Source organism: Neolamprologus brichardi, chromosome 15 (assembly GCF_056152115.1).
Source record: "Neolamprologus brichardi isolate AB-2024 chromosome 15, ASM5615211v1, whole genome shotgun sequence".
Taxonomy (NCBI): Eukaryota; Metazoa; Chordata; class Actinopteri; order Cichliformes; family Cichlidae; genus Neolamprologus; species Neolamprologus brichardi.
In genome coordinates, this window is record NC_142118.1 from 21,151,141 (window position 1) to 21,286,469 (window position 135,329).

At 38.1% G+C, this 135,329-nt stretch overlaps 12 protein-coding genes, 1 long non-coding RNA gene and 1 pseudogene across 14 annotated transcripts; 9 read left to right on the forward strand and 5 right to left on the reverse strand.

Annotated features, from left to right (window-relative positions):
- Window positions 1–6,692: 6,692 nt before the first annotated feature.
- Window positions 6,693–11,867, reverse strand: LOC148098477 (uncharacterized). Its single transcript, XM_087852489.1, has 8 exons — window positions 11,779–11,867; window positions 10,911–11,041; window positions 10,510–10,788; window positions 7,671–7,757; window positions 7,451–7,479; window positions 7,174–7,230; window positions 6,947–7,015; window positions 6,693–6,809 (listed from the first exon to the last, which is right to left on the reverse strand). Exons 1-8 carry the CDS (start codon window positions 11,865–11,867, stop codon window positions 6,693–6,695), a joined length of 858 nt encoding a protein of 285 aa, XP_087708615.1.
- Window positions 11,868–19,927: 8,060 nt separating this feature from the next.
- LOC148098478 (uncharacterized) lies at window positions 19,928–21,744 on the reverse strand. The gene is made up of 7 exons (XM_087852363.1): window positions 21,684–21,744; window positions 21,156–21,254; window positions 20,953–21,069; window positions 20,714–20,800; window positions 20,538–20,599; window positions 20,172–20,237; window positions 19,928–20,068 (listed from the first exon to the last, which is right to left on the reverse strand). Exons 1-7 carry the CDS (start codon window positions 21,742–21,744, stop codon window positions 19,928–19,930), a joined length of 633 nt encoding a protein of 210 aa, XP_087708489.1.
- Window positions 21,745–25,332: 3,588 nt separating this feature from the next.
- LOC148098479 (uncharacterized) lies at window positions 25,333–26,860 on the forward strand. The gene is made up of 3 exons (XR_015720704.1): window positions 25,333–25,420; window positions 26,509–26,598; window positions 26,683–26,860. It is a non-coding gene; the product is annotated as an uncharacterized LOC148098479 (long non-coding RNA).
- A 3,252-nt stretch (window positions 26,861–30,112) lies between these two features.
- Window positions 30,113–32,254, reverse strand: LOC148098480 (uncharacterized). Its single transcript, XM_087852490.1, has 5 exons — window positions 32,194–32,254; window positions 31,729–32,061; window positions 31,327–31,622; window positions 30,259–30,327; window positions 30,113–30,139 (listed from the first exon to the last, which is right to left on the reverse strand). The coding sequence occupies exons 1-5, from the start codon at window positions 32,252–32,254 to the stop codon at window positions 30,113–30,115; spliced, it is 786 nt and encodes a 261-aa protein (XP_087708616.1).
- Window positions 32,255–34,331: 2,077 nt separating this feature from the next.
- On the reverse strand, window positions 34,332–37,909 carry LOC148098481 (uncharacterized). The gene is made up of 8 exons (XM_087852362.1): window positions 37,849–37,909; window positions 36,744–37,070; window positions 36,328–36,600; window positions 36,164–36,250; window positions 35,818–35,846; window positions 35,634–35,689; window positions 34,581–34,650; window positions 34,332–34,466 (listed from the first exon to the last, which is right to left on the reverse strand). Exons 1-8 carry the CDS (start codon window positions 37,907–37,909, stop codon window positions 34,332–34,334), a joined length of 1,038 nt encoding a protein of 345 aa, XP_087708488.1.
- Window positions 37,910–52,484: 14,575 nt separating this feature from the next.
- LOC102788817 (cysteine-rich protein 2-like) lies at window positions 52,485–62,788 on the forward strand. Its single transcript, XM_087851904.1, has 8 exons — window positions 52,485–52,669; window positions 57,118–57,212; window positions 58,805–58,862; window positions 58,951–59,082; window positions 59,904–59,972; window positions 60,120–60,214; window positions 61,496–61,553; window positions 62,141–62,788. The coding sequence occupies exons 1-8, from the start codon at window positions 52,627–52,629 to the stop codon at window positions 62,203–62,205; spliced, it is 615 nt and encodes a 204-aa protein (XP_087708030.1). The 5' UTR covers window positions 52,485–52,626; the 3' UTR covers window positions 62,206–62,788.
- Window positions 62,789–68,723: 5,935 nt separating this feature from the next.
- pnrc1 (proline-rich nuclear receptor coactivator 1) lies at window positions 68,724–74,428 on the forward strand. The gene is made up of 2 exons (XM_006793532.2): window positions 68,724–69,348; window positions 72,663–74,428. The coding sequence occupies exons 1-2, from the start codon at window positions 69,022–69,024 to the stop codon at window positions 73,131–73,133; spliced, it is 798 nt and encodes a 265-aa protein (XP_006793595.2). The 5' UTR covers window positions 68,724–69,021; the 3' UTR covers window positions 73,134–74,428.
- Window positions 74,429–78,789: 4,361 nt separating this feature from the next.
- Window positions 78,790–80,319, forward strand: LOC148098482 (uncharacterized). Its single transcript, XM_087852492.1, has one exon. The coding sequence runs from the start codon at window positions 78,790–78,792 to the stop codon at window positions 80,296–80,298; it is 1,509 nt and encodes a 502-aa protein (XP_087708618.1). The 3' UTR covers window positions 80,299–80,319.
- Window positions 80,320–101,971: 21,652 nt separating this feature from the next.
- On the reverse strand, window positions 101,972–103,187 carry LOC148098483 (uncharacterized). The gene is made up of 4 exons (XM_087852493.1): window positions 103,041–103,187; window positions 102,559–102,946; window positions 102,235–102,274; window positions 101,972–102,125 (listed from the first exon to the last, which is right to left on the reverse strand). The coding sequence occupies exons 1-4, from the start codon at window positions 103,185–103,187 to the stop codon at window positions 101,972–101,974; spliced, it is 729 nt and encodes a 242-aa protein (XP_087708619.1).
- A 5,915-nt stretch (window positions 103,188–109,102) lies between these two features.
- LOC118454389 (GTPase IMAP family member 2-like) lies at window positions 109,103–109,694 on the forward strand (annotated as a pseudogene).
- A 5,626-nt stretch (window positions 109,695–115,320) lies between these two features.
- Window positions 115,321–121,013, forward strand: LOC102792381 (uncharacterized). 2 transcript variants are annotated; one of them, XM_006793531.2, is made up of 10 exons: window positions 115,321–115,486; window positions 116,175–116,510; window positions 116,636–116,905; window positions 117,069–117,158; window positions 117,466–117,576; window positions 117,705–117,794; window positions 117,886–117,914; window positions 119,256–119,312; window positions 119,415–119,489; window positions 120,301–121,013. In XM_006793531.2, exons 1-10 carry the CDS (start codon window positions 115,432–115,434, stop codon window positions 120,415–120,417), a joined length of 1,230 nt encoding a protein of 409 aa, XP_006793594.1. In that variant the 5' UTR covers window positions 115,321–115,431; the 3' UTR covers window positions 120,418–121,013. The 2 variants fall into 2 exon arrangements, with proteins under 2 accessions (XP_006793594.1, XP_006793593.2); XM_006793530.2 differs by having other exon boundaries at window positions 119,256–119,489.
- Window positions 121,014–122,841: 1,828 nt separating this feature from the next.
- On the forward strand, window positions 122,842–125,610 carry LOC148098484 (uncharacterized). Its single transcript, XM_087852020.1, has 8 exons — window positions 122,842–123,052; window positions 123,134–123,463; window positions 123,584–123,823; window positions 124,423–124,509; window positions 124,611–124,639; window positions 124,748–124,804; window positions 124,900–124,968; window positions 125,159–125,610. The coding sequence occupies exons 1-8, from the start codon at window positions 122,992–122,994 to the stop codon at window positions 125,297–125,299; spliced, it is 1,014 nt and encodes a 337-aa protein (XP_087708146.1). The 5' UTR covers window positions 122,842–122,991; the 3' UTR covers window positions 125,300–125,610.
- A 1,071-nt stretch (window positions 125,611–126,681) lies between these two features.
- Window positions 126,682–128,238, forward strand: LOC102791802 (uncharacterized). Its single transcript, XM_035908888.2, has 5 exons — window positions 126,682–126,800; window positions 126,978–127,304; window positions 127,428–127,694; window positions 127,846–127,944; window positions 128,112–128,238. Exons 1-5 carry the CDS (start codon window positions 126,740–126,742, stop codon window positions 128,219–128,221), a joined length of 864 nt encoding a protein of 287 aa, XP_035764781.2. The 5' UTR covers window positions 126,682–126,739; the 3' UTR covers window positions 128,222–128,238.
- Window positions 128,239–131,222: 2,984 nt separating this feature from the next.
- LOC148098485 (uncharacterized) lies at window positions 131,223–132,381 on the forward strand. The gene is made up of 4 exons (XM_087852494.1): window positions 131,223–131,286; window positions 131,697–131,897; window positions 131,950–132,012; window positions 132,053–132,381. The coding sequence occupies exons 1-4, from the start codon at window positions 131,223–131,225 to the stop codon at window positions 132,379–132,381; spliced, it is 657 nt and encodes a 218-aa protein (XP_087708620.1).
- The last annotated feature ends 2,948 nt before the right edge of the window (window positions 132,382–135,329 follow it).

Sequence of the window (135,329 nt, forward strand, 5' to 3'; positions counted from 1 at the left end):
TGTAGGGATATAAATGAAAAATGAAGGTGTTGTCTTAGTAAAACTATGGTTAAACTTATTGCATTGTGCCAATCAAAGTATTTCTCAGATATGCTAATCTGAAAGTCTGTATCTGCGTCTGTATTGGTTCAACTTGTTTGTTTTAGAAAAGCAGACATGACGGGAGCTGATGTTCCCTCTGAAATGATCAAGGCTTTCATTTCTAAGATGCTAAAGCAGTTATTAAAAACACTGGACTTTAACTCACCTAAATCACGCATGTTGTCCAAGATTGTTAACAAAAGGAAACTGCTCTGTTACAATAATTAATCTCACAGACACTTGCTTACTTGCCAATTACCAAAATATTTAAATTATTGTTTAATTGATTAATTAATTATGTTTTTCTCTGTGTAGGCCTCCAGGATATTGGACTAGAAGATATCCTTTAATCCTTCACGGCTCACATGTTTTATATTTTAGATTCTTCAAAATAGCCACCCTTTGCTTTGATTACTGTTTTACACACTTGTGCCATTCTCTCGATGAGCTTCATAAGGTAGTCTCCTAAAATGGTTTTCCAACAGTCTTGAATTAGTTCCCAGAGATGCTGAACACTTGTTGGCCCTTTTGCCTGCTGTCCATCAGGATATATCCGTTAGGTTTAGGTCAGGTGTCTGTGGAGGTCAGGCCATGTGACACAGCACTCAATCACTCTCCTTCTTGGTCAAATAGCCCTTACCCAACCTGGAGGTGTGTTTGGGTCATTGTCTTGTTGAAAAAGAGGACTAAGGAGGACCCTGAAAAAGAGGTCCAAATAAGCACAAACCGGATGGGATGGCATGTCACTGCAGGATGCTGTGGTAGCCATCCTGGTTTAGTTTGAAATAAATCCCCAACAGTGTCACCAGCAAAGTACCCCTACACCATCACACCTCCTCCTCCATGCTTCACAGTGGGAACCATGCATGTAGAGACAATCCATTCACCTTTATGTGCTTGGCACAAAGACATGATGGATGGAAGCAAAGATCTCAAATTTGGACTCATCAGACCAAAGGACAGATTTCCAGTGGTCTGATGTTCAGTGCTTGTGTTTCCTTGCCCAAACAAATTTCTGCTGCATCTTGCTTTTCCTTAATCATTGTTTCTTACCAGCTATTTGACCATAAAGGCCTGGTTTACACAGTCTTCTCTGAACAGCTGATGTAGAGATGTGTCTGCTACTGGAACTTTATCTGAGCTTTAATCTGTGGTGTTGTTAACTTGCGATTTCTGAGGCTGGCGACTCAATTCATCCTCAGCAGCAGAGGTAACTCTTGGTCTTCCTTTCTGGGTGTGGTCCTCATGTGAATCAGTTTAGTCTTAGCGTTTGATTGTTTTTGTGACTGCACTTGAGGACAGATTCAAAGTTTTATCAATTTTCCTGACTGCATATGACTGCATGCTAACTGTCTGGTACATTGTTTTCATTTGTCTTTTTACTGGAGCTTGTTTGGATGTGTTTTCATAGCGTTATGTAGATAGAAGCTATTAGAAAACATAAAAGACAAGGAGAAACTATTTATAGATTATATGGCAGTTCTGCAGCACTACATACATATATCAAAAATAAATAAGGAGTTTATATTTACACTGTGGGTTACTGCATATATTAAATATTGCACTGTAATGATGGTAATTTGCATAGTCTGTGTATAGAGGGAAGTAGTCAGCGCATGTTTAAGTTCAGGGTGGTTATGGCTTTTGGAAAGAAACTATTGTTGAGTCTGTTAGTCTTTGTACTTTTGCATCCATACTGCCTCCCTGAGGGCAGCAGGTTGAACAGATCAAAACCAGGGTGGGAGCTGTCTTTGATGATGTTTGTTTCTCTGCTGAGGAAGTGTGAGGTATAAACGTCCATCAGGGAGGGAAGAGGGCAGCCAATGATTTTCTGTGCTGCCTTAACTACTCTCTAAAGCCTTCTCTGTCTGCCAGGGTGCACCGTACCATACTGTGATACAGTATCTCAGCAGGCTCTCAATGGACGAGCAGCAGAATGTCAGCAGCATGTTTGAGTCCAGGTTATACTTCCTGAAGACCCTCATGGTAAGTAAAGTGAATTGCCAACATTGTGCTGTGAAGAGTTCCTCTTCCGTTATTAAACTCTCTCTTTGACAACATCAACACAAAACTGTGCAAGAGGAAGTTGTAAAAATCTTAAAAATAAAGCACCTAACTATCCATCTATCTATTCTCTTCTGCTTATCGTTATCAGGGTCTCAGGGAGGAGATGGAGTCTGTCCCACCTTTAGAAACGAGGTACACCCTGGTCAGGTCACCAGTCTGTTGCAGGGCTAAAACACTTAACTGTCTTAAATTAAAATTTAAGAAGTTTAGTTAAATGCTTTCATTATTGCAGCTCTTATGTAGAAAGGTTTTGTGAGCACACATGGAAACAGAGCAAAAGTCAGTCTCAAGAATTTATCTTACTCACTATCAAACATTGCAATACTGCTGCAGTCACCACTGCTAGCAGCTAGATGAGAGCACAAAAAAGATGTGTTAGTGGTCTGTGGGCTGATGCTTCCTCATTGCACTTCTGAAGTTTAATTTTATCTTTTTCTGAGAAGTGAAGGGGGAAGTGTTGGTGAGAATGTGGGTACAACAGCAGCAGAGCTCTGGAGGTTTGAGCCTCTCATGATAACCATATAAACGTCAGAAACACAAATAGTTAACACATCCAGTAGTCTATAAGAAACGTCTTTAGGTCCTCATCATTTTTCTGGAGTTTGCTAAATTGTTAAGACTGAATAAATGTTCACTACAGTTCAAAATTCAGATTAGCAGCAGTTTTTCTTCATACAGCTTTTAGTGAATCAGGCTAAACAAAACTTAACCGCTGTCTTTAATGTCCTGCAATTGGTTAATGTGACAATTGGTTAATTGGTTAATGTGAAACATAGCAGCAAGTTTTTCAATGAAAAACTTGCTGCTATGTTTAGCAACCTAAATGATAAAAAAGTGCAAATAATTTGTGGTGATTTTAATATAGATTTGCTAAACCCAAATGGACATCAGAAAACAACAGATTTCATAAATACAATGTATAGTAACTCCCTTTTCCCTGTAATTATAAAACCAAGTAGAATAACAATTGATACAGCTACATTGATAGATAATATATTCACAAATAAAATTGACCATGAAATAGTAGGTGGACTTCTTATAACTGATATAAGCGATCATCTTCCTGTTTTTGCAATTTTTCAAAATTATTTTGGGATTAAAACTAAACAAAAGAATCAAATATTTGATATGATACGACTTAGAACAACAAGAGCCATTGCTGCCCTCCAGGTGGACTTAAAGGAACACAATTGGAATGAGGTTTTTGCAAATGAAGATTCAAATAGTGCATATGATGCATTCTTATCAACTGTAATTTCACTATATGAAAAACATTGTCCTTTAATGAAAATCACTAGAAAGCATCACAGATCAAATAAGCCATGGATCACAAAGGGGATAGAAGATGCATGTAAAAAGAAAAATAATCTATATAAGAGATTCATAAAACAGAGGACAAAAGATGCTGAAATAAAGTACAAGTTATATAAAAAATAGATTAGTAAATATTATAAGAACAAGTAAGAAAGAATATTACCACAAATTATTGGAGCAAAGTAGAAGTAACACACAAGAAACATGGAGGATATTAAATAGTATAATCAAAAAGGGCTCAAAAAATAAGAATTATCCAGATTATTTTAAAAAAGATAAAGATATTGTGCTTGATAAAACTAAAGACATTGCAAATGAATTTAATGATTTCTTTGTAAATGTTGGCTTTAATTTAGCAAAAGAAATTCCAGAGTCAAGAAATAATAACGACCTAAATAAACATATTACTCAGAATGTGTCCTCCATGTTTATTGGTGCTGTAACTCATAGAGAAATAATTAACATTGTGAAGACATTTAAAAATAAAAAGTCCACTGACTGTTTTGGTATTGACATGATATTAGTTAAAAGTATTATAGAATATATAGTGCAACCTTTCGCATACATTTGTAATCTGTCCTTTCAAACTGGTGTATTTCCCTCACAAATGAAAATAGCAAAAGTTATTCCAATCCATAAAAACAGAGAGAGAAGTCAGTTTACCAATTATAGGCCAATATCACTGCTCCCACAGTTCTCAAAAATTTTAGAAAAGTTATTTGTTAATAGACTTGATAAATATATTGAGAAGCATAATCTCCTAAGTGATAACCAATATGGCTTTAGAGTGAAAAGGTCCACTTCGATGGCAGTGATGGAACTTGTAGAAGGGATATCTAATGCTATAGATAATAAGGAATATACTGTTGGTGTTTTTATAGACTTAAAAAAGGCGTTTGATACGATTGATCATTCTATATTAATGAATAAACTAGAGAGATATGGCATAAGAGGGTTAGCATACAAGTGGATGAAAAGTTACCTGGATGACAGATATCAATATGTCGAATTCAATAATGTAAAATCTAAGCAGTTGAAGGTAACTTGTGGTGTTCCTCAGGGCTCTGTGCTGGGCCCTAAATTATTTATATTATACATAAATGACATATGTAGCATTTCCAAACTGTTAAAATGTGTATTGTTTGCTGATGATACCACTCTGTATTGCTCAGGTAAAAACCTGGAACAGCTTCTGACTACAGCGGAAAAGGAGTTAAATATATTAAAAAACTGGTTTGATGTAAATAAGTTATCATTAAATATAAAGAAAACAAAATTGATTATTTTTGGCACTAGACAAATGAAAAATGTATCTAAAATCAGGGTTAATGGAATTGAAATTGAAAGAGTGTACGAAAATAAATTTCTTGGAGTGATAATTGATGATAAGCTGAGTTGGAAGTCTCATATAAACCATGTGAAAACAAAAATGTCAAAAACCATTGCTATTCTCTATAAAACAAAGCATGTCCTGAACAAAAAATCATTATACACACTCTATTGTACTCTGTTGCTTCCATATATGACTTACTGTCTGGAGATATGGGGTAATGCATATAAAACGAACACTCTTCCTATTTTCAAGTTGCAAAAAAGAGCTATAAGAATTATAAACCAATCAAACTATATAGAACCAACTAACATTTTGTTTATTAATCTGAATACCCTGAAATTTTATGATTTAGTTGAATATAAAATGGCACAGATAATGTATAAAGCACAAAATAACTTGCTTTGCCCCAGTACTCAGAAGCTGTTCAAAGTCAGAGAGAGTCAATATGACTTAAGGGGAACAGATTTCTTTAAAAAAAACAAGATAAGGACAAATATAAAGCAGAGATGTGTTTCTGTTAGAGGAGTTAACCTGTGGAATAGTTATGACAGTGATTTAAAAAGGTGTAGTTCATTTTCCTTGTTTAAAAATATGTTTAAAAATAGAGTATTAGAAAAATATATATATCAAGAATGAAAAGAGCAAAAAAAAAAACAAAAACAAAAAACAGAAAACCTCTTGATTCTTTTGCTTTGATGTAGTTACTTACTAAGGTGGTGGTGTTTTTTCTTGTTTGTTTGTTTGTTTGTTTTGTTTTTGCTTTGTTTGCCTTCTCTCACCCCAACCGGTCACAGCAGATGGCCGCCCCTCCCTGAGCCGGGTTCTGCCGGAGGTTTCTTCCTGTTAAAAGGGAGTTTTTCCTTCCCACTGTCGCCAAAGTGCTTGCTCATAGGGGGTCATATGATTGTTGGGCTTTTCTCTCTGTATCTATAAAGCGCCTTGAGGCGACATTTGTTGTGATTTGGCGCTATATAAATGAAATTGAATTGAATTGAATTTTATTATTTGCTTCGAGCCCTGTGTACAGGAGCTGCATGCTAAAAGATCTTTTGTTAAAAGGGTTGGCGTAATAAGCAAATGCTTCAGCCAATACCTTTTGATTAGCCTTGTCTCATGCTTTCTTGCTTTGTGGTAAATCTTTGTTCTGTCTTCACTGAGATATTTGAATGCTAATCAATAAACATATCAATACCTGAAAATAATTAAAAATGTTTTCATTTCTATTAGTTTTAGTGTTCTTACTATTATAACCAACAATGACAAAAGGAGACTGGCCATCTGTTGGATTTATGTAAGCATCTTTGTCATATTTAACACCTTATTTTAAGTTGATTGTTTAAGTTGCTGCCAAAGCAAAACATCTGTGTTTAACCAATGTCCACTATTGAATTAAATAAATCCAACATTATCTTTTTTTCAGTGAACACTTCAATATGTGCAGTTATAACAAAATGACACAGGCTCTAAAGCGGTTTCTTCTTAAAGTGAAGAAAGTATCTGGATCCTTTATTTAAAGCATTTATTTACAGTGGCACAAAATGTTATTAGTATTTTTTCTTCTTTCTAATTTTTTCTGCACTGTTCAAGACAGATGCATTTGAAGCTGTGCCTTAGACAGGAATGATGTCATGTACTGTGATAGGATGCTATCAGTTAAACTTTTATGAGCAGCTGCAAACAGAAAAGGTTTCTTGCAATAAAACGTCAACACATACACCTCTGGCAGAAACAGTTTAGGTCAAAACAGAAATATATATGTGTGGTAACATGTCTGTTTTTGAAACATAAATGTCTTTGAGTTTGGTGTCTGTAAAAATTAACCCATGACTTTTCACATTCACTCTCTCATCTAAAAAGTGAAACACCATCTACCATATCTCCTTTCATGAGCATCATCCTACTTCTTTACATCATTGATGGTGGAATAGAGGTAGTTGGGATCATCTCCAGCAGAAGAGGAGAAAGCTTTCACAGTGCTGTAGGTCACAGTGTCACCTTCATCATGACCACGGGACTATAGGAAAACATTACAAAAAAAAAAAAAAAACAGTACAAAACAAAAAAACATTACAAAACAAGACAAGACATAAGGATCTTAGAAAATCATGGTCTTACTGTTAACATCATCCCCACAAATATTAAAAATCTCACCCGGGTTTTACTCTTGGTCCTCTTGGGCAAGCTGATGGAGACGTAGGAAACACCATCATCAGCTCCAGCCTACAGAGTGAAGACAAAATAACATCTGCTCAGTAATGTCAGTTTGGTTTAATACAGTTCAGTTCTGGTTCCTCATCATCATCATACAAATCACTTTTCTGTTAAAATGAAACAAATATTTAGTGCAAATTTATACTGAGATTATTGTGCAACCTCACCCTGGTTGGATTGGTTCCTGGTCCAGACTGAGTCTCTGCAGGGTGTAAGCTCAGGCCCTGCTCACACACAGAAGAGTAACTGTGTAAAGATCTAAATGATAATTAGATAATTAAACATTGTCAGCGAGGAGCTGATTCAGCTCACTTGCAGCTTTGTCAGCTGTTCTGTTTCTGATGGTAAATCCTGTATTTTATTTAGTCATTTAGAGGCATGAAGTCACCTCTAAAAGTTTATTAGCTCAATCTCATATGAAACAATGGAACTATTTGAACTCACAGTGTTGCCGGCCAGCTGCCCTTCTTTTCCTGAAAAGGAAAAAAAAACAACAACACTGTGATTAGTTTCACATGAAAAATCCATTTTTTGCCTGTTTGCTAATGATCCCAGTCTACAAAATAAGAAATCTTTTTATTGACTATATTCACATTAATTCACCATTTTCACATTCTTAACATTAGTTATATTTTGTTAAACTATAATCTGGGGATGCTTTTACCTTTATGTTTCTTCCATCTGATGACCACAGCAATTATTAAGAGTGCTGATAAACCAAAGGGAAGGATAATGAGCCATAATAACAAACCTGAAAAGAGAAAGGTACACCTTAAAGCTGTGAACACACATTTTGTGACCAGGGCTGGACTTTGCCCGGTAGGCCGCTCGTGATTTTTCGTTTTTATGGGCCGATGGTGTTTTATTTCTTTTCTTTTTTTAATGGTATAAATGAATGGTGGTGGATTGGCCAGTTGGTCATGGTCGACTCTGGGCTGGACCAATTACAGCCAAGAAAGTCGAACTTTAAAGTTGAGGTGAAAAGGTACGGGATTTGTCCCGTACTACTTCAGCTAGAAAGTTGCTAATTCGATCATGAAGCTGATTAATGATCAGCTGATCGGCTTTTCTCTCTGCACCAGAAAGAGGAAACCAGCAGATGTTGCACTAAACAACAGCAGCACGTTTAAGCTTGATCAGCTGTTGTTAATATTAATTTAATATTAATTTCTAGTATCAGCTGATGTTTGCTGGAGCCACAGCTGTAAAAGTTGCTGGTCATGATATCGGTTTGGTGAGAGGGAAACATGAAGATGAAACCAGGAGATGTCCTTACTGAATCATCAGACCTGAACAGGTGATGGAGAAACAGGTTTACCTTTTAGGTGACATGAATGAGTTGAAGGGAAGTTATGAACTGTTTCTCAGAGACAAATAACACCAGGATCTTTTCTAAGTAGCTGACAGCTGGTAACTGTGCAGGGGCGGATCTAGCAAAGTTTTGCCAGGGGGCCAGGTAGAGCATTAACAGGGAGAGGGGGGCACAAAGAAATACTTTTCTTTCTTATTCTCATTTAAAATTTCTAGCTTTTAACAAATAATTATCTGAATCTTACAACTGAAGTTTTTATCTGATGTAAAATGTATAGAAGTCCATTATTGTATTCAGTAAATATTAAGTCTAGTATATACCCTAGTAAGTTATAGTATTCTTTCCTTTGGGAAGGTACCATCTGTGCAGTCTGCGATTCTGCTGAAGAAAGATGTTGAATCTATTTAACCCTTTAAAACCGGTAGGAGGGCACGCTCTGTTTTGCGTAACTATTTTTAAATCCCGGTAGCTCTGCAACCACGTGAGCTAGCGCAATATTTTTTTTTGCATATGAAACCTGAGGAGTTGTACTTACATCTTATGCCATCAGCTTGTCCTAAGTCACAGTTTCCTTCCACATATAGCTTTGCAAAAACTGCATAAAAAGCGCTTGCAGCAACAAAAACATAATATTCCAGAAACACGCTTTGCCGATCCGATCAGCTGTTCATAACACTTCCTAGTCCATCAGCGCGAACAATCGCATGTCCGCCATGACTTGCCCGAAACCGGAAGTGACGTCATTTTGCGGAAATGTAGTTTTTTACGGTCCGGGCCTCAATGAGCCTATACTGGTGTTTTTAAAAGTTATCTTTGACTTTATGACTTTCTGTGTCGTATCTGGGATGCTTAGGACTCATATTGCACTGCTGGAAATAGTTTATTTTGATGCATATGCTGCTTTTTTGCAAATTTGCACTATAATATTTATTTTCGTTTTTCCTGCAGTGTATAAAAATTGGTGTATTTCAAAAATAAAACTATGAAGACACTCAAAATAAATTTCCTGTGGTGGGAAACTATTTTTTGCAACTTTTTTGTATTTACAGTTTTGAGGGATAAGCCTCTTAAATTTCTCTAACTAGAAATATATGTTAACAAAACAAAAACGATTTTCAATTTTTTTGTAGTTTATTGCACTTTTTTGCAATTTATGTAATCACTATGCACTTAATGCAGACATACTATTAAAATTTAGGCTGTAATGGTTGTATTGATGTATAGCAACTTGAAATGCTCCCAAAAATGGCTCCACAGCATGTAAAAATATAATATAAGCTCTGGCGGACTTGGTTCTATGGTAGGTCTTAAAGGGTTAATTACTGGAGAAAAATAATAGATTTCTTTGCATTTGTTTTATACGTGCATTAAATTAAAAACATTTTTGTCAATTAAGCATCTTGAGGCAGAGGGTGGGGGAGTGATTCCCAATTTTTTTTCTTTTCTTTTTTTTGCTGGGAGTTGGCAACCCTATTAGTTAGGTATGTAATTATAAATTAGGTTGTTTTATATTTTTGCTAAGTAATGTTTAGAATACCAGAATAGGGAGGGTGGTGTAGGTTTAAGTTTATTATAAAGGCTTTATGGCTTTTCCTATAATACCATGGTGGGCCGGTCACTAGTAAAAATGCCCGGGCTGATTTTTTATCCCAGTCCATCCCTGGCAGTGACCACTTCCTGCCAGCGCTCACTGTCTGTAGGCCTGTGTGAAAGAGGTCCAACTAAATGTCCACCCAAAGCCCAGAGTCCACCTGACATTCAGACTTTAAGTTTTATAATCACAACTGTCACTGAATGTCTCCACCCAAGTGTCAGTCGGATATTCAGATATTAGCTGTTGATTTAGTCGCTGTGACATCTTCACATAAAGAAATGTAATTAGAAAATCAAATAAAGAATGATTGTAAGAAAAGAAATAAACTCCAAGCTGTTTTTAAAAGAATAGATAATGTGGAGAGGTGCAATATCTAACAATCAAAACAGTCAAAGCATCACTGTGAGGTGATTTGAACACATTCTTAACAGTTTATTGGCCGACAACTTGAATTTAAAGGGTCTGAACTATAAAGCAAATTTCAGATGTCACTACCTTGTGAGGATTTTTTTGATTCTAGAGAAGATGTTGTTTTTCAAATCAAATCAGTTAAACACATCTGCTAATCAGTGTGAAGCGATTTGAACATAATCTCACCTGTTTTCTCACCTGAGGACTTGAGTGTGAAGGGAAACAGTTGTTCTTCTTTAGTGTGTTTATCTGTCACTTTGCACTTCAATGAATTATAAAACTGTGACTTCTGATCACGGTGAGATCTTTTAAATGTCACAGTCACAGAGCAGGAACCTGGTTTTATCTCCACGTCTGATTTATTCTTTTCACCCTCATGCAGCAACTCCACTGTGTGTCTACAGTGTTCATATGTCAGCACAGAGCAGTTCACAATGACTTTATTGTTGTTCTCATGTTCAGTCACTGGTGAAGATGGAGATATGGAAAGAGAAAAACAACAGAGCACCATCACTGTAATAAATACTGTTGTAATATTTCAGTTTGTTCCAAGTTTGAACTAAAAACATTATGATGTAAATACTCACTGTTAATAACAGACAGATCAACTGTAAATTCTGGACCTTCTTGTTGTCCTCCTCTTGTTTTGTATTGTCTGCAGGTGTAACGACCAACATCCTCAGCTTTGACCGTCTTTATAAGCAGAGAACGCTTCACACTGATGAGCAGATGTGTTTAACTGACATGATTATTAATTATAGCAGCGCTCTACATTATCTATTGTTGTAAACGTAGTTTGCAGGCTGTTTTATTTGAATACTTTTGTTTTATTTTGTTATTTCATTTCTTTCTTTAGGTGAAAACAAAAAGTCAACGACCGCAAAATTCACCTCAACAACAACAACAACAACAACAACAACAACAACAACAACAACAACACCAAAATCTTCTCTAGAATCAAAAAATTCTTCACAAGGTAGTGACATCTGAAATTTGCTTTATAATTCAGACCCTTTAAATTCAAGTTGTCGGACAATAAACTGTTAAGAATGTGTTCAAATCACCTCACAGTGATGCTTTGACTGGTTTGATTGTTACATATTGCACCTCTCCACATTATCTATTCTTTTAAAAACAGCTTGGTGTTTATTTTTTTTCTTACAATCATTCTTTATTTGATTTTGTAATTACATTTCTTTATGTGAAGATGTCACAAAGTCAAAATCAACATCAAATATCTGAATATCCGACTGACACTTGGGTGGAGACATTCAGTGACAGTTGTGTTTATAAAACTTAAAGTCTGAATGTCAGGTGGACTCTGGGCTTTGGGTGGACATTTAGTTAGAGCTATTTCACACAGGCCTACAGACAGTGAGCGCTGACAGGAAGTGGTCACTACAGGAAAATGTGTATTCACAACTTCAAGGTGTACCTGGTTGCAAAGAGGTCTACGGTGCTGTACTGAAAAGCCTCATTGTGATTGCTTTGGTCACTAGCAGGTTAACACAGTTGGCCATAGTTTCCATAGAAGATGCAGACATGTCTGCAAATGCTTGCTTCTGTTTGTCTTCATGAAAACTGTGAGTGACCAAAGAAATCAGCAGGAGGTTTTTGGTGCAGTCCTCTCTTTGTGATCTCACAAAGTTACAGCCAGAAACCACTGAGGCAGATTTGTCCCTACAAAAACTGATTATCACTCTAATTCTGTGAACCTTGATCAACATCACTTTTTCAGCATCTTTATATTTTTGTTTCATGACAAACCATTTTAGACAAATGAAACAAAAAAAAAAAAAAGAAATAAAAACTTTAAAACAAACTAAATGCAAATAAAAATATTTTTCAGTGCCTTGTAAGCACATTAAACTAATTTATGTATTTGATTATCGGTCTTAAGAGCAGGCTTAATATTTTAATCTAATAACAAAAATATAAAAACTGAATGTTTTCATCACAACATTTATTCTTTTCACAGAACAAAAAGCTGAAGTCTAAATGGTTTCATTGTTTTTAGGTTTTCTGTTCAGATGCATCATCGCGTCTGTGGGTTTAGCATCACTCCTAATATCTGCTGTTACAGTCAACATGTGGACAAAAACCAAAGGTGAGAACTTCACAGATGAAACGTTTATTCAAGAAAAGCTTTGATAAACTTGCAGGTTAATTATTTCAGCTCTCTTTTGTGATTTTTTTTAATTTCAGGAATAAAAACACAGATGGAAGGAAACACTGTAAGTTTAACTTTGTTATAACTTCACAGAGCAAACAACACGTTAGTGATATGTATTCTTTTTTAACTGTGGATGTACAAAGAAAACAGAATACACAGTTTTAACCATGTTGCAGAAACACTTATAACCTTTTTTGTTACTGTTATTGTTTATTGAGAAATGTGGAGAATTGTGAGACTTAATAATAAATAATTAATAATAAGATAAACCATTGAGCTTTTAACAAGAATGTGTGTTGATGGCTACAATGAAACATGTTGATACTGCAGCAAACACCACTGCAGCAGCTGGATAAGGACACAGATAAGATGTGTTAGTAGTCTGAGGCCTGATGTGCATCATTGTACCTATGAAGTCATTTTTTTTTCTGAGAAGTGAAGGGGAAGTATTTCTGTGAGAATGTGGGTACAACAGCAGCAACGCTTTGGAGGTGTGAGACTCTAATGATGACCACATAAACATCAGAAACACAAATGATTCACACACTGATGGACTAACAGAGCTGCCTTTAAGTCCTCAACATTTTATTTTTGCTGAGCTGTGGATTCGAAAACACACATTATATGACACACACGAGTAAACCTTTGAACTTTTTTTGAATTTGCAAAATTACTTAGACTGATTAAATGTTCACAAATGACAAATGCAGCTTGTGGGGATAGGTTAATTGGTTAATCCAAATTGCCCATAGATGTAAATGTGCAAGTGAGTGTGAATGGTTGTCTGTCTCTGTGTGTTAGCCCAGGCGACAGACTGGCGACCTGTCCAGGGTGTACTCCTCCTCTTGCCCTATGACAGCTGGGATAGACTCCAGCCACCCCCGCGATCCTGAAAAGGATAAGCGGAAGAGAATGGATGGATGAACAGTTTTATGGCAGCACCCTCTAGTGGCCTTGAAGCAAACTAAGACATGACATCTCCGGTGTCCCTTACTTTTGTCTGTTGGGGGAGCAGGATTGGATCTAGTGATACATACAGACTGAGTAAGCCGATTAGGACAGGCCTGGAGAAATAAGAGAAAAATACAACCTTGTACAAACCATGTTTTTAATAAAAAAAAATAAAATAAAATACACAAATAGTAATTATTAATACAAAAACGTTTTCATATGTTCTTTGTTTGTCTGTATTCAGTCTCATTATTAGCCATGATGGAGAGTTAAACATATTGCAGGTAAGACCATGACATTCAGATTTAATTTTGTTAAACTTATTTTGACATACTTTTTGAGATAAGTCTTAAAAGTACATTGTTTACCTTATTTATTATTGATTTATTTTAATCAGATTTGGCTGGTATTGTATTTAAATGTATGACTCTCACAGTATGTTTATTTAACTGCCCAAATAATTGGTGAGGATATGGCCACAGTGGCTGCGAAGCAAGAAGTTGTTTTTTCATTCTGAAGCATAAATAAACATACCACAAAACCCTGCAGGGAGGAGCCATATTTGTTTTTTGTGTTTGCACATACCATTATTGATGGTAACTGTGATATTTACAAGACGAAGCTTGAGTATTATTACATATATGATAATGATGTAAGCATGTTTGCGTACAACACACAAACTCAAGTGGTGCTACCAAGATGGTTGCTGACTGGCAAGAAAATTCTGGAAGAAATCTGGTTACATTCCAAAGCACAAATATATATATAAAAACAAATATGAAGATATAATATCTGTATAAAATAGACTTTTCCCCTTTGAGAACTAGCAATAAGCTCTGTGTTTGTTAATGCTCCCTTGCAAGAGATTAAATTAACTAAAACTCATGTTTCTGTGTGTCTCGGATTTTGTTAAAAAAATTTTCTAACTGGTTGTTCTTTGAAAATACCAATACTTAGGCATTTAAAAGAATAACCATTATCATGCTAGCAATGTGTGGTGAGATGCAAACTCTGTTTTCCCAGCTTTTCGCAGTGACAACACACAATAAATATTAAGATGAATTTAACCAGCATAATTATTTTATTTTTAGGGAGTTATGTGCAGTGTTCAAAAAAATTGAACAGGTGTTATATGAATAATTACCTGCAAACGAAAGCATGACTATCAGAGATACAGGCATTTTAATTAATCTGTTCTTAACTATCTTGTTTCTTTGTCTCTGTTTTTGTCTTTTTTTGTTTCACACTCATCAATGACAGAGTTTGAAATTTTGCTTCTTTTGCAGACTAGAACAGTATGTACTTCCTGTGAATAGTAAGGTAAGACCTCCTCATCAGCACGTTTGTCTTTGAACATTTTATTTTTAGTCACAAAGGGGTGGATAAAGTCAATGCAAAAAAAATAAAAAATAAATTACATCTGAGAAAAAAAACTTAACATTAAATGCTTGAGATCCAACATTATCTTTTCTTTTCTTTTTCATACCATTTTAATGTGGCAAAGAAGCCTGACTGAGCAGCCCGCTCATGTGGTATCTCATTGTGATGAGTGAGGTTTTTGCTTCCATCAACAGCTACATTTGTGTCGCAGCAGAGCTCTGATCTCTTCTTCACTGTCACTGTTAAAACTTCAGCCACCCCAACTCTGACAGAAAGGAGTTGAATCTGATGTGTTTTTGAGGTCACTTAAATTTGATTATGAGGAAAAAAAACTTCCAGCAGAGTTTGGACTGAATGTTTAGTTGATCTTGCTAAAAAAAAATGGGCAGGCCTTCAGGAAGGTTTGTTTACCTTCACCAGTTTTTGTCTGTGGTCAGATGATCATATGCATTTATTTGTGCATTAATAACTGTCTACCTTGGTTAAGAGGTGTTTAAGTATAAAGTGAACTTAAAGTCTAGCTGGACTGTATATGCAAATGCATAAAAATGTCTAGAGTGATCTTTGCACAGAGAAAGCAATATTTATTTAAGTATCAGAGGCATGGCGTGAAGTGATGACACAATATCACAAGTAACGCTCACATTATGTCAGCGTCCTTCGTTTTTCACCATCTCCACCTGTAGAGGGAGTCTCAGCTTTCTCAGTAGCTTCATGTCTTGTACTATGATGTCTGCTAGGGCAGACAGCGTGGAGATGAGAGAGCAGATCCAAATGCGGACAAGGGGGATGGAGGTGGACATTAACAAAAATTTATTAAAATTTATTTTTTATTTATTTATTTGCTTTTGTTTGTTGTCTTGTTCAGCCAAAATAACTTTTATAAGTTATTTTGGCTGAACAAAACAACAAACAAAAGCAAAGAATGACTAAAATGGAGGTAACAAAACATATACAATAAATGCTACGTTTACTGTATGAACCGACAACAGACAGAGCAAGACAGAGGACTAAATACACAAAAGGGTAACAAAGAAATGAGAACCAGGAGGGAAAAACAGCTGGGACTAATCACACACATACTCATTTTGATATCTTCGTACCATCAAAGCTGAATGCCTAATTCTAACCCTCAGCCTAAACCTAACCACAACCTAATTGTAACCCTGACACTAAAACCACATTTTGAGCCTCAAAAATGCCTTCAAATGCACGCACGCACACGCACAACACTGCGAGGAAGCAAAACCAAACACAGTAAACACATGACGAGGAACTATTAAAATAAAACAGGCAACATGAGACACAGACTGAGAGGTAGACTTGATGCTGGATCTGGGGCTTGGCTAGACGCGACACATGGAACAGACGTGAGGCACAGAGACAGAAACCAAGAGACTAGAAATCACAAAAGAATAACTAAGGGAGCCAAAAATACAAAAGACTAAAGCATGAAAATCCACTAAATTTTAGAATAGTAATAATCAAAACATAACCACTGGGTCACCATGACAGGACCATGACACAGGTGAGAATGTGAGAGGTCACCTGCCCCTGCTTTTGTTTATTTGATTAATCAATTTCAAAGCTGCACTGGTCTTCATTAATTCAGACTTAATAATGGTTATTTGCTGTTTAGAATTCTTAATTAACATTTTTTTTCCTCTTTTGATATTATGTTAATGAATAAAGAGACACAGAACCGACCAGTTGTAAGTTATGGTGCTATTTCTTTTCATATGGGCATGCATAGGGAACAAAAGAAGGAGGTGAGATTTTATGTTTTTATGTACAGCTGAAAGTGTCATTGCTGTAAATAAAAACTCAGATGTATTTCTGATTATGATGGTTTGAGTATTTGAATTTAATTTCTGCTGAAACTACAAGAAGATTTGACATTTTTAGCTTGAACAAACAATTTTATGCTAATGTAATGTGAACTTTTTGTTCTTTTTCTCTCAGTCTATCTAAAAACATGCAAACTAAATGTTGGGTCTGTTTCCACAAGCCCCGCTGGTTTAGAAACTTATTCTCGTTAACAACAAAAACAAGACGAACATCTTTTACTTGCTAGCAAAGGAAGTCTTTGGTCAAGAATCAAAGACACTTGGTGCCAGCGTTGCCATGGAAGTGACTGATGCCTGTGAGCACAGCCACAGCCAGCAGAGGGGAGGATTTAGATGAGAACGTGGGAGATTGTCCTTCTGCCGCTTGTTTCATTGTGTGTGTGTGTGTGTGTGTGTGAGTGTGTGTGTGTGTGTGTGTGTGTGTGTGTGCGTGTGTGCGTGCGTGTGTGTGTGTGTGTGACTTCCTGCTGACCAAAAGGGACAGTGACTGTTGTCGTGACTATTATTGGCGATGTTCCTGGTGAAACACAAAATTAAGCAAATACAAACACATTTTCTGATATTAGGAGTCAAATTTTCTGAAGTTGTGATTAAAGTTAAAAGACTGCAAATGTCACAATAATGTTCTGTCACTACTAAAGAGCCAGGTAGGTCTGTCACATTTATGCCGACCATCTATCATTTATTCACATTCAAACGTGACTTCATCACCAGTTATGGTCATGGAAACAGAGAAATGCCTGCTAGCTCCTCCTACTTATACAGTCATCTCATTATATGATGAATGTGAGGACCGTTTTAGATGAAGGTTTATAGCAGAGTTTTAGTTTCCAAGAGATAATTAAACATGTCTTAGTTACAGGAGCAGCACCTAATAAAGTAACATATTAATAGAGATTTGTAATATGTTATGTTGTGTTAGCACTTACCAACTGAAGCATCAGTGAGTGGAACCACTGAGCTCTTTCTTTGTTTCTACTTTTGGTCACAGATGACACTGTTTCTAAAATGACTTAGAGAACAATGGGTTTTGTGCAGATTATAAGGTGCCACTTCTTCATAATGACTTCATTCTGTCTCCTATTGTAATCTTGCTGATTTTATTCGGGGTATTAAGCATTAATTTCTGCTACACTTGGGCAAAAAATAAAAGGCACTTTTAGACCATTTTGACATCTAGTTTTCATGCATTTTGCCAACTGCCTTGCTTAGAATTGTTTGAGCTGTAAAGTAATTTCTTGATCTGAAATAGCACAGAGGAAGTCAAACATATCTAGACCATGTGCAAACAGGGCTCTTGGTATATGTGACATAATGGTACTTTACCACACTGGGCATGGAACAGATGAGTCTGAAGGAAAGTTCAGCAGTACATGACCAGAGGCTTGGCCCTCTGAAAATAACCAGATATGCATCACTTTAACGTGACATAAATTACATGATTATTTACGAGATCCATCCCAAACAATAAGCATTTTCTAACATATATTGTCACAGATTAAGTTTCTGAGTCTTTATTGTTCCCTTACAACCAGAAAAGTTGCTGTGTGTCTTGTAAAATTCTAAAATTAAAAATTATAATCATAATATATCTAAAGTAAAATGATATACAGGTATGCAGTGAAATGTCAGAGCTCAGTACAAACAAGAGAGGTTTAATAATAGTGATGAGATAACAGGAAGGGGAAGTGGCAATAATACACGCAGCTTTTACTGCTGCTGATTTATCGCTGCTCTGCTCAATAGACTGCAGTCTTCACTTCAGAAACCACTCTTCTCTTTCACAAGTCTTTTTCCGCCCAGCTGGTTAGTTATTTGAGTTTATTTAATCAAGGACAGCACATGAGACAATGATACACGATAAAGCAATGCAACTGTTGTTTTGTACAGAGGGTTTCTAGCCAAAAGCTAGTGTCATACCAGTCGCCTCGCCACTGACTGCTCTCAAACGTGCCGCCCATGCACCAGAGTCAGCTGCTGTTTGCATAGTTTCAGTGTTACAGCCTGCCTCCTACATCAGCCTGCTCCAGTATCAAAGTCACAGCTGACCTTTGCATGTCTAGCTTTTAAGTTCCTGCTTGGATCAACCTCCCAAGCTTCTGATCCAGAGTCGTGACAGGACACACCCTTTCCAGTAACAGCAACTGAACCAGAGCTAGTGCTTCTCATTCTTTTACTCCTAAGATGGATCAGGCCTCAGCCATCTGATTCCCAACCTGTGACTGCCTGCCCATGCTCTTCTTCAGTACCATTGCTCTGAAGGGTTTTGCCTCTTCTGTTGGCTTCTTATCAGAAGCACTCTGCTTCGACAGTCTCACTAAGTAGTTCTTTTACTCTCCTCAGCTCAGGTTTTGTTACATTGTGAATCATGTGTTTATTTATTTGTAAGCTAAAACATCAGTATAAATTAAACTAAGTCATACATGTTATACTTTCTGGTTTTATATGTAGATAGTTAGGTGTTCATTTGTGTTATAGCAGCTTAATGGAATGTGGAAAAGCAGGGATTTTTGGGGGGGGATTTTTTTACATTATATTTTATTTTTTCCACAAAAAACATCTTAATTAGTAGATGCTAAACTTACAAAACTTACAGTTGGTGTAATAATTGATATTATATCATAGACACAATTATATCAGGTAATTCAGTTGGACTTAAACAAGTAAGTTTTTGTTACATTTCCAAAACAAAGTAACAATATTAAAAAGGCAAATAGATATAAAATATTGACTTTGCCTACAGTACATGAGCACACAGTATAAAACGTTAACCTCAACCTCTAGAGGGAGTGTCAGTGGTTTCTTTGTTTCACTACCTCGAAAGCTGGTGCTGTTTGTATTCATGATTGTACATTAAGAAGACATTTTTTCACAATTGTATACCAAAGAGATCACTATCATTGACATATGATAGATATTAACAGCTGAATACAAAGCATTTTAATTTTAAACATTTACCTTTCCTGTTATAGCTTAACTCTATGGAAGAGGACCCCCTGGGGAAAAAACAAGTGGGGGCATATTTTTCTCAGAATTCTGTGATTAACGTCAAAAGTCTGACTTTTTTTCTCAGAAATTTGAAAAAAAAGACATCCCCACTTTTTCCAGTGTGTCAATCACGTGTGTCATCTTATCAAATGCAGTTCATTTTTTTCTTTCTTTTTTTTAATTTTGGTTAAAGGAAAATTTTAAAATGTTTTTCACATATTTATCATATAATGCAAACAATCAATCAGAAAAAAGAATGTAACCTTCAGGCTGGAACGTGTTTCTTTTGTTTGTCGATGGTGGAATAGAGGTTGCTGGGATCAGTGGAAACGCCAGCAGAAGAGGAAGGAAATTTCACAGTGCTGTAAGTCACAGTGGCATCTTCATCATCATTATCATTACAGACCTGGAATGAAATATGATGGAGCACAATTATTTTTTTTCTGACCATGTGACAGAAGTTTAAAATTCACGATCTTAATGTTAATATATTCTTTTGAGAACCTTACCTTGGCTTTACACTTGGACCTCCTGATAAAACTGACAGAGACATAGGAGACATCTTCAGCATCAGCCTGAATAGTGAAGACAACATATAGACTGCTCACTAATGCATATGCGGAGTCAGTTTGACAGGTATCAGTCCTTTTGGGGTTTTTCTTGTTCTATTTGTCTTTCATCCATTCTTATAAAGGATAAAAAATACATTTCAAAGAATAAATGCAATAGCTGTGAGAATAATGTCTGTTCACTTTGTTCTGACTGGCTGCTGTACTGAGTCATATCAGGGTTTACACTCAGTCTCTCAAATGTGTGCAAGCTGTTCTCATTTTTGGGACTTCAAATAATGGAGTTTTCTAAAAGTAGCTACATACATTTTTTTGGCAGCTGCGTTCACTCGCCACCTTAGTTGCTTCTTCCACCTGTGTTTTGCTTCCTAAAAAAAGATGAAAATACAAGATAAAAGTAAACAAACTTGAGTTTAGAATTTCAAATCCAAGGTTCTCAATTATAATTTCAACTATAGCTGTCTTTTTTTTTTTAAACTCACCATTAGGTGTATTCCATGTGTTGATGACTATAGCAAGTATTAGTACCACAATTCCCACAAGAACAATGATAAACCATTTCCAAAATTCTGGAAAGAAAAATTAAAACCACAATCACTGGTAATGTTGAGCTTTGGATGTTGTGAGCAATAAAAAGCTTTATGATGGAGCCACAGCTCGAGTCTACAGTCTACAGTTCAGACTTTAGGCTTAAAAAAGGTGCGAGCAATGCAGTCAGTACCTGATAAAGTATTTCTTTCAGTTGTTCCAGGTGTTGATGTAGGTTGGCTTGATGGTAATATAGTAGTTGTATTTGTTGATTTTGATGTTGTGGGGTTTGGTATTGTTGTGTGGTCACCTTAAATAAAAGAAATGTATTAAAAAAAAAACTTTAGTTCGGCTTTTATTGCCCAAATGTTGACTGTAACAACAGACAGGCGCTACCTGATGAAGTCCTTACTGTTCCATTTACTGATGTAGGTTGAATGATACTTGTATTTTCTGATTGTGGTGTTACTGGCTGTGTTGTTGTTACATTGTTGCCTGAAACAATAAAAAAAATGCAGACAATTAGATAAATACATGCAACAAACTATCAGAGGTTTGGTCCCCGGCTCAGCTGCAGAGAAGGAGTGAGGCAGTGAGCTCAAGGGAGCAGTGCCAAGAGGCTGGAGGGACAGACTGGAGCGCTAATTTAACTAATGAGGTTTCTCTCTTTATATATAGTGAAGCCAGAGTATAGCATCCGTGGCAGTTTGTCTTGAAACAACAACTGTAATCTCCACTTTTTGACTTTTTTCTCAAAAAAATCAAAAAACGATTATCGACTTGAATCGGGAAATTCCTTTTTATCCTCAAAATCATCAATATTTTTTCCTTAATGTGGCCATAATACTCCTTCATAGGTAAAGTCATATTACTTAATGAAGTCACATGTTGATGCAATATTTGTATTTTAATATGTGTCCTTACCTTTACACTGAAGAATTAGTAGAGAGAATAAAAACACTTCAATCCATCTGAATGGGACCATGGTGCTTCTTCTGTACTCATGCACACTAATGACACTGCATCTAAAGATTTGACTTGTTAAAGATGAATACTTGTGCTGTGTGGGGTTTGTGAGGTGTCACTTCCTGCTAGTGACTTCATTCTCCTCTGTCACATCTTCCTTCATCATGGCCAACAATAGATTATAGGAAGTCAAATGTGTGAAGATTGTCAGTTGAGATAAGTATAATGAGAAATGCAGCTCTCTTTTATTTCTCTTTATTTTGTGATTATTAGAAAAAAAAACACAACCAGGTTTCAGTGTGATATTTGAGAATGCACATTAACTGACATAAAGAGTTCATTTATTCTGCCACCTAAATTTAACTCCTAATATCATTGATGCAAAACAATGATGCCGTCAGGAAAGAGTCTCAGTGTCAGTAGTCTGAGACCTCTTTAGAAATCTGATGTCATTTTCTCTGCGTACCAAAATAAGTGTTTTGTTGAGAATGTGGCTACAAGAGCAGCTGAAGTTTGCAGGTTTATTGAGATAAACATCATGATAAAATTACAATTTTTCATCATATTATGTCTGTTTATTTTGTTGTGAAAGTAAACTTTTGAAAAAATTATTTCTTCAAGACAAAATAAAAATCAATAAGCAAATAAGGTCAAATGCAAGTCAAATAATACCAGGAGACGGAGCAGGCAGACAGATCTGAGGGTTCAGAAGTTCAGGGTATTTGAAGGGTTTTACGTTGCAATATAAAGCACTTTGAGGCGATTGTTGTTGTGATTTGGTGCCACAAGTTGTATAAATACAACAGAACTGCACTGAATTGACCTGGAGGGGGGCAGGCAGAGCAGAAGAACACTTCAGGGGACCAACTTGAATGCGGGGAAAGTTAGGGATTTTGTTCCGGGGATCAAAGCTGGAGCAGGAAAAATGTCTTTACAATAAAGAGGGTTTAATAAAATAAAACAGTTCTCTACACACCAGAGGCCTGGGAGCTTTAAGGGGTGTTTACCTCTGACATAAATTAGTCACTATGAGGTGTCGCTTCCTGATAGTGACTTTAGTCTTTTCTTTTAGAGCTCTCCCTCCACCTTCACCTTCTTGATTAGAGGATGTTGTGGTGACAGATTTCTTTTCTCATTTATTAATCACATATTTAATCATATCACACTGGTTATAGTAATATCACTTTCTCTCTTTACTATAGTAAGAGCACTCCTGTCACTAGTTTGCAGTCATGTGGAATGTCTGTGAAGCTTCTCAGTCATCCAGGTCATCGTAGTCAAAGGAGCTTGTCCCAGATTTAAACCTAGTGGGAGTATCCCCCCAAAGAGGGTCAAAAGGACCCCCTGATGATCCTCTAATCACCTGAGCCAAGGTGTGAAAATGGGTGTGGGTCCCAATCAGCCAGGGTTTCGGGTGAGCTCACTGTGAAACCTGGCCCCACGTTATCATGCGAATTCCTGAGGTCAGATGGCCCAGGGTGTGAGTGGGCGTTAAGTTGTCTGGGGAGGGATCTCAAAACTGGATTATAGATGGCAGACAGTTGGTGTCGTAAACCACCGCCTCTGTTCAAAGATGGTCACTCACAGTGGACATAGATGGCTTCTTTCACTCCTCTTTCAAACCATCTGTCCTCTCTGTCCAAAATGTGAACATTGGCATCCTCGAAAGAGTGACCTTTGTCCTTTAGATGCAGATGAACTGCTGAGTCTTGTCCTGTGGAGGTGGCTCTTCTATGTTGTGCCATGCACTTGTGAAGTGGCTGTTTGGTCTCTCCAATGTAGAGGTCTGGGCATTCCTCGCTGCACTGTACAGCATACACCACATTGTTAAGTCTGTGTTTTGGAGTTTAAATCTGGGACTCTCTGCCATTTGACCTTAGAACTGAAGAAGCTTCTCGGAGGTGAAACGTCTTCAAGCAACTTAAAGACATCCAGACGCCTTTCTTTGCATGCTCCTTTGACCATGCATGTGGAATGTTAAGACAGTGAGGCCATTGTAATGGGAGACGTTAAACAGATAGTGAGACTCCTTCTGCTTATCAGGGATGTAAATCCTTAGGTGATGGCCAAGCAGAAAACAAGGTCATAATTCTCTCTGTGAGGGAGAAGGTATAGCTGCAAAACAAAGCTGTTTTGTTTTGCAGCTTAGCCAGGTTTGTAAGTGTAGGATGCTTTGACATTGAAGCTTCTAAGAGTACAATATACAGTGATTATACACTTGCTTTTTATTGTGGAATGCAGATTTTACCTTTTCCCATCAGAGGGCAGAATTTGTCTGTTTCCCACTTGTTACAGGGTTGTTGCTCTTCCTCTCGGTGAGAAGATGCCAAACTCCCTCGGCCATCTGGGGAGAGATTAAACAAAGTGATTCTACCATGAACATTTTGCTCCTTGGAATTCGCAAAAAACAAAACAAGAAGTAAGTCAACTTTATGAAAGTTTTTCATTCTTCTTTTCCACGTTTCAAATTGTAATGTTCTCACCTTTATTCTTTAGTACATAGTGAGCTACAGATACAATGATGTCAGTGTTGTCTATATGTTTCTTATCGGTGCTGTTGTCAGTCTCCCACCTGGAACAAACCAAACTGTGAGGTGATACTCTGCTTTACTGTTAATTATTGTTACTGCCAGGGTCCATTGATCATTGATGATGGGTTATGAGTTTTAGATCATGACTTATTTGAATTAGTCCTTTTTGTCTTTTGAGTATAGTGTCATTTCCTAGCACCTATAAGTTTTTTGTTATCTATGTTTCTAGTTTTTAGGTCTTCAGTAAATGGTTTTAGTTCCACTCCTCTGTAGTCTCATCTCTGTGTGAAGTTAGTCTTCTTGTTACCACATTTGAATATCTATGGGCTGCATCTAGTGTTCAAATTTGTGTCAAGTTCATGTTGTGTCAAGATCTTGGTCTCAGGTATGTTACTGTTTTCTTTTGCTAATCTTTGTCTTGTGTGTGTTTTGTTCAGTTTTGCCTCCCCCTGTCTAACCAGTTAGGTTCTGTTCACCTGTGTCTGTGTCTTCATTTTAATTTTCTCCCTTCCCCAATCTTAGTCTTAATAGCAGTGTTGGTCAAGTTACTTGAAAAAAGTAACCAGTAACTAATTACTGATTACTTCCCCCCAAAAGTAATCCCATTTCTTTACTGATTACTTATGTTTGAAAGTATTTAGTTACTTAGTTACAACTATGATTTACAACCTGAATAGGTAATAAAGCAATAGATCTTTTAGCCCAATTCTACTTTTTCTGCATAATCCATCATATAAAATGTAATCAAATTAAAAAGTCTCTCTTTAAAACTTGTTTTATTAGTTTTAATCTTTTAACCTTATGCATCAAGCAAAAAATGTTTTTTGTTTTCCAGTATTTGTTGAATTTATTGAAATAATATGGTTATTTCATGGTCAAAGGAGCATGCAAAGAAAAGCGTCTGGACTTCTTTAAGTTACTTGAAGACGTTTCACCTCTCATCTGAGAAGCTTCTTCAGTTCTAAGGTCAAATGGTGGAGAGTCCCAGATATAAACCTAGTGGGAGTATCCCCCCACAGAGGGACAAAAGGACCCCCTGATGATCCTCTAATGATCCTCTGACGCTTTTCTTTGCAAGCTCCTTTGACTACGATGACCTGGATGACTGAGAACCTTCACAGACATGGTTATTTCATCAAACTTCAACTGAGTAAAATGAACATTGTAAGTTTATGTTTAATCGCTTCAACTTTTATTGTGTTTTATTGTGTGTGAGGTTAACAGTTACAAATGTGTGATTAGTGAAAGAACAGAGGTTGTGTTTATTAGAGTACATTCTGGAGATTAACTGGGTACATGAACAGACACACAAACAAGTCAAACTCCTCAGCAGTTTTACTTTCCACAATACAACATACACTCTAAAAAATATTCATGGTGTTTGTAGGTAGAACTTAACAAAAAAGCATTTTTCTACTTAAAAAAGTAAGTTGTCTACATGTACACGTTTCAGTGAGTTGACTAATCAATGTTAAAAGTCAGTGCAACACAGAAATTAATAAACACCTCCTTAACTTAAATGTTTGAGTATATTGAACAAAATACTTTTGTCATCAATCAACAACAGAACATATTAAGTTTGTGTAACATGTAAAAGTGAGTTTGAACATCCTTCATGTTTGAACTGCCCATAACTGGACCATAACGAAAAAATAATTACAACTGCCATAAAAAAAGAAGAAACGGAAAAAAACAGAGGTTGGCACCACTACCTAACTTGCTTTCGTTACCTTCTGTAATTGTAAGCATAATGTGAAGTGTGGGATTGTGGCATGTCAACAGTGGTCTTCAAATAATTAAAAAGAAAATTCTCTCACACATTTTGGATATGACACAATTTTTCCAATTTTGAACTACAGTCTGTAGATTTATTTATTTTATTTTTTTTAAATTTTGGATTCATCTTTTCAGTGTTTCATTGTAGTGTTTTAGAGAAGGTTTTATACTTAAAATAACTTGTTAACCTATAAGCCTCGATAAGTCTTTGTAGTCTTTTATAGTCCTTAGAACTCAACAAAAACTGTTTGAAATAGTCTCCAAATCTAGGTTACATTTACTTTCACTCACCTTATCCTACTGCTAGCAAAGGGTGCATTGAAAGCAGGGCAGTATGTAACAGATTTAACGCAAGTTATAAAAATTTAATTGTTTATTTGTTAAAAACAAAAATTAAATCAATAATTAGCAAAACGCTAGTCCTATAAATGTAATATGTTTGACTTTTCGCCTAGTAAACTTTTTTTATTCTCCAGAGTTCGGTGGAAACAAGAAGAGAGGTCGCAATCCGTTGCCTGATGGTGTATTTGAAAGAGAAAGAAGAGGATCTCTTCAGAGAACAGCTGGTAGGTAAATCTCACATTGTTTTGTGTTATATTTTTAAATAGCACATAAAATACCGACATGTTTCTTTTTAACCTACTTGCCAGGATGGTGAAGAACAGTTCTCAGAAGAAGTGGTAAAGATCGTAGTCACCAGATGTGCAGCAGTGTCTCTTCCAGCCGTCGCTAAAATTGTGATTGAAGGAACAGGTGTCCTGGAAGACCTTGATGTGCCCAGAGCATGTGCCTTAATGATGGGACTTATATACGCTCTCAATCTGAGCTACCCCAAACAAGTAAAGAACATTCTGTGATTCTGGTGATATTTACCAAGTTGATAGGTTAAAGTTAATGTTTAACCCTTAGATGCACATCATGATCAAATGATGATCATCAGATGATCAAAAATGACCCCACGGGTTGTTTTTCTTCAAAATCTTTTAAATGAAAAGTTGTAATATATTCATATTCCAGGTATTCCTCATAAAATAATTTTGTAACATGAGGCCATTTGCATTTTTATTTATTTTTTCATTAATTTATAAAAAATGCTGTTTTTGTATCACTACCCCACTCTTCCACAAGTGGGGTCAAAAATGACCCCAAGCAGTTCCTATTGAATCTTCTATGTAACTTTCATTTTTAGCAACTCCGACCGTCCCACTTACACTTCTGATGGATCAAGAATTAATTTTTACACAGTAACATACACTATTTATAGTCAGGGCTGCACATAAGTGGTCCGCAGGTGTGCATTCGCTGTCAAAAGAAAAGTATTCCCAGAAATTCAGAGAATACGCGCTTCTTTTGCGGTGGAGGAACACCTAAGTAATTGCTTACGGAGCTTGCTTCATCAACATCTTTAAGAGTTCTGAACAAATGTCTGTCCTCCTCCAGAACATCTAATGTACGCAAACGAGCGTTCCAACTTCTTATATGGTGCACGTCTTTTATTTTGACAGCAAATGCGCACCTGAGGACCATTTATGTGCACCCCTGTTTATAGTTTCCTGTGCATTTCAAACATTGTCCTTTCTGATGTTTTTTTTAAATATCTAAAGTAACATGGCTGCTATGAGGCCAGCAAGGATCCCTGTGGCCCTACAAATGATTCAGGATGGATGGGATGAAGAGCCCATCGGAGGCACTGACTCAGAATCTGACATCTAAGATATAGAGTATCCAGACTATTGTCCCCCCTACTGAACAAGGCCAGTCAGATACAGAGGAGTCCTCTGATGAGGAAATGGATATTGAGTCTAACAGAATGAGCCCCTCTTACTTCTCTAGCCACAATATTCTGAATTAGTCGCCCAGGGCCACTATGTCAATTCACAGATTTAAAGATATTCGCCATTTCTTGCACTTTGAGGTCAAGAGGACCAGAGCCTACCGACTGAAAACAAACCACATGGCAGCTTTCTGCTACATATGGGGCCTGTTCCTGGTCAACTGCAGGCAGAAATTCATCCCTAGTGATTGTGTTACAGTGGATGAACAACTTGTACCTTTCAGAGGGAAGACCCAGCTTCTGCAGTATATGCAGAGCAAGCATACAAAAGTGATACAAATGATACAAAAACTGCAATTTCTTAAAATTAATGAAAAAATTAATAAAAATGCAAAGGGCCTCATGTCACAAACATGTTTTATGAGAAATACCTCAAATGTGAGAATGTTACAACTCTTTGTTTTAAAGATTTTGAAGAATAACAACCGAGTTTATAGCAAAATGCAGTGATTTTACTTGGGGTCATTTTTGACCCCACTCGTAGAAGAGTGTAGGTATTGGTAGGTTGTGCATCCAAGGGTTAATAATAAGCAGATTTGCAAAAACAAATTGCAATGTTAGTTTTCTGAGGTATTTTAGAAGGGTGTGATTTAAAATTATTGTTATTTGGAAGACTTAATAAATAAATATATATATATATAAATAAATAAATATATATATATATATATATATATATATATATATATATATATATATATATATATATATATATATATATATATATATATATATATATATATATATATATTTGCCGCTTTATTTAGTATACCTTGACAAATCTTTATAGTGGTTCTCAAAGTCGGTCATCAGGCCCCACTGCTCTGCTTGTTTCTATTAATAACTAAACACTGTTGATTGGCTGGCGTGTTCAGTTAATCAGAAGTTGTAGACACCATTGTGGAGTAAGAAAAACTAAGTGAATTGGTATGTTTTAGCTTCTGATTCAACACACCTTGTCCAGGTAATAAACATGCTACATTTTCTTTTGTTACTGAGGTTGTTTGTGGAGGAATTGTACTGAAATACATTATTGTTTTTGCCCACTCATTTATCATTAAAGGGCTGCTGTAATGTTTGATTTATGTTGTATGACACAGAAGTGTATTACTTCGAAAATGTTATGCAATAAACTGTTTCATCAGTTGGAATAATTTAAATGGCTATATTTGCATGGATAATTGTGAGTAGGATATATGTAAAAAAGTAAGTTAGATTAACTCAACTAATGTAATTTGTCAACTCAATATTACCAGAAATTCTAAATTAATATTAGGTTGCTTAAACCTAATTATGCTTTCACAGGTCAAAGTAAATCATGTTGGTTTGTTGAACCAGTTGAGTTAGCCAAACCTAAAAATTACTTGCTGGATTTACTTAATAATATGCAAAATTTGTAACTTAAAAAGCTGAGTGGAAATTGTTATCTCAATTTTTTTAAGTTGAGCCAACAAAACATTTTTTAGAGTGGTAACGATGATGAACAGTTAAACACATGATAACACATGATTAACACATTAATCAGTATGTTTCTGTTGCTGTAAAATAGTTTGTAACAACCGTTTTTTTGGTTTCCAGCAAGTGAATCCTTCGCCTCAACAAGGAAGAGATGGCTAAGATGGAGATAGAGACCCAACAAAGCAGTCAAATAAACAGTTACTTTTTGATTGTTTAATAGTGGTTATGTTCAAAGCATGCCAAACAAGAAACATGCGACAGAAACAAGATGTTTTTTTCTTTTCTGAGACCTATTTGGTTTTTATTTTTGTAGATGTAAATAACACAAAAATATATTGAAAGCCATAATTTTATTTCCTAATGCTGAGGACCCAATATATTCACATTCTCTACCTCTAGAGGGAGTCTCTGCTCTGTGGCTTTATGGATGACGGAGCTGATACGGTGAGAGGTGATTTGCAACTGCTTTGCTCTATCAACACTAAAGCAGGATCTGTTTTCATTATTCAGTGTAGAAAAGTTGAATTAAAGAAAGATTACATAATATATAAGTAAAGACAATTGTCAGGTTGTTAAAAATCATTGTTTTACTACTTAATAATAGCACTACTCCCTTTAATTTAGATCTAGATCATAGATAACTAAACAATCAGGCAACATTAAAAGCATGTTTATTTTTAAATATGCTGAGTGAACATGACTGAATTTATTTCTTTGATTTGTTGACTGTGGAGGAGACGTTGCTAGGATTAAACTCCAGAAGAAGACGAGAAGGCTTTCACAGCTGTAGGTCACACTGTCACCTTTATCATCACCACCTAGAGCTTAGAAGAAGAAATAATTCTATACTTAATAATACTTAAACAATAATAATAACAACAACAACAATAACAGAACTGATATTAACATCCTCACTGTAACACACCACAAAGCTTACTGTGCCTTCTTCTCTGGTGTTCTTGGTGTAGCTGATGGAAGCCAAGGAAATGTCATCTTCAGGTTCAGTCTACATAAGGACGATCACATAATGATTGCTAACACATTAAGCCAAACCTTGGTTTAAGTATTAAAGTATTTTGCACATAGACACAGTTCAGAGAATGTGAGTCTCTGCCGTGTTTAAACTCGGTCCCTGCACAAACACAGCTTATAAAATTAAGTGTAGGTATTCTGCAAAAAACTTTAATATATGCATTTCGTGAATGGTTGGAGAGTGGTTGTTAGGAGATGTGAAACTCACATTGTTCTGTCCATCCATTTCCATGTTCCCTGCAAAGAGGAAAAAATTGAGTTGCACTTCTAGTTCTGAGTCTGTGTTCTTACAGTTATTATAGAAAACTGTATTGTCTAAACTGATTAAACTGGTAAAGACTGGTTGTCTAATTTAATAATCTAAGACTTGTCCACATAACTTGAACTTCATCATGTCACGAGTCAGCAAAACACATTAAATTTAACAGTTAAAACATTTTACATTACATTTGTCCTGTTCTCACCTCTAGTTTTCCTCCTTGTGATCATCACCACAGCAGCAACTAAGACTGCTACTAAAGCAGGAAATATAATATGCTCCCATGACCAACCTGGAAAGAAAATTAATCCATGTTGAACTTACTTTTAAAAAATCTAGGGATTAATATTTATTTTTACTGACACATAGTTATTTTTTGTTAAATCATAGTGGTGATTTCCCTTCTGATGTAGCCTATTGCGAAATCTAATTATTGTGAGTGATCCTGTTTTCATTACTGTTTTTTAATTATTCTGCCTCCGGTGCTGGATTTGGTGTCACTATTAACTTTTTTGCTGTTGTGGATTTTTTTTTGTTGTAATTGCATTCTCACCTGAAAACACAAAACAGCAGCCAAATTAAATCTGTACAATGAAAATGTGTCTTATGTTCCTTTTCCCCAATCAATGCCAAAAACATGTATCATTTTTATGAAATGGCTCTTTAAACTTAAAAAGATTTACAGATGAAGCTTTTTTTAATGATACTCTTTACTTTGAGGTAATAACAGCTTGTTTTCTCACCTGACGACACAGAGCTGAAGGGAAACAGCTTCACTTTGTTACTGGACTCATCTGTCACATTGCACTTCAATGACTCATAAAACTTTGACTTCTGATTAAGGTGAGATTTAAATGTCACTGCTGAAGAGCAGGAACCTGGTAATATCTTCATGTCTGTATAGATGTTCTCTTCACCCTCGTAGAGCCACTCTACTGTGTATGTACAGGGTTTATATGCCAACAAGGAGCAGCTCAAGATGGCTTTGTTACCGTTGTCATGTTGAGTCGCTGGTGAAGACAAAAGATGAGAGAAAAAATAGTTTAATCACAGTATTGATTATTTTAATGTTTCAGCAAAGTTTGTGCTGAAAAACATTATGAATGAAATACTCACTGTTAATAACGGACAGATAGACATCAAACTCTGAAACTTCATTTCTTGATTTGATTTGTCTGCACATGTAACGGCCAGCATCCTCAACTGTGACCTTGTTTATAACCAGAGAACAGTCTTCACTAACACTCAGCCTGGCTGACGTAGCTCTAACATCTTTGTGAATCTGCCCATGAGTGGCCAACTCTACTGCTGCCATGTCTGTTGAACCACTGACGGCCCAGGTAGTACTGTTACAGTCATCCTGACCATGTGTCACATTTTCACAAGGCAAAGTGAGGTCATCACCAACTATGACAATAGAGACAGAGTGTAGTAGATGAATTGTTGGTGCTATGACACATAAACATCACAAATGTGACTTGGCGCAAATTTAGTTTGAGGATTATTTTTGATACGAAACAAGTTGGTCTCAAATGTAGTCTCATTGAGTCAAATAAAGTTGCCAGCAAAACTTGTCCTTACTTGTAAACTGAAGCATCAGAAGCAGAAATACAGTCATTTTAACGCTCCCGAATTCAGCCATCTCTTTCTTGTTCTCGTGCTCACTAATGACACAGTCTCTTGTATTTTCTTAAAGTTACACACAGCTTCTGCTTTATGTGGTTTTTGAGGTGTTGTCCTGTCATAGTGACTTTAGTCTGCCACGTATTATATGTTAAAAAAATATAAATTTTTAACCAAATTTAGTGTACGTATGAGTAGAGAGACAGTTTTTCATTTAATGTTGTTTTTCTCATATTTTTAATGCATTTTCACAGTAGACAGTGGTGCGTTTTTACCTCAACAGAGAATCTAAAATTAGAATCATAAATGGCATTAAGATAGAGTATACAGGGGAATATGAATATGACAATGTAGTATTATTTTCATATAATTCATCAGCATTCAAAACTGAAATGTTTGCAATGAAAAGTAGGCATCCTGTAGCAGCTACCATGCCACAGTGGTGAAACACAGATATGATGCTTTTGTGGTCTGCGACCTGCTGGTTCCTCATTGCATGAAGAATTCTTTGACGTGAATGGGAAAGTGTTTTAGTAAAAACACGGGCACAATAGCATCAGAGCTCTGGGCCCTGTTTAATGGCTTTTATGTGTCTGGGTAGGTAGATGCATAATACACTGCAAGATGGAAGACATATTGCACCCACATTCAAATATAAGACACAAACTTACATGTATGAAATGATCCTCGCACTGATGTGCTGACATTCATATTTATTATTTACATGTCGCTGTGTCTAATTTAATAATTTTTTAAAAAGTTGTCATAATGTCATTATATTTAAAGTAAGAGCTGGACGTAATATTTTGTTTGTGGCAATGCCACACATACACTAAAAAATGTGGCAGTACTACCTCAGTGATTAGTGGCTCAAGACAAGAACATGACCGACTGAGTGCTTCAGTGGACTGTCCTCTGGTTCTTAAGGTGCGTACAGTCTGGTTGTCAATACATTTTTGAATTTTCAAATAGTCATTAAAGTATTAAAAAAAACCAAATACAGTATTATCTTTATTTGAAAATACAGAGTATAGTTGTTGCCTTCTTATTTGTGACTGGTAGGATGTGATGTCCCATGACTGCCAGAAGGTGGTGGCAATGGCGCAAAAAGCCATGTTCCAGCTTTTTTATTTTCCTACATCTGTGATGATGAAGATGTCGTGATGGTGTCTGAAAATGCTGAAGACTTCTCCCTCTGTCAGACTTCACAGAATGACTGAAAACTTCAACATCAGCTCACCAAAGCAGTACAAGCTCAGATTTGGATGTTTCATACTGTCAGTATGACATGTAAGAAAGTGTAAGAATAAATGTTTGTGTACTCAACTATTTTTTCCTCTTGTTAAAAAACAACAAGACAAAAATGAGTTTCATCAGTGTAATTATTTTAAAATATCCATTTATGTTCTAATAGGACACAATGAGAAGCAATGATGATGTTAATACTCTCAGAAACAGACAGAAGAACAATAAAATCTAATCCTCAATGCCCTCTGATATGACCTTTCTGTAGGTTCAGTGATCACCATCATAAATCTTGAACCTTGAACCAGACACCCACTTCCAGTCAGCCAGTCTGTTCCGCTGCTGTGTTTCCTTGACTGAAGTCCACGATATTATGATGATAGTTATCCTGACCATCAGTCTTACTTTTTGTCATGTGACTGGCAGAATGAATGACCCATTCGCAAAGCAGTGAAAAAAGTTCACTCCAGCACTTGCAATGCAATTAGATGATTTCAGTTCATTTATAGAACGAAGAAAGTTGTGGAGAGGGGAAGCTGTACAGCAATACAGCGTTTGAGTAGTAGAGTAATGGACAACATTTTTGTTTTTATTGCATAAAAGGATAGGAGTGCGATGGTAAAGTGGAAACAGCATCCAGGACAGAAACAGCCACATTATACTGCTAACAGAACTATGTTTCTTTGGTTGTCTGTTAGTGACTGACAAACACTCATACACAAATATCCATTTCACACAAGTATCTCATTTTATTGCATTTTCAATCTGGGAATATTTTCACCCTCTCCACCTCTAGAGGGAGTCTCTGTTATCTCAGTGGCTTCATGTACGATAGTGCACAAGAAAAGAAATCATAATCCATTCGTATATTTCTTTGGTTTGTTGATGATGGAATAGAGGTCACTGGAAGAAGAATATCCAGCAGAAGATAAGGAAGCATTTACAGTACTGTATATCACAGTATCATCTGCACCATTACAGGGTACCTTAAAGAAAACATGAATAATAAATTCCTACCTTAATTAATCATACATGTCAGAAGTTTTGATAGTTATGATTTGGATGCCAACATATTCATTGTAACCGATTACAGATCTTACCCTGGCTTTATTCTGGGTCTTCTGGGCAAAGCTGATGGTGGCATAAGAAACACCGTCATCAAGTTCAGCCTATACATTGAAGACATTATAATGAATACGAAATTATTTTGAATTCAAAACCTTTGTCAAGCACAGGGTTTTTTTAAACAGACATGTTAGAATGAACAAATACAGCAGTAGGGATGGGTATCGTTTAGGTTTTATCCAATACCAGTGCCAAACCGGTACTTTTGAAATGGTGCCGGTGCTTAAACGGTGCTTAAAGAATCAAGAACAGAAACTTTGTCCAAAAACCTCTCATGTTTAGCTGTTTTTTGTAAAAAGATAACAATGTTAGCCTTTTCTTCAGCTATAGGGTATATATGGTATCACTCTTGGTTGGAAGCAGTGCTTAAACAATGGAAAAAAACACAGAAACTTTGTCCAAAAACCTCTCATGTTTAGCTGTTTCCCACTTTTTCTTTGGTCATTTTAGCCTTTTTGGCCAGGGTGAAGGGAGTATCTGCCATCAAACAAGAAGACAGCCACATGTAACTACGACGGTGTTTGCTAGTTCACCTTACATGCATTAATTTAATAACGTGGTTAGCCTACTCAATGTAAATTACACACGAACAACATTAAGCTACTCACGCAGAGAAGAACGGCTGCTGCTGCCATCATCATCATGCGTCACCAGGTGTTTCATCAGATTCGAGGTGTTACCTCCTTTGCACAGTATCACCTTAAAGCACTTGTTGCAGGCTGCTGAGTTTGCATCTTTTGCTGTGAAGTACAGCCAGACTTTTGACCGCTTCGCCTTGGGCATTTTAATCTGTAGCTCTGCTCTAAAAGAACGTACGTACCTGGACCCGCCTACTACGCTTGCAAAGGTAAAATGATTGGCTAGAATCCAAAGTGTGTGACATCTCAGGAAAAAAAAGCACTGAAATGTGCGCTGCTTTTCGGTCTGGTTACTACCGTTTATGTCGGTATAATGGCACCGGATACCGGTACCCATCCCTATACAGCAGTAAGTGTAACTTTGAACTGGGTGTAGTGTGTGTGATCTCAGTGTTGTGACTGGCTTCTGAACCAGACTGAGCCTCTTTGGGGCTTAAGCTTGGTTCCTGCACAGGCACAGAAACATAGGTGAGTCAAATTATGCATTTTCTGCTGTATATGCAGTCCCTACAAATCGTTTTTTGCGACTGTACAACTATTTAGTACTAGTAAACATTGTAGTGTTTAAACTCACCTTATTTCCTTCCATTTGTTCTTTATTTCCTGGAAAAAACAACAGATATGACATAAGTCAGACACAGAAGTGGGTTTCAGACATTTGCACAAATGACTGATCAGGTGATCTGCTGATCTCACATCTTTGCCTGCTGAAATTCAAACTATGCTCAGTTGCTAAGCTTTCTCAGTTATATTTATCATCAAGCCATAAACTCTTTTCCTCAATGTAAAGTCAGCAAAACACATCAAACATGAACGCTGAAACATCAAATATTTTTATACAAAGATCTACACAATGATACAGACAAAAGATGAAACATTTAACTTTTTAATTTTAATGTTTAATCTGTGAATGGTCCTACCTTTCATTTTCTTCCATGAGATGATCACTATGATAATTAAGAGTGCTGCTAAACCCACAGTCACATAAACATAGCACCATGACCAACCTGGAACACATGGGCGCATATTTGGTTTAATTATAAGCAACAGTTTGAGGTCAATTAAAGTTTTTACGTTTTCTCACCCGAGGACGGAGGGCTGAAGGGAAACAGCTGCACTATTTTGTGTTCATCTGTCACTTTACACCTTACAAACAGTAATTCAGACAAAATTGACTTCTGATTAAAGTGAGATGTTGCAAATGTCACATTGGAATTACAGGAACGTGATGAAATCTCCATGACTGAGGATATATTCTCTTTACCCTCGTAGACCCACTCCACTGAATTCCTACAGCCTTCATATGAGAACACGTAGCAGTAAAAGATGACTTTATCGTTGCTTTTTTGTTCAGTCACTGGTGGTGATGGAGATATCGAGAGATAAAGACAACAACAGAAACATTAGCCTCATCATTTTAATGAATATTTATGTAATATTTCAGTATGTTGCTCAAAACAAAACACATTAACTTGACAACACTGATATACACATACTCACTGTGAATAACAGAAAGATGAACAGGTGAGTCTTGTCGGTTTCCTGATATGAACCGTCTGCATTTGTACAGACCAACATCCTGATCTGTGACCTTCTGAATAACTAGAGAACAGTTTGCTGTAACGCTCAGTCTACCTAACTTAGCTCCAGCTTCTTTGTGAAACTGACCATGTTCAAAGTGTGTTACTGTTTTTGCACTTCTTAAATTCATGAACATCCAGGTTGTACTGTCACAGTTATGCTGACCATCTACTGTATTTTTACACGGCAACGTGACTTCATCACCATCTCTTACAATAAACGATAAATGTTGCCAGGTTGCTGTTGCTGAAATAAGAGAGACAGAGACAAATTTGATCAACAAACTGATAAATTGACAGGGTTTTTTTTTTTTAAAAAATACAGTACTTAGTGTGAGGATAATTTTAAATACACTGCATTTTACACATTTCTGTCTCAGATTTGGTTTACAGTTTAAAATTATTTATGTCATGTGTATCTTTGAAAGGAAAAAAAGCACATTCAATGTATTAAATATGCTCTTGATGTATTGAAATGTATTTGTAATAGTTGCCACTAGGATCAGAGCCATCAACCTGTTTCAAAACCTGTGATTCTTTCATTTAATGCTCACCATACATGTTTGGGACTGAGCCCTACACTTATTTACGGTCCTACTTGTTTTTGAACTGAACTGAACAAACATGCCCCACTGAAGTAAAAGAGAATAGGATTCCAATAGCTATCAGTGTCTCGTCTCTGTGAGCTGATGGATTTGAACATTTCTACAGAGATTAGGACACAATGAAAACATGTCTGGTTGTCTTTTCTACACTCAGAGCAAAAAAAAAGTCTCTAAAATGGGACCCAGGTCCTTTATACAAAGATGGGTTTTAGTAATATGATTACATGTAAACATGACCAGACAGTTTTTGCTTAGTTGCTGCTGTTGAGAAATAGTCTGAAAGTCAAAAGAAATTAAAAACAAACTGATGTCTCACCTTTAGATTTCAAGATTCAAGTAATCAATAACGGCATGGCATTTAAGCATATAGTATTTAATGACGTAACACTTGAATGTTTGCAATTTAATGTGTGTCCTTACCTGCAAACTGAAGCATCATCATCATGAAAAAAGAAATCTTAAACCATCTGCTTGGAAACATCGTGCCTTTTGGTGTCTCCTCGTAACGCTCACTATGTAGTCTCTGAGAGTCCTTCTGAAACACAAATGCAACATGTGCTTCTTGTGTTCTGTGAGGTGTCACATCCTCATAATGACTTAACGTCTGCGTCTTCTCACGTCATTCACTTAGCCAACATGAGATTACAGGAAGTCATTTAATAATAATGCAGAGACGATCAGCTGAGATAAGTTGTTCACAGAAACGCAAATCCTTTTCTGTTAGACTGTGTTTATATTAGAAAAAAGAAGAGTCTTTGAGATGTTTAACATGGAGCGTAAACCCCCCACCCACCCACCCACCCCCAGTCCAACATGGTGACATCACAGTAACTTGGAAGACAGACAAGATGTGTCAGTGCTGTGACGCATCTTGTCTGTCTCTGACATAACTTTCTCCCTTACGTAACCAACACACAAATGATGAAATTAGCCAGCCGCTGCTGGTCTTTCTGGAATTTGACACCCTACCTTAGCCTTGGGGAGTGAAAATATGAACATTACTTTTATTTATTTTTTTTATGCACAAAAACAGAAGAGAATTATAGCAAAGTAGAAACTTCATCCAGAACAGCAGCAACCGCATTATGCTGCCAACACAACTTTGGCTCTTTGCAAGCATCTGCACTGACAACATCCAAATGCAAAGCTAACCAGGAAAGCAGAGTGATGATGAAGCTGATTTTATACTCACCCAGTCCCAGCAGCCGGACCCTGGACTTCAGCAGGTAACCAAAGCAGTGATGAGGAGTCAGGCTTGCAGCCTTGTCTACCTCTTCATGTTTCTAAACTAAAATCACTGAAACGTTTTTATCTTTTCTTTGCATTGTTGCCTTTGTTTTATACCTAAAATCTAAAACAAAGATTGTATCTGTGCCCCCATTTGGATGGGCATTCATGTTGGTGTGTGTAACCTATAAGTTCATTGTGTTAATGTTACAATGCAAAACAAGTGGTGTAACAAAGTAATGCACTGCAATACTTTTTTCTTTAAAGGAACAAGCAATACATGACTTGTCTTGAGTAAGGACCCAAGTACTGCTGATTAGACATTTAAAAAAAGCTGTGAAGGCTGAAGTAAGGCGCTCTGCCAGCGGGTGGGCCAAACAAAAATATCCAGCCCACAACTTCAGAGAAAAACAACAGTAAAATGCAAGAGACAGGAAAAAAGAATAAAGATGGCAATAAAAATATATCTATTTCCTGTGAGTAATGAGGTGTCACTTCCTCACGGTGACTTCAGTCTTTTTCTTCTGAACTCTAACATTTGTTGAAATAATTGATAACCTTTTTAATCTAACATAATGATAATATAATGATAAAGCTGAGTGTATGCCAACCCCAGCCCAGCAACTAAATCCTGATCTTCCACAGGTAACAAATCAGTCACACGTATAACAGTGCAACATCCAGCTCTATCTGTACATGTTTCTACAGTAGAATTACTCTGCATAGCTGTATTAGGATCGGGATCTGTGTGAGTTTGTGGGACTGTAGCCTTAATAATTGGTAGCTTAGATTATGTTACGGGTTATGTAAAAGTAATGTGATGAGAACTGCAACAAATTACTTTCTCTGGTGTTTAATTACATAGTGCATTAATTTTTAGACAAGAGTACTGTGTAATACATGAGTGACAAACCCGGCACTAGTCACTGTCCTATGTTGACCAAAAAAAATAAAATTACCAACAAACTACACATCAAAACTCTTTTGATCAAAGAAAAATGTTAATGCCACAGCAGAAGCACAGGAAGAAGGTGCTATCTCCATTTGTGAGGGTATTTTTTCTTTACCCTCATAGACCCACTCCACAGTGTGTCTACAAGGCTAATGTGTCCTCACAGAGTGGTGACTTTACCATTGTCCTTTTGTTTGGTCAATGATGGTGACGGATATTTTGAAAGAGAAAGACATTAAAAGGAAAATTAGTCTCAGCACTGTAATCAATATTAATATAAAATCTCAGTCTGTTGTTCTAAAACTTTGAGACACATTAAGATCTAAATATTCACTGATAGATGAACATGAGAGTCTGATACTTCCTGTCTTCCTGATATGAACTGCCTGCAGTTGTAATGACCAACATCCTGATCTATGGCCTTGTTTATAAGACTCAGTAAGACTGAGCTGTTTATCTCCTTAAAGAATTCAAGATCCAGACAACACCATCACAATTATGCTGAACATCCTTTACACTTTAACAGGGCAACGTGGCTTCATCACCAACACTTGACAGTCAAAGATAAAAGTTGTCCTGTTGACGCTGTTGAGAAAAAGGAAGAGAAATGCTACCATCTAATAATATGACTGCTTCATGGATATTTAATATAAGGACCATTTTAAATACAATTTTGTGTCTCAGCTTTGGTTTAAAATGTAAAATTATTTCTGCTGTATGTACAGAAAAATCTGCAGACAAATCAGTATAAGGAAATAATACAAATCCATTTGAATGTAAACGTACTTCTTACGCTCTCCAGGTCGCCTCTCTAATGACACATCTCTAAACCTTTTTTGTAAAGACATATAAAAATACATCTGTTTCCTCTGAGTAATGAGGTGTCACTTCCTCACATTAACTTCAGTCTTTCTCTTCCAATCACCAATATTTGTTGAATCAGTTGAGATCACCTGTTTGTTACAATTTAGAGTTAAAAGTAAAAATGTATTTTTTATAGTTTGCCTATTCTAAGCTTGTGTACTTTAGTATTGTGTTATTGTGCTATTACATGTACTCCTGTGTGGTTAGTGACAGAACAGGAAGTTGGAGGTGTGAAGATTCTTAGTGAAATGTCAGGGACCCAGCAATAAGGCATAGAGGACACAGATGTTTAATTCAAAAATGGGCTTTTATTGACCCCAAAATATGAAAGATAATTAGCAAAGCCAAAAAATTAAACAAGCGGACCAATAAGAGAGACTGATTTCACTTTAATTGTGTTAAGCTTTACACTGATATAAACTTGCATTGTTGTGGTACTAATAATAATAAGCAATAAAGACAAAAATGACAAAAACTCATTTAAGTAGCAGATGTGAAAATTATCAAATTATTTTTAACAGAAAAACTAAAATAACAAAGCAGCTAATTCTACAAAACCTTCATTTTTAGGTGATGTTTTTCACACTGTCCACCTTGAGAGGGAGTCTCAGCTCTCTCAGTGGCTTCATGCCTGGAAGATCTGATATTGTCTGTTTCATCCATCCATCCATCCATCCATCTTCCTCCGCTTTATCCGAGGCCGGGTCGCGGGGGCAGCAGCCTAAGCAAAGAGGCCCAGACCTCCCTCTCCCCAGGCACCTCCTCCAGCTTATCCGGGGGAACACCAAGGCGTTCCCAGGCCAGCCGAGAGATATAATCTCTCCAGCGTGTCCTGGGTCTGCCGCGGGGCCTCCTCCCGGTGGGACATGCCTGGAACACCTCACCCAGGAGGCGCCCAGGGGGCATCCTTACCAGATGCCCAAACCACCTCAGCTGGCTCTGATGTGGAGCAGCAGCGGCTCTACTCTGAGCCCCTCGCGGATGGCCGAACTTCTCACCCTATCTCTAAGAGAGAGGCCAGCCACCCTTCGGAGGAAGCCCATTTCTGCCGCTTGTATCCGCGATCTTGTTCTTTCGGTCACTACCCACAGCTTGTGGCCATAGGTGAGGGTAGGGACGTAGATCGACACTGATCGATATTGTCTGGTTCATCACCACTAAATCTGTTGTCATAGATCATTGTATATGAACTACAAAATAATTCTTCAGAAATTATATCAAATAAAGACTGCATAAGATAGCAATGAGATAAGATGAGCTGCATCATACCTTGTGCCCATGACCACAGACAACAAGTTTCAAGCAGTTACAAAGTTAGATTTACTATTTAGAGCATGCTTATAGCCCTTTTTACTCTAACCTGCATCTTAGTTGATGATCAGTCAATATATGCAACATTTTAAACAACGTCATAAATGCAGTAAGTAATATCTTATTTCTTTGGTTTGTTTACAGCGGAGTAAAGGCTGCTGGGATCACAGAAAACTCCAGAAGGGGAGAAAGCTTTCACAGTGCTATAGATCACAGTGTCACCGTCATCAGCACCGTCACCTAGAACCTAAAAGAAAACATGAAAGCTAAATTTCACATACCTTATAATTTAAAACAACATATACTGGTCATGATTTGGATATAAATATACTTTACCTGGGCTTTCGTCTTGCTCTTCCTGGTGAAGTTGATGGAAGCATAGGAAACACCAGGTTCAGTCTGCAATATTATGACAATCAGCTCATCAACTGTCAGCTTTCAAGTATTTGTCTTCATTCACACAGACACATTTCGCACAGCACATACAGCAGTGAGTACTGGGCGTAGTATGTGACCTTTGCAGGGTTGAAGTTCTGCTCTGCGCAAATACAGGACAGCTGAGTAAGAATCTCACAGTTTTCTTATTTATTTTTGGGCATCGGCTATTTTATATTATCCCCCATGAATCCTTTGTTGCTGCAACTACTTACTTCTACACTACATGTTATACTCACATTTGCATAAAGTATTTTATTATTAGTGTTAAACTCACTGTGTTTTCTTCCCTTTGCCTTTTATTTCCTGAAATGACAAGACAATCATGTTTAGCTTTCGTACTGAAAATCCACAGTTTCAATTTTGTCTCATTTCTAAAGCAAACAAACAAAAACAAACATCTAACACGTGGCAAAACCGCAACAGTCAAAAGGAGACAATTACATATGTTACATTTATCATCGTGATTTTGTTTCCGCACGTCTTCAAATAGAAATCTCAATGATCAGTGAAACGCTTGCAGATGTGCAACACCTGGAAACAGCTGTCTGGAAATTGCCTTATATGAGTCGGCAAAATACATGAAACTCTCAAGATGAAACATATTTCTACACACATTGAAAATACACAATAAACATTTTTAATTTACCTTTCAATCTGTGATTGGTCTCACCTTTCATTGTCTTCTGTCTGATTATGATTACAGCAATCGCTGTGAGTGCTGCCAAACCCACAAGAACAACAATGAACCACCATGACCAACCTGGAAACAGAATAAAGTCAGCGCAGTCGCTGCCGCTGTGAAATGACCTGGATTGTGAGACACACTGAATCAAATGAATTCTATTTCAGCTCTGACATTCATATTTGTGGTTTTAGTCACTACCTTGTTTTTATTTTATTTTGTTTGTAAATGTTATGTAACTTCCATTTGATGTGGTTCTGTCCTCTAAGGTAGTCCCTCCACTTCTTATAGCTGAGGTTGGCATAACTGTAGTTGTTGATTTTGTTGTTGCTGTTCTTTCATCTCCACCTGTACGATGGGAATATACACCATGTTGCTTAAGTAGTATTCTATTTAACACTGCTGTTATATTTAAAGTCAGTTACATAAGATGAACATATATTTGTTGTAATTATAAATTTCAATTTTAGTTCAGCACTGTTCTCACCTGTTTTGTCACCCGAGGACTTCAAGGTAAAGGGAAACAGCTGTGCTGATTTAGTGTCTTTATTTGTCACATTACACTTCAGTGACTCATAAATCGTCTGCTTAAAGGTAGATGATCTAAATGTGACAGTAGAACTCCAGTCACCTGGTGATATCTCCATATCTGAGTTAGATATTTCCTCTTTACCCTGATACAGCCACTCCACTGCGTATCTACAGTTTTGATGTGGGAACACATTGCAGGACAAGATGAGTTTATCATTGTCCTTCTGTTCAGTCACTGGTGATAATGAAGATGAGAGAGAAAGACATCAAGAGAAAAAAAATGAACATTAGTAATTATAATTAATGTAATGCTTCAGAAAAAATTTTTAAAGACACTTTAAGTTAAAAACATTAAGATATAAATACTTACTGTGAAGAAAAAATAAAAAAACAAAAGAGTCTGAGTGTTGGCTTCCTGATATGAACTGCCTGCAGGTGTAATCACCAGCATCCTGATCTGTGACCTTCTTTATAACCAGAGCACAGTCTGTCTGCTTCTTTCTGCATCTGTCCATGTTCAAAAAGTGTTACAGTGTTTCTTTTAATGAAGTCAATGAAGAGCCACTCAATGCTGTCACAGTTATGCTGACCATGCTTCACATTTTCACAGGGTAAAGTAGCCTCATCATCAATTCTGACAATCAAAGATGAATGTTGCCCACTTGCTGCTGTTGAGAGAAAGAAAGAGAAATGTGACCAGCAAACTCAGAGTACGGCTGTGTTGTTCATACTTTGTCTGAGGAGCATTTTAAATAAACACTGTTGTTTATTTAAAATGCTCCTCATAGAGGAGACTTGGTTTAAAATCTATGTAATTTGTATCCTTACCTGCAACCAAACAAATCAGTAAAAGCAAATTATCCATCTAAATACATCTGACGGTAAACATTGTGCTTCTTCTTGGTCTCTTGATCTAATGACACATCTCTGAAGATTCTCCTCAAAGATATCTAAAAATAAATCTGTTTCCTGTGAGTAATGACGTGTCACTTCCTTGTAGTGACTTCAATCATTTTCTTCCAGTCAACAGCATTTGCTAAATTAGTTGAGATCATCTGTTTAATCTATCACAGTTTAAAGTTAAACATTAACACGTTATTATTATTGGATACATTTGTTTACTGTAATCCAATGTTTCTGTCGATATTAAATTATTCATAATGAGGCACTTTAGACAATTGATGTTTGTTTTTCTTTACTTAAAAATTTTATTTCTGAGGTTCATGTTGGGACTCTCTTCAACTCTCTGTGAATGGTACTCATGGCCATTGATCAGTGGTCTTTGATCATTGGGTTTTGGTCAGTGGTTGCTGATCAATGGTCATGAGAATTTGCATAATTAAGATTAAGGAACTGACCTCCCAGCCCATTGTTGTCATGGTCCCCGTGTCTTCCCGGCTGACTTATGTTGGCTACATATGTTTCTTGTTTACATCTACCTCTCTCACGCTTGCCGTGTCTCGCCAGGGCGGAGCTCATTGCAGGCTCCCGCCCCTGGCCCTCGCACCTGAAGTTAACGCCTCTGGCTCATCGCCTAACCTCATCCACTACTTAAGGCAGTGGCTGGAAACATCTCGTCGCTGGACTATTGAGTAACCTCGGTAGTAAGCTCCGGAGTACTAGTCTCTTGTTGCCTTTTCGTATCGCTGACCATTTGGATTAATCACTTGTTGTCTGTAAACAGGAATTACGTTTCCCTGGAACCCTTGGTGTGAAGGCTTGCTGGTGTGCTGTGTTTTTTGTGAAGTCCATGTGTGAAGAGCTCCTTTCCCGGATTTCCCTGTGCCCTGGATTCCCCCCGCCCTCTCACTTGTATATATTTGCACCTGGTGTTGTATAGTAATAAACGGAACTGTATTCTAGCTGCCTTGTCTGCGCTTGAGGCCATCCCACTTCGTGACAATTGTTCCTTTAGTGGGCTGGTTTCAGTCATTATGCAAATGTACTGTTTATAAGATTGGGGAAACCTGCAGTCAGCTGAGACTGAAGAAGTCACTTGGATGAGTGATGAAACGTTTCTCCCACAAAACGCTCTGTCCAGATGAACAGAATCAACTTTTGGAGATTTACTTTCCTGCATGATTGAGAATGCATCAAGACCTGTTATCAACCATTTCATAACAACAGAAACATGTTTATGTGTTCAAAAAGGGGAACCTCGTGCTAGAGCAGCTTTCATCAGAGTGTTAACACTCAATTTCTTGACAATTTCTGACAAGAAATGGACTCTAGAAATTGACAACCACATTAGGGCCATCTTATATCTTCACTAGTAACTTAACATCTCCAACTTTGTCTTACGTCATTTACCAGACCACAGCAAATGTTTGTTTAACCCTAAATTGTGATACATTAAATGGATGATTTAAACTAATTCAACAAATGTTGGAAACAGAAGCAAAACGACTAAAGTCAGTATGAGGAAGTGACACCTCCTTACTCATGCAACACAGATATATCTTTAGATGAAATTTTAGACATGCGTCATTAGAGTAGAGACCGAACCCACATAGCAAAATTGGTATGGCCCATTGATGGCCCCTTTGGTGGCCCAGACCTGGTTTGCCAGATGTGGTCCGCACAAGGCCAGTTGCAGACACACTGGTGGTCTTGTGCTGGTCCAGAACAGTTTCAGCTCTGGCCCCAGATGTCAGCCTAATGTGTACCTTACTCAACCCATGTAATAACAACATGTGCCGGAACATAATTGTGCAAAAGCACCATGACAAAACTCTGTTCAGACACTGAATGGACTGATTCTTATATAGGACTTTTCTACTCTCCCGGATTACTCAAAGTGCCATATGCCACACTCACCCACCCAATCGCACACTTTCTACAAACCGAGTGCTTCCTAACTACATTCATACACATTCACACTCTTCACATGCAGACTGGAGGAGCCAGGGATTGAATCACTTACCTTCCAATCAGTAGGGGACCTGCTCTACTTCCTGAGCTACAGCCACCCAGTGGTAACTGTAAGTAAACCCTCACTAGGTTTTGGATAAAGTGTACACTCACAAACCTGTCAAACCTGCATTTGAAATGCTGGCTGCAATATTTGTTGCAATACTATATGTTCCAATGTTCCTAAAATAGGATGTTCCTATTTTAGGAACATAGGAACATAAATAGTGCCATCATTGCCAGACCTGGCCCACATCTAGTTAACATACACCCTGCCATGACACCAGTCAGTCAGAAGTGCCAGCTTGATGCCGGATCCAGGGAAGACCTGTTTTCTATGAGCCTGGGCCACATAAACCAAACCATAATCGGGCCAGATAATGCATGCCATCACATAAACAGTGCCATCTACGCCAGGCCTGGCCTGTATCTGGATGACGTACCACTTACCATGCCAGAAGTCAGCTAGCAGTGCCGGCTTGACACCAGATCTGGGCCAGACATGTCTGCTATGTGGGAAAGAGAGAATGCACTATTATCACATTCCTGTGGATTCAGTGTATTTATTTCTTTATATATTTTTCCATTTAATGATTTTGAAAATTACACGTAATGAGAGATACAGCACACATTATTTTAAAATTTAAACCAAATATGAGACACAAACTGGTGATAATTAATTTGCTGGTAAAAATATCTTTTTCATTTTTGACAACAGCAGCATCTGGGAAGCAGTCTTCTTTCACTGTTTAGAGATGATGATGAAGACTCTTTGCAGCGTAAAAATGTGATGATTGCTCAGCATAACTGTGACAGTATTATATGGATCTTCACTGAGTTTAGAAATAGTACCACTCTTTGGACATGGGCAGACTGACAAAGGATCTAAACTAAATCAGACAGACAGTGTGTTAAAGCAAACTGTGGTCTGGTTACAAAGAAGGTTACACATCAAGATGTTTGTCAGGACAACTACAGACAGTTCATGTCAGGAAGACAACAAGAAACAGACTCCCATGTACATCGTTCTATTGTTTACATCTTAATGTTCACCTCAAAATCAAACATGATAAGTCTACTTTAAATGTGCAGCTAATAAACTTTAAAATTAAAAAATAAATAAATAAAATAAAAATTAAGAGCTTAAATATGCAATACAATCTGAAAACAATACAGCTGCTGCAGAAAAATCAGCAGTGTCACTGTGCATAAGAAGAAAAGTACTGTACAGTAGTTTACTCCTAAAAACACTGTATGGCTAAAACTAGAAAATACCTGTGGCAGGTGTAGCCTATGTGAAGCCAGGAAGGAAATCCATGAAAAATGCAGACATTTTAAGTCAACAGAATTCTTGGTATTACAGCTCTATCATTAAGACAAGGGGGAATCTGAGGAATTACAATTGTTATTGCATAAACTTAATGTTTAGATGTGCATACGACAGCCGTGGTAGTGTTTAAGAGTGTGAGAGTAAAGAATATAAAAAAAACAATTAAAATGTAGACTTTATGAAAATTTGATGAAAGGTAAGTACAAATGGGTGTATTGTTTTAGAATGATATATTAATTACTTGCTCTGTTTGTGTTTTCTTTTCCAATGCTGCCTGTCTTTTTGTACATGACCACTGAATGTTCTTGAATAAAAATATCTATTTTGGACTTGTTCCCAGTTTTCTGCGCCCTGCGTCTGGGTCCATGTTTGGTAAATATTAGAACACAATTACAGTCAATGAGACTTCAATCATTCAGTTTTACAACACTCCACAGTCACAGACATTTCAGGCATTCAAACTGTCATCTTTATAATCAAAAAATCTAAATAAGAGCAGAACAACTCAGAGTTCAACCTCAGGGCAGCTCTAGAGGAACAGCTGGACTTCAGTGTCTTGCTCAAGGGAGCAGGGGTGAGAGTTATTTCAGTAGGGTAAAGCATCATTTACCTAAATGTCCAAATGTCTCTCTTAAATTAAAATCTAATTTTCTCACTGTTAGACCAATGCAGTTACATCTGTTAAAGCAAGGAAGTCAAATATAATTTAATTATTGAGATATTCTCAAAATTAAGAAAGAATCTGATCACAGTTTTCTATCCATTTCCTGTCCTGTTAGTGTTTGGGATTTTTTTGTTTTTGTTTGTTTGTTTTCTAGTATAATTTATGGTATTCTGGGGTATGTCACACTAGTATAGCATCCACTTCTTGAGAGAATTGTTCTGTATATACTTACAAATGCAACATTCAGCACTTGAAATTAAAAATACTTGTGTGTCTCAATTTATGTTTATAGAACAGACAATATACATACACTACAAAAAACCCAAGAAAATCACATCTAAGATACTTTTTAAAAAAAAATAAAATAATGTCTACCTGAATCCTTGGAATGATGGGAAATACAAGATTTTAAGGCAGTTTCACCACTGATCTCAAAGTTGTGGCGCGAGCAAATAACAACTTTCTGTGTCAAGCTGACTCGACTTGCATGTCAAAAAGCTCTACTGTAACTGCAATTCTTCGCCCCGAAGAGAGTGGCCCCACTCTCTTCGGGGCGACCGTGGCTCAGGGGGTTGGGAAGCGTATCTGTAACCGGAAGGTCGCCGGTTCGATCCCCGGGCTTTCTGTCCTGGGTGTCGTGTCCTTGGGCAAGACACTTTACCCTACTGCCTACTGGCCGAGTGGCCGATGGCGCAATATGGCAGCCTTGCTTCTGTCAGTCTGCCCCAGGGCAGCTGTGGCTACAACCGTAGCTTGCCTCCACCAGTGTGTGAATGTGAGAGTGAATGAATAGTGGCATTGTAAAGCGCTTTGGGTGCCTTGAAAAGCGCTATATAAATCCAATCCATTATCATTATATCACAGTGTGCATACTGTGTCATAAGCTGTGGATGAAGGTATGTTTTATATTTTGATCACTGATAAAAAGGTGTCACAGGTTTTCACTGGATGCACCTGTAGATGAAGGAGGAAAGTAAAAGGAAACTCTTTTTGATTTAACAGCTCCATCATCCTTTTATTTTTTGTTTGTTTTACAGATCTCTGTAAAGAAGCAGATCCCTTGTGAACTATATCTGTTTCCACCAGAATATTATCCAGAGTATTTGGATCTATCTTTAAAGTCATGTTGCTATTGCAGAATGTGTTTTTCATTGTTTCATAGCAACACTTGCACCAGTGGTTACTGTGTTTTGTGTTTATGTTAACAGAGAGCTGCAAAAGTAAATTCAAATAGTGTCCCAAGAGAAATAACACAAATGCTCATCTTAAATTTACTTTCCTCCATAAAAGTAACAAAGTGTCACTGACTGGTGATTTAACCCAGTATTCCTGTATCATAACTTTTAGTTTCTTTTAGTTCCCCCTTATATAACACAATTGTAGAGTAACACATTCTAAAAATCTCTGTTTCCCCATCTTGTATCACTTAGTTAAACAAATTGTAGTCCTTTTATGTTTAACAATGTAACAGCAATTAGCTACAAGCTCATTCTTTCTTGTTTTTCTTTTCTTTCTGCATTGTGCTGTATTATTCTCTTCTTGGTGTTATTTTTGCTAAATTAAATTACCTGAACTGGACCTTGATTTTAATATATAAACATTAAGCAAAATCATCATCCTTTAAAAGCCAAATGAAGCCACGAGGGCTAAGAGTGATGCACAGCTGCCTATTTTTTGTTGGCAAGTAGTTGCAGACTATTAGTGTAGTTATATTAATAATGTTGTTGTTGAGAAATAGATGTTTATTCCTTGCCCATATTGCACTTGGCAAGCTGAACAACTTGAGCAAGGGTCCAAACAGAGTCAGGAGTCCCACACTTTTAAAATAAATTATATCTCCTAAAAACAATCAGGTTGTCCTTGTGTAGCTTTCATACATGTGAAATGCAATATGAGAGGCTTTTAGGTTGATCAGAGACAGAAGCCGCTTCGGAGCTGAGCCTCCGCTTCACCAATGACATATAGTCAATGTGGATATCTGTGCCAAAGGTTTCAGACAGACGCAATCCGGGGGTGTTTATTTTAAGATTAGTGCATTCCCAGGCCCCGTTTGGCTCAAGACCAAATGTACTAACCACAGACAAAAAAAACCTGCTACTGTTTCCATCTTTGCTAAAGTTTATGTGTGTTTAAATTACATGTCTGCCAAGGAGACTTAATAAAAAAAAGTTTTACTGATGCAGTTTTCTGGTTGAATATTCTCTGCTCACTGTCTCCTAATGCTTCGCTCATTTTATGTGGGTTTCAGTAAACTGAATTTAAAAACTTGGATGGGTGGGTTCAGGTGGTGAATGGCTGGGACTGATGAAGTGCTCACAGGTATAGATGCAAAATGAACACAATGAACAGGGCATAGGCAGAAAGTATATTTGTTTCACAATTTCACCTGATCTAACAAAACTACTAACATTGTCTGTCAACTCCCTACTATATATATAAATTGTATATATATATATATATATATATATATATATATATATATATATATAGAGAGAGAGAGAGAGAGAGAGAGAGAGAGAGAGAGAGAGAGTAAATATTTTTTTCTGTAAAGATTGTGTGTGTTTCTGTTCTTTGTCCTGTTCTGTTTGTACATGTGCTTTTATTCTGCTGCTGTTATGACCAAATTTCCCCTTGTGGGACAATTAAGGATTATTCTATTCTATTCTATTCTATTCTATTCTATTTTATTAACAATAAATCATGTAGCAAGAAAGCGTATCCACTTGTTTTTCAGTTTACAGCTTAATAGTGCCATTCTCCAGACTATATTGGGAAAAAAAATGTAAACATAAACAGTTCAAGTAGCAAAAAGCTGGCTCCCTGTTCCATAGTTTGCCTTTTATCCTCTCGCTCTCTCTTCTTTGTTCTCTTTCCACTCACCCTTAACTGGTCCCATTGGGTGGCTGCCCCTCCCTGAGCCAGGTTCAGCTGGAGCTTTCTTCCTGTTAAAAGGGAGTTTTTCTTTCCCAAGTTCTTGCTCATTGAGGGGTGTTATGTGACGACTGTTGTGATCTTTTTTGCTGCATTTATTTTAAACAGCATTGAAGGACAGCTATTTCACTTTTCCCTCTAACTGCAAATTATTATTAGTTACGTTTGAACTCAAAGATGTAACATCAATGTGCAACACCTGGGTTAGTTGATCTTGAGGTAACTTAAATATTGAGACTATTGATGGCACTCTCAAGTGCAGATGGAAAATATCAAACGCCTGTCAGCAGCTGGTCTGCTTAGTAGAACTAAGAGAAAGAAACAACTACACTGTCAATGACTTACCAAGCATTTAAAGAAATATCATCCTATTACATTTTTTCTGTATACACATGTATATATACATTATTCCAAACTAACTATTTCTGTTTTATTTTTGTTTATGTTGCATAGTGTTCCATATCTTCATAATAATATGTTGTGGCATTTTAAGACATTTAATATTCTAAATTTGCCACTTTGTGAGGACAATTTTCATATCCTGGTGATTTCTCTGAATTTTTTTTTTGCCCTTTTCTGTCTAAAATAGTTAAATAATTTAGTGTTGACATTTTATTCTTAACCCCACGTAAAAGTCGTTTGTCTGTCAGCTCCCTGGTATCTCTGGGCCAAGAATGCGGAGTAATATACTTGGGAGCTGCGGAGCATCACTTAACATTCCCTGTGCAGAGCTATGCTGTGTAACCTAACAACCACACAGGGGAAACAAACAGAACTAAAAGGCGACACTGATTAATGCAGAAGAGCTAACTTTGCTAGGATATCGGATTAACCAGATTTCCAAACCAGAGGCTGGCACAGCAATGTATATATATGCACATGGGTTTACAATAATTAATGGAGTAGAAAGTGTGCAATAAAAACTTTCTTTAACGCTCTCTTGGTTTTTAAAAGTGTAACTAGACCCTTGGCTGATGCTGGTACTATATTGAGAAATTTGAGCGGCAGCAGTGCATTCAGCAGATGTTCTCTGGGAATGATGATAATGTAAAAAGCAATGTGATAATTTGGCCAAGGCTTTTTTTTTTTTTTTTTTTTTTTGAAAAAGCTTTTACCAAACAGGATATGGAGAGGCACAAGTGTACATTTTTGTCTGGTGGGTCGCGAGCTGCATGATGTCACCCCGAGGGCGGAGTTATACAATTGAAAGAGAAGAAGCAGAGGGTGGATGTGAGGCGCAGTCTCATCACAGTCACCGCCGCCGTCAGCATCATCTGAGGTGTGTCTGCGCCGCCGGAGCTGCAGACAGGCAGAAAGGACCAACAGAAAAAGATCCTGTTCCTCTCTTTACACCGACCATGGCGTCAAAATGTCCAAAATGCGAGAAAACGGTGTATTTCGGTGAGTGAGCAGCCGCTGCAGAGGCCGCCCAGCATCATGATTCTAACAGATGCGATGACCACTGGGTGGGAGTGTTATAATCAACCGGGGGGTGGTTTTAATATGAAAGACTGACGGTGCAGTATTCTTTAAATCGACTTTTATTTATAATCGATGACGTGTTTTCTCGGATACAACATAATGAGAATTTGCGGATACATCGCTGATTTTAGAGCTCTACAGAAGATTTGCACCCATTGATCAAAATGGGCATTGTTTTGTTATAAATAGGCTTATTGAGTCTCCCACACACAGAGAGACATAACTATTTAAGACACTCATTCATCCTGTTGGATGATTTTTATTATGTGTTAGGTAGAAACAATGATTAGAATCGTGAATGGTGGATTTTTGAATTCATTTACACATATGAATTATTTATTGGTAGTACATTAAAAATGCATTCACACTAAATCACTCATTATTTCCTTTACCATTTGCACAGAACAAAGAGATTTTTAACTGGAATCCTTTGAGGTTTTGTGTGATGTTATCTTGTGGACAAACTAACTAATAGAGTCTGTCTTTATATTCATCGATCACATTCTTGCATCCTTTTTATTGGACCACACATTTACCGTGTTGTCTATCTTTGTTGGGGTAATAACAGCTTATCAGTCAAGCCAGTATTAGTCAAACTAATTATATACAAGTGTCACAACATAATCTCCACATCAGTGATATTTATATTTACAGTGTGAAAATGTTACTGTCGTGTCACTGAGTCAAAGTACTTTAAAATATACAGTATGAATATTATTTGTCTGTATACAATGGCATCCTCTGTCACTGTATGGGGCATAATTTCACCCACGTAAAGGCATGTAAATTTATTTATTTATCTATTTTAACCTGTCAAATTTGATTTAAAGCTTGAAAGTCTTTTACAGAATATATCAAAATAAGCATGTAACTACATTACAATACAAAACTCTGGGTCCTAAAAGCACTGCTATAGCAGTCCAACAGAATGTCAGAGAAATTCACAGCTGAGTACCACGGACACGTTGCCAGATTGGATGTGAAATCAAAGTGACAGTTTTTCTCTAAAACTGATCCAAAAATTCCCCAGATGGTGAATCTCAGAGTCCAACAGACAACTGGTGCATATCGACACAACCCATATCAGGCAGTGATGGGTTCACTATCTTTGGATAAGATTACAGGGAGCCATTAACAGACCTGTAGTCATAGCCTCAGCTGTGTTATCTGACAGCTTGTGAAAAATCCTTTTTATGTTGGCTTTTAGAAGCAGGTAGGATGAGTTGAGGATACTATATTCACTGGATAGTAGACAATACTGTCAAATAGGGTGGGGTACTATGATACTAAGGAGTTAATTTAACATCTATTTTTAGCTTCTTCTTTTTTTCATTTTGGTGCAATGCCATATGGCATGGTAAATAATTGATTGATTTGCCAATTTGTTTTATTGATCAATATTCTTTTTGTTCTTTCCCCTTCCCCATTTCTCTGGAAAACAACAGCAAAACCACACCCTGCAGGCTCAGTCAAACTGCTGCTCTCTCTCTCTTTTGAAACTCTGCAGGAAATTAGAAGCTTTAAAAAAGAAATGCGAACCGAGGTTCTGCAAAAATGAAGTGGATATTGTTCTAGAAGTGGATATTGTTGTTTTGCAGGGGATTTTTATTACAGTAGAGATAGTTTAGCCTTTAGGATTTCTGGATGCAAAGTTCTCCATAGCCATAAAGAAAATGATGCTCGAGACACGGAGCCTATAATGTGATTTTTAAATAATAAACTGAGCTAATGTGATTTCTTCAGTAAATTCAGTTCCTTGAGTAAGAACCCAGAAGAAAACCAATGTTATGCTGTGCAGACTTGTGCCCTTCACCATCCAGGCATAGTTCTCTGTGTCGGTGTGACTTATTGTCAGATATCACACTGACAGGGAGGCCAGGCATTGAGTCTAAACAGGAAGTGTCATGTTGTATCAGTCTCAGGGTATCAGCTGAGATATTTTGGGAGGAGGACAAACAGATAAGCAACTGTCAGTGAATTTCTCGCTCCCTCTGCCCATCCTCCTGTCTTTTCGACAAAAAAGTCTCTGTGACTGAAACTGCGGGTCTTAAAAAGGGGGTTATGATGTTTTTCATTTGACTGAACAGAGTAATATTTGTTTTCCCTCTTGACTCACACTGTATGTATTTTTCACTTGCAGTCACATAAATAACTGGGTAGAAAAAAAACAGTTCAGTCATGACCGCTGTAGTCCACAGCAGACAGCTCTTTCCATCTATGGTAATTTGGTGGTACAGTGTGGTACAGCTCTGTCCTACCATAATGTGCAGAAATGAAAAGTTGGTGGTGGAAAGAGCAACAGCAAGACCCCCTGTACAGAGCAGAGCAGGTATCAAATGACCATGGATAATACCTTGATAAGTAGCAGCATGAACGGGAAGAGCATGGGTGGAAGTGGGTTGCAAAGTGACTTGGACAACAGAGTAATTTGAACACACTATACTGTGTGTTATGTTTGCAGCAGGTGTCATTAAGGTGCACTCTAGTTTCTGTGATTTCCAACTTGTATTTGTGTCCACTATGCTAAAAGGGATTGCATTCATTTCCAATTCAGTATTTTCATCAAAGGGCTCAATCAAAGTGGCTGTGCTGGATTCAAAGTTGAAAATGATTGTTAACTATCTTATTCTTGGCCTCGGTGAAGTCCTTCACTCCATCCTCCATGTGAAACAAGTTGTTTTAGTTCTTCTCTCTTTATGCCCACTTTTTCTGAGTGGTGTTAGACATGTCAAACATATATGTGTGAAAGTTACTGCAGTTTTTGCTTTGTGTGTATGAGTTCCACCTTCATTAAACACAGTTTTAATGTTAAAGGACTAGTTGGTTGTCAGTTTGTGGGTTTTTGATATGGTATATATTCACTACTCTGTGGTTTTAAGCATTAAGACTGGAAGCAGAGGAAAACCTCCAAAAGTCCCTGCTATGCTAACATTATCCAAAGATCATCCATTATCCAGACAGGAAAGAGATCAGTTGTTTGATCGACCTCGCCAAATTTTTAAAAAAGTATTTTTTAAGACTTCACATTTAGATTTACCTTCAGATTAAGGTAACTTAAGTATTTGAAGGGGTGGAAGAACAGACAGTAGCTCCATTAAAAAAATGGAATAAATAAGAAAATGGAAATGTCTGAGTCACCACACTGCCCTTTAGAAAGCAGTGGAAAGAATGTGCTTCAGGCTGATATGAACTCATAAGTGCCCATTAAATGTCGTCTGTCACTTCGACCGTCACTCGGCTGTTATAATTCAGAATACATTAGTGCTTATGTTGTGTATTGAGGTTGTGTCAGAAAATATAATTGCTACTGTACTTCACATGCTGACACACCCCCCCACAAAAACCTTAATAACAGTGCATATCATTTCTTCCAAAGGTTGCTGGACCCATATGTGAAGGTTGATTTCATGGCAAAAATAGCTACTTTTTGTATCAAAATAACCTTTTTTTTTTTTCTTTTTTTTTTGAGGACAAAATGTTTCTTTTTCTCATAGAAAAGATGGATTCTGTTCAAAGCAGCAGCAAAAGCATCCTGCCTGTGGAGGAGTGTTTGCACTGGTGCACAAATAAAGCACAAAAAGAAAGAAAAAAAAAACGTTTTCCCCTTTCTCTGCATTCAGTGGCAGCGCTCTTTTCTAAGCACTAAAGCACTGACCCATAGAGGATGGCTCTTTCTCAACAGTCACTGCATTTATTTTGTAAAAGTATGACTCAGACTTCATTGAGTGCACTTATAATCAGATTTTAATAACATATTCCCTCTGTCAAAAATGCCATGTGATTGGTACTGTATGATTTGTTAGTTTGTTTATTAGTTTTCAGGATTACTCAAAAGGTTATACACAGATTTGAATTCAAACTTTACCAGAGTTATAAACTGATCCAACTTAAAAGTAAGTAATATTTGTTAGTGGGGGCAGAACTGTAGTGCCATGGTCAGAGCTTCACACCAAGAAGGTCCTGGGTTTGAATCCAGCCTTCTGAGCAGAGATTGCATATTTCTTTTCCTTTGTGGGTCTTCTGGTTGCAGTGGGTTCTTCCCAAAATTCAAATAATCTAAATTGCTTATAGCGTCCCCGCCCACTCACACACACACACACTCTCTCTCTCTCTCTCTTTCTCTCTCTCTCTCTCTACCATGACCCTGAATAAGGGGTTAATAAATATGTTCCCAATGAATTATTACAAAGTAGTCCAGATATCGTTTTGGATCCAAAGACTTATATATGCATGCTGTGACAAACTTATGACTTCATTAACTTCATTATATTATAAGAAATTTCAGGACTAAGTCCATTTATTTTATGTTTCACAAACCAAAAGCACAATATAACATCAAACGATCTTTGTCTCTCTCTGTCCCACAGCGGAGAAAGTGTCATCTTTAGGGAAAGACTGGCACAAGTTCTGTCTAAAATGTGAGCGCTGCAACAAAACTCTGAATCCGGGAGGCCATGCTGAGGTAACAGGATGTGAAGAGTATATATGCTTCATTTTCCTTATGCAGTTATGATTTGTTTTTGTTTTATGAAGTGCAAATATTTCATGTTCAAAGGTTATGTTGGTAGGCTACATTGCATCAACATAATAAACCGTGACTGCGAACAATAATGTCCCATGCACTCTGAGGCTGTAAGCTGTTTGAGATGAACCTGGTTTTATGGTAAAATACAGACTTTTTGAAATCAACCAAAAAACCTGATCATTTAACATCAGCAGAAAGTAGCTGGATTTTTTGGACAGTTACTGTGCTGTCTTTGAAAAAACGTATGTACTGCACAGGAAAGTCAGTACCCGTGTATCTTCAGTGCGTCACTCCTCCGAGAAACCTGGAAGCGCCTGTACTTTACTAAGGAGTTTAACATTGTCTGACATTGTTGTAGAGAACCATAAACCAGTAGGCGTAAATCTCAGAGACAACAGGGTTTCACACATCTTAGTGCTTTGATGAGATGGCAGTTTCAACTGTTGATTAAAGAAAATAGACTTGAATCGTGGTTATGTGCACGTAGTGCAAGTCAAATATGAAAATGAGTATGCTTAGCCTAATCATGTTTAAATAAGCTCAAAGATTTGTACTCTGTGTCCCCCTTTAATCATTGTTATAATGCATTTATATTCACATATGACAGCTCATCATCATTCACAATGCATGATGTTCTTCAGTCTGTTCAGAACAAACTCGGTACAAAATTAGCTGTACATAAAATTAACAGCTCAGCAGCCTGTTATTTAAAACTCATCAGACTTATCAGATTAAACTGTTTGTGGCTCTTGCTGTATTTTAATTAGATTTTAAGAAGGAAGGGATGTACTGAAAATCACAGATGAGCTGACAATGGTATTCATTGTACGCTGCTAAAATGCATTGATTTAGTCAGTGAAAGCAACTTTATTGTCCATTATCTCCGTATTTTCTTCACAGTGCTTCATTTTGGCCTTTATTGTGCACATTTGTCTGCTTTCAGAATGGTTTTATTGTTAGTCTTCAGGTTTTTTTGGTCTTGTCATGCTAATACATGACAAGACATATTTGCTTGAAAGGTTCAATTGAGTTTAGCTGAAAAACACATCCTGTGTGAATGTACATTCCTGGGATGACTGAAACAACTCCACAGACTATTTATATAAACGATGACAGCGTCTAGATGACAAGGAGCATTACTTTTACTGAATCAGTGAAGCTTATTTTATGTCTAAAAACAAAAGTGAGATAAGGGTTTTTATTACCATAAAAATAAATGGTTAGACAAACTCAAATGCCTTCAAATGCGATCCAAGTTTGGAGGATTATGTGAATCCACACAGACTGAAAACAACAGTTTATATAACTGCCGTTTTTTTTTTCTTTTTTCCATCTGGTTCATAATATTAACAGTTACAGGTATAGCTTCAGTCCATTTGTATCTGCTTGATATTTTTTTATTTGTATTTATGGTCAACTGGAATCACAATTTCCCTGAGGGGACCTCCCCAAGGGTTAATAAAGTTCTATTCTATTCTATGTGTTAAGTAATGGATGTTTCCTCTGTCTGTCCCCTTTACACTGTGCAGCATGATGGAAAGCCTTATTGCCACAAGCCATGCTATGCCACCCTCTTTGGACCAAAAGGTGGGGTTTCCCCTGATGTGCAAATACAGACGATGAACACAGATTGATAAAACTTAGATTTATGAATTCTACCATTTGTTGTTTTTAGGTGTAAACATCGGTGGAGCTGGATCCTACGTGTACGACAATCCTGTCAACGAAGCCCCTGCAGCCGTTTCCTTGGAAACAAATGCCAAACCAGAGGAGGAGAAAAAAGCCCCCGCACGGGGACCAGTGAAGGGTGAGAAATATGTGGAGCAGAAATAGAAAAACTGTCATATGGAAGGAGGAGAAACTCAGTGCCTCTGTGGCAGGATACAGTTTAATTTAGGTTCGGAACAGCAAACTAAAGAACAACAAAAGGAATAAATGAGCCGCAAATATGTTTTAGGGAAAGTGACAAGCAATGGAGAAAACTAAGGACAGAAATATGAAGAATCAAAGCTAAAGGACTAAAGTAAAAATATCAATTAGTGCCTTAATCCTACAGCAAAGAAATGCATTTACGGGCACTGACATGAATTCATTTGTCTGTTTATGTTTGTCTTATGTCTTATTATGTATTTATTTAACTTTACATGTTTTTAAGGGTCTTTATTATTATTATTATTATTATTATTATTATTATTATTGTTATGACATTTTTAAACATTTTATGTTTTCCTGTGTATTTTCCCAGACATATTTATTTCTGTAGCTTTTTTTTTTTTTTTTTTTGATGCTCTACACGCATGTGTCTTTGTTCAGAAAGTGGTGCAGTCCATGTTCCTGTTGATGCAAAGGTGCTGATCTCACTACAGCAGATTGATCATTACATCTCAAACTACAGAACTGAGGCAATCTCTAATGCTGCAAAAAACTGGCAGGATTAAATTACCTTACTTCATACCTATAATTATTTAAAACAATATTGTTTTCAGTTAGTTTCTAGGCTTCTGGCTTTACAGTACAACTAAAATGATGTAAACCACAAACTCTATCTAATGGTGTTTATTTAAATCACTAAATATCTGATGCAGTTACTATTAAGTTTTTTTGTTTAATTCATTGTAACTTTTGCAGCTGCAAGCTTCTCATCTTTCTCTGGAGGCCCCAACATCTGCCCCAGATGCAACAAGACAGTGTATTTTGGTGAGCAGAATGCTGTTTCATATTTAAATTCTGCGACAAGCATGTATTTGTCCTACCTTTCGACAAAAGCATTGGAAACTGTCTGTTTTAGTCCTCTGCTCGGTGTAATGACTGTCTCTACCATGGTCCGTGTTTCTGTCTGTGCAGCTGAGAAGGTGTCATCTCTCGGGAAGAACTGGCACCGGCCTTGTCTGCGCTGTGAGAGATGCAATAAGACTCTGGCAGCGGGCAGCCATGCAGAGGTGAGAGATGAGTCAGTTTGCAAAGCTAGAAATCAGAGTATTAGTAAAAATGTTAGTGTTTTTGATTAGATACACAGACAGTTACTCTAGTCATATTCAAAATGTAGTAGTTTAATCAAGAAAGATCTCAGAGTGTGAAATCGTTGAACACAATTTTAATTTTCACAGAGATACACAACATCTTCGTCTTTTCTCTGTCAAATACAGTCATGTATTGTGTTTTCTTTACTGACTTAGATTATGTCACAAGATAGAAAATGACACATTATCACAAGCTCCAGCTACACATTATGATAAATCTCTGATCTCCATTTTTCAATTTATTATTATGCCAAAAATGTTTAGTGAGTTTCTCTTTTTTTTTCAGGTTGTTTTTATGGCTCCAGATTATTTTAATTGTACTAACATAACACCAGTGCTAGTGGTGGCATTTTGCTGTTTTAAAATGCACACAATGAGACTGTAATCATATCTGTGTAACTGTGGGTCTAGTCAAGGCGTCATCATGGGTGAAAGACAGAGTCAGTTCCTAGATGTTCTACAGGAAGATTGTCAAAAATACACATATAGTATTTGAGTCACATAAGAAAATGTTTTTAGTTAATTCAGCCAAAGAATCAATAAACTTCTAACATGGTGAGACATCAGTGTCTGTCTGTTCACCGACAGTTCACAAGAGTCACTACTTCTCCTGCCATATTAATCATATTTTAATCCAGTTTAAACAAAATGATCACCTAATGGCTTTAACACCCAAAGCATTCTGAGGGTTAAGAACATTTGTCATTTTATAATCAGTAAACGTGAGCCTTGATGGCTCGTGAACCGGATGAGCCACTACATCACTGACATTCATCTTCATGTAATCATCTTTAATTTGTATAGCTGTAATTCAAAGGATTTAGTCTGTCAGGCTAAAGTAAAGGTGAGGTGTAACATCTCTGTGGCCACATCCCCATCCAGTTATTGTGCCCCAGACATTAGTTAAAAATAAGCTGAGCCTGTCTAGTGTTAAAATTCAATCCAGCCATCACATGATGAGATGTTGCTGAGGTGTAAAATGTGTTTGTTGCTGAATTTGATTAATGTCAGTTAATAGAAGCTGTTTATATTTAGCATATTGTGTTCTGGGGTAGAAAAAAGAGAAAGCAGATAAATGTTGTAGTTCTTTCTGTCTCATGTACACTGAATGTTGCTGAGAGTTAAGGTAGAATGAAACACTAAGTGAAAACATTTTCAAATATGGAAGAATTGAGAGGAATGGTTTTCTCTGTGTTTCAGCATGATGGGCAGCCTTACTGCCACAAACCATGCTATGCTGTACTGTTTGGACCAAAAGGTATGTAATCTGAGTATGGGAGGGGGGGACTGGGCTGCGGGGAAGGCTGGTGCCAGAGACTGTTTTTTAAATCAATGGCTCAAACCACAGTGTCCCACAAAAATCTGTAAAATATGTTAATTTAGTGACATAAATAATATGAGGCAGTCGTATTTGTCAGCTTTCAGGGTAGAAATAAATACTCACTGTTTTATGACCTTGAAGGATCATATTCAATGTGACCTATAATACCAATATCTATGTTGATGTGAAATGTATATGAAGAGAAAAAAAACTGTGTGGGGATTTAAAAAGTCTAGTAAATACTATAATTGACATGGACAGCTAGTTAGTCTTTATTATTTAGTCTACAAGGCTGGAAAACTTTGGAAAATCTTAAGCTGTGTCTGTGTTATCATACTCCAGCTCCATGTTATTATAGCAAAGAAGGATACAATTATATGGAGTCGATGTTTGTATTTTTCAGGAACCAATCCCAAAACCTTTGCAAAGTGAACCATAACAAGTCAAATGGTTATTTCGTGTCAATGTATGTTTTTTGAGTGAACAGACCCTTTAAATTTAAACGTCTGGTCTACCCTTCTCAGGCGTAAACACCGGAGGTGTCGGCAGCTACATCTACGACGATCCTGAAGCTGAAGCGCAGTCTTGAGCTCTGAAGCTGCTTCCAGCACGCAGACAGAGAAACGCCACCAGGACCCTCTGTGTCTCTATAATTTGCCTTCAGTGGTCATTGTGACAAATGATATGTACTACACTCACAGGGATGGAAACTTAGATGTTTATGTTGTATTTGTATATTGTTTATATATCTATTTTTTGTACCAAAACAGGCCTTTAATATGTCCTCCCATGTGACTTTCAGATTTGCCTTTGAGTTTCTTGGTTCTCTTTGCCAAATAATTATTAGCCTGTTACTATAGTGAATGAAGGCTCCTGTGTTCTTTTCACTCTGGATTAGTAGATTTTTGACTTTTGTGCACTTAAAACATGTACTGTATGAAAACAAACAAACAAAAAAAAAATTACCAGCCCTCCAGTTTATAGTCAGTGTTTTTTGAACAAGTTTGTCTTGGTTCTATAAATACGAATGATAGCCTAGTGAAGATACACATTTTACAAAGGAGTGCATTTTAATGAATGCCATTAAGGGGATTTTGAGGGTTGCTGCAAACAAGAAATGATCTGCTGTTCTTCACATTTTATACAGTAAAAGTGTGTGATAGCAAACCTGAGTTCATTGTCACTGTGTTTCTGTTCCCAGCAAATATGGTGGTTGGGGCCTGTGTGAGTTTCAGATTTATGGAAACCCACACAGCCCACAGTGGGAAGCCAACTGCAGACCCCTGTACTGGCATGAGAGGCAGGACCGATGGGCACCAGAGGGGCAACACATAGTGCGGGCTGCCCACACTAAGCAGAAAGGGGTCCACAGTACCGCTATGCAGTGTACTCACAGTATGCCCACGCTCTAGGTCTGGGCTGCCATACTGGGGACCATCCTTGGCCTCACAGTGTAAGGCCCACCTGTGCTCCCTGGTACATTACAACCAGCAAATGGTATGAAGTGTGAAAAAAAACACTACTTTCTGCTGCTCTCTTATTGCACCACATATTTCATTTTTACATGGATGTCCTTCTTGTCACAAACCCCAAGCATTTATATATTTTTCCAGTCTCAAATGGACATTTGGTTTGTCAGGTCAATGTTTGAACTACAACACCATGGAGGCTTTGAATCAGTCGCGTTCTTTCAGCTTCATATTTCTGACAGTGTAATATAACATTTGGTTCCATCTCCTCCACACTAGTCACATCTCCCTGTATGGCGTTTCTTTAATTATTATTAATGTCCTAGCAAACATGTCTGCACAGCGCCACACTGGGCAGGTGTGGACGAACTGTTTGCTAGATACACACACAGTCTATTACGAAACAGCAACCATACTAAAAATGTTATAGTTAGTCATGTCAAAGGGGAAACATAGCCTTTTATTCTATAAAGTGTTAAAAAGAATTTCAACCAAAATTTGAATTGTGTCTTCATGTTGCTTGTTATGTGTGACCAACAGCCAGACATGCCATAAGAAAGGCAAGGCAAGGCAAGTTTATTTATATAGCACAATTCAACAACAAGGTGATTCAAGGTGCTTTACAGAGACATTAAAAAACAAAAACAAATAAAAAGCATGATTTAAAATTGAAAAAATAAAAAAAAAGAAGGAACAGTAGATAAAATCAGTAGTTAAAATGTAAGTTTTGAAATTTAAGCTTAAAAGTGCGGATTTGGTGCTTTATTCAAAAGCAGCTGAGAATAGGTGAGTCTTCAACCTGGATTTAAATAAACTGAGTGTTTCAGCTGATCTGAGGCTTTCTGGGAGTTTGTTCCAGATATATGGAGCATAAAAGCTGAATGCAGCTTCTCCGTGTCTGGATCTGACTCTGAAAACTGATAAAAAACCGGATCCAGATGACCTGAGGGATCTGGAAGGTTCATACTGGATCAGGAGGTCACTGGTGTATTTTGGTCCTAAACCATTCAGAGCTTTATAGACCAGCATCAGAACTTTAAAGTCTATCCTCTGACGGACAGGCAAGGACAGGACAAGATGCTGTTACAGTAATCAAGCCTACTAAAGGTGAATGCATGGACTAGTTTTTCCAGGTCCTGTTGAGACATCAGATCTTTTATCCTTGAAATATTCTTGAGGTGATAGTAAGCTGACTGTGTTGTTCTAAGTTTAGAAAAACAGTCAAACTGCGTCCATCACTACACCCAAATTTCTCGCCTGGTTTGTGGTTTTTAGGTGTATAGATTGAAGTTCTCTGGTGACCTGTAATCGTTTTTCTTTGGCACCAAAGACTATTACTTCAGTTTTGTTTTTGTTTAGCTGGAGAAAATTGTGGCACAACCAGTCATTCATTTCCTCAATGCATTTACCAAGAGCCTGTACAGGGCCTCGGTCTCCTGGTGGCATTGTGATATATATTTGTGTGTCATCTGCATAGCTATGATAGTTTATTTTGTTGTTCTTTATAATCTGTGCCAGTGGGAGCATGTAAATGTTAAACAGAAGGGGTCCCAAGATGGAACCTTGGGGAACTCCACATGTGATACTTGTCTGCTCAGATGTGAAGTTACCTATTGATACAAAGTATTTCCTGTTTTCTAAGTATGTTTTGAACCAGTTTAGTACAGTTCCTGAAAGACCTGCCCAGTTCTCCAGTCGTTTGAGTAATATGTTGTGGTCAACTATATCAAATGCTGCACTGAGATCCAGTAAAACTAAGACTGACATTTTTCCACTGTCTGTATTCAGACATATGTCATTAAACACTTGGGTCAGAGCGGTTTCAGTGCTGTGGTTCTGTCTAAAACCTGACTGGAAGGCATCATAGCAGTTATTCTGTTTTAAGAAGTAATTGAGCTGTTGAGAAACTGCTTTTTTAATGATCTTATTTAGAAATGGGAGATTTGAGATCGGCCTGTAGTTGTCCATTTGTGTCTTGTCAAGATTGTCCTTTTTCAGTATAGGTTTAATTACAGCAGTTTTTAGTGGTTCTGGAAACACACCTGACATTAAAGAAAAGTCGACGATCTGTAACAGGTCTGACTCCAAAGTCTTTGAGACCTTTTTGAAAAAACCTGTTGGCAGGACATCTAAACAGCAAGAGGAGGAGTTCAGTTGACCTAAGATGTCCTCCAGGTCTTTGCTGTTGTGAAACTGTTTGATGGTGTTTAAACAGTTTTTTTTGGTGGACACAGTACATATCCTGAATCTGCTGTTGATGTACCAATTGTTTGTCTAATCTTTTGGATTTTGTCTGTGAAGAATTTGGCAAAGTCATTGCAGGCCATGGTCGAATGAAGTTCAGCTGCCACTGACACAGGAGGGTTTGTTAGCCTGTCAACTGTAGCAAATAAGACCCGAGCATTATGACTGTTTTTGGTGATGATGTCAGAGAAGTAGGACTTCCTTGCACTCCTCAGTTGTAAGTTATAATTGTGAAGTTTCTCTTTATGATGTCATAATGAACCTGGAGGTTTGTTTTTCTCCATCTGCGCTCAGCTTTCCTACACTCTCTTTTTTCATTTTTCACCAGTGTGGAGTTTCTCCATGGAGACTTCTTCCTTCCAGAGATAACCTTCACCTTAATGGGAGCAATAGTGTCCATAACATTTAACATTTTAGCATTGAAGCTATCACTGCTGTTGATATATTTGTGTGGGCTGAGATTTTACTTTCAAAGAAAACACAGTAATGATCAGACAGGCCCACATCAGACACAGTAACCTTTGAAATGCTCAGGCCCTTGGAGATCAGTAGGTCAAGAGTGTGTCCTCTATTATGTGTGGCCTCTGTTACATGCTGAGTCAGCCCAAAGTTGCCCAGAGTGTTACTCAGGTCTTTAGTCCCTTTGTCCTGAGGGTTGTCCACATGGATGTTAAAATCCCCAACAATAATTACACAGTCAAAATCAACACAGATCACAGACAGTAGTTCACTGAGATCATTAAAAAAGTCAGGGCAGTAATTGGGAGGCCTGTAAACATTAAGAAACACAACTTTGGATGGGGTCTTCAGCTGTGAAGCCACATATTCAAAAGACTGAAAACTTCCAGGAGATAGCTGCTTACATTGAAATGATTCATTAAATAAGACAGCAACCCCTCCTCCTCTCCTGCTCACCCTGGCCTCACTGATAAAACTGTAGTTGGGGGGGGGGGGGGGTCGTCTCGATGAGAACAGCTCCACTGTTATTTTGGTCCAACCAAGTTTCAGTTAAAAACATAAAATCAAGGCTGTGCTCAGTGATTAAATCATTAATTAAAAATGTTTTCCCAACTAAAGATCTAACGTTTAACAAAGCCAACTTAAGTGTTTTAGAGGTATTACTTGTCCCCTCATGTTTGGGAGCAGTCTGTGGCACACAAGGTATGTTTACTATATTTAAAGATCTTTTAGAGTGCAGATCTCTGTGTTTTGACCAGGCCACATGTCTCCTTCTGTCACTTAAAAGTACAGAACTTTTAAAACCTTCTAGTAAACAGAGTCCCAGCTTCTCCTGGGAAAAGTCACCACTGCCATAATCCTCACAGCCCGGACCCTCCACACATCAGACTGTGGAGACAGCGCATGAAGATGGTAAGCAGGAACTAAGGGGGGCGAGGCTGGGCAATGTAACTTCGATTGCACTGTTGAGGGCGGGGCTCGGTGGCAAACCTTTGGCTGCTCTGGTGGGGGGTTTATGGGGGACAAAAAGGGATTGGGCCGGGGGGTAGATCTAAGCCCAGCATTGACCCGCTCCATCATCTCTTCAGTGAATTTCAGGTGTGAGGAGGAGGGAGAAAGGGAGGGGGAGGAGGGTGATGGCCTGTCAGGGGTTTGGAGGAACGTCGTGGTCCCTGGTCCTGGTTGTTGGTGTTGTTGAGAGAGTTGGAGGCAAATAGGGACCCCTCTTCTTGCCTCTGATGTCTCTCCTTCCTGAAGCTCTTCCCGGGTGGGGGCAGATGAAGATCCTCCTCAAGGTTTCTGCTGGGCTTTGTCTGTTCTTGCACAGTGACAATGAACTCAGGTTTGCTATCACACAAGCGTCAAATCCTTGCAGTGCAATTACTGTAACTGACATTTTTTGTCTTAGCTGATTATTTGAGAACTAAAATGTTAGCTTTTAAAATTAAAAAGTCCAATCATAACCTGCTTACAAGCAAAGAACACATTCATGCTGGAAAAATATTAGCAGTACCATGAATTGAAATGCATGTATTCTGTGGTTATTGTGTAGTCATTATCTCTCTTGCGTTAGACTTCTTGTTGAGGTCGTGGGTATATTGAGTATATAGGAGGAGATGTACTTAAATTGTTTATTTTGTTTATTTTATTGTTTATTTAATACATAAGCAGACTTAAGTCAATAATGTTAAACTGTGGCCATTTAGATAATCCTAGGTGCACGCTACATGGCGTTCCACAAGGATGTCAAACATTTGTTTTTAGGTCTTATTAGCTGCAGCAGGAATCCCCATAAACCATACATAAGTACATCTGTCTAAATATAATCTTACAAGTAAAAGAAATAACTTTAAAAATATACAATCAAAATATAACAAGGGTAGTCTAACAGGACATAAAAATAGAGCACTCAAAATTCCTCACCAAATCTCACAGGGGTTGTTTTGCTCACTCTTGAAAGCTGCTCCGGCTAAGAAAAGTGGGTGCTCGTGAGGTGCAGTTCATTTCTTTACCACAAGGCGTCACTGACGGACCGTTAAAGGTCTACCTTTAATTCATTCGGTTGTTTTTTTTTTTCATTGTGAAATATTTAAAAGCTTATCTGTTATTGACAGGGGTTATATAAATTAATAAATTAATATGTGTCTTCATCCATAGTATTTCAAACACAGTGATACAGAGAAGATTTTAATGACATTGGAGAGAAATTAATCTTTGATGTCTAAATTTCAGGAAGAAGGAAACTTCAAGTCAGACATCCCCCAGGAACATCAGAGCAGGGTGCAGGTTTCTACAGGTCTGTTTTTAGTCTGTCACATGATAACAACAAACAGCCTACTAACTGCACTGGCAACATAAGCCCTGCCCACTGCAGATGAAATTATTTATTTTGCTTTTCTTATATTACATTAATGCTCCGCCTTTGAAAGAAATAACCAAATAAAAAAAACAGAGGAACTCAGAATAAAACGTCACTGGCAGGATGCGGTCTGACACGCCCCTTACTGGAAACACGGACCCCGGAAGTAGCAAAACATCCAGTTCAACAGACAAATACCGGAAGTTAAGAAGATTTTCTCCAAAATATACCAATATCTGCACTCCATGTTACCTTATGTTATGATTTCTACCGTTCTGACTTTTCCTCCAAGTGTTATTAAACGCTGATACTTAATTATTTCATTAATATTGTATTTTATATGGGTTACCAATGTTATTAGAATTTTTGGTTAAAATATTAATTTCATCATTTCATTATTAATAATTTAATAATTTAGGGTGGGGGTGTATACGTTAAGGGTCAAAAATCAAGTCTTTCTCGCAGAAATTCTCGTTTGAGTCTGAATGCCCTTCTGTACTTTGACGGATGCACAGTCAATCGTTTGTTTTGAAAGGTTCTACCGGAAGTGACGTATTTTATTATGGGTAACTTAAGCTCTCTGCCACTTCTGCTTTGACAGGCTCATTTTGCACGACGCGCCATCCATTGTTTAGCGGCAGCAATAACTAAAAAAAAAAAACCTTTTAAGTTTCCACACGGGAGCTTCCGTTGATATACTTTAACGTTAAATTCGTTAAGTATTTGTTTTCTGTGTGAGGGCAGCTCGAAAAAAGGAAAGCGAATTATCCACTTAGCTAATTGGTAGCTAACTGTTAGCCTGTGACGTTGTTAGCTAAAACAACATCCACGGAGGAATTAGACAGCCTGTTTATGTTTTCGCCACTTCAGAGACATGTTGGACGGATCTACCGCATATGGCGATGAAGCCAACATCGGCAATGTCGAAAATAACAACCCGATATCGCTGATTTCCAGCAGCGATGTGACGAACAAAACGAAGCAGGTTTTGCTGAAGAAAGGCGGAAGGAAGCTGCGGAACGCAGCGCCGCTGCATCACCACAAACCCCCGAGAAACTGCCCCAACAGCCGCCTGTCGGACCACCACAACAACAACACCCTGACGGCCTCGACTGGTCACAGACCCGCATCTCAGGGCGGAACCGAGCCCGGTGAGACCGTGCTCACCCTCCATCCCCTCAAACATGGAGCCAGGAAAGAGGTACAGATTATAGCTGCACTGCAGCTCTGCACGGGCTTGGTGCTGAACTGACAAGTAAACCTGTTTCAAGTTGAACAAAGGCCATTAAAACCATAATGGGAAAATAAACTATGATCCACAAAGTGTATGATCATATCGGTTGCCTTCAGAAAGTACAAAACGTCTAATAAGCCTTAATATATTTTATTTTAAGGTTTGTTACAAGTGCGGATATGCATTTCTTTCTCTCTCTGGCATACTGTTAAATTTGGTAAAGTTGGTTCTTCATTATATTTTATAATCCAAACATTTAATGAAAATTCAGTGTCTGCAGCCATGTGTATATTAAAGTATATATTAGTATAGTATTAAAGTACATGCAGACTCATGTAAAAGTACACGTAAAGATACCCATACAAAACTTATTGGGCTGAAACCCAGTTGTTGTGCCTGAGGCGTTTTTAACTGACGCAGTTACCACTCTTTCTCCTGAAGGTGACGTGAGTCGAGTCTTTGTTCCTCTCAAAAAATGTTCCCAATTACGCATGGATGTCAGGCTTGTCTGTCAGATAAATGAAGAAGGGAGAGTCCACAAAAAAGACAATGAACACATGTTTTTGGTATAGGAAGTGTATTACTTTAACAGACGGACTTGTTGGCGTTATTATAAATGTGCAATGTTGTTCCTGCTTATTAAAAATGTTTGGTGCCTGCCTAAGCTTTGTTTGGTCCTCCACCAAAGGAAAATCACCTGGACTGTATTAGCAACAGTTTTAATCACATTTTCCTTCAAACTGGATCTTTCGTCTTACTCAAGCTAAATTGTTTCTGTTACTTATAGTAACACAAACTATCAAAGCGGATCAGTTGTGGTTAAATGGCTTGTTTTGAGTCAGGAGAAAACCTGCATGTTTAAGAATATCAGAAAACAAGGTGTTGCTGTGTGTGCGATTTGACGGGGTGGGTGAAAACAAGTATGAAACTGTTCAGTCTATCGCAATACTACGCCCCCAAGCTTTACAGGTTATTATGAAACAATGACATCATCTAACTGGCAGCGGGTCTTCAACACACCCGAGTCTTTTGTTTTTCTTTTCCTTTTTTTTTTTTTTTTTTGGTATAAACTCTGTTTCTACACTGTGGTTATACTCTGATAGTGAAATGTAAACCCCCCCCCCCCCCAAAAAAAAAAAAAAAAAAAATCAGGAGTCTGTAACAGTCAACAACTGGATTTTTATGCAAAGCATTGGTGTCAATAAATTCGTTCCTTTAGACATTACCATGCCTGCATAAACAGATGGGAATTTGGATATGCAAGCACAGAAGATAATAACAAATGAGGGAGGTTTGAAGCGTCAACGAATAAGTCCGTTTCTCCAAAAGTGAAACCTAAACTACAGGCTGTGTGTTTGTCTCAGCAGCTGTGAGAGAAATCTGTTCAAGCAGAAAAGTTATAATTGTACACACAGATGAGTCCAAATGACTCATAATGTTGATGTGTAAATACCGGTGGTAGAAATGAGCAACTTTTTGACATCAGCTTTACCACATAAACCTAAAAGATGATAATGTGCGACATTTTTTTTATGCATTGCAGTGGAACCCCGGCTTAGGAAGACCCCATTTAACAAAAAATTCAAGTTACGAAGGCACTTAACGACAATATTTCTGCCCGTGGTACGGCAAAATTCCCGCGTAACGAAATAGATAAAATAGAAAATTTTAAAAAATTAAATTAAATTCCATAATGTTATGTACATGTACACGTATGTATGCATGCACATGTATGCTTTCTTCAACCTCCGCCACCTCCTCCTCCACCAAGAACTTCGTCTTCAGCCAGCATCGCCTCACTCAAAAGGCGATGGAAAAAGGTGCTTCGACTTACGAAAATTTTGACTTATGAAAGACCCTCTGGAACGAATTTATTTCGTAAGTCGGGGTTCCACTGTATTTTGTTTTCAAAGCCAAATGTTTCCAGTAGGGCTGCACTATTTTGCATAAAATGAGAATCACTATTTTTTTGCTTAGAATTGAGATCACGATTCTCTCACGATTTTCTTTTCCAGTATAAATATTTATTGCGCTTATTAACTGCACATCAACTTCGTAACAGTTGAGACTGAACATAAAAACAATAAATAAACATAAAAACAACAAATGTCTCACATTTTGTCGTTGCCGCAAAATGTTGAACTGCTTTACATTCCATCTCCACCGTTGCTCGACACTGCGTGTATAGAGCAGTGTCGAGCAGGTAGTGCAACAATAGAAAAATAGTTGCGGGACGGCACTGTGTAGCGTTTGTCTAGGGTGTTGATCATTTTCCTAAATCCCTCGTTTTGCACAGTGTTGATGGGAGCCATATCTTTGGTCAGGTGATAAGTAATAGCCTTCGTAATTTCTTTGTGTCTGCAGGAGTTCGACGGGTATAGGGAAGCGCTGTATAAGGTTCCCGTTATTGATGTTTGGGTGGTTGACCGGGACGGATTTTCTCCAGTCACTTTCTCGTCATCCCTGACGTGCTCTCCGTTGTTTTTTTCCCTGCCAATTTTAGCAGCCAGCTCCGCCCTTGTCATTTGTTGAGCAGGAAGAGTGAGCGCTTGTTTTCATGCAGATTACGTCCCGGATCAAAATGCGGTACAATCGCCGTCGTCTTTTATTTATTTATTTTTTTTTTTATAAATTGTTGTCATTTGATTGTCAAGTTGTCAAGTATGAATTGAGATCGCGATTTTCTAACGATTAATCGTGCAGCCCTAGTTTTCAGATTTTATGATTGTAGCATTCAGTAATTGATTAAATGCTATTTAAATGAAGTGATAATTTTGGCTCCTAAGGCTGATTGGAGGGGGGGCAAAAGTGATTAAATGGTTAGCCATGTTGCCCTTATTTCCTATTCATCACATCTCTAAATTCTTGTTTTTGTTTAGCTTGAGCCAAGATGGCGAAAGAACCTTTAAAACCCAAGATTTTATCTAAACGCATCTATGCTGATATTTTGAGCTTTCAACTATGCATTTAACCCACATTTTACAAGCAACCTCACTCTGGAAATGTTTGTTTGTAAGGTCAAAAACATCCCCTACTGTGGTCCCTACACTATAATTAATAAGACAGCCACTGTGACATCACGATGACATCAGTTAACCACAGTGTTAACATTTTGGTCACTGAGATGTGCGTGTGTGTTTTGGAGTAATAAATGACCATATTTAGACAAGAGGGTGAAGTGTCAGTTACTAGCCAAGGCTGCAAAGAAGCAGACGTCTGCCCTTTAGTTTAAATTTCAATGAATATTAATCCAGTTTTATTTAAAACTTTGTGTTTTGCAGCTGCTGAAATTTAAAGGTGGCAGATTGGAGCGAGGGGCTGCACAACCAGGGGGTCAAGCTAATCGCAGCCTACCTAAGCATGATCAGACCAACCATAATGTGAACACCAGGAGCCACAAGCCCAAGCAGAGCCAAACACCTGGCGCGGCTCACCCCACAAAGAAGAAAGATAACAGCACACCGAATAAACCCACCTCCGTCCATCAGGCTCAAGAGCAGAAAAAGCCCCTCCACCCCTCCAACAATATAAAGATTGTGAATGCACTGCCTGCTGAAGCTGCACCTGAATACCTCAAAGATGGTGAGAAGGTCTATGCTGGAGCTAAGTTCAGTGAGCCACCCTCACCCAGTGTCTTACCGAAACCGCCCAGCCACTGGGTCGGAGAAGATGAGCCTATTAAGAGCAACCAAAGCCGGGAGCAAATGACTGTTCATTTGAAGTCACTGCTGAAGGTTCAGGATGCATCATGACCACAATTTGGAGTTTCAAATCAGAGCTGACCTATAGTGTCTGATATGCGATTAACCTTTAATACCCACAATTGGAAAATTAAAATGGAAAGTTAAATGTAGTTTGGCCCTTTTAACACACTGCAATACAATGTAGGGAGTTTCATTCACTGTAGTACAATTTCCCATTAGCCAACATGCTGCCTGCATTTGTGAACATTTTGTACACGTTGTGTTGTTGCTGGAAATCTGACTGACATGCTGTGTATGTCAGATGTTTATCAGATACTTCCTGACTTCTGGTAAGCTGATGAATGACTGAAAGGTTTTTTGTCTCTCAGTTAGTGAGATTGTGCAAAAGTGATCTGAAGTCGCCTCCAGCAGCAAAACAATCAGTGTCTGATGTTTACGTCATGCAAAGTGATGACGGCACTTTCCTTGTGAACACTTTGGAAATGGCAGCCATGTGTTTGACTTTTTAAAGCACTTGTGTAAATGTACATAATCTATTGTAAACACACATTTGTGTATATTTTTCTTGTTATTTTAACTGAGATTCTAGTTTTGTTACTGAGGTTTTTCCAGAAAAGATAAAAAAATAGTCCCCCTGCAAACTGAGGCACTTTGTTACAGCGTCATCAGCAAGAGGCACAGTGGATGTAAGAGACTGTTTTCAGTGTAAATCAGTAAGCGCAATCAGGAAGGGCAGGACACCTTGTTTTGATGTCCCAAAGCTTGACCAGCCACTTTGATGAATTCACCAGCCAGCTTAGAGCACAGGAGAGGACTTCCACGTTCTGGCTGTGTACCTTTCAAAAGGCTTGGAAAGTGGACTAATCAAAAATGGGGGGAAAAAAGAAAAGGCATGACCTTAAGTTACAGCTGCTAGCTGAAGTTTTTTCCCTTCCCTCAACACGGGTCCAGCTGGTGGAGAGTCGAGAGTCAAATCAGGGACTGTGATGCTGACGGGGCTGTTGAAGCCTCAGTGAAAGCAAGATAATGACGACAATGTGAAAAGTCGCACAAACCAGCTGCTGCAGAAAGCCAGTATCCTGCATCCACACCAAGTGCTTTTTCTTTTCTTTTCTTTTTTTTAAATTTATTGCACTGATATAAAAAGTGTGTACACTTTAAGTTTGCTTTTTCTTTGTGTCCACCGAGCACTTAGCCTTTTTTCTTTTTTGTTCTTCTTAATTTTTTTTTTATCCCCACACCAGAAAACAAATGTTTACAAAACAGTATCTGAAGTACGTCTACACATTAATGTTTCAGGGACTTCATGGCAGTAAAATTAAAATAACAATTTTCAGTCCTTTTTTTTTTTTTTTTTTTTTTTTTTTTGACAATCAGTGATGTAAAATTTTGTTATAATGAATCAGTAACTCAGCTGTCCTCATTTTTATATGAAATGCCAGGATTAGAGTGAGTTGATTAAATAATTTGTTTTGAAGTCACTATATTGAAAAAAAAAAAATCCCGAAGCATTTGTTGTTTCTACCTCCTGAAATCTTCTAAAGACATTTTATTGTTTCGCTTTTGAATTTGGAAAATTGTAAATTGGATGTTGAGCTACTATCAGACATTTTATCCATGGATGAATTGGTCATTCCTGCTGCCTCGGACACTGGGAATGATTGATTTGTGCTATTATGTGGTAATAGAGGCAGGTAAACATGCAGTAAGTGAGGATGTCTAAATGAGGAGAGAACAGAGTCACAGCAATGTTTGTGTGCTATGTGTTATTTGCTGAATAGAAAAAAAGAATAAAGTAAGTTGAAAAGAGATTTATTTTTAAAGTTTAGCTTTTTCAGTGAAAGCAAGGACATAAACGAGAAATCGCTGTTGTACACACACATCACAATGTCTCCACACTTTAACTTTTTACAGATCTTTAAGACTCACTTGGACATAGTCAAGTTTTTTTCTTTCTTTTTGTATGACTTTTTGTATGATTTTTTTTTTTCCTAAAGGGGACTTGATTTTCACTCACATGCTCATGCCATGTACCTCTTACCTGTATTTGTGTTTCTTACACACATGATTGTTTACCAGGAGTGAAGTATGTGTTAAAGTTAATACAGGTCATCTTATGATTATGTACCATAAGGGTTTTTTTTTCTCACTTTTTTAACTTAAATAATTTTCATGGATGCAGGCAGTTGCTGGATCTTTTTCTTTGACCTCTGTGACGTCGCTTGAATGGAAAATTGTATTAATGTAGCAAGAAAAACTGCCCATTTTATTGCAGTGTTTTAAAATCATTTCATTCCATTTATGAGAATAAGCATAAAAATTTATGTCCATGCCACAATTTGAGAATAAAAGGCATTATTTTATAAAGTCTTTCATATCAAAAATTTAAAATGCAATTAAAAAATTGGTAACCCCTACTATATTGTTTGAGTATTCATTACAGGTGGAGTTATTTTTGTGGAAATGGGACATAAGGGAAATTGCAAGACTATTGTGGCAACTTTTACCAGAATAAGGAACTATCACATCATCATTACTCATTTAACTATAAATATTTTATCATATTCACACACACATTAGTTTTAGTCACTGTGTGTGGTTTTTGGAGTAATAAACAACCATATTTCGAGACGAGGTTGAAGTGTGAACTTACCAGCCAAGGCTGCAAGGAAGCACACTTCTGCCCTTTAGTTCCTATTTCAATGAATATTAGTCCAGCAATAGAATAAAAGACACTGACTGATGGTGTTAACATAATACATTACAGTATGACATGAAAATTAAAAAGTCTGCATATGACTAAGGGCAGTCATAATCTGCAGACCATACTTGACTTCATTCCTTTTATGAATTCAGAAGGATACTGGGATGTGCGCTGGTGAAAATACGATACAAAATCTCACATTTTGCCCATTTTACCAATGTAACAAATCCTTCCAAATATCCCTACATCCAGACTCATTTAAGAAGTTAACAATTTTTAAAGTAGGCCACATCCTACCCCTAGTAAACTCTTTATAAATCCTCAGTCCCGTGACTAACTGCAGGTGACTAATATTAATTAATATCAATAGTAATATTAAATCTGATGCATCTCACAGGGATTTAAATGCATTCATCCTGCTGATGTGATTCAAACTTGATCAGACAGCTGAACCTTACTAGTTATTTTGAACAAATTTCTGTTCTTGTGAAAGAAAGAAAAAATCCTCCTAAAATAATTAAGCAGAGCTTGTGTTATCATTGCATGGCATTGTGATTTTACTTGGCCTAGACATTTGCAAATACTTTCAAAATATGAAAACTGAATTCATATAAGTTTTAATGTTTTATTAACTCAAATAATTAATAAATGCAATGTTTTATATGTATATTTATTTATTTATTTATCTATCTAAAGAGCAAAAAAAAGAAAGAAAGAAAAACGCCAGTGAGCAGTATTACTATTCATTGGGACCAAAAGTGATACTGTTCTGTTATCACTAAAAGTTGTGAAATGTTGTATCACTAAAATATCATTCTGAGTCAGTTTATTATTCATTATGTGTTTGCAGCACCATCCGTGGTTGCTCCAAGTAATGCACTTTAGAAAAACTTTGAAAACCTTTATTGAACAGGAAGTCGGCTCAGTCAAGAAAAGCGAGTAAGCAAAAAGAAGGGAAACATATCGGCACTAGTGATGTGCGATACCACTGATTTTCTTTCCGATCTGATACCAAGTAATATTCAGGGTGGTATCAACGATACTGATCCGATACCGATACTTTGTACAAAAACTTATTTTATTTATTGTATCTCAAATTATAGCGTCATAATGATTACAGGACATCAGATTACTTGTTATCACTTAATAATGCAGAGTTCATCATATAGAAATAAAAAACTGAAGTTGTGCGCTATTTGAACACCTTGCCTGCCTGCAGCACTAAAGGACTCCGTGAGAGACGTCTGTCTCGCCCTAGCAGCACCTGTCCCTCTCCTCCTCTTCAGTTCGCCTCAACACACGCTTGTCATATTCTGTGATATGATTTACTCTGAGGTGTTTGACAAGGTTAGTGATGTTGCCACAACCATACATGCCAACCCTCCTGATTTTTCCGTGAGAATCCTGAATTTCAGTGCCTCTCCCGAAAATCTCCCGGAGCCACCATTCCCGAATTTCTCCCGATTTTCCACCTGGACAACAAAATTGAAAAAGCCTATTGCAGAATTCATAGCGTGGCCCAGCCAATTCCAGTTTCCAACAATGACGGCAGCTACTTAGTTTTAATATTACTCTTATTTCTCTTTCTGGGTCGCAAAATAACTTTTAGCATATTTTCAGGTGAGAATGTAGCTGTGTAAACTTCAAATATCTGAGCCAATCGACACATCGTCTTCAAACCCCCACGGTCTTTCGCTACTCGGGTTAAACAGCGCCCGGTTATATTTTAGATAGCAAGGAGCAGACAGCAGAGTTTCACTCCACCGAGGGAGCTCGTGACGTACTACCCGGCTTTCTTTAGACCGCGAAGGCCGGGTCCTCAGGTGGAAGCAGCCTCTGAATTTGGACACCACCACTGTTTCCGGGCCGGCCATTAATAACGGTGACATTTAACATATTTTATCCGATAAATTAACCTTGTAAAATGTATTTATTCCCCCCCCCAACAGCCCTTTTGAATGTCTCCCTAGTATGGCCACAACACCTCACTCTTGGAGCACTTTTTTGCCACATGTATCACAAACCACGGCTCAGCTGTTTGTGGAGGTAAAATAAGTCCCCACAAGACTCCAATTACGCTCAGCCATTGTTGTGAGTGCGCACGCCAAGGGGCTGCGACACATTTATACAGCTGTATTTCGGACATGACTGAAAGGCGGAAGAGGAAGTAGTTCCTTTGAATGTAGACAATCCGAATGTTATAGTTTCTTTCCACTGTGTTCCTGTTAATGATGAACTACAAATTTACTCTAAATTACTAAAATATCAATATTTTAATGTGAGAATTGGTTTATAAATGATTGGTATCGGAGAAATTGATATTTCAGGATCGATCCGCACATCACTAATCGGCACACAGTTTATGGTGTCCTGTTGGAGAAAACACTGTCCACATCTTCTGTTTATGGTTGTATCGCTGGTATGTACTTAAAGTATAAGTTCTCTTTCAAACATTCGTTTCGGTGTCTCACTATGGGGAACGCTCTCTCAGCGTTGTCCTCAGAAGCCTCCATATCATTACTCCAGCCAGTATTGGCTGGCAGTCGTGACGCTTGCGTCAGGGAGGGGCCACCCTCCTCCCTATAAAAGGGTGTGACGCAGCGTCACCCGTCATTCAATTTCCTCTTCTCGCTTCTTAGAAACCTCGTCTCTCCTGACTGTGAACGTGAGTGCTAGCTTAACTGTCCACACGAGCAAGCTAACACCTTGGTCACCGGGCGCTAGCACGGCTCGCGTTTCGAGTCGCCTGCTCTTCACCACAGAGTCAGGTCGGAGAGTGTGTTAGCTGCCACCACGCATCTAGCACAACAGTTAGCTGACCAAGCTATCTGTCTTTGCTACACACGGTCACCAAGCCAAGTAGCGCAAGCGCTAGCCACCACACTAGCTAGGTCATACTAGCTCACCATAGCTACCCGACCGAGAGAAGAAAAGAGAAAAAAAAAAGATCAGTGTTAGCCGTCCAGCCATTCCAAGCTAGCTACACCAAGCTTCCTTAATATGGCAGACTGCAAACCGCTGCCCAGAATTTGCCCCTGCGGTTGCAAAATCTCAGGTTCAGATACACATGACGCGTGTGTGATGTGCCTCGGGCTGCAACACGCCCAAGCAGCTATTTCCACACCGGGTATATGCGAACACTGCGCTCGCTTCACCCAAAAAAGCCTTCGCCGAAGGCTAGCCCGCCAGGCTAGCTTGTCGAAGAAGGACCCAATGCTGCCTCCAGTCGGCCCACCGATGGAGCACACTGAGTCCGCCACACCAGGCACCAGCTGGGGCGACGAGATGGATATCGTCCTCCCGCTGGTGGATGATGCCGAGGTCAGCTGCGAAGCTATGTTTGATTCTCTCGAGGCTAATGACAAGCCACTCAGCGAATCCTCTGAGGGAGCGTCGGAACATCTCGTCTCGGACGAGGATGACGACGTTTTCTTTGCCCCCTCTGGTCGGAATTCTGCGACACAAGGGGCCGATTGTGATAACCCCGGCACACAGTCCCGCGGCATGGAGCTATTTGACGTTGCAAAACGGGCAGCTGAAAAGCTGGCAATCCCATGGCCCGCGGTGACAACGGAGACCTCCACCTCACGATACGAGGGTAAAAGGCTCCCCGTAGCAAAGCGCACTACTAAGCAGGTACTGCCGCTTTTCCCCGAATGCGTGGACGAGGTCACACGCTGCTGGGCAAAGCCATTTTCGTCACCCAACCCCGTGCAGAGAGCGGCGGCGTTTGACTGCGCTGGAATGAAAGAGAAGGGCATCTACCAAATTCCCACAGTGGAGAATCTGGTGGCTTCCCATCTCCACCCGAACCAGAAACTTTCCATGTCATTTGGTCCGTCCCTGCCCTCCAAGGCCGAACGCCTGCAGTCCTCCCTGGCTGACAAGGCGTATAAATCAGTTGCCACCACCGCGAGGGCATTGAACGCCTCATCGCTCCTGCTAGCCTACTCGGCGGAGCTCCAGGACCAGGCTGCTGCGAACCCGGATGCTAGCGAGCTGTGGGAAGAGCTGGGCGTAGTTACGGACCAGTGTCTCCACCTCACTAGAGCAGCAGTACAAGCGGCGGGCAGAGCCCTCAGCATCATCGTCCTACAGGAGAGGGCAAGATGGCTGAACTTGTCGGGGTTTTCGGACAGAGAAAAACGTGACATTCTGGACGAAAGCATCGACCCCGCTGGGCTTTTCGGGACCGCCGTTGCCACCATGCAAAGACGGTGCGAGGAGAAAAAGAAAGAGGGAGAGGCCCTGCAGCTGTGTCTCCCTAGGAAGACCCAGGCTGCGCCTCCACCCAGTCGCCGCACGTTCGCTCAGGTCACCAGCCGTCCAGCCGGCGTGCCGACGTTTAAAATCCCTCGCCGCCCAGCCCCGCAGGTCGCGGCCCAGGGTCCCCTAGGATCGCAGAACCCTAAGACCCACTGGCCCAGGAAACACGTCCCGCCTGCTGCCGCTCAGGGTGCCCCACCACCAGCCAAGCAGTCGGACCGCAAGAAGAAGCGGACTGCCTAACATCCCCCACGGGGAGATCGGAGCCGGACCAGCCCGGGCTCCGAGTTCACTCCAGGGCTCAGTTCCGGAGCCCATTCGGAGAAGTGTGTTCTGCCTCCACCTTTCAGCGCCTGGGACTCGAGTTGGATCCCACAGAGCGCATTTCAACAAAGAGACGGCGAGACACTGTTCAGCTGAATCAAGCATGTCTGTCTCACAAAGCACACTGTTTATTAAAAACTCACCCGTTGCATCCAGGCATGTCGCCAAGGGCACGGGAAAAATGTGTGAAAAACACAGAAAATATGTTGAAAAACATAATGCCCCCACGCACCCAGACACCACCGGGGTTGATTCCCTCACTGCTGTCCGGCCCCATAAGCGCTGGTCAAGCGCGGGCCGCCCGCGCATGCGCAGTCGGGTCTGGCCCAAAGGACCAGTTTCCGCCACAAGAGGGAGCCAGAGCTCCGTCTACTGTGGAGTGCCTGTCTTTGGGGCCGCTGTCAGCAAGAATAGGGAGATGGCGAGCTCTCGCTGCGCCAGAATGGGTTGTGAGGACATTGGAGCGAGGCTATCGTTTGCAATTCGCAACCACCCCTCCCAGATTTCACAAAGTGATTTTCTCTCTTGCAAAAGGCGAATCAGCCCGGATCCTTCAAGAAGAAATAACTACCTTGCTATCAAAGGGAGCAGTACGAGAAATACCCCAGCCAATGCGGCTTTTACTCAAAGTATTTTCTCGTGCCCAAGAAGGGAGGGGGACTGCGTCCGATACTGGACCTACGGGCTCTGAATCAGCATCTGAGGTCATACAAATTCAGGATGTTGACGACCACCACTCTGCTGCATGTAGTGCGCCCAGGCGATTGGTTTACATCAATAGACCTGAAGGACGCATACTTTCACATCCCTATTTACCCACCTCACAGAAAATTCCTGCGCTTTGCGTTTCAGGGCAGAATGTACGAGTACCAGGTCCTGCCGTTTGGTCTCTCACTGAGCCCTCGGGTATTTGTGAAATGCACAGAGGCAGCCATAGCCCCACTGAAGAGGCGGGGCATCCGCATAGCAACATACATAGACGATTGGCTGCTGCTATCAGAGTCCGAAATAATGGGAAGAGAGCACACGCCCAAGCAGCTATTTCCACACCGGGTATATGCGAACACTGCGCTCGCTTCACCCAAAAAAGCCTTCGCCGTTGCCACCATGCAAAGACGGTGCGAGGAGAAAAAGAAGTGGATCATCTGATGGCTCTGGGTTTCACCATAAACTACCAAAAGAGTGTCCTGCAGCCAGCTCAGGCCATAAACTCCGCCTCATACAGAGCGTGTCTCTCTGTGGACAGAGTAAAAAAAATGCTATCACATGCCGGCATTTTTCAGTTGGGAAGATATCTCCCATTCAGAAAATGCCTGCAGATGCTGGGATTAATGGCGTCTTCACTGGCAGTCATTCCACTAGGCAGACTGCATATGAGGGAATTTCAGCGATGGGTTGCATCACTGAGACTGAATCGAAAGCGCCATACTTACCGCTATATCAGAGTGACAGCAGACTGCGCTGCAGCACTCCACTGTTGGAGAAATCCCACATTTCTCTCTCAGGGGGTGTCACTGGGGGCTGTCACAGCCAGAAAGGTGGTGACCACGGACGCGAGTCTCACGGGCTGGGGTGCCACTCACGAGGGCAGAGCAGTGAGCGGCAGCTGGGACTCACAACAGAGGGGTGCTCACATAAATTGGCTAGAATTGCTAGCAGCATTTCTAGCACTGAGACACTTCCTTCCCCTGTTGAGAAACCACCATGTTCTGATCAGAACAGACAACACCACTGTTGAGGCATACATCAACAGACAGGGCGGGTTATGTTCCCGTCCCTTGCACATGCTGGCTCGCAGACTGATCATGTGGAGCAGCATCAATCTGTTGTCACTGAGAGCTACTCACATTCCAGGAGCTCTGAACTTGGGAGCAGACTTAATGTCCAGGGGAAACCCGCAGTACGGGGACTGGACCCTGCACCCACATGTGGTGACCCAAATCTGGACCCGCTTTGGCCAGCCACAGGTCGATCTGTTTGCCTCGAGGGAGAACGCTCAGTGTTCACTGTAGAGAGAGAGGGCTAACAATGATATTGATCGCCCCAAGGTGGATGAGGTCCCATTGGTTAGCGGAGATTGTGCCCCTCTTGTGGAGCGAACCTTGGCCTCTCCCTCTCCGACGAGACCTAGTCTCCCAAGCCAGGGGGGAGATTTTTCACCCTCACCCCGAGCGCCTTGCTCTGTGGGCTTGGCCCGTGAGAGGTTGAATCTGAGTACGGCAGGACTCCCCCAGGGTGTTATAGCCACTATTCAGAGTGCTAGAGCCGCCTCCACAAGATCATTGTATGAGAACAAGTGGAGGGTATTTGAGGAATGGTGTGGAAAGTCTCACACTCTCTCCTTTCAGTGCTCTGTGACAACAATTCTCTCCTTTCTCCAAGAACTGTTAGATAAAGGAAAGGCCTTTTCCACAATTAAAGTATATCTAGCAGCCATTTCAGCCTGCCATGTGGGCTTCGTGGATGGCCCGGTGAGCCATCACCCGCTAGTCTGCCGTTTCATGAAAGGGGCACGACGGCTCCACCCAGTGTCTAAACCTCTCGTTCCCAAATGGGATTTATCCCTGGTGCTGGGGGCAGTTTCACAGCCACCATTTGAACCACTAAACCAGGTGGAAATAAAAATCCTGTCTTTGAAGACTGCATTGCTCCTGGCTCTCGCATCTGCGAAGCGTGTCAGTGATATTCATGCGCTGTCAATACACAAAGAGTGCACCCGATTCACGCGGGATAACTCTAGAGTCACACTCAGGCCAAATCCGGCCTTTGTGCCCAAAAATCCTTATCTCCAGTGCACCCCATTGGAGCTGGAAGCTTTTTGCCCTCCTCCTTTCTCCTCCCCTGAACAGGAGCGCCTACATGCTCTCTGTCCAGTTAGGGCTTTATGTACCTACATAGAGAGAACGAAGGCTTTCAGGAGGTCGGATCAGCTGTTTGTTTCCTGGGCTAAACCACATCTTGGCAAGCCCGTTAGCAAACAACACATTTCCCACTGGATTGTTGAGGCGATCCAATTGGCTTATTCCAGCACGGGTCTGCCCCCCCCGGAGGGACTTCGTGCTCATTCTACCAGAGGGATGGCAACCTCTTGGGCCCTTTTTAGGGGTGTCTCTATAGAAGAGATATTTGCAGCTGCGAGCTGGGCTTTACCTTTGACCTTTGCAAGGTTTTACAGGTTGGATGTCACTGCACCGTCTCTAGCCCACACTGTGTTAAGTGTGGGTCCCCACGAGACCTCCTAAATTGGCAGTCAGTCGTTCAGATGGGCTTATCTGGCAGTACGGGAGTCTGCATATCCCCATAGTGAGACACCGAAACGAATGTTTGAAAGAGAACTTGAGGTTACTCTATTCCGTAACCCCTGTTCTCTGATAACATGAGTGAGGTGTCTCACCAGATCACCCTCCTTGCACGAAGCGAGGAAGAGGTGAGCTTATCTTGAATGACGGGTGACGCTGCGTCACACCCTTTTATAGGGAGGAGGGTGGCCCCTCCCTGATGCAAGCGTCACGACTGCCAGCCAATACTGGCTGGAGTAATGATATAGAGGCTTCTGAGGACAACGCTGAGAGAGCGTTCCCCATAGTGAGACACCTCACTCATGTTATCAGAGAACAGGGGTTACGGAATAGAGTAACCTCAAGTTACAACTTTGTTTTTGTACAATATGTTGTCCGCTAATGCAGTATTTGGCTGTAAAGCTAGTCCTTTTGTTAAGCTAGTTACCTGCGATTTTGGAGGTCGTCTGGGATAGCATCAGTAGTAGTTTGAAAAGTTTACATAATTACACATATGACATATGCTATGTAGTAGCAGGGTGATATATGAATGCATATTATGCTGCACATATATATATCATGACTGTATTTTTTGTCTTGTTTTTAGTTTTACCCTTTTGAATGTCAGTAAACCTGTTGACAATGCTCATCGGTCTTCAGAGTGACCTTTATCTCAGCTTATGATACAAACTAACGTCATATTCAACCAGGCTACCACAAACCCAAATCAAATTCTGCGTTTCTAAAGTGTAAGACAGGTGCAACTTTATAAGCATGGAACGAAAGAGAAAAGCCCATTAAGCACAGATCGATATCTGAATATATCTACCTTATATCATTATTTTATCGCTAAAGTCATAGTCCTAAAGCCATAAACTAGTTTCATCGTTTTTAAATTACAGTATCTGCATTATTTTGGGTTTGAGGCACTGTATCTGGTGAACAAGTCCTGTGAACAAGATGAGCCACACCAACCGTGGATCCACCTGAATGGTGACCTTTACTGGTGCTAACTAGATCAATAATTACATTACAGCATCACAAAGGGGTAAGGGGATTGCCTAGGTTGTCTATTAGAGTGTCTGATACATTTAGGTAAATTAAATCAAATTACCGCCTTCTGTTTATTATTAAATTGCTATTTTATCTGGTGGGAGCAACATGTCATACTGGACAAAGAAATCTCAAATATTAATAAAATGACCATAAACCATCTATTTTAATACTCTATAATATAATACAGTTAATTTAATATAGTATAAATTTAAATCCATCTCAGACAGCATTAAACAATCACCTGATGTGGGAATATAAGTTGGTTTTGTACAAATGTATATTTTATGGGGGAAAAAAAGACATTTAATTTACATACTGTAGTAATACTGAGGATACTTGCCTTACTTGCCTAATCGTCAGCCAGTTCATCAGTGTGTTAACCATTTTATGTTCTGTGTTTGTGTGGTGATTATTAGACCTTTCTCACCACATTCTCACCAAAAACACTTCCCCTTTAATTCTTAGAAAGGTTGCTAAAGAGCTGTAATGAGGAACAAGAAATGGTATGATATACCTTCTTTCTCATAGCAGTGAATAACTAAGTGTCTGCTCTTATGTGCTTCCTTTTTGCGAATATCTCCAACTTTATTTATAAATATACTGTACATTAAAGAAAAAAAGCAAATTTCCAATAGTCACACACACATTCAACTTCCCAGTCACGTTTATCTGGTGAGTCCTTGGTGAGGGAATATAAAATTAAATGTAAGCATTTAAATCAGCAAAAACGTGAGAAAAAAAAAACAAACTAAAATCTCTGAGGTAACAATGAGGAAGTGACTCACTAATTACAAATTACAAAAACTACAAATAGTCTTTAAGAGGAACCAGTTCAGAGAAGCTGAGAGTGGAGAGTGGTGGAACAATGGTTAAACTTAGATGGAATAAAATATCGTCATGGCTGATCCTGATATTTCAGGTTGTAGGTAAGGATACAGAACTCATTTTTAATGGCAATAAAATATATCTTTAGCAATATGTTCATTTAGGTATTATGGCAACTAAACGGGCTCTGTTGTTTTAATTGAGTATGAGATACATTGATAAACTTCTGTTGGATATAAAATCATATTTAATCTGATGGTTTAAAAAAAGATCTGATTTGTAATAAGTGTGTTTTAAATTTCTCTTCAATTTTCTCAATAGTATCTGGAAATGCAATATCCATTTTAAAGAGAGTTGGGGATGATGTCATTCTGCCTTGTCCGAATGTGATCGATGACCAGAATAAATGTGACAAGACTACATGGACCTTTTTCTCAAAAGATCAACCAGCAGTAGAGCTGATCACACTTGGGCAGATTGGTGAAGAGGCCAAAACTAAATCAGACAGACTGAGTGTTACAGCAAACTGTTCTCTGCTTATAAAGAAGCTCACAGTTGAGGATGTTGGTCGTTACCGCTACAAACATTGCACATCAGCAGTAAAACCAACTCAAGATTTTGATCTTTCAGTTCTCTCCAGTGAGTATTTACTTCAAACTATTCTCTACTCAGATTCCCCTTTCATTAGAACAGAAAATGAAACATAACAATTATCATGGTTACATTAAGATTATCTGTTGAGTGGATTCTTATGCATCAAGGATACACTTCGTGGCTCAAGAGTTGGGACTTCACCTTGTAGTCGGAAGGTTGCCGGTTCGAGCCCCGGCTTGGACAGTCTTGGTCGTTGTGTCCTTGGGCAAGACACTTCACCTGTTGCCTACTGGTGGTGGTCAGAGGGCCCGGTGGCGCCAGTGTCCGACAGCCTCACCTCTGTCAGTGCGCCACAGGGTGGCTGTGGCTACAACCTAGCTTGCCATCACCAGTGTGTGAATGGGTGGATGGCTGGTTGTGTAAAGCGCTTTGGGGTCCTTAGGGATTAGTAAAGCGCTATACAAATACAGGCCATTTATTTATGATCTTTCTTTTAGCATTTAGGTATGAACAAAGAACCGAAAGCACAAAGCAAAGATGAAAACCAGAACCAAGCGATTGTCACTGTGATTCGACTGTAGAAACATGAACAGGTAGAAATGGAGGCTGGAGCCTGACTCCTAATCACTGCTGTTGTTACCTGTTGAAGTTCAGGGTCTGCCAGACACTCAGCTTTAAAGTGGACATGGAACACTTCAGGTATAAAGACTAATTTAGACCATGGACACTGTCTGTGTAGCTGGTTTTATGAAATAAGAGCTTAAAGTTAAGATTTTAAAAACATGTTTAGTGCCATCTTCTGTCAGTACAAAATATCTATAAGCAAGATCGATAGGCAAGCAGACTAACAATTCCAAGGAGATGTAATTCTCAGTGTAATTCTCTGAAATAAAAAACACCTTTTCATTATTGGAGTTCCTAAATTTAGTATAATAACGAACCATTCTGACCTTGAAAAAAATATAAAGGAAGAACATAAATAAAACCTGAACAGTTTGATGAGAAGCACAAAATAATAAAACCAGTTTATGGATATATTACACATTATCTATTCCCAGATTTGAGATAGTCAAATTCAAACCAAATTGTCTAAAACGTAAGATATAAGTAAGATATAGTCAACAAAGGGCAACGATTTTCAGAGTGTTGAAAAACATTCTCACAAGGTAAATAGGATGTTAGTTTTTATTAAAATGAAGTCCAGCAAAATTGTTAGCTGGAAGTAAACAATATCAAGGTTTTATTCTCTTTGCAGCTTCATCCTCTTCGAGGTCCATTATCATCCTTGTAGGTTTAGCAGCACTTATAACAGCTGTGGTAATGGTCAACACATGGGCCAGAACTAAAGGTATGTTTAATTATGAGATGTTTTAAAAGATCTCAATTCTTAATAATAATCAAAATAGAATTTAATTCTTTTTTTCTGTTTTTTAGGGAACAAAACACAGATGGTTCAAGCAACAGTACGTGGAAAAGTAATTTAATATTCACATATATCTCTTCAGATAGAAAAGGTCAAGACCGGAGATTAGACCACCTTAAAAACACACACTTAAAAGTTTGGTCTTGTAAGGTAGAAGTTGTAAGGTGCAGTTGTTAAGGTAGAACCAATAGCTTCTGTAACAGGCTACACTACTTGCAGACTGACAGGAAAACAACACAGAAAAAAAATCTAAAGAGCACAAGTGGATGCACACGCACACGCACACACATGATAAGCTAACATTAGAAGTTAAACTTTAATTAAATCAAAATTAAAGGGTTATAATAGAAATCATAGACAATTAGAAAGACCAGTCTGATCATTTTTATTTATTTATTTATTGACTTATTGACCTATTTATTTTTCATAGGTGTCCTTTAATAAGGATAAAGATGAAGTTGCAATACACTATGAAACCACTGGGGACTCTGCTGTTTCTGTCAGACTTCACTGAGCATCGCCATGGAAATTATCATCACACCACTGTACCATCCACAACTACTATACCCTCTACAAAATGTCTTGTTGTGAATTAGTGAAACAACCTGATCAGCTATCTTATTGTGTCTTGTGATACACAATACAGCCTCTTTACTGCACATTTGACCTTCGGGCCAGATGAAGCTTTCTCTTCAACATCCTTATGCTATCACCATGCTGCTTTTACGTGCTTAGAGTTAGAGAAATAATTTCCTTCTGAAGTATGATTTCACCAACTCACCCACACAATGCATTGTGTAGAGGGTATAGTATTTGTGGCAGTTATTTGTCTTCAAACAACAGCTTTAATCTCAATGTTGTATTTAGACTTTTTTTCAAAATGTTATTTCAACTTTATTCTTGAAAGTGTTCTCCCTTTAGTCTAATTGAAGATTTCTTTTCTTTTTCTTTTTGAATTTAATTACAGTCACATCTCGCACTAAGAAGTTCACTTTGGGTTTAATGAGATTCTTAATGAGCTGTGAATAATGCTATTATGTAAGTTGTAAATAAAATGTACAAATATTCATTTTGAATACTTTTCTTCTCTTTCTTTTAAAGGTAAAGATGAAGAACAAATATATTTTTTATTTTTTTACATTTATTTCTTGTGTAGCTCCTTTCAGCCACTAGGGGACCTCAGTGTGTAAGGATATACCCAGTCCCTTGTTTACCACAAAAGCATAACATGGGCCATGTACAGAAGAAAGTAAGACATTTTTTTGTTTTGTTTTTGTCTTTATAAATTTATAGTTTGGTTTATGGTTTCAACATCCCAAAGTCAGTAACTGGGTTAACTGGTCATATCAAGGTGGGTATCGACTCAATGAATGAATCAAGGGTTTCCCACTGCTGACATGAAATAGGCAGTACTGGCAGCACGTAACCAGTTGCAAACTGCACAGGGAGTGATGCTGCATTTTTAATGAAGATGAATTTGTAAGTAGTATTAAAATACAACGTTAGAAAAAAATCAGATGTTAAACACATGATAGAGGCTGAAAAAAATCACAGCTGCAGCCAAAGCAGTAGATGAGTGTAAGTAATAGAAAAATTACTTCAGTATTTAAAAAGCACTGTATGGATATGGTTTAAGCACAATTGCAAATTTCACCAAAATAATATGTTTAGATGTTCGTAGGATGGTTTTCCTCTTATTCTTTCAGCTGCATCCATTATAATATTAGATGCTCTGAAAGCAAGTAAAGAATAATAAGTCCTATGTACAGTGCTTTAGAAACATATCAATATATTAAGACTGGTTAAACTTCAAGTTCTCTAATCACATGTACTACAGATCCCTGACCCCAGTTTTACAATGTGCTCTCCTGCACATACACCTGCAGCCAGTTCCACTTTCCTATGTTGTTTGCCTCATTTATCTAGCTATTTTATGCTTTTGTTGTAATTCATTTCTTGCATGTTTCCTTGCATTTAACCACATGAAACCACATGGCACCTGTTTGTGTTCATATGTGTCCTCCATGCAGCTGTTCTAACACATCTGTAAACATCTGGCTGAGGCCAGGGCACTCAACTTCCCTCACCCTAGACTTAGGGACAGATGTTGGGACATGCCGTGCCCTAGCATAGGAGTGGTCCTGATGTCGGTCGACCTGGGTGGGAAGGCTAACGCTGAATTGGTTGCTGAGCTGCTGCTGTGATAAGCCTTTAGTGTGGAACTGCTGCTGCTGTGATGAGATTGATGAGCGGTGTTGCTAAGGACCACGTTTCCTTTTAGACCGGTTGGATGAAGCGGGCCATGACTGTCTCAGCCTAACCTGCTCTTATTTGCAATCAACACTTAAATACTGTTTACTGACTAAACTATTCTCTGGAATGTAAATAAAGAACAAGATCTATATTTGTATTTGTTGACCTTATATCAAATTTCCATATAGACAAGGCCACGAGCTGCATTGTTGTTGTCAGATTGTTAAACACTTGTACACCTAAACATTATTTGTTAGAACATAGTAAAATGATACAGCTGTCATACTGAGAAGCCGAAAAGCTGAGCTACTCAGCCAACTTTTTCTTCTAGCCTCAAGTAAGGAAAACATTATTAATATAGTAACTTTTCCAGACGTACTGACCATAGCAATTTTATTTATATAGCACATATCATTATACTTAAACTCAACGTGCATAACGCAGTAGATAAAAAAGGGGTTAAGATTTGCATGTTTATAGTGTCTTAAATGTCATGGTGTTTACAGTGCAAGCACATTTGTATAGCCTTTCTTCACTGCTGTATTGTTTCTTCCATTATAGACACCACTGATTTGTCTGCAGCAGCTAAAAATTCAACAAAACAAAGTAAGTGACATTAAAATGAAGAAGAGAAAATGAAGAAGTAACATCACTCATCAAATACAGTCAAATACAGACAGTCTTAAAGACAGAGCAGTTCTGATACTGTTTGAAATTGAAGATAAGATATAACAGAGAAAGAGACACATGTTGAAACAGGTGGGATGGAAAGAGATTGTAGTACTCCCAACTTACCTCTCATTACATCTGAGAGAGGGTAAAAGGTAAAACGGGTGTATTGCAATAGAGTCCGTCCAATGAGGAGTGTGTGTGTGATTGTCTGTCCTACCGCACTACTTGTACAGTAGAGGATTGTAGTCCATCAATGTGCGAATGAATGTGCAAGTACCACTATGAAAGCATGAAACTTATAAATCTTACAACACAAAATTAGTCTTATTAAATTAGTAAAATTAGTATCTGCAATAAAGATTTTTTCATACATTGTATACATTCTACCACAGGCAAAGTTGCCTCCATTTTTATAGTTTTTATTAATATTTTGTAATAATTTATTTGTAATAACCTATTCTGTTTTGGGAGTGTATTTTTATGCATTATATTATACATACACATTAAAAGTGAATCTCTGTCCAAAAAGTGCACTCAGTTTACTTCTTACTTACTGTGAGCATCATTCATTATTCTCCCCCAGTAATTAAGGTTAGGATATGTATTTTTTTTTTTCCAATCCATTCTTCTTTGGCAACATTTAAATAACCTTGATCAGATTTGATGGTTTTGTTACAGACTTTTCAAAAAAGTGATTTGATTTGTTTTTCTTTCACCGATTAAATTGTGTTAAAATGTACAAAACAGTGATGTCATGTTTTGTGACGAGGACCCAGGCAGAGAGAGACTTGATGAATTTAAGAATCTTATGATTTAATAAAGAAATTTGCAGACTTGCACAGAGATGGTAAAATTATGATGACTGATAATGAAGATGAAGACAACAGACGATGAGGACAGGGAGGATGCAGGGGTTTAAATGCACCAAAGTGACAGTCAGACAGAACTCGGGACAACATTTAAGGATGCAGGGACTGACAGAGACAGGTTTATCTTGCCTGGCTGGGCAGCTTTGTGGTGCTTAGCACCCCCAAAGCTCTGATCCTAGAATCGCCCCTGGTCTTTACGCTGTCAGCTGCCTCTTCTTCTCTCATTCTCCCCCCTCCCTCTCCTGCTGCTACTTCAATCATGAAACTGATCAATGATCAGCTGATTGGTGTTTAAGCCGCAAGTCCCGTCTCTCTTGCTTGTTTATCTCCCGCTTTGCGCCAGAAAGAGGAAACTAGCGGAGGTCGCGTTAAACAGCAGAAGCGCCTTTAAACTTGATAAACTGTTGTTAGAATTTATTTAATACTAATTTCTAGTATCAGCTGATGTTTGTTGGAGCCACGGCTGTAAAAGCTGCTGGTCATGATATCGCTTTGGTTATCTGGTGAGAGGGAAACATGAAGATGAAACCAGGAGATGTCCTTACTGAATCATCAGAGCTGAACAGGTGATGGAGAAACAGGTTTACCTTTTAGGTGACATGAATGGGTTGAAGGAAAGCTATGAACTGTTTCTGAGAGACAACTTACACCAGGATCCTTTTCTATGTAGCTGACAGCTTGTAACTGTGCAGGGGTGGGTCTAGCAAAGTTTTGCCAGGGGGCCAGGTAGAGCATTAACAGGGAAAGGGGGGCACAAAGAAATTCTTTTCTTTCTTATTCTCATTTAAAATTTCTAGCTTTTAACAAATAATTATCCAAATCTTACAACTGTTTTCATTCAAAGGCTTTATGGTTTTTCCTATAATACCTGGTGGGCCGGTCTCTAGTCAAAATGCCCGGGCTGATTTTTTGTCCCAGTCCAGCCCTATTTATAGCACACGTTGACTTCACAGTATATTTCGTGCATGCTTCATAGCCAATGTATCTGTAAGGCTGACCTGTCGGTCCCTCGTGCCAAAAAGCAATTAAAGCAAAGTATACTTAATGACATGAACCTGGTAAAACTAGCAGAATAGTAATCTATATTTTTTAAGTTGTTGTAATCAGCAAGGACAGGAAAAAATTACACTTTAAAACAGCCCATTTTGAAGTCTTATGACTGCTCAAAGTACTTTAAGATACTAAAAGATACTCTTAAAAAGATCAACTTAAAAATATACCCTTACTTGTCATGTTTTCTAATCGCAACACAGACACGCAGATGAGAAGCGATACTGACTTTCTATCATGTCTTTCAAAGTGTTATCAGTGTGGGTGTGGTATCACAGTTGTAAAGTTGTGTGCAAATGTGACTTATGACTTAAATCACTTATTGCATATACTAGGACACTGGTGTGAATGTATTTATAAAGCTTGTGTAATAGAAGAAATAAAAGAAAGAGACAGTGAGGAACAATGATTACAGTCTTTGTGTTTTGGATACCAGCACTTTGGTTTACAGGTAAGGATCCATTTAAAAGACATAACAGAAATATACAGACAGTTCTACCTTCAAATGTTACTTCATAACATGCAGACAGGCGTGCCTAAAAATGCCTTACTGTAATCCGATTACCTTTTTCAAGTAACAAGTAAAGTAAGGGATTGCTATTGCAAAAACGGTAATTAGATTACCATTACTTTCCCGTAGGAACACTGCAGTACTGCGTTACTAAAACCGTGAGTTTTTTGCGAGAATGTCTCTGACAGTGACGTAAGCGAGTGCGACGTTCGTGACAACAGCTGTGTGCAGATCAACAATGGATAATATATCGAGTGCGGGAGAGAGTATGACAGTGCAGCGTTTAAAGCGTGGAAGTACTGACCTTATTTTGAGTTTGAGTCCATAAAAAGTGACAAAAACATTCGTGTCCGTTGTGCGTGGGAGGAAAACTCCTTTTTACAGCAAAAAAACCCCTAAACTTCCAAGCAAACACAGAGTGCGCTACGACGTAATGGGAAACTCATAGAGAAACTCGTGGATTCTTCAACTGACCGCTGCGGCACACCTGCACCAGGGTAAACCTCCGCCTACCCCACTCCTGCTTTACAGGTGAAAATAGAGCAACAGGACCGCTAGTCTTTGACTTTATTTCTTTTCTGCTGTGTTTTACTTGCATCTATTTAAAAGAGTGAGTCTAAACACAAAAAAATATTTTATTTTATGTGCTGGAATGTGCAGAAAATAGGTTGAAATGTAAAACAAATTTCTTCCAGTCAGAGAATGGAAAATTTAATAGAATTAAATTTTTGCTTGATGCATAAAGTTAAAAGATTAAAACTAATAAAACAAGTTTTAAAAAGAGACCTTTCCATTTGATTACATTTTGTATGATGGATTATGCAGAAAAAGTAGAATTGGGTTGAAAGAGCTATTGCTTTATCACCTATTCAGGTTGTAAATTGTGTTTTTAAAAAGTAACTAAGTAATTAATTACTTTTGAAAATAAGTAATCAGTAAAGTAATGGGATTACCCTTTGGGGAAGTAATCAGTAATTAGTTACTGATTACATTTTTCAAGTAACTTGACCAACACTGATCATATGTGCTCACCTGTCTTAACCTTGACATCAAATATATCAATAATAAATATTTGTTATATTTTTACATTTTATATTTTGTGCTTTATATCCATTCGTGCAAGCACTTCGACATATAAAGGTTAATATAATTTAGACCTGAGTTGAGGAATTTTTCAGCTGTAAAAACTTGAACTTGTTTTTATGACTGTAAGTAAGAATTGGAAATGAATTAAGGGTAGTTTTTGTAAGTCATGTTTTTAAAGATGTGTTCTAATGAGCTTTGAGTCTTATAGTTATAATATTTTAGCATAACACAATTTGCAAATAAAGAAATGCTTAAGAACTCTGTTGTTGTTTTGTATCTTATGTTCTTCCAGTCAGGCCTCCTATTTCCATTCTTAAACTTGTGTGTCATTTGAATACAGCCACTTGCCTTTTCACCTCTTACTTTTTAAAGCCATTTTAGAGCTTTTTACAGTTTGATAAATGATTCCACTTTTGAAAATGTACTGCAGTCCCAAAGCAAAGTTCCTTGTTTGGATCTTTGTTTTGTAGGTAGACAATGCTTTCAGATATGGAAAGGGAAAATCTGTAAGTTTGAATTAAATGTTACTCAAACTGTAGCACCGTCCTGTAGTGATGTGGGAATCTCAACAGTATTGAACATGGCGGCACGTTAATGATTACAAACATTTTTCGGTCATTAGTTTTCTCTGCCAGCCTATAATTTCATAAAATTCAGCACACTGGAGTACAATAATGAAGATCTGAGAAGTATTTCGTATAAAGACATGGATTCCCTCCAGCAGCAAAGGCGCTACACCCACCAAAAAAAACTGCCTTGACGAATTCCCAAGAGCAGCCTCTACATCAGGGGTGTCCAACTTCAGATGTGTCCTTGATCCAACAAAGCTGATTTAAATGGCTAAATTACCTCCTCAACATGTCTTGAAGTTCTCCAGAGGCCTGGTAATGAACTAATCATTTGATTCAGGTGTGTTGACCCAGGGTGATATGTAAAACCTGCAGGACACCGGCCCTTGAGGCCTTGAGTTGGACACCCCTGCTCTACATACACCAGTAATAAGGTGGACATATCGGAATCTATAGATAAGGAATTATCCAGTTCTGACACGTGCCTGTCCTTACTGGAAATTCTCTACAGTGGAGAACTCAGTGGAGTTCAGCCAGCAGCAGGTGGAAGCACTTTTTGCAGAAAATGCAGACCTTAGAGTTGGTAAATTCCCACACCGAGACTCTTGGAAGAAACTGTGATTGAGGGATGATGGACAACTTGTTTTAAGGCATCCTGGAGAAAGCAGAGGAAGACCCAGAAACAAAGATGAGAGAGTTCATCCAGACTTACCTGAAACTCCTGGTATAAAACAGCAGCTTTCATAGTGCCTTTCATGTTGCATATTGAATGTTTCTGATATCCAAATATTTGATGCTATTAACACGATTACTGCAATACTTGATTAGAAGGGGGTAGATCAACATTTTTGATTAATTGACTTTGTGGGGGAACTGTCAACCCAGGAAGTTCCTGTTGTCATCATATTAGCTTCCTGTCCTGTTCTTATCATAACAAGATAAGAACAGGACAGCCAGCAGGGGGGCTGGCTGAAACAATGTCCCTTCAAACTTTCAGCACTGTTAACATATTGCCATCTATCACTTTTACAGCAGCAGCGACTGAATACTCTGACATTTTTGTCAGAGACTGAGATAAAGTCACTTTGTTTTGCAAAAATGTGAAAGATTATTAGGAAAAATTTAACTAAACTAACACTCCCTTCAGTAGTTCTAACACAGCAATAGTAACATTGCTTGATTTGGGAAGATTCACTAACATTAAAAAAAAAAAAAAAATCAGACAGCGTGTCTTAGACAGAGAAGGTCACAGCTGAGGATGCTGGTCTTTAAACCAGTAGAAAGTTCAGTGACAAAAAGAAGATCAAGAGATTTCTGCTGTTATCTGTGTGATTAAGAGTCAAAATGTTAATTGCTCAAAATATCTCATCATGTCATAATAAAATATCCATCATCCAGCAGTTCTCTTCTGATTATTCTTATCATTGTTTTGGGTCATAATACAATATCATAATAATAATCTCTACATTGAGGTTTTCTGAAATGTTTTATCCTTTTTTTTCCCCTTCCACCAGGCATTGAATATATAAAAAAACATCACAGTTGTACTAAATTACATATAGAAACAGAAGTGTAATTGTGTAAGAAGTATAGAATTAAGAAAAGAACAGCACTGTAAAAATGTAATGTTGTTTAATTAAAAATATTAAGTAGGCAGAACTCAATTTTTATCAATTTGTTATTAGAACTCAATTTAAGTAACTTACCAGTACTCTTTATGCAAAAATGGTGATCAACTCAATTTATTTGAGTTTTCTTTACTTAGAAAAGCTAAGTAAGCTGGAAATATTGCTTCTCAGTGCGGAAGGATGAAACGATGTGGTTTGAAAATGCCACGTAACTACCGTCCTCCTCCCTACCACGGATCAGTCCGCATGTTCATGGGGCCAGAATTTTTTTGTGGAATATGTTGAGCAAACCTGGAGAAGCTTCAGCTCAAGAGATTATTGTTGTCATTGCTGTGGATCTTTACCTGATACACTGACTTGGTGAGTAAATTTTTACTCTTATTCAAACTGATTTTGTGGCTTCTCTTAGTTTAGCACCAGGTTTATAATCTTGCTAGCTAATTAGTGTTAGCCCAGTGTTGCTGCTGCCGATGGGCTTAAAAATTAACACCACAACCTTAAAAACCTTATAAAAATATGTCTGTGAAATTTTATGTTGACTGTTTGAAATAAAAAAGTGAGATACAAGCCTAGACAAATGTTTTCGGTAGTGATGTGCGATACCACTGTCACGGTTCTGGGTCCGTTGGACCCAGTATTTTGAGTTTATTATATTTTGGTTTAATTCTGCTTCATGGATTGTTTTCTTATTCTCTTGTAGTGATAATGATGATTATTATTAGTTTCTTGTTTCTGTTTATCCGTGCTTAAGGATTTGTGGTTTCATGTATTGTTTGAGTTCCATGTATGTATTCCATGTTATTTTGTCTCTCAGTGTCGAGTCTGCGTTCTTGTTTAGTAATTCATGTTTCCTGTTTTATTGTGAAAGTCTTTGTCTTATGTTAGTGTGTGCAGCTTGGTTCCCCCCCCCGTCTCGTTAGCCCTGATCTCTCCCAGCTGTGTCTCCCTTCTGTTGCCCATTCCCTCATTACTACCCTGTGTATTTAAGCCCTGTGTTTTCCCGCGTCCATACGCGTGGTACCCTCAGATTATACCTCTCTGTGTGTGTGTGTGTGTGTGTGTGTGTGTGTGTGTGTGTGTGTGTGTGTGTGTGTGTGTGTGTGTGTGTGTGTGTGTGTGTGTGAGAGAGAGAGAGAGAGAGAGAGAGCGCGAGAGAGTGTGTGTGTGTGAGTGAGTGAGTGAGTGAGAGAGAGAGAGAGAGAGAGAGAGAGAGAGAGAGAGTGTGTGTGAGTGTGTGTTTTTGGTTTCTGTAGTCACTTCACGTTTGGTTTTCATGTCAGCAATAAAGCTGAGGTTTTGATTTACAATTCTGTGTTCGAGTCCTGCGCTTGGATCCGCCTGCCCGCACACAGAGCCCTGACAACCACTGATTTCCTTTCCGATCTGATACCAAGTAATATTCAGGGTGGTATCGACGATACTGATCCAATACCATACTTTGTACAAAAACTTATTTTATTTATTGTATCTCAAATTATAGCGTCGTAATGATTACAGGACACTAGATTACTTGTTCTTATCACTTAATAATGCAGAGTTCATCATATAGAAATAAAAAACTGAAGTTGTGCGCTATTTGAACACCTTGCCTGCCTGCAGCACTAAAGGACTCCGTGAGAGACGTCTGTCTCGCCCTAACAGCACCTGTCCCTGTCCTCCTCTTCAGTTCGCCTCAACACACGCTCGTCATATTCTGTGATATGATTTACTCTGAGGTGTTTGACAAGGTTAGTGATGTTGCCACAACCATACATGCCAACCCTCCTGATTTTTCCGTGAGAATACGGAATTTCAGTGCCTCTCCCGAAAATCTCCCGGAGCCACCATTCTCCCGAATTTCTCCAGATTTTCCACCTGGACAACAAAATTGAAAAAGCATATCGCAGAATTCATAGCGCGGCCCAGCCAATTCCAGTTTCCAACAATGACGGCAGCTACTTAGTTTTAATATTACTCTTATTTCTCTTTGTGGGTCGCAAAAAAAACTTTTAACATATTTTCAGGTGAGAATGTAGCTGTGTAAACTTTAAATATCTGAGCCGACCGACACATCGTCTTCAAATCCCCGCGGTCTTCCGCTACTCGGGTTAAACATGATAGATACTGTAAGTATCTTTGATAACTTAAAAATGTTATTGTTTGGCTTTTTCAGTGTTTTTATTCGTTCGTGACTAAATCGGTTTGGCTGAGATTAAAGTTATTAGATTAGATTAAATTAAATTTAACTTTATTAATCCCTCAGGAGGGTTCCTCCGGGGTTTTCACACAGCTGAATAAACATCAAACAGAAAACTAATTAAACAAAGTGTGAGACGGTCGAGAGTTTACGCCAGCGCCCAGTTATATTTTACATAGCAAGGAGCAGACGGCAGAGTTTCACTCCACCGAGGGAGCTCGTGACGTACTACCCGGCTTTCTTTAGACCACAAAGGCCGGGTCCTCAGGTGGAAGCAGCCTCTGAATTTGGACTAGTGATGGGATTTCCGGCTCTTTTTAGAGAACCGGCTCTTTCGGGTCGGCTCACTAAAAAGAGCCGGCTCTTTCGCCTTCGAACCGGCTCTTCAGGTTGTTTTGTTGCTTTAATTAATTTATTATTAACAACAATATAAAATTATGCACAAAATGAATTACTAATGTAAAAAAAGTGGTTTTATTTATATATGTTTATATATGGCCCCTAGAGACAAAGCACGTACAAACTCTAAAGCATATGCAAACTCCAAAAAGCACGTACAAACTCCAAAACACATTTCTAGCATTAATTGAACTTCAAAACAGAGCTACCTAGATCACTTAAATTGCATGGTTGAAAGCATATGTGTATTGTCTGTGTATTTATACACAAGCACTCATATATATTCAAATAATTAAAAAAATAAAAAGTTCATTTACCTGTTACTACCACACACCAAATCCGGTCGTTGGTACTTGCTGGCTTGTGTAGCCTCTAGGTAACAAAAGCTCAACACTGGGCCTAACATTCTGGAGCACTTCTGTTGTGTTTTGTATGTGCTTCTCAGTTTGTACATGTTTTGGAGTTTGTACGTGCTTTGTCTCTAGGTTCCACCGTAAATATACTTTGTTATTCACTCCACATAAAATGTAATAAATAAATCATATAATACAAAAACCAACTATTCACAGTTAAACTTTTAACCATTTAAATTTTCAGCTTTTTCCTTTTAAACAAATTTAAAATGAAACAACACAAAACGCTGCAAACCACAACACAATTAAATATACATTAAAATATGAAAACAAAAAGAACATGCACATTCTCTATCATATAGGCCTGCATGAATAAACTTTCTGAATCCTTTATCATCCTTAACTGAAAATAGTTGTGGATGATTACTATACCTTTCTAGGCTACGTCCACACGTCCACTGGTATTTTTGAAAACTGAGATTTTCCGTTTTCGTTTTAAAAAATAATCCCGTCCACACGTAAACGCAGAAATGAAGGGAAACACTGCCTAGGAACATGCCAAAGCAACAGGTGGCGATATATTCCTAACCGTGCAGAAATGTTGGCCAATCAGAAGTCTAGAAGCCTCGGTGAGAAAAAGTAAACAAAGCTGGGGCATAGAAGCAGAACCGAGTCGTATGTGTGGAGGGACAGTAACTATGTGTGTATATGTAAGCATTTAAACACTGCAGAGAGTACAATTAACAGTAATAGTATTGTAGAAATTCATTTCACCGAAACAATAACGTGGCGCACAGTGTGACATCAAAAAATGCGCACAGCTTTGACGCTGCGTTTTCTCCGTTTTTCTCGTCCACATGTAAATGCAAAAACGGAGTTTTCAAAAATATCCACCCTGGCCGGAGTTTTTAAAAATCTCCGTTTTCAGTGACCAGGTACATGTGGACGAAAGGTGCAAACGCATAGAAAAATCTGCGTTTTCAAAAATACCCGGGTACGTGTGGACGTAGCCTGAATCACCTTGTTGTTGAATTGTGCTATATAAATAAACTTGCCTTGTCTTGCCACTGAAGGAACAATAGGCTGGGACAGGGGTCGGCAACCTGCGGCTCTTTTGTCCTTATACTGCGGCTCCGGGTGGTTTGGGAAAATAAATGAGAAGTATTTAGCTGAAGTGTATTTTATTTGTGTTTAGTTCTTTTTTTAACTTGTAGTTCTAAATTGGAAGATTATTGTGATTTTGAAATATAAAAATAAAATTATATCTTATTATTTTTTCACCGCTCATAATAAGCGTCACACTCGCGGAAGCCGGTATACTGTCAGTCTGCCCCAGGGCAGCTGTGGCTACAACCGTAGCTTGCCTCCACCATTGTGTGAATGCAAGAGTGAATGAATAGTGGCATTGTAAAGCGCTTTGGGTGCCTTGAAAAGCGCTATATAAATCCAATCCATTATTATTATTATTATTATACCCGCCGAAACGCCGTGCATTTATCGAGACTTTAGACCTCAGGTAGGCCAGTTATGGATCTTCGGATCCACATTATGTCAGCAGCTCCACCATGACCTATGTTAAAACAAACACCGCTCACGCCTCACAGATGACAGCTTACAGTCCTGCGTAAAGATGAAAGCCCCGAATTGCAGATGCTGTGCGCAGAGGTTTGGGATGGTAAGTCTTATTGTAAACATATCACGGCAGACCCAACGATGTTTGCATGAACACGCTTTTTAGCATCTCTTTATTGACCGCTTTTCACACACGGTTGCTGACACATACAGCCGGCTGTAGCTTTTCAGCTCACAGCCCGACAACACAACAGCAGAGAGAGCACATACTTTAAGGTGGCGAGGTGTGATTGCGGGTGCCGCTCAGGTGCGTCCGCCTCCCCTGCAGCGGCGCTGCAGACCACGGCCCGCCACACTCATTAACCAGGTAAAATACATATTTAGGCAGAATTTTGCAAATATCTTTTTTTCCAATTACTTTTTAAAAGTCAGGTCAAGGCTCTAAAAGCCCAAAGGCGATATAAGGGTGGCGGCTCACAGCAGTTTTTGTTTGCTACATGGATCATTTTAGTTCAGCTGGGTGTCTTTCCTTTTGTTATATTTTTTTAAGAGTTCAAAATGTGTTAATTACATAAATAAAATGTAATTTTCTCTGTAGCACTTCATAGAGTTCATAAGCAACACACCTTAGTTGCTCTGTGGATTCTTTTAAAAAGCAGTTAAAAACCTTTCTGTTCAAACAAGCCTTTTGCTGATCTACATATTTTATATTCTTTACATTCTTTACATTTGATCTTTTACATTGTGTATAATTTCTATTAATTGTATTGTTTATTTTAATATTTATGTACAGCGCTTTGTGACTGCCTGTCTGTGAAAAGCGCTTAATAAATAAACTTTACTTACTTACTTTGGTTGTTCACACAAAGCATAAAGGTAAAAAAAAAACAATATATGCAGTGTTATCTTCATTTTAGATTTCAAAAAGTATTTGCGGCTCCCAGTGTTTTCTTTTGCGTGGAAACCGGGTCCAAGTGGCTCTTTGGGTGTTAAAGGTTGCAGACCCCTGGGCTGGGAGGTCAGTTCATCAATAATATGAACTGACCTCAATCAATAATTGATCAATAATATAAAAATTGTCATGGGCCCTGATCAAAGACCACAGAAACCCTCAGTCCGCTGAGACTGAAGAAGTTACTTGGATGAGTGACGAAACGTTTCTCCCACCTGAAAATGCTACGTCCAGATGAACAGAGTCAATCTTTTGGACCACCTATAATTCTAAACATTTTGGTAAATGACATTGCTATTACATGTTGGTACAAACATATGGATTCTTCATACCTCAATCTTAGTATAGGAGGTCGTCTGGAGCTGTACACCATAGGCAGAGTGGTTTACTTTGACGTGGGAGACCTTTATCTGATCTCCCACATGAACATTGTAAATTGATGCCTCCCTCCACAAGGAGACAGTCATGGTATGCCCATCCCAAAAATCACAAACATGACAGAATGAAAGATTTATTCATTAACTAATACAAATCTCAAATATGCCTATTTTCACCATTTTCAATACTACACTTTAGTTGCACCATTACCTGCTTTAGCTGGAGCGTTCGTATAGGCACCTGTTGTTTGCTGCGAAAACCTTCCTCACTGCAGAACACTGAAAATTCAATTAAAATGTAATGTCAGTTATAGTGATTGCATAAGTCTGTGTGTACATCTAGGTGCTTCTTTCTTGACTTACTACATCTATTATTTTATTATTGTTGTTAATGATAAATCTACAACCTTTTACAAAATAATAGCGGTTGATCTTGTTCTCACAATTTTGTGTTTGTTTGACGACAAACACAAAAATTATTATTTTTACTTTTAAAGACAAAAAGTAATGGTTTCTTTGAAAACCTAAAGCAATATCAATTCTGATGGAACCACAAATATTTACCTCCACAACCTCCGCTTCCACTGTAATAAACCCTCCAAACGTTGGGCTCGTCTTCAGTGGTGTTGCTGGGGAAGGTGGATCAAGAAGCTCCTCTGCCTTTGTTATGAGGGCTTCTGTGACTGCAAGGGCAGGAGCTTTAAAAAACTGTGTCCTCGCCGTGATGTTGATTAGATAAGGGGGAGCTTGGCCCCTCAGCTCATGTCCCCTCATCATATAAGACATGCCCTCTTTGACTTTGGATGAGAATTCCTCAAACAAAGTAATTTTTGCCACTGACTTTCCGTCGGTGATTGTTGCCACCGTATTTTTTTTGGTTAACAGTGGTTTGACCCCTCCATCTTGGATATCCCAGCTGATCACCTGATAAATACATAAATAAAGAAATGTATTTCTATGATCTTACTCCTGTGTGTCTGTGATTTGATGCTATATAAATAAAATTGAATTGAATCACCTTTAGCTGGTCGCAAGATTTTAACACCCGGATGTGAATGGGTGGGGGCCTGAAGTACGGCGTCTCAGGCCGGTTATTGGTCAATTTCATTAAGGCCATTCTGGAAAAAAAAAAAAGCAAAAGAAACACATTAACAGGTTCATACATTTCTGCTGGATCCACTTCTGATAGAATACAGTAACACCTGTTGCTTTTAATGTTGTCTCTTCACATTTTGATGTGAAACAAACACATCATTAACTTCCTCAACCCCAAGTGTGTTTCTGAGGGTCCTGCTTGATATTTACATACCCGAAAACATTTCAATATTTCTGTGAAAACACAAATTATCTTTACAAAATGTTGGTCTGACAATTAATTTAACGCGTATGAGCCTTCATAAAATACATACAAATATTACAGCACATGTAAGTCTATCCATTTCACTCTAGATGGAACGCAGAAAAAAAAAATCACAATTTTCTTTTCCCCAATTAATTTTTTTCAGATAATAATTGAAATGATTATTTATTAAAATAATAGTTGAAAATAGGTTACAGTGGACAATAGAAAACAAGGAATCATCATAGGAAGATTATCTGAAAAAGGATTCATGCTCCTGAAGTGAAAAACAGCAACATTACAGATATCTTACTGAAGACCTAGCCAAAGATTGCCTGCCTGCCCATCCCACACACGGCACGGACACGCGCACACACACGCAAACACAAACATAGTGCACCAGCTTGGTCTCTGTGGCTTTAGTTCATATTGGCTCCCCGTTTTAATCATTTGAGCCAATAGAATTATAGAATTACTGTCCCTGCTTTTAGGTCAGTCCCACCCTCCTTAACTGGGCAGAAAATGGCAATTTGTTGACCAGAAACAGCTCTGTGGGAGATGACCACTACCCTTTGCACCAGGCAGTGGAAACATTGGGGCTGAATAGACTTCTGTTTTATATATGTTCCTGTCAACTATTCCTCCTGTCTGCTATGTATATTGTCTTCCGGCACAGTACAATTTCATTTGAAACAATAAGTTCATCAAACTATGACACCTACAAATACATTGCTATCAATACTAAATGTGAATTTATCAAAAGTGAATTTTTTTCTTCGAGAGAAAAATGAAGATACACATATATAAAACATTTGTAGGCCGAAAGAAAAGTCAGGCCAAATTTTAGGGGTACTTTGAAAGTCTTTATATTCACAGGAACTTAAATGGCTAGATCTTTTATCTTCTATTATAATGTGTTGTACATATTATAAAGGCACTAAAGAAAAGGCTCCAATATCAATACTTACATTTTATGAAGTTCTTAATACCACTAAGAGTAAAGTAGAAGAGCTGACTATGACTGAATGACTGTGACTGGAAGTTTCTTCAGAAAGACCGGGAAAGGGACCGCTGGTCTTTTATGTTACAAATTGTGATGTAATCTGTTGCCACCCGCCTGATTGGCTAACTATGATTGTTGTTTTTTCCAATTGTACTGCCTTGTGTTGATTTTGTCTTTACTTTACGGCGGTTTTTGTTGGTGATCAGACCCGATTCTTGTCTAATTTGAATTATGAAATGATCAGTACTATTTTATAAGTCTCAAACTTACAATTTAAAACGTATAAAATTACTGGTGTTTTTTATTTTTTATGTAGTTATTCTTTTTAAGTTCGACTCCTAAAGCCCTGCATGTATTTTTTAAATGAGCTTTTATTTTGAAAGTGGTGATCTCTTTTCCTGGTGTCATGGGGAAGCACACCCAACAGATCCACATTACCCGGTCGTTAAGTCTGACGTCACTAGCTGTGTCTGGGCCTAAACTCTGCTGCAGGTCCATATATCACTATAGCATTACTGAGAGTTGAAAAACTGTCTAAAGTCTTTCATCTTTAATAAAATTATCAGTGTTCTGCTCTACCAGGTGTAACAATTGAGTTTAACATCCAGGCATCCATGAAAACGGAATTTATGACATATAACGGAGTTAGAAGTTAGCAGGAAGTTAGCTCGCTAGCTTCTATCTAAATACAATATAGCATGTCCTGACTGCAGGGTTTTGGAAACAAATTAAAACGTACAGCTCTGTTATCACTTCCAACATAAATGAAGACAGAAAACTAAACAGCAGTGACCTTTGTAGGGTTACTGAAGTTTGGCTAGCTGGTATATAATGATGTGCTATGTGACCGCTAGCGACACAGCTAACTTTTTTCCATTCGATAAAAGTTAACGTGAGTGTTCTCGGTGGTCAGGAACAAATGTAATCCCATGGCAGGATGCTGTAAAAGGACCAAACTTCAGCCAGGAGAACAACTGAGATAATCCATCCACAATACGAGGTTAGTCATTCATATACTGTTGCATGGACTGGGCTGTAGTTACATCCTAAGGTTTTAAAAACTGAGCTTAAATAAATGATTAGCGGTAATAAAAGCCGAGGGAGGTCAACAGTGATCACTGACTGTTTTAGGAGCTTTTTGAGATTAAATAGACGAAAATACATAACATTAAACATGTTAACAACACAAAAGCCATATTAAACGCAGACTACTTTAGGCCCAGAAGTAGGATTCGTCACGTCATCACTTAACGACCGGATACGGCAAGGCTGGGATGGTCCATTTGGTAAAGTAAATCTTTATCTTCATCTTTCTTTGCTTTTAGACAATAATTCTGATGGCAAAAGAACCAAACGGGACAGGCAAAAAAAACCAATAAATAATAATAATTCAAACCTCAACTTCAGAGCATTTCCTCCATCTGTCTGACACACTGAAACTGCAAAAACTCCTGATGTTTACATAAACCAGTTATAGTTACTGTACAGGGGTTTTTTGAGGGGTTTTTTGCATACAAAAGATTAATTATAATGTTTTTTAAAAAAAAAAAAACTAATGAAAAACTTGCTAAATCTCCTCTCTTAATGTCACGGATAATGGAATGATGCAGACTCAGTCGCGGAGCTCTGGGTGCAACGTACACAGTGCGTTTATTTACAGTGCCCAAAAAACAGTTTCAAAACATAAAGCGAAGTGCAAAGTCAAACGGTGATCTTCTCCAAACTCCCAGTGGTGTGCAGGTGAGTTCCCAAAGTGACATCCCCGTGTGTGTTCTCCTCCAACAGCTTAACCCCGCGGGCTCCTTCTCGTCAACCTCCAGCTCTGTGTCCTTTCTTCCTACAAATGAGCAAAAACACCAAGTGAGGGGGCTAGCCGGCTAAGGCTAAGCTACAAGTCGAAAAACACTTCACTACCGAGCTTCCAGTACAATCCAGCGTCGACTGCCATCTGGACCCACAGTTAAATACCTCAGCCCACAACGAAGGATGATCAGTGACAGCTGGGTGGCAAATTAGGTGCAGGTGTGTCAGCCACTGGGTAGGGGAGGAGGAGAGAGAGAGAGAGAGAGAAACACACACACAGGCAGGTCGCCCCCGGGAAGGACCGTCCGACCATGACACTTAATACCAAATTGCTTATTCTGCCGTTAACTCAGGTTTTGAGCTTCTGGTACTTCAGGTGACAATAATCATTCATAAGACTAGTTCCTGTGCCATTGGGCAATTTCAAGCTGCATCACTATTTGGAGTAAGTCCTAGTACCATCTCCAAATTGAAGGCTAAATTCTATACAATGGTGGATGTCAGAGACAGGCCGTGAAGTGGACATCCCAAGAAGACAACACCACAAGAAGATCACCCTGTCAGCACTTAGGAACCATAGGCAGTGTTCTACAGATTTGTAGTCAGGGTTTGCAGGATGATATGCCAACTTTGTTTTGAAAATGGTGACATGATAGAAAGTGCACACACTGTAAGAAGTCATCTATAGAATTTACCCAATAAATCTGAGGTAACAATTTTCATTGACTTTTTTGGGGTAGATTTAAGTCAATATATTGTGTATAAAATAGCTTCAATAAAAAGCTATGAAATACTTAATTAAATTGGGTAAAATGTACCCCATATTTACATATATATTCAACAGCTACTTACTCATTGAAATTAGGTAAAATTAATTATATAATTACTAATAACATTTAATTATTATCAGTTGATAAACATTATCTATTCATATAAGGTAAAATGTATCCCCCAAAAAAGACATTCAGATGGTTCATCATCTCAATGTTTTTATTCAAAGGCCACTTAGTCCATTTTAAAAGCCAAAAGCACATACAGAAACTCTGCGAGGTTGTTTCTGTGCATGTGCGTTATCAAAAATATGGATACATAGAACACAACACTAACACCAACATTCAATCTGTGCTTGCTGTCAGAAGAAAAATTACAGCTCCATCAAGCTATGTCTGGACAAAAGATTCTCTTGGAACAAGAGGGGAAATGTGTGTGCATTGCACAAGCTTATTTTTGAGGCCGTGGACCTTTTTCAGTAGTTTGGACCCGTCAAGTTCCAAAAAAAGTTTTTGAAAAGTGTCAAATGTGTTCTTCAGCTCCTTCGGATATTCGAGGTTGAGGGCATATATCAGTCCCATCAGCAGTACACATGCCTTTGTTCGGCTTCCACATCCCTCCATCACTTGGTTTCCCTCATTCACAATGGACACATCTGATGGATCCTCCTCAGCCATGATGTTGTGGTTCACGATCACCTTCATCATTTTGTCTGTGTATTCCTCACAGTCCTACAATTTAAAAAGAAAGAAACCAAAAGCATACACATGTTTTATTTTATTTAAGATGCTTTTTCAATATATTTCAGTTTATCTAAAGAGGGGAGTGGACAGAAGATGAATGGAGAAGGGGAGAACAGGGGATAGGAGAGGACAGGAGAGAAGAACATTAGGATCCCTTGAGTTAATAAGTAATCTGTTATCAATATGACATACCTGGCAGTCATGAAAAAGATCTTCTTGTCTTTCCCCGAGGTAGCTAATGAGGCAGCAGATAAGGAGATCCCTTTTCTTCTCAATGCTTTGTGTCTGTCGGGAGATACAATTTAGTGAAAAGACTAAGTTGAGTGATTTACTTACATTAAGACTGAATTAAAAACAAAAATGTGGCTGATGTCTATCTCCAGCTTTCAACAGGTGAGAGGCTGGGTACACCCTGGAAAGTCAATCACAAGGCAACATAGAGACAGACAGGATAAACAACCATGCACGCACACACTCAAACCTAAGGACAATTTGGAGAGACCAATTATCCTAACAGTCATGTTTTCTGACTGTGGGAGGAAGCTGGAATACCGGGGGGGACCCAGAAATGCACAGGGAGAACATGCAAACTCCATGCATAAAGACCCTGGTCCAGGATTTGAACCCAGGACCTTCTTGCTACCCACTGCAGCCCTCCATAATTACATATTTGTGAAAAAGGTCAAATATAACATACGTCATTCAAAGTGTCCAGCAGAGGTCTCATCTTGGAACCAGCAGCTCCTCCTTTGGCACGCATAAGACCTGGTGTGTACTCATCAAGTTTCAGCATGAATGTCTCCACCAACGAAACTGGTGATGCGTCTGAACTCTTCAATGATCTAAAAAGTAAGGGGACAAAAAAAAAAGAAATTTTAAATGACAAAACAAGATATATATTTCAGAGTGAAAGATGAAACAGGATGCAACATACAGTAATACACAAAGGATTGCAGTAATTAGTTAGATCATTCCAGCCCTATGAAAAATTTAGATTAAACTTTAAACTATATCTCATAAATATTGTTTATTTTTTCTGTTCTGTCACCACATTATCTTTATCATGAGGCTGATTGCTGCTCAGATACAGATATAGATTAGCATTCATTAATTATTTTTATGATTTTTTTTGTCTGCAGCCCTTGACATGTCCTTATGTTGTATGTCAGTAGAACACATTATCCACACTGAATCTTTTAATTATGTTCCTATATTCAAAAGCAATAACTGATTGATAACTGTTGTGTCCCTCTGGATTATTAAGTCTAAAAAATGTTAAAGTGATCCTTTTAAAATAAATTACATCAAGAGAAATAGCACATGCTGTCTGAAATGCTTTTTATTGTTATCTGCTGTTTATAAAATGAGCTATTATGTGCACAGGTGGTGAGCATACTGATACACTGGTATAACACCACCTGATGACCTGTGTTGTTTCAGGCTCACACCTCAGGGTGGTGCTGGTGGGGCAGGAGAGAGTGGGGAAGAGTTCAGCGGGAAACACCATCCTGGGAAAGGAGGCGTTTGACTGTAAGATCAGTTCCAGCCCAGTGACTCTGTGTAGTCAGAAACTAGAAGCTGATGTTCAGAGTCGCAGAATCTCTGTGGTCGACACTCCTGGACTCTTCAGCACTCGGTTGTCTACAAACATGGTGAAAGCAGAGATGTTAAAAGCACTCGAGCTGAGCTTTCCAGGTCCTCACATTTTCCTCCTCGTCCTCCAGCTCGGAAGATTCACCAAACAAGAGCAGGAAGGGCTGAAAAGCCTGCCGACAATGCTGGGTCCTGACGTCTCCAAACACACCATGGTCCTGTTCACATATGGAGACCGACTGAAAAACACCATCGACAGAGAAGTTTGTCAGCAAAGACAACAACCTGCAGGAACTGCTTAAAAACTGCAGCGGTCTGTACCACGTGTTCAACAATGAAGAGATGGATAAGAGGCTCCAAGTCCACGAGCTGCTAGACAAAATAGACTCCATTACAGATGGAGGACATTTGTACTATTAGAGAAGCTTTGAGTCAGAGAGATCGATCAGGAGTTTCTATGTGTATTGCTGGGGTTTAATGCTCCAGGTTCTTAGACAAATTAATTACATGGGAATATTTAACATCATCCGTTTCATCTTCACATGGTGGGAGACACATTTCGAGTGAGATAAAACTGTAAAATGAGGCAGAGGAGAGAAAGAACACAGGATGACGGCTGAGAAACAAAGAACAAAAACAGGAGTATGTGATTGAGGAGGAATGTTTTCATCAGTCCTTGATACCCAGAGGTCACACATCCACAGATTTTGTTAAGCATATATCTAGATTAGGATCATAGCTGGGTGGAGTCTATTCCAAGTGACAGAGGTGTTGATGAAATCTGAAATAAATTGAGATAGACACAACCAGGTTGTCTTGATGAGTTGTATTTACCTTTGGGTCTGAGCACTGAGAGATTAACAGTAGTCTGTATGTTTTTGACAAAGAGAGACTGCAAGCCTAGATTAAAAAAGAAAAAAGAAAGAAACAAGTTATCTCTCAGAATCCTGGGTAATGAAAGATAACTTGTACACAGACATGTGGTACATCTGTAAGATTAAATTGAGAGCATTTAATTCAGTAAGATCAGCCTGACACAGAAGTAGCACAATCGCAACATTTTCCAATACACTTACATTTATTGATTTATTGTTCAGACAAGTATTTACAATTACAAGGTAAACATGAGCTCTAGAAATGCAGACAGTTTCAATTAAGGTCATCTTTGTTGAGCTACAGAAAGAATATAGTTGTGTGTAGTGTAGGGCAACAGTTATGAGCAACAAAACAGAGGCAAAGGGTCCATTTTACACTGAAACGTCTGATTCTTTATCAGAGTAAAGACAATTTGGGATCCTCAGGATGTTCCTTGGGGTCACGTGCACACTGAACCAGCTGAGATGAAGTGATAAATAAACCATAGAATTATCAGAGTACTACAGGACTACAACACATTGACAGACCTGGGACATAATGAGACCACAAACGCAGCTCAAAGTGGAGGTTGAGTGGAGTTGAGTGAGATCCTCATTCTACCTGGTGGGTTTTGCATTTGTCACACTGAGGAATGGACAGATAAAACACACCAGAGCACTATTTATGATATTTAGCTCTTCCATATTGCACACAAGTAACTCAGTCCATCACACCATAGTACCCTGTGAGGGTGAGGTGTTCTGTCTCCTGACCCCAACCCATCACCAGGGACTTCACCAGTCAAAGGCAAAGGATATCAAAGGCACTGACAGGTGAGTTCTTGTCTCTTTCCCCAGCAAAAGGCAGCAAAATGTGAGGTTTTAAAACAATGCGGTGTTAGAGAGTAATGTTTGCTATGCCAGAACTTCATCAACATCAACCTCCCCTCAACAGTGCAGGTGAACAGATGTCCCCCAGAGCTAGCAGTTTTCCAAGGATTCAGCCAAATCAGCCTCTGAACCACCAGCTGATCTCTACCCTGGGTACAGTGAAGGAAAGAGTGGTGCAAGCAGACCCGCACCACTCCACCTCCCAGTGCATTAGTGCTGGAAGTGATGCGTTGGGTGCATGTGTGCCTGCCTGAGGTGAAAAGGCTTTGTTTGTAATGTTTTATGTCTTTATTTGTGTAGTTCCTATAGGTTTTTACTTCTACTATCTCATTTTCTGTTAATGCCACTGTTTCTGTTGTCATCTCTAATTTGATTCTTCATCTGTATGATTTTTTTCCAGTTAAGAATTTTTATTTTTGAGATGACAAAGTTTTATCATAAAGAAAGAAAAAAATGAATAAGAGTCATGGGTCAGGGAGTGACGTCATATTTACCAAAGGACAACAGTGCTGTAGTTTTCTGGAAGAAACACAATTATTAGAGTGAAAGCAGTTGAGAAGCACAATGGTTCAATACAGATGGATTAAGATGTTTTCATTAGCAATGTTTCACATAACAGGTAAGAGTGCTCATACGTGATATTAAAAAAACTGTAGTGTTCTTGTGGAAATGCGCCTAGTGCCATTTGACAGAATTGTGCTGACATTTCTGTCAAATGGCAATTTGACAATTAGAAAACCTGGCTGAACAGAAGAACATTGATATTGTGACTGTGAAGTGCTCTGTGCTGACATATGGAAGGTGTAGACATACAGTGACATGGATGAAAAATGGTCAAATCTGGGCTGTGAATAATACATCTGCAAAGATAACTCAGTCGACCTGCTCAGCCACTGCAACCTTTCTGACTTATCATGAAGTTTATATATCAAATTATGAGATTTTAAGTTGCAGCGTGACCGAAATCAGCGGCAAAGAGCACTTGTTTAGTTTCTATCCTCTGTTGCCAAGTAAGAGTAAGAAAACAGGTAAGAATAACCATTTAAAATCATCTAAATGACATTTTTGAAGAAATGTACTGTTTTTCTATTTTGATATTTACTTTTTCCTAAACTGATTTTTGTTCGTGTATTCATGTGACTCCTTTATATGCAATGTTTTATGTTGCTTGTATCTATGTAAGTGGAAGTAGCTTCAAACTGATATTAATAAGTAGCTCTTACTATCATTGCAATACAGGATTAGCCAATATTCATTATTAAGGAAAAAGCTGCAGATCAATAAAACAGTAATTTGAATGTGGAGTTGTAACCTGTGCTGCCTCTTTTCCCCCCTCTTATGTTAATTTGTTTTAAACAGAACATAAATCAGCAAACAGATTTCTCTTGTTTGTGTTATATCGTTTGCATGAACTGAAGAAGCATCTTAGATGAGAGTTGAAACATCTTTAAGAAATTTTACATCCAGTCGCTTTATTTCCAAGCTCCTTAGACTCTTGTTTACATTCTTTACCAGACTGGTGGATGTTTATCATTGTGGCTGTGGGTTTAGCACTCCTAATAGCTGTTGTGGTCATCATCATCAGATACAAAAGAGGTAAGTGTCAGAATATTACCAAGCAGGATGGATTAACTTGAATTTTTTTTGTGGAAGCAAAAGTTGAGTCCTTGTCTTGTCTTGTCAGGGAAACCAGCAAAAATGGATACAAACACTGTGAGTTTTTAAAATAGACTTATTAAATATTTATTACATTCTTTCTTTGTGGACCAAGTGCATGCTAACTTGACCTTTAATGCACTTATTTTCTAAAGTGACTTGGACAAGGTTGTCTACAAAATGAATAATAATAATAATAATAACAATAAACTGTAATGACAAATATACCTTTATAATCTCATTTTGTTGGGTAATAATCACTAAAAGCAGAGTAATGGATGCCCAAAGATCACAAATTTAGACTTGTCAGATGGTATTGATGTGTGAGAATGCCATTTTGTTTTTTAAAGGTGTGTAATAATGAAAACAATGGAGCAGTAAACTGTGAAAATGTCTGCTCTTCTGATGGATTTTGACTGACCGTGCTGCTTCTGTCAGACCCACTGACCAAAAACATCAATGTCAACATCAACTCTTGTTTTATAGTTGGACAACCATGTTAAGGTTCATTTTATCTCTTAGTTAGAACACCTCTGTGCAAATTATTTTTTGTTCAATTGTTAAAACCTATGTGTTCTTGTTATGGACAATTTTAGTTGACTCCAATGTTGAGGTCTGAAAGGGGTGATAGTGCTTTTTTGGAGCACCTGACCATCTCCTCTTCAGCAATTTCTTTTTTGCCTCTGTGGAGCTTTCATTGACACCGTGATTTCTGCATTCATGGACAAAGATAAACTTCAGAATGGGACTGGTAACACTGGCTATAACTCATGCTAGTTTGTCTTTATATCAACTATCAGTAATAAATGTATCTGTTTTATGCTTTACATCTGTTCCTTTGCATCTCGTATTTGTTGATGAGCTTATTGGGCTTTGAATATTAGTGTACACACATAATGTAATGTGCAAATAAAGAAATAAACAGTGTTGAATAGTCTCATCAGGATGCTTTCAGAAAGAAAACTTTCAGGGATCACTAAACAGGCAACACTCAAATGCAGGACTCGATCATAGAAGTTCAGGCCATTTATTTACATTAAATTAGAGTTCAAATAGAAGATCAACACTAGAGAAGTTCTTGGTTTCTACAAGTTAGTGTTTTCCACAAGTTCACACAGATTCTTTTCTAAGAACACAAACCAGCCCACTGCTCTCCAGCAAGAGTTTCTCCAGCAGAGAAAAGAGCAGAGCAATCCAGCAAAGATGGAACAACTCCCTTTTTAATAAAAATAGCAGTGGAACATAAAATGAGGACGTGACTAAGGAAGTGAAATGTTGGATTTTTCTAAGTAGAAGCACTATTTTAGTCTTACTGACCGTAAGACTGATCGTAGCCTGAGGACTAATTTCTGGGGGGATGCATTTGCCTATGGCCCAGTGGCTGACAGCGTGGACAACAACTTGCTCCTGAACACTGTAAAGACCAAGGAACTTGTTGTGGACTTCAGGAAGAAGGCAGAAAGAAAAGAAAAAGAAAGAAGAAAGAAAGAAAGAAAAAAAGAAACTACTTTCTGAGGGTTCTCAAAAAGAATAACATCCCTGAGAAACTGTTGGTGTCCTCTTATCGCTGCAAAGTATCCTGTGCTACTTTCTCTGTGCATGATTTTGCACAGTAGCACAGAAGAGCGAGCACAATAGGGTTATAAAGGTCACCAGGCACAGCGGTCCCCAACCCCTGGGCCACGGACCGGCCCCGGTCCGTGAGTCATTTGGTACCTGGCCGCGAGAGTTGAGAGTTTATGGTTTTCAGGGTTTTTATCAGTTTTATCATTATTTTTTTCTTATCATTTTTATCGTTAACTGGGTTTCCCTGGGTCTTTCCCCGTGTGTTATGAATAAATCTTCTTTTTTTTTGGTACCGGTAATGGTTTTATTTTGTTGACACCTTAAAGGCCAGTCCGTGAAAATATTGTCGGACATAAACCGGTCCGTGGCACAAAAAAGGTTGGGGACCACTAGCAGATAGTCAGCTGTCCTCTCCCCTCACTTGAAAAATTGCACAGCTCCTATTGTCTCAAGAACATTCGAATCCTTCAAGACCCAGCTCACCCTGGTCATGTACTGTTTGAATGACTACCTGAAACTAACAGACTAAGCAACAGATTTTATCCCCAAGCAAGCCATCACCATGCTGAACACTACGAAATTAGGCAATCAGATCCAATACAGCTTTCATGTACAATGTAACATTATTACAACACAATCTCAGGTTTACACATTTGATGCTACGGTTACCACTGGTCTTTACATCAGCACCAGCAAACAAGGTAAATCATTGAGAGCACAGTCTTGATCACTGTCATCAGCATGGATTCTGTTGTTTAATAAACACTGAAGCAATATGAGTTTGCACAAGACAGAATGTCACACTGCACAATGTAATGTCATTGCTGGTACAAGTACATATTTCTATATATGGCAGTGGACAGGAAGTGTGCTGTGGCTTCAGTGGAGATAAACCTCTACAGCACATATTTTAATATCCTGAAGATTTACTCTAATTTACCTCCATTAAAGTAAGTAAGACTGCTGTCTCAGTTTGGTTAAAGAAGGATGTATGTTCATTTTTTCTTTCATATCTACATGTTTGTAAAAACGAAGGGAATTCATATGACCTACCAACATTAAAAATAACCACAGCGTGAATGAGGAGGAGACAGGAAGTAAAGAAGATAGACATTTGTCTTTGACAAGTACAACAGAGTTTGCAAGTTGCAGTTGTGACAAGCTGAGAAGGAAAACCAGAACAAAAGGCGATGATTGATCACAAATTATTCAGCATTTCTCTGTTTTTGTTGCTTCTTTATTCAGGTAAGGTAACCTTTACAAATACTCTAAAACCTAATTTTTACTTAATATCAACAACAAATTTTAAAAATACATTTTCAAATCTGAAAATAAACTAAGACACTGCATATTAGAGTAAAGACTTTATTTTAGTCCAGTCTAATTATTTATATTTCTTTACTTTTTAAATCAACAGTAATTGCACAAAATTATGCGATTTATGCGAAATATGAGAATTGTTTAGCTAAACCACCCTAAAAAATTTCTATTTCATGTGTTAAACCACAAAAAGCATATAAAGTGCTTTGAGAACTAGCCCATTTACCATTTGATATAATATATTTTTGGCCACTGTGACACATGGGACACTGTTTTCCCTACTCAGCATTTCTACTTCAAACCAGGCTCACAGTGCATTATGCATAATACAACTGTAGGAAAGGAAGATCTACATGTACCTACAGGTATTAAAATGTTGGGGGGTGGGGTGGGGGTGTTGTGCTTCTGTTTAAAGGTAAAGATACATTTAACATGTAAGAAATTTTTTTCCAACTTCTTTTCAGATTTACTTTATTCTGAAATCTTTATGTAGACAGCTGTGCTTTTGTTAGAGCGAGTTTGGTGCACACATTTTTTTCTGTGCACAAGAATGTAAATTATCTGCATTTGCACAAGTAATGGTAATATTTTTGTTTCTCTTTCATGTTCTCAGGAGCACTTAGTGAAGATCTTTCGCTTGCCTTCACTGTCAGAGATGGAGATAAAGTCACTTTGCCTTGTAAAAATCGGATCAACATTCATCACAACTGTCACACTACCACCTGGATCTTCAGAGATTCAAGAGGCACACCAGCAGTAGAGCTGGTTAATCATGGACAAATCAAAGAAGAAGCCAAATCAGACAGACTGAGTGTTACAGCAGAATGCTCACTGGTTATAAAAAAGGTCACAGCTGAGGATGTTGGTCGTTACACCTGCAGACAGTTTAGAGGCAATCCAGGGAGACAGCAAGGTCCAGATGCTGTGGTTTATCTGTCTGTTGTCGTCAGTAAGTATTTACATCACAATATATTTTAGTTCAAGTGGTGTCATTGGAACAGCATATTTTCATTACATTTAAGAAATATATATGTGTTCTTGCTTTGTTTTTCTCTTGCAATTCATCTTCACCAGTGACCGAAAAGAAGAACGCTGATAAAGTAACTTTAAGCTGCTCTGTGTTGACATTTGATCGGTGTAAACACAAAGTGAAGTGGATCCATAACAGAAGAGATCTGGATAGAGATTACTCAAATTTAAAAACATCACAGTCTTCCTGCTCTGCTACAGTGACTTTTCTGAACCTTACATATGGTCACATATCAAATTCTGACTTTAAGTGTAGCTTAAAAAGTACAGAAAATAACAAAGAGCAGCTTTTTACCTTCAGCCATCATTCATCAGGTAAGAAACCAGGAGAGGTTCTGAAGAGCTTATTAAATGAATTCACATTATTTTGTCTAAGTACCTAAGGTATTATCATATTTTATTAATCTGAAGATTTAATCGACTGAATGTACAGAAAGTTTTCTAATGAAAGGGCCACTGAATTTAGTTTTTTGTTCAGGTGAAGAAACAAATACAGCAACAACTGTTAAATTAGACACAATGACTACAATAAAAGTGCTGGAAATGGATGGTTCAACAAATTTACCAGGTAATGTCAACAATATTTTGTATCAAGTCTTTTTCTTTCTGAATTTTAGAAGAAAATGTTAGTTGTTGTTAGTGAATGAGCAAAGTTTAATCAAAAGTCATTCAGACTGGTGTTAGTAATGACTTCATTTATGGGTTTTAATTTACAATATTACATATACAAAGCAAACTCTTACAGCTTCCTATTGAGTAGTTGCCAGAGTTTTGTTTCTTTGTTCAGATGAAGATACATAAACAAATCATTTAACTGTTATAGAACATACAGAATGAAAGATCCTCTCAATTTTATTCTTTTGTTTTTGGTGAAGAAATATATGCAGCAGCAACAATTAAATTGGAAATAATGACTGAATCTGGCATTAAAGGAGGTCTGACAACAAAACAGCTGGAAATCATGAATGGTTTGAGAAAATTACCAGGTAATGGCAACAATATCGCTTTCTTTCTACAGACTTCGGTAAATATTAAAGGCATGCACTGATATTTCAGATCATGTACTTAAGCATACATTTAAAATATACTTTTCATGTCTTCACTCTCTTCCCAGACTGGTCCTGGTACAGGCTTGCCATTGTGGCTCTGGGTTTAGTAGCACTTATAGCAGCTGTTGTTGTCGTCGGCATCTGGATAAGAGCTGGTGGGATTTATTCACATATAAACAGAAAGGTTGATAAACCTGGATTCTGTTTGTGAAAGTTAAAGTTGACTCCTTATTTTCTATTTTTTAGGGAAAAAAGCACAGATGGATGAAAACATGGTGAGTTTATTAATCAGAATGAAACAGATAATTTTTGATTTTTTCCTTCATTTGAGCCACGAGAACAACAAAACAGCACGACACATTAGGACAAGACAGATAATAAATAGAAAATTAAGCTGGAATGTCTGCAATCAAACAACCTTTCCCAATAACACAAACATGACGGATTATACAGAAATTTTAGAGCTCACAGTTCTCCTCATGAAGAGGCGGCACTCATCAGGATCAAAACACTGATTCATGGCAAATCTGATAAAAGCTCACATAAGGATCAATGAATATCCATATCTATGCCATATATATATATATATATATATATATATATATATATATACACAGTGTTGGGAAGGTTACTTTTAAAATGTATTCCATTACAGAATACAGAATACATGTCCCAAAATGTATTCTGTAACGTATTCCGTTACGTTACTCAATGAGAGTAACGTATTCTGAATACTTTGGATTACTTAATATATTATCCTGCTGTTTACAACTACATGAATGTACTATTGCTGTGATTTATTACTGTTACTGAAGGTCCGCGGCTCCGAACCGTAGTAAAGGGACCTCTGGCTAATACGGTGGGTTCTGTGTCGGGCTCGTAGCTGAAAACTAGCTTTACTTTGTTGTCTGAGTCAACTTTGCTAGCGAGAGACAGAGAGAGGCGTTGAAAGGCTGCTCCAACGGGACTTATTGTTTCAGAGGAAAACACGAACACAGTGTACAGTCGAGTCTTAATAGCTTACTTACAACTGGGCTCGTCAGGCACTCTTCTTGGCTGCAGTGGTAATTATTATATTTACATGCTTCCAGCTCCCGTTTTTTCCTTTTCCTCGTACTTTTCCTTTTTCTCCCTCCCTCGCTCACAGACACATAACGTGTATGACAGTCCATTCTCCCTGCAGCACGGACTACACTGCCTATGATGCTACATTCTTTAGAGCTATACCTGTAGCATTCTGCCTATTAGCTTAGCACAACAACAACAAAAAGGCTTCTCTCACCCAGGAAACACGCAGAGCTAGAGCGTCACCCTGTAACCATGGCAACCGTAACGCTGCCGCCTGGAACAACAGAACATAGCTGTCAAACAAAACCCAAACAGTCCTGACCTGCCACAATATGAAACAGGGAAGTACCGCCGTGTAATCCATTTATATCAACAAAGTAACTGTATTCTAAATACCATCTTTTTAAACGGTAACTGTAACGGAATACAGTTACTCATATTTTGTATTTTAAATACGTAACGGCGGTACATGTATTCCGTTACTCCCCAACACTGTATATATATATATATATATATATAAAAAATACATATTTGCCTGTTTGTTTCAGGAACAGAATTTAAACTCTGCAGTAACTTCGTCTGGTCCAGGAACTATTCAGGAATCTGTGAGATCACACAGTTACTCACCACATGTATTTGTTCGCTTATATGTTGAATCTGCATTTTATACATTACTGAGCAGTCTTTATGTTGTCTTCACTGTGCAGGCTGATCTTCAAGATGTTGTTCTCTACGCCTCCCTCAGCTACACTGAGACCACCTACAGCTGTCCAGGTCTTCAGGTAATTTGATTGTTCAGGTTGCGGGATTTCTCCTCCTACTGATCCCTGTCGGTAGTTACTGCTTACCCATTGGTTTTAGGGCACATGGCTGGAAGATCTGGCGTAGTTATTGACCTGTCTCCTGGGGTATCCTCTGGTGCAACACGTTCTCACTCTTTAAGCAGAGGAACCCTGGCCAAGCATCCATATATAGTAAGGAGTAAGAACCTTGTGGCAGGGCGTGGTCTGCAGTGCCGCTGCAGGGGTGGTGGATGCACCTGAGCGGCAAGACACCTCGCCAATTTAAAGTGTGGGCTAACTCCTGTCGTGGTTGTTGGTGTGTCAGGCTGTGCGCAAAGAAGCTGCAGCTAAGGGTTTGTACAGCAACCAATGAATAAAGATAATGCAAAGCATGTTCATGTAGTGGGGTCTGCTCTGGTTACATTCCTAGACGGCCGGCCTCTGGCTCAAAACTTTTCAGTGAAGTGAAAATATTGAACATGGACATTTTTGTGTTTTTCTGAAATAGTTATGTTATGGTGTGCAAGAGGAAATTATTTATGTTTGATTTAAAGAAAAACCCTTGGGAAATTTTGACAAAAATTTTACATTTCATTGAGAGGCTAGTAATTTTGTCCTCATCTGTTCATATGTAAAAACAAAAAATATTAAAATAAAAAGAAATTGGCTCACAAGAGGAGCCGTAGAGAGTAGAATTCTTCTTGGTAAAGTAAATGTGTTTGTAACAAAAAAAAGTTTGTTAAAGCTCCCAGACAGGGCAGGTTAGGAAACAAAAAGGAAAAAAAGAAAAGAGCTGTGTATTCTTTTTCAGGTTCCCCATAAAGACGATGAAGAGGGTGAAGCTTTGACCTACATTATATGTCCAGTCTCTTCTCCTGGACCCGCTCCCAACAACCTCTATGCTAGCATCAACAAACCAAAAAACTAAAAAACAGGAAAAAACGCAGAATCTCTTTTTCTTTGATAACTTCTTTCTTTCCATTCTTGTGTAATGAAAGAGGATTTCTGTTTTGCTAAAGTTCCCAGGATTTAACAACAGTGATAATATAATCTGTATTTAAATTTTTCATTTCTAACACAGATTGTTGCACTATATTTTTTCATAGATTGTTTATTGCTTTATCAGTCTACATATATGTGTTTGTATATCTGCAGTTTAGGCCTGATTTAAATGATGATATTAAAAAGTGTTTTTCCATTATGTAAAATCCCAAGCAGCCAATAAAGGCTCCAGCACGTGAGTTTTATTGTCACGGTACTGGGTCTCTGACCCAGTGTTTTTGTTGGTTTTAGTTATGTTCTTTGTTTATTGTATTTCATGTAAAGGGTTCCTGTTACTTTGCCTTCCCTGTGTCCCATGTCTAGTTACCCTCGTTATCCCTCAATGTATTTAAGCCCTGTGTTTTCCTTGTTCTATGCGGTGTTGTACGGTGTGTGTTTACCTGTGTGCACCTCTCTGTGTGCTTAGTTTATTTTTCCAGTGTAGTTTTGTATTGTTTCTCCCAGCCAGCAAATAAAGCTGTGGTTTTTTGAGTTTGCTCTTTGCCTCTGTGAGTCTGCATTTGGGTCTTCTCCTAGCACACAGCTGGTTCATGACACTTATTGTTGTATTTTGTTTATTTATTTTTTTGGTATATATATGCATATATATTATGTATATGTATATATGCAAATTCATTGCCTCAAGCAAGTAAGCAATGTTTGCTTAAGATAACTACATTAGGACAACTTATTCATTCATGAATCACATTTTTGTCATATTTTATATTTGTATTTTGAAAACAGTAGCAATGTCAGCTACCATTTCACACACTTCACATGGGATTTTGTTGGTTGAAGGACCCTAATAGACTCTAGAATTGTCACCATAAGCGCTGCCTGTCTGTTTCGTATGAGCATAACAGTTCAGGCTCAGCTGTGTTGCATGTGTGTCAAGAAAGAAGCAAGCATGAAGAAAAAGGAAGTGTACCTAATAAAAGAAGGAGGAAAGGAACAAGGTTTATCTGGCAAAAATTAATACATTGGGGGGGAAAAATTAGCAGAAAAAACCTGTATTGTAAGATTTCATTTTACTTTATTTTTCTGATTCTAAATGTTTGGTATTGACATCCAAACCATTATAAAGGCCAAAATATAAACTCCGTAAACAGAGGAGTAGATTAAATAATAAGTGTAAGTAAAAGCAATAATAATCTGCCATTAAATGTTTTTATTTTCCATAGTTTGTTCCAATAACGGTATAAATTTCTTTTTCCTTTTTTCCACAGTGATTAATTTGCCTTGTTACCATTTTTATTGACTTCAGCAACATTGTGCAGGGGAATTAGAGCATTCATTTGCTGTTGCTATAACTGAAGCTAGCCTTAAAGGCAACTGATGACGGGCTTTCTGTCTCCCATTCAGTTATCCACTCATCTCTCTTAAAGTAGAACAATCTTGACTCAGGGTAAAGAAAGAAAGAAGAGATGATCATTTTCTCCTCTTCACTGTGTGTAAGCGGCAATACATGAAAAACCAACCCACCATACAAGAATGTTAACGGGCCATTTTTAGATTATTATAATTTAAAAAAAAACATTATAAGCAAAGGCCCAAAGCCTAACAACACAACCACTAAAAAAATTTAACTTTTGTACCACCAGATTTTCATTTACTTGCATTTAAAAGTGTGTTCCTCTTCCGCATTAACTCCCGCTTCGTCCGCAATTGTTATGAGAAAAACTCTCCTGTATGACCCGTAATGAATCTTGGGATTCCTGCTCTGTTTTGTACTGCTTTTAATTCCTAAAAATAAATTTTACCTGCTCTGTTATGGTAACTGTCTTGATTAAAAAATATTTATATATTTAAAAGCATATAAATTAACAAAAAAATTAAAGAGTGTTTGAGAACGTTTATCCAGCCATGATTTCAAAGCATATAGCCCAAATTTAAAATTTTAGCAGTGAAGATGTTTAATCTGCAGTGAAAGTAATATAATAAAAGCCACATGTTGTACCAGCTGTTCCAGTGAAAGGTTTGTCCCATTAGCCCATTATACCTTTTAAATTACATTTCATCAAACAGTCCTGAGAATCCACACAAATGATCTTTTTATATATTACAGTCCAAAGTGAATGCAGATGGTCTCCTGCAGCTTTAAAATATCTAAAGGACACTGAGTGTGGAAACGATCTGTGTTTCTTTTTTTGGTCATCATTAAGTGCTAAAAATTCTGCTGCTGATGTACTCACATTCCTACCAAAAGACTTCCTTTTTTCTTCTCAGAGGAAAAACTATTTCAGAAATGCAATGAGGAACCAACATGTGTTAGAGCAAGAAAGAAAACATCTTATCTGTTACAGCTTGGACATCAACAGCAGATAGTTGTCCTCTTCACCTGGCCCTCTCTATCAGCATAACATTAGCATAAATCACAGGAAGTGGACACAGCATCTCTACAAGAAGGACTATTTCAGAGATTAATTTTTAATGTGAGAAACAGGAAGGAGAAAGACGGAGAATGGCTGAATTCAGGTGGATTCAAATGTTTTCATCAGTGATACTAATGCTTCAATTGTCAGGTAAGAATATTTAAACGTTTATAAATTAGATTACAAAAACTTAGTATGTTGACATTATTGATTTTATTATTTTCTTCACAGCAGCAGCAGCTGACTACTCTGAGTTTATTATCAGGAATGAAGGTGAGGTCACTTTGTCGTGTGAAAATGTGACAGATGATCAAGATAAATGTGACAGAACTACCTGGCTCTTTAGTCAATCAAATAGAGCCGTAGTAACACTGTTTGAAGACGGGAAGATTCACCAAGGGGCCGAAAATAAATCAGACAGACTGAGTGTTACAGCAAAATGTTCTCTGGTTATAAAGAAGCTCACAGCTGAGGATGTTGGTCAGTACACCTGCAGAAGGTTCAACAAATCAGGACAAAAAGAAGGTTCAGACTCTGTAGCTGAGCTGTCTGTTGTTAACTGTGAGTATTTCCATCATAATGTTTTCAGATTATTAGAACATCAAACTGAAACATTACAATAACTATAACTATAGTATAGTATACTGTAAATGTTATTCTTGTTCTCTCTTTTTTTAACAGTAACTGAATATAAGGATAACGACACAGTGACATTGAAGTGCTCTGTGTCCACATATAAAGAATGTAAATACACTGTCAAGTGGCTCTATGGTAACAAAGACCTGAGGATGTCACAGTCTACCTGCAGTGTGACCTTTGCAACATCTGATCATATTTACACATCCAAGAACTCTGAGATGTTGAAGTGCCAAGTGACACATGGTGGAAACGTGCAGGAGTTTATCTTCAGTCAATCTTCTGGTCAGAGAAGGGATACTTAAACATTTCAGTCCTTACAATAACTTCATCCTGTTATAAACAAAGAAAGAATTTTTTGGGGGATATGATCATAGAAAAAGTGCTTGTATGATTGGGTGAATAAGGCGAGTTGTATAAAGTGCTTTGAAGTCAGGTAAAGTAGAAAAGCACTGCAAAAGAAGCACAATTTAACAGACTTCAGAAGCCTGCTCCTACCAACAGTCAGCGTTAGATTCTTATACACGATACACTTACTTCACTTCAGCAAGTTCCCAAAAATAAGCTGTAAAAGAAAACATCCTGTGGAGATGTATTAATGGAAATAAGGAAAAGGGGAAGTCAGCTTAATGAGCCTGCTGTTCGTTTTCTGTTCCCGTTTAAAAAAGCTTATTTTTTAAAAAAATATTTCTCTCAGTGAAATAACATTATAACCAGGACAATATTTCTTTGTTGGTCATTTTAAGCAAATACAATGATCTTAACCGAGTAATTTAATACAACCTAAAAACCAAATTAAAACACATTTGATTTTTATACATCAGGATTTTAAAAAGACAAGAACCTGCAGACATAATGTGTCTAATGTTTTTCTTTTTCTTCAGGTGTGTGGAAGTTTATTGTTGTAGCGCTGGGGTTAACAGTACTCATAATGAGTGCTTTCATAAGCATCATATGGAAGAGAGTTAAAGGTGAGAGCTTTCACAAGACTGAGCTTTCATCACCAGGGAGACTGCAGAAACCAGGATGGACTTTCATTCTAAAAGCTTGAATTGATTTTTCTCTTTTTTAGGACACAAATCACAGATGAATGAAAATGCTGTGAGTTATAACACTTTCATGTTATATACGAGTAATGAGTCTTTCTCACTGATGTGATTATAGTCTGCTGTGTTTACGAGGCTTCTTTGTCTGTTTTATTTGTTTCAGGAACTCAGTTTAAACCCTGCAGTGACTCTGTCTGCTCCAGGAACCATTCAGGACTCTGTGAGCTCAAATACTTACTCACCACTTGTATTTGTTCTCCCATATGTTGAATCTAAGCATTACTGAGCAGTCTCTATGTTGTCGTATCTGTGCAGGCTGAATCTGAATACGCTGTTCCCTATTCCTCCATCAGCTACACCGACAACACCACCAGTAAAGCTCAGGTAAGCTGTCCTATTGGTTATTCAGGTGATGTCAGTTAATAACAATAAAAATTCCCATGAAAGAGCAAGGTAAATGTTGATATCTGAGTGTTAAGAATAAATATTAAGATTATAATACTATTCTCAAATCTGCCTTACCCTACATTATTATGGTGTTGATTTATTTCATTTTTTGTGTATTCACTTTCAGGTTGTGGGTCAAGATGATGATGAAGATGATGACACAGTGACCTACATCACCATGAAAAGTCACATCACTTCTGCTGCACCCTCCAGTGATCCCAGCAGTCTCTATGCTGCCGTCAACAAACCAGTGAGAGACACGTGTTGACGAAACAGCTACAGCTCATATAAGCTTTCTTACGTTACACTGGTTATGGTTGCGCTCAGGCCCTTTTCAAACTGTTATTTGTATCAGATTGTGTAAAAATGTTTCTGTTAGGCTTAAGTTCTCCATGTTTAACATAAAGGATATTATACTGCTCATTTACATTTCTAACACACAATGTTGCACTATGTTTTATCCATAAATTGCCTCTCGTTTGACAAAGTTCAGAATTTATTACTGTAGCAATCCCTTTTATCCAGTAGGAGGTGCTGTATATTCATTATAACAAAATTTGAAGCAGTGGAAGAAATGATCTAACACAGCGGTCCCCAACCTTTTTTGCGCCACGGACCGGTTTATGCCCGCCAATATTTTCATGGACCGGCCTTTAAGGTGTCGCGGATAAATACAACAAAATAAAACTAGTACCGGTACCGAAAAAAAGAAAATTTATTCATAACACACGTGAAAAGACCAAGGAAAACACAGTAAACGATAAAAACGATAACAAAATAACTCTGAAAACCGATAAAAACCCGGAAAACCATACATTTCACACCTGAGCCTCAACTCTCGCGGCCCGGTAGCAAACGACTCACGGATTGGTACCGGTCCGAGGCCCGGGGGTTGGGGACCGCTGATCTAACATCCTCAGACATAATAAAAGTTACATGATACATCAGCTGTTTCTGCTTGCAGTCATTTAAACATCTGTATCTCAGGACTGTTTGAGTGTGTGTTTCAAAGTTGAATTAGTTAATTATTCAGTGTTCAACAATAGACGCATAAAACAATATAAACTCACAAAGGTAAACAACAAACTGCATTTTTACATTTGGCTATAAACCATGTGATTAACACTCATCTAAATCCCTGTGCCTTGTGAAAATCATCTCTTTGGGATTTATGGTCCTGCAAATTTGTCCGTCTGTGTACACTTTTCAATTGGACAAATGGGTGGGTTTCACCCACTCAAGATGCATTTCCTGCTACTCCCTCTACTCGACGCAGCAGGAAAACTGGTATTGCACCACACAAGCAAAAGAAAAAACATGGGTTTCAAAGTGCGTGCCGCTTCATACATTTCATTGCAATTGTATCTGTGGCGTCTGATACGAGCCCTTTTGGTTTGGTGGTGTGCGTAAACTCTGAGCATTATGATTCAGTTTCTCATATTACATAAGTAAGCAAAGTGGACAGGACAGTCAAACCTTACGTAACTATCTAAGTGATTAATTTTAGGTGTCTTTAACAACAACTCTGGCTGTTAATAAATGAGGAACATGGAAGCTGTGACAGTCTGGTTGCATAAGAATAACAGCAGAAATGTTAGAAAGAAAGCTGAAAGTCATAATGAGGAAGTCATAGATCGAAAACTACAGGAAGAAGACACATTTATGCTTTAGAAGCCTGAGAAGAAAAAAAGAGAGACTGAGAGACATAATGGTTACATTTAGATGGATAAAAATGTTTCTGTTCTTTGTACTCATGCTTCAGTTTGGAGGTAAGGATGAGTTGTACACTGTACATCATCTAAGGATGTGAAAACTAAAACTTACTTCTAATTTTGAGTTGTATTGTTTTTATTTAGCACAGACAGCTGTGGTGTTTCTGTGAGCAATGCAAACTGAGTTTGATGCACTCTGTAGTGTTAACATTTTTGATTCTGTCATGTTCTCAGGAGCACTAAGTGGAGATCTTTCGCTCTCCTTCACTGTCAGAGATGGAGATAAAGTCACTTTGCCTTGTCAAAATCTAATCAACAATCATCACAACTGTGACACTACCACCTGGATCTTCACTGATTCAAGAGGCACACCAGCAGTAGAGCTGGTTAATCTTGGACAGATCAAAGAATCAGACAGACTGAGTGTTACAGCAGAATGCTCACTGGCTATAAAGAAGGTCACAGCTGAGGATGTTGGTCGTTACACCTGCAGACAGTTTCAAAGCAAATCAGGGACACAGCAAGGTCTAGATGCTGTGGTTTATCTGTCTGTTGTTCACATTGAGTATTTGCAACACCATATTTTTGAGCTCAAACCATCCTGTTAGAACAACATGTTGACAAGTTGCATTTTGAAAAAAGGAAACTTATACTTACTTGGTCTTTCACTTTCATCTTCACCAGTGACTGAACAGAAGACAGCTGATGAGGTGACTTTAAACTGCTCTGTGTGGACATATGAAAGGTGTAAACACAAAGTGAAGTGGATCCATAACAGTGAAGCTCTGGATATAGATTACTCAAATTTAAAAACATTGGAGTCTCCCTGCTCTGCTACTGTGACTTTTCTGAATGATGCATACACTCATATATCGACTTATGACTTTAACTGTAGCGTAACAACAGAATTTAACAAAGAGCAGCTTTTTACCTTCAGTACTCAGTCATCAGGTAAGAAACCAGGAGAGATTCTGAAGAACCTTTCAAAATAACTTCACATTAATCTGACTAATTACCTAAAATATCTGCTCATTTTATTGATTTGAAGCTGTAATTGACTGAACTTAGTTTCCAAATGAAAAGTCCGCTGAATTTTATTCAGGTGAGGAATCAAATACCACAACAACAATTAAATCAGAAACTACAACTGGAAACACAACAAAGGAGCTGGAAATCATGGATGATTCAACAAAATTACCAGGTAATCAACATTTATCAGCATTTTATTAAATATTTCTATATTTTAGAATGAAATGTTTTTATTTCAGATGACTTTTTTCCTCTATATTCATCTACATTAAAAAACAAAAGCAATCAGAAAATGACATTTAAAATATTCTTTTCATGCTTTTCGTGCTCTGTCTCCAGGCTCATGCTGGTACAGGCTCATCATTGTGCCTCTGGGTTTAGCAGGACTTATAGCAGCTGTTGTGGTCGTCAACATCTGGACAAGAGCTGATGAGAATATTCACATATAAGCAAGAAGGGTTTATAAACCTAACTTGAAGGTATGAGGAAGTACAGGTTTATGATTTTGTATTTTACAGGTGTGTAAAGATGATAGAATATGAAAATGTCCAATCTTCTGGTGTTGTTTGACCAACCCTCCAGCTTCTGTCAGATCTCACAGATCAGCACATCAACATACTTTATATTTGCACGAGGAGCAGAAGCTTTTAAAAAGAGACTCGTTATTTTTGCTTTAGTCACAGTTTGGACAACAACTCAAAATACTAAAACAACTAAAATACCTGCCTGCATCAGCTGTAAAAAGCTCTTTCTCGTTGTACTGTGTTTTTTTTTTTTTTTGCAGGTGACCAGTGTTTTTCATCAGTTTTCAGCAGGCAGGGGTAGATTTTGGAGGTTTTCTGGACCAAGAAGATAGGAACACATGTTTGGCACGTTGTTTTCTCTTTCTGCAGAGGCCTCCTGTACAGCATGGTTGTTGGAAAAAGAAACATACATACCTACATTTTTATTATACATCTGCATTTGCTGATCATTTCTGAACTTGAAAGACATGGTCTCACTAATATTTCCAAAACACTCCTACAGGCACTTTAGTCATGGGTTAAAGAATTCAAAGCCATTTTTCATGTCTTTCTTTTTCACCAAAACAAAACACATGAACATGCAAGTTTGTAACAAGCTGCAGAAACTTAGTTTTGAGTTTTTGAGCTTAGTTTAATGAGCCTGTGTGAGGAAGAACTGATTTAAGCTGAATTAAAGTCATTTGTATCCAAGTGTGGTTGAATCTGGTCTCCACTTAAAAGAGTTTTGATTGATGATGATGTAATCATCATCAATCAAACACACACTGTTATGTTTAATGGATTTAAACATAATGCAATCTGTAAAATAAATACAAATTCTAAGCAGAAGTCTGTTCTGCATCTCACACTTTAGTCACTTTTGGTGTCCTGTTTCCAGTCTTTAACTCTCATGCTACTGGTATTTTAAGAAGAAGCACTCCTACCTGTCCCAGTTCCATAAGTACACTCTATCTTCATTTATTTCTCTCCTTTTGAGCTTTTTGACAACACTTCCCTGCATCCCAGTGTCGAGTTTGTGTTTCATGACTACAAATGTAAACAAATGTAAGCTTCTCTATTTGACTTTAAAGTACATTTAAATATGCCAAAACTTTGAGACCTGCCCAACAGCTTATCCCCATCTATACAAGGACAAGTGACCTCCGAGGGAGTTAGAGGAAGGATGACTTCATCTGTGATATCTGAAACAACTCATTTGGACTGTCTGCAGTGTTAATGTGGCAGCTTTGTGTATCCTATCTCATGTCAATGCTTTCATTAGGGAGTGTGAACATTTCATTCTGTGGATTGTGTTGTTCTACTGAAAATAAATATCTTGTAAACTGGTTCATTCATTATAGAAGGTGATAATTTATACTTTGCATGTCCTACATCTAGTAAACTTTTCCCCTAAAAAGCATAATTGGATACTGAAATGTTTAAAAGTAAAGAATCATTCATCTTCTGCAGCTTTAAAATATCTAAAAGACACTCTGTGCTTTTCTGACCTGTGTCTGGTCGTCATTAGAGGCTAAAACCTGCAGAGTTATGCTGGTGCTGTCGTATCCACATTTGCACCAAAGCACTTCCCCTTCAGTTCTCAGAAAGAAACACTTAAATAAGATTTAATGAGGAAGCAACGATGTACCAATGAAGTGACAACAGTTGAGCCTGTGACACCACTTTTTTTGCATCTGTACATCAGCACAGTAAATTATACATCAAATGTTTAATAGTGGTCAAAGTTCACAGCAGGGTGTCAAAACCCTGGAAATGTAATATTTCATGTTTATGTAAGCACACACTGAATTACCAACCAATAGGTTGCTACAATTGCCAATTTAGATCAATTTAAGTAAATCCTGGATTCTGCAGACTAAATAACCTGCTGATCTTACAGTGACAGGTTGTAACTGTATCTTGAACTCAGTATATAATTTAGTGGGAGAGTGAGTGTTTCACTTTCTTGGCTGCTACAGACAGACATCACAGCATCTCCTGACTGCTCAATGAAATACAACCCAAATATGAAGTGCTCACATTAAGCAAGGAAAGCACAAAAATACATAACAATGGTGATTACACAGTGATGACAGCAAAGAAAAGATTAATGTTTCTATGCTGTCAGCCTTATTTTCAGTCATGAATAAAAAAAAGAATGAAAATTTTAAAAAAGAATGAAAATAAAATTTACAGAAATCTTCACTAATGTTCCAGTTTGTGTTTTAATGAGACAGTCTGAGCTGAAAATGATATGATTGAAATGTTTACTGTTAACAACAAAGACAAGAGCCATAAAGATCCAATAGGTTGAACTTTATGAAGGTGTAATAACCAACACCCTCAGCTGTGAGAACAGTTCGCTGCTACATTCAGTTTAAATGTCTAAAAGACGTTTAGTGTGTAAAACATCTGTGTTTCTGAAGGTAACACTCCCACATTCTCACCAACTCTGCCCCTTCACTTCTCAGAAAAACAACACTTCACACACACAGTGAGCGACCAACAATTATCAGAGCAGAAATCCTGAAAACATGAAGAAAAAAAAAACAGGAGCTGCAAGAATTTTCCTAAACAATCTTCACACATTTATCATCTTCTCCCTTTTTTTAAGACCTTTTACACATCACTTTCACAAATGCCGGTGGGATTATTACAAGTTGCTGAGCTACATTCAGTTGTCTGTTCTACATGTTCATTTTAGATTTACAGGGTCTTTGACGGCCTGCAGTGACCTTTGACCGTTTTAATATTGTTTGGTTCACCTGCTGATTTTAAATATCAGAAATTGTCAGAGAAAGGACTTCCTGAACTTTTATGAACAGTTAGTGTGAGGTGGTGAGATAACAACCACAGGAAGTCACCACAGCATCGCCACAAGAAGTACTACTTTAAAGTCTGTGACTGTCGTTAGTGCGAGAAACCGGAAGGAGAAAGACAGAGAAGCATGATGGCTGAATTCAGATGGATTCACATGTTTTTATCAGTGATACTAATGCTTCAATTAACAGGTAGGAATACAGATACATTTATGAATGAGATTACAAAAGTTAGGTTTACATTGTGGACATTATTGATTTTATCTTCTCAGCAGATTCTGAATTGTATAAATGTATTACCTCACTAATAACAGGGAAGTTGAGACACTTATTTTTCAGAAGCTCAAGAAGAAAGTGAGAAAAGAGAAGAGAAATGATGGTTAAATCTATTTAGCTTAAAGTGTTTTTATTGCTGTACCTGTGCTTCAGTTGGTAAGGATACATCCAACATGTGTATAAGAGAAAGATTTAAAAACATTTCCAGCTCAGTACACTAGTGAAAATGAAAAAGATACAAATGCAAACATGTGTGCATAACTATGCAAAATTATCTGCGCTCTGACATGCAGTGTTACCTTTTTGATTCTTTGTCATGTTCTCAGGAGCACTAAGTGGAGATCTTTCACTCTCCTTCACTGTCAGAGATGGAGATAAAGTCACTTTGCCTTGTGAAAATGTGGTGAAGAATCATCATAACTGCAACGCTACCAACTGGCTCTTCTTTGATTCAAGAAGCACACCAGCAGTAGAGCTGGTTAATCATGGACAGATCAAAGAAACAGCCAAATCAGACAGACTGACTGGTTTATCTGTCTGATGTCATCGGTGAGTATTTACACCACACCAGACCACCAGTATTTACAAGCTGTGAACAACTAAACAATATGCTAACACATTACATTTATTTAAAAAAAAAATGTTTGTTTGTTTGCTTTTTCTTGGAACTTATCTTCACCAGTGACTGAACAGAAGAACACTGATCAAGTGACTTTAAACTGCTCTGTGTGGACATATGAACGGTGTAAACACAAACTGAAGTGGATCCATGACAGTGGAGGTCTGAATAGAGATTACTCAAACATAAAAACATTACAGTCTTCCTGCTCTGCTGCTGTTACTTTTATAAAGTCATCATACAGTCACATATCTAACTCTGACTTTAAGTGTAGCGTAAACAAAGAGCAGCTTTTTACCTTCAGGCCCCAGTCATCAGGTAAGAAACCAGGAGAGATTCGGTTGAGAAAATTACTTTCAAATGATGTGAGGAAAGAACTTTTAATTAGCTGAATTTGATCTTTTGTTTGAATGAAGATACAGTAACATCAGCAACAACAACAACAACAACAACAAGAAAAGTAACAACAACAAGAACTACAAGGACAACAACACAGACTGATGACCCAGGTGAATTTTCTTTTTTTTCTCTTTTTCTTTCTTTTTTTTTGGGGGGGGGGGAGTTCAAAGCAATGATTGAATAGTTTTTTGTTAAGTCACATGCATGTCATATTTGCAATCTTTCTACCTCTCAGACATTGAACAGTAAATGAAAAGCTTCAGATATTTGTGTTCAGGTGCAGCTCTGGTGTGGCCGTACATCCTCGTGGCTGTTATTTCAGCAGCACTTTTAATCTTTGCTGTGGAACTGATTGTACTGAAGAGAGGTGAGAGAAAATCCCACATTAAATATTAAAGCTGAATCTTCTCTGTGGTCAAATGTGTAACCCTGTTTTTCTTTTCTTTTCAGGGACCAAAACACAAGCCAATGAAAATGTGAGTTTAAAAATAATCTTTACTAAACATTTTAATTCTAGATCAGAAGTGATGCAGTGGTTGGTGCAGCAAAAGATCAAGAAAAGAAAAAAGCGGGTGCAAAATTCATTTTTGCTTTGATTTTATAATTATTAACTCCAAAAATGACCTCAGCCTATGTGCGAAGTCCTTTCTGATCACAAAAAAGACCCTATGGTACTGGTAGTTGGACTTTTGTGTTGCATTTTATGTGTTTTATATCATTATCTATCTATGATTGTTGCAGATGTTTAAACACTCAAAAGTAACTGGAAGTTGCACTGATGTAATGCATATATTTATTCAGGCTTGACCTCAAATCCTTCAGTCATTTAGAAAATAATAAGGTCAAACTCACAACTTCTGCTGTTTGAATTTGTTGTTCAACATTATAAAACTAACTTTACAACATGAGACTGTGCAAGAGATAGATTTCAAACTGAAGGGAAGTGGAACTGGTGCTGTCAAACTAAGCCAAAAGAAGTGGTAACACATTTTGAGCGATAACGTGACATCGTTGGCAGAGACGGGTCAGTGTAGATCCTCCTGCATGTCAGAGGGCAGTAATCTTGTTTTCTTTACTGTGTAGGCGGATCATGAAGATGGTGTTTCCTACATCTCCATCAGCTACACCAACAAGGCTAACAGTGAAAATAAAGTAATGCATATGATATGTTTCCGGCTTCATCAGTGCACTAGTAAATGATGTTTTCACTGTGTTGTGTTACATCTGGTGAAACATCCTGTGGTCTGTGTGCTTCCAGGTTTGGGGTAAATGTGACAGTGATGAGACAGATACCTACTCCACTGTGAAAGCTTCCTCCACAGATCCCAGCAGCCTCTATGCTACCATAGAGTAAACAAAAAGGAAACTTAATCATCAGGTCATTGCTTCTGTGAAAAAGCTTCGTCCCTATAAGAATAATCGGTTTGCTCAGTTTAAAAGGAGGAAGCAGCTGTGTGAGTGCTTAAAAAGCAGAATTTGTGACACATTTTGTTTTGTAACATTTGAAAGGCTTTCATTTTTATTTTATCTTTTGTTCAAAGTTTTGAAATGATGTACATAGATGTTTTTATTTTGCTTTTTGCCTGTAAATTTTCTAAAACTGCAGTAATTTATAAGTTTAGTTTCATTTTTTCCATAAACAATCATTCAAACATTTGTGTCTCATTACTGTAAGCATCAAAAGCAGGATTAAATGGAATCAGGCATCAGAGTGGGAGGATATGTCTTTACCTGTATGAAAAACATAATTTTACATGAATGAATGTGAAAGTTTTATTATGTTGGTTGCATTTCTCTACTGAAAACAAACCTTCCCTCTGGTGAGCAGGTTTTTTCACAAAGGGCTTAAACTTATCTAAATGAAGAAATTCAGTTCAAGACACCTGAGACTGATCATAAATCAGGACACATACACATGAGAGTTAAAGTGAAAGGAGACAATATCCACTGGAAATTTAGAATATCTAAAGGACACACAGGCTACACACACAGTAACATTAAACTGCTCTGTGTCCACATATGAAGAATACACCTTGGGTGTTTTTTAACCACAAGGGTGTATAGACAAAATACAACAATAGGAAACCCAACAACAGTGTTTTCAGTTTGGAATTATATTGGATATTATATTATTTAGATTTATATATTATATTTTCTATTATATTTTCTGTTCTGTCCTTTTTGGCTTGTTCTCTTTTATTTACAGTTTTATTTTTGTTGCCTGCACTTTCTAATAAATTTCACTTCCTTTGTATTTGCCTCCTTGATTAGTTGCAGCAGTGTTTGTTTTCCCATCTAGTTTACCTTCCTTCATTACCTGTTGTGTATTTAAACACACGTTTCTACTGGAGTGTATACTTGCTTACTCGATTAGTTGCGGTAGTATTTGTTTCCTTTTCATTTCCTGTAGGTGTAACCACTCATTCTGTTCTAAGCTTACTGTCTGTCTGCTTGTGAGTTTTCCTGTTGTATATTCAGTTTTGTTGGGGGCTGAAGTTCCCCATGTAACATTCTAATTTTATTCATTTATTTTTTTACCAGTTTTGTTTATTTTTGTAACAATTACTGTTGTCCAGAAGGGGGTGCTGTATAATAATTGCAAGAAACTAAGCTACCAAATAGACACATACACTAGCTGGTTTAAAAAAACATACAAAAGAAAATGAAGAACTTTTTTTTCATATTTTATTTTTTCATAAATGAGTGTTCTTTATGTAAATAAGATGCCAGTGATGTTTCTTTAAGCAAAGCAAATTAAAATTGTTGCAGTCCAATAAATGAAAAAATAAACATCCAAATTCAAACTCTCTCAGCTTAAGTATGCCATTAATCTGCACTCTGAAAAGTAATGGTGACATTTCTACTTCTCTGGCATATTCTTAGTAGATCTTTCACTTTCCTTTACTGTCAGAGATGGAGATAAAGTCACTTTGGAGGAAAG

Excerpts from the sequence above, each read along its gene's own strand:
- LOC148098477 (XM_087852489.1), bottom strand. The coding sequence starts at position 11,867 with ATGTCTGCATCTTCTATGGAAACTATGGCCAACTGTGTTAACCTGCTA. Across the intron at positions 7,758-10,509 it reads GTCCTCAGGTGAGAAAACAG|GTTTGTTATTATGGCTCATT; the intron begins GTGAGATTATGT and ends TTCTCTTTTCAG. Across the intron at positions 7,231-7,450 it reads GGCAGCTGGCCGGCAACACT|GGCCTGAGCTTACACCCTGC; the intron begins GTGAGTTCAAAT and ends GTGTGTGAGCAG.
- LOC148098478 (XM_087852363.1), bottom strand. The coding sequence starts at position 21,744 with ATGGTCCCATTCAGATGGATTGAAGTGTTTTTATTCTCTCTACTAATT. Across the intron at positions 21,255-21,683 it reads ACTAATTCTTCAGTGTAAAG|GCAACAATGTAACAACAACA; the intron begins GTAAGGACACAT and ends TTATTGTTTCAG. Across the intron at positions 20,069-20,171 it reads GGTCCAAGTGTAAAGCCAAG|GTCTGTAATGATAATGATGA; the intron begins GTAAGGTTCTCA and ends ATTTCATTCCAG.
- LOC148098480 (XM_087852490.1), bottom strand. The coding sequence starts at position 32,254 with ATGGCTGAATTCGGGAGCGTTAAAATGACTGTATTTCTGCTTCTGATG. Across the intron at positions 30,328-31,326 it reads CAAGCTGTTATTACCTCAAA|ACTGAACCTGAAGATGACAT; the intron begins GTAAAGAGTATC and ends GTCCTTATGTAG. Across the intron at positions 30,140-30,258 it reads ACACCAGAGAAGAAGGCACA|GTGGTGATGATAAAGGTGAC; the intron begins GTAAGCTTTGTG and ends TCTAAGCTCTAG.
- LOC148098481 (XM_087852362.1), bottom strand. The coding sequence starts at position 37,909 with ATGTTTCCAAGCAGATGGTTTAAGATTTCTTTTTTCATGATGATGATG. Across the intron at positions 35,690-35,817 it reads AACAAATGGAAGGAAATAAG|GAACCAAGCTTAAGCCCCAA; the intron begins GTGAGTTTAAAC and ends GTGCCTGTGCAG. Across the intron at positions 34,651-35,633 it reads TCAGAAGCCAGTCACAACAC|GGCTGAACTTGATGACGGTG; the intron begins TGAGATCACACA and ends CTTCAATGTATA.
- LOC102788817 (XM_087851904.1), top strand. The coding sequence starts at position 52,627 with ATGGCGTCAAAATGTCCAAAATGCGAGAAAACGGTGTATTTCG. Across the intron at positions 57,213-58,804 it reads ATCCGGGAGGCCATGCTGAG|CATGATGGAAAGCCTTATTG; the intron begins GTAACAGGATGT and ends TACACTGTGCAG. Across the intron at positions 61,554-62,140 it reads TGTACTGTTTGGACCAAAAG|GCGTAAACACCGGAGGTGTC; the intron begins GTATGTAATCTG and ends TACCCTTCTCAG.
- pnrc1 (XM_006793532.2), top strand. The coding sequence starts at position 69,022 with ATGTTGGACGGATCTACCGCATATGGCGATGAAGCCAACATCGGCAAT. Across the intron at positions 69,349-72,662 it reads AACATGGAGCCAGGAAAGAG|CTGCTGAAATTTAAAGGTGG; the intron begins GTACAGATTATA and ends TGTGTTTTGCAG.
- LOC148098482 (XM_087852492.1), top strand. The coding sequence starts at position 78,790 with ATGGCAGACTGCAAACCGCTGCCCAGAATTTGCCCCTGCGGTTGCAAA.
- LOC148098483 (XM_087852493.1), bottom strand. The coding sequence starts at position 103,187 with ATGTATGAACCTGTTAATGTGTTTCTTTTGCTTTTTTTTTTTTCCAGA. Across the intron at positions 102,947-103,040 it reads AATCTTGCGACCAGCTAAAG|GTGATCAGCTGGGATATCCA; the intron begins GTGATTCAATTC and ends TGTATTTATCAG. Across the intron at positions 102,126-102,234 it reads CGAACGCTCCAGCTAAAGCA|GGATGGGCATACCATGACTG; the intron begins GGTAATGGTGCA and ends TTGTGATTTTTG.
- LOC102792381 (XM_006793530.2), top strand. The coding sequence starts at position 115,432 with ATGATTGATCACAAATTATTCAGCATTTCTCTGTTTTTGTTGCTTCTT. Across the intron at positions 117,577-117,704 it reads TGGTTTGAGAAAATTACCAG|ACTGGTCCTGGTACAGGCTT; the intron begins GTAATGGCAACA and ends CTCTCTTCCCAG. Across the intron at positions 117,915-119,255 it reads CACAGATGGATGAAAACATG|GAACAGAATTTAAACTCTGC; the intron begins GTGAGTTTATTA and ends TGTTTGTTTCAG.
- LOC148098484 (XM_087852020.1), top strand. The coding sequence starts at position 122,992 with ATGGCTGAATTCAGGTGGATTCAAATGTTTTCATCAGTGATACTAATG. Across the intron at positions 123,464-123,583 it reads TGAGCTGTCTGTTGTTAACT|TAACTGAATATAAGGATAAC; the intron begins GTGAGTATTTCC and ends TTTTTTTAACAG. Across the intron at positions 124,805-124,899 it reads CAGGAACCATTCAGGACTCT|GCTGAATCTGAATACGCTGT; the intron begins GTGAGCTCAAAT and ends GTATCTGTGCAG.
- LOC102791802 (XM_035908888.2), top strand. The coding sequence starts at position 126,740 with ATGGTTACATTTAGATGGATAAAAATGTTTCTGTTCTTTGTACTCATG. Across the intron at positions 126,801-126,977 it reads ACTCATGCTTCAGTTTGGAG|GAGCACTAAGTGGAGATCTT; the intron begins GTAAGGATGAGT and ends TCATGTTCTCAG. Across the intron at positions 127,695-127,845 it reads CTTCAGTACTCAGTCATCAG|GTGAGGAATCAAATACCACA; the intron begins GTAAGAAACCAG and ends AATTTTATTCAG.
- LOC148098485 (XM_087852494.1), top strand. The coding sequence starts at position 131,223 with ATGATGGCTGAATTCAGATGGATTCACATGTTTTTATCAGTGATACTA. Across the intron at positions 131,287-131,696 it reads ACTAATGCTTCAATTAACAG|GAGCACTAAGTGGAGATCTT; the intron begins GTAGGAATACAG and ends TCATGTTCTCAG. Across the intron at positions 132,013-132,052 it reads CATTTATTTAAAAAAAAAAT|TGACTGAACAGAAGAACACT; the intron begins GTTTGTTTGTTT and ends TATCTTCACCAG.